Source organism: Erigeron canadensis, chromosome 7, assembly GCF_010389155.1.
Source record: "Erigeron canadensis isolate Cc75 chromosome 7, C_canadensis_v1, whole genome shotgun sequence".
In the NCBI taxonomy this organism is placed as follows: Eukaryota; Viridiplantae; Streptophyta; class Magnoliopsida; order Asterales; family Asteraceae; genus Erigeron; species Erigeron canadensis.
This window is the reverse complement of record NC_057767.1, coordinates 1,874,808-1,996,703: the sequence shown is the minus strand read 5'-3', so window position 1 is coordinate 1,996,703 and position 121,896 is coordinate 1,874,808. Positions and strand designations below refer to the sequence as shown.

Here is a 121,896-nt window from a genome sequence, read left to right as displayed (position 1 = left end):
AAAACAACTAGGAGGGAGTAAGCACAAAGCTTAGTGAGCAATATAAGCATTAAGCAAGTAACTTAACAACATCTTATCAATGGCAAACATAGGGATTTACAACTCTTATCTTGCAACGGATCCGTGCATATGCAGCATATAACAACTTAGCACTTAACAACTTTAATCTAGCAATAAAGCTAGAATATCCTATGATGCAAACAACTCTTACGGTTAGTCACAACACATGTAACATAACTATCATATGACTATATGACACCTCGGGGTCATATAGTCTCAACTTAACTGTCTTATGACTATATGACACCTCGGGGTCATATAGTCATCCAACTTGTCTAATCTTCATATTACTCACCTTTTTACGACCAATAGCAATAATCATCAAAAATGCTTCCAACTCGTCACCTATATACATTAACATATAAAATCATCCATAGAAACACATTAACAACTTTTTGTAATCAATTCAACTCTAATAACTCAATAAGACCACTTTGACTTTTAAAGCCAAATGGTCACATATTACTACTAGTTTATTTATCGTCTGTTCTATCGATTCTTTAACTATCCTTCTACTTTATTCACGTTGATAACATCATAACCAACTTCCTAACATCACTTTTTATCCATGTTGGACACATTTGACCAGTTTGACTTTTAAGATCATACTTCACCATTAGTTACTAACAATAGCTATAATTCAACTTATGTAATTTCTACCAAAACAAATCTTTAATTTAGGATTAATACATCTAAATGAACTTGTTCAACCCACTACAACCATGGTTTAACAACCTTTTATTCAATTTCATCTTTTACATAATCATAATCACTAACTAAAATTATCCTCTTTTATAAATTCCTTTCCATAATCTAATTTATTGGTTTCTAGATGTTTAATAACATCATAGGAACAAAACCCTTGAATTAATTTGATTAGTTTCATCATTCCAATCCAAAATCACCAAAACTCTAACTTTTAAATCAATAAATCAAGAACACATACATATCTTTGATTATGGATTAATTTAACACTTGGAAATAGAATTAAAGAGGACGATTGAGGCTTGAAATCAGCCGTGTTCTTGCTATTCTTTCTTTCCCGCCTGTTCATTTTTTTCTACCGAAGGAAGTCTTTTGAGATAGGGGGAAAAGTGGGACGGTTGTTATCAGCCCATATTGCCACGTTTCATTCATTTAAATGGGTATTTACACCGAGTCCCTCCAATCTTATCTATTTAAAACTCCGTTACTTAAAACATAAGTCCCGACACTTAAAATATCCGACTTTTAAAGAATACGGTAGACCGTATTCTAAAATAATATATTATAATAACATAATCATTTAATAATTGTAACAATAATATTATAATCATTGTTAAAGTACCTTAAAACTATGGGGTGTTACAAGTTTTCTAGCCAACCTGCAATGATGCGAAGGTACGGGACGACTTATTCCCCCGAAGATTGGTTGGCTGGTGTTAGGTGTTAAACTTTTGGGGGGTGCTATTAGTCGAGATGTGGGTTTTATTAGCAGTTTGGCTTTTAAAAGAGCAAATTGTGCTGTTGAGTTGATGGGGAACCTTAAATGGTTACGGGACCATCAAAGCGAGCTCCTCCTGCTTCATTCTTATATAGGTGTTGCCAAATTGTTATTTGGTCTTTTTGTTTTCGATAAGGGCATGTGGGAAACATTAGAGGATATTGTTGTTTGTAGGGGTCCCTTTTTCGGGGACTTCCAATGGAGGTTGGAATTTCTTCCAACTCGGTTTGGCGGTCTAGGGATTTGCACAGCCGAGGATGCCTTTCATATGCTTTCGTGGCTTCAAGGGCCCAATTTTAGAGTTTATAAGACCATATACTACGTGAATGCGATAGGAGTGTATTAGACTCAGATTATAGGAGTGCATTAAACCTTTTGCATAGTTTTCTTCCAGATCTTGATCTTGACGGTTTCTATATAAAAGACACCGGCCCTCTTAAAGTCCGAAAATTCTGGCGATAGGCTTATATAGCGAACCGTTAAGAGGATTAAGGAGAAGTTTGATTTCCCCCCCCCCCCCCCCCCCCCAGGGCGACAAAGAGTCGTGTTTGATTGTTTGGGTGCCCCTCACGCTCAGGATTTCTTGTTTGTCACCCCTATCGAAGGCTTAGGACAACACATGCAGTTGTTGAATACCGAGCCATCCTTAAGTACCGATTGATGATACCTTGGTTCCCGGCTGATGAGCCATGTCCAGTATGTCGTCGTAAAGCGTGTTTAGATTCTTTCGGCGAGCATGCGGTCCACTGTAAAGAGCTACGAGGTTTTAAATATCATCATGATTGGGTAAGAGATGTGTTATGTGATGTCCTTAAGCGGGCCGGGATCTCTACCAATAAAGAGGCCCCTGTGACCTTTTTAACTTATCCTTTAGAAGGGAGGTCCACCTTACGCCCGACGGACATTCTTGTGTTTGGTTGGGAAGGGGGGAAATACGCGTGTGTAGACTAACAGGAGTGTCCCCTCTTGTTGGACTCAAGAACCATGGTTTTGTTGCGGGACAGGCCGCACTCAAGGCTGAGTTAAGCAAAGTTGCAAAACACGAGAAAGCTTGCATTGAGTATCAACATGTATGTGTCCCATTTGGTTTTGACACCTTTGGTGTACTTGCCCCGACGCTATACGATAGTTAATAGTAATTCCTCGACTCTTAAGGCCCAAAACGTCGTATTTAGTAGAATCGAGTTTGCTATTCAAATGAGGGTAGCGACGCAACTAGTTGCCCGACTACCTGCCATTGTAATGTAATGACTTTGTCTGATTGGTATATATGTTATTGATATTAGAAAAAAAAAAAGAAAAAAATTTTGGTTAAAGCTTTCAAAATGAGAAAATATATAAAGTTCAGCGAACAATTTTTTGAGTTACCAACAAAATCTTAACACAAACCCAAAATCACCACACAATTTCAAAAATCATACCACAAAACCACTAAATTGCAACACCAACACAGTTTCCAGAATGGCAAAATCGAGTTCCGATTTTCAGTTTTGTGTTATAAGCTGCACATGCAATAAAATCGAAGGTAAAAAAATGTATATGTCCATTCATGCATAAATGTACCTATGGCTAGATAGAATGTCATTCCATATGGCAAATTACAAGCGCAGATGGAGAACAAAGAATTACTAAAATACACATATCGTACATGTATATTTAGGCATAAATTTTACCAATACATATATGTATTGGTACATGTTTAAACATACATAAGTTCTTATGATGGACTTTCTAAAGGCAATTTAAGCACATCTCAGCGCACGAATCACACATGTCGCAACAGTGGCTTAGACATTGAAAGCAAGCGAGGGCGGTGCATAGTTGTGTTAATATAATGGCACATTGGTCGTTTAGTTGATCACATGCCTGGATGAAGCATTTGCAACAAACTCGATCAAGAAAGATGGTCCAGCAAGAGGAAACTGCCTGCAGTACCTTTCCTGCAGCTGGTTCACTTAACTTTAATTCTTCAATTCCTGGAGGTAGATTCTCAGCAGTCGCGGTCAAATTACCAAATCCAACGATTAGATTTATCAGGTACTTTTTCTTCTGATTCTTCGACTTGTTACGCTTCTGCAGCTGCGTTTACGTTAAACGGGCCATGTCAGACTGCAAACTGTGTCCCAGTTTCTATCTAACTAAGCCAAATGATTTACAAAGTGGCTATGCCAAGACGTACCTCTTCTGGTAGATATGATTCATTTGCTAGCTTTAAGTTGTCGTGATGAATCAGAATCATATGAGTGTATTCAGAAGGAACCCTTCTTTGTAAGCTCATTTTTGCAACCTACAACAATGATAAGGGATAAGCAACTCAAATAATCATCAAAGGAAGATTCATAGAGTGAAGAAAGCAAAAGAATCGTAAATAAGTCAAGACACGCGGATAATGTCTTGATAGTCCAAATTTTGAGGGAAACATTTGTAAAAAATCACATAATATTATGGGACTTAAGTAAGATCATTTGCAAGAAATTATACATTAATAGCAAGAAACTAAAACCTTCTCCTGTAGTTCTGCATTTTGGTACAACCATGCTTGTGCTGTCAGCATAGCGATTTCCCTCCTTGCACATACCTAAAAAGTAGATGATTATTTCAAGCCTTTCTTACGCATACAGGGCTACTCTGGATTATTTTCTTCTTTTGTTAACAGGCCCAATGGGTAAAGTATAAAAAGTTTTTATTGTAAATCGACTTATACGAAAGAGTGACTTTTAGTTTAATGTATTTCTAGTTATACTGTAATTTACAAAATACTTCCAAACCGAATGTCGCCTGTATTGGCCCACACTTAAAGTTTACCGCTTTTGACCTTAACCGATTGTGACCCATTATCCAACCCACCCATCTCTCTTCATTTAATATATCTGCTGAAAAGGATAAAACAGAAAGATTATTCTAAACTCTAAAGAGACACAAGTTTAAAAGTCTACCCTTTCTAAAGGCATATCGACAGCCTTTCTCACTTCGACATCAATCTCATGAGTGCTAAGATCACCCAAGAAACCTCTAACTGTTACAATGTTGGGGAAATTCCCTTTGTATCTGCCTGATACAATCAACGGGCTTCTAGACAGTAAGTCTGGAAGACGAGATGGGAATATCTGCAATAAATACAAAAGATGTTAAGCCTAAAAATTTAACAATGAGAAAGTCAGATAGCCACATAAGTCATGTAACGACCTCGTATGACTCGAGATTTTGTAAGGAATCAAGGGTTACATTTGACAACATAGGTGATGTAGCATTGTCAAACAGCCTTTGCATACGAATGCTGATTGAATCTGGTCAAAAAAATTAACAATAAACATGTCATCAACAATGAGTATGCAACAACAGCAACACAAACTATACCCAAATCCATCACGGTTGGGTAAAGAACGGAATACATTTATGGTAGCATATTTCATCGGTCATACATGAAGCTTAAAAGAGGACTTTTATGTGCTTGATGAAACTCACCCACATCAAATGCAAAATCATAGTATCCCTTTCCAATACTTGCAAGCAGTTGCAGGAAATAATGATTGCAGTATGAACCTGAATATAGAGATAATATTGTTTACCAAAAACAGATCAATATATGTAGGGATGGCAACTGGAGCGGGTTGGACAGGTTGGGTAACCCATGTTGGACATTTTTTTTGCAGCTGCGTTGACCCACAAAAACTATTTTTCCTATATTTTAGTAAACAGTAAATACATTCACTATTATAACAATAATACTACATTAATAATCTAAACTTTTTAATAAAGCTATTTAGGAAGTTTTAACCGGGCTTTTCCCATGGACGGTTCCATCCATTTCCCGGGCCACCCCCAAGATATGCCTAGGGCATGAATCAAACCTGAGACCACCTCTTGTGAGGGAACCTGACTCCTTGGCACTACACCAACTTGGTGATGGTCACTTAATCTAAATATAATAGCAACAAAAATGTCTAACCTATGCCAAACGTGCAAATTCGTGGAGAATTCAGCTCTCTGTCCATGATGTGACCTTTCATCATATTACATATTTCCCTTTCATCTTCAACAGCCCCATCGGTGATAAGAAAAATGAAAGGAATTGAATTTTTGGTTTTACCAACCATGTCAATTGCCTGGATTTTTATAAAACTTCTTATACATCGACCATACAAATTTAGAGATCACAGTTTGAGATGATTAGTACCTGCTTTAGGGGAAGCATGAGGTTTGTACCTCCATCAGCAATGAGATCTGTATCCATCCATTCAGTTGCATCCGTAATTGTTTCCTCTGATGCCACCACCAATGATGAAGAGAATGTTTTAAGTTCTCCATTCGATGCTACAATGTTAAAAGAATCTCCTTGATTAAGCTTCCATAGAGATCCTACAATTTCATATTTTGTTTTCTCAAGAGGCACATCTCGCATGCTGCCACTTGTATCGATTACAAACACCACTTCCTTTCTGAAAGCCTATCAACATTCACTAACAACTAATTAACTCCACATTATACAAAGGAAAACAGCAACCAAACTATTATATCTTCATTGAAAAAATATAGTAATTTACATATCTCTTTGAATTGGCAAGAACAATATATTAGACTAACCTTCATGGTTCGGTTACTTCCAGGAAAAAGATAAAAGCAAAACATATCTCTTTGATCATAATCATGTAAAGATGAAGCCTGAAGGAGCAAACCACCAAATATATCATTTGAGTGTACCTGAAAGAATGTGGACAACACGATACCAAATGCTTTCATTAAATGGATCTAAACGTACAATTTAAAGTAAGACTAAAAGATAATAAGAATTACCGAATAAGAAAAATAGAAATCATGAGAAGACCACTTGACAACCTCGGCCTCATAGGAATAGCATATTTGCCCAGCATGTCGTTTTAGTTCCTTTGAAGACAGAAATAAAGAGACTTTTACAATTGGTGTCACAAACAAGAATGGCATAATCATATTGAACAATATAACCAATGATGGGTTAATTGAGTTGAGTCAAGATAAATTTTGATCCTCAATTGGCCAAACGGGCAAAGTTCTAACAAACTATATAAAATGGAAACAGATTAGATGGGTCAAAAGAAGTTTCAAAGTGTATACGAAACTGACTAATAGTATACTGATATAGTTTTTCTAGTCATTTGAGATTGAAAAAATATGAACAAAAGGTGTTTTGGGTCAACCTGAGAGCCCCGACTCAAAAATTACCCATTTAAGCCCAAACCATTTTCGACCCGTTAGCCAATCTGCAGAGTGCAGACCCATCTTTTATATCACCTCTAATCATATGATACGAAAGATACTATTATGAATAAGATTCTTGGCATACCTTTAAAGGATGGCTAGCAATGTTGCATGTAATCTCCGCAGAGGTACCAGAATTCACAGTTAGCAGTATTTTTTCTCTGCAAGGTATTTTCTTGAACACCGGATTTACATGAGCTGGAAAAGATAATGGCACGCTGAGACAGAAATCATCACCTTGATATGACATTTTCTGAGACCATCTAACTTTGACACTTACATTGGACCCTCCTTCAACCTTGGAATGTTAAGAGTCAAACGATAAGTGACTTTTTTTACATAGATAACATCGCAGATCATTATGCAAAAACATTTTCGGGATACCTGCAAGATTTGAAAAGTGTATGTATTCCCTTTCATTAAGAAACCGTCTTTTGTGGTGTCTTGCTCGTCGTCTTTTTCATCTTCAGGTGTTATAAGCTGGGTATAATATGATCTTATGTTGGTCTCAACCTCAACACCTAGAACCGAACCCTGTTAGCCAAACCATGCTTTTTGAGAACTAAAATTCGTAAAGTTAACATCAATAATACTACTTTTTTTTAAAAAAAAAATTCTGTTTTACACGTAAAATTTATTCTACATATATCGACAAAAAAATTTGTGTTTTACATATATAGACAAAAAATAATTGTGTGAGAGCAGATGACCCGTTAATTAACCCTTTGTGTAGGCAAATACACTTGTTCATGTATGGAATTCATAAAATGCAAGTTATCATTTGTCTTCAGCAAATACTAGCAAAAAAAGGCGTCTAAAAGTATTTTTAAAAAAATGAAAGAACATAAAAATATGATAAAATAACATACTGCAAAATAGTAAATGGTCCTCCATATGATAAATGGTACAGTTGAATGTACACCAACTTTTTCATAGAAAGAATTAAATCACAGCTTATTCATAAAGTAGATTAAAGACAAAATAATGTTACAAATACGTACATGTGACCCTGCAGTCATTCATAATGAGAAGATGAAAGAAACAAAATTTAATGTAAATTTTTATAAGAATTTCTTAGTAAACTATCATCAAACGAGAGAATTATAATTAAGTACCTGGTCACCCATGGGAATGGCGATACGACAATCACACAACGCATTGGACGCTAGGCAATGAACGCGCCACGTAGCAGTAAACGTAACAAACGCAGTATCCAACCAACACTCAACATCCAAAGTCGTGGCACCAACCATATGCAAAGGGATCAATGCTGGTGGATCGCAACGTCCGTACACGTAAGGCTGGTAGCTTCTGATATCCGGGTTATCGACTACAGCAGGCTCGGTTATCACAGCATAAGCCATTGGTGCAGTAGGATGATGATGGTTTTGTGGCAGACGATATGCAGAAGCCGAGGAAGAATTGGATAAAGATTTTTCCATGGAAAGCGGTTTTGGAGCCGACATCATGGAAGGACCGCCGTCTTTCCCGTAGTATATTCGTTTGGCAAGACGTAGTCCCATGTCGACTGATCTCGAAAATTCGTCTAGTGATGACATTTTTGTTGAATGTAAGTAATGTTGCAAGGAAATGAAGAAGAAAAAGAAAGAGATGGTTTTTGATACTAGTGTGAGCTAGCTGGTGAGGGAGTAATATATAGCTTAATTTTTTATATATATAGCAATGTCACAAATGGGAAATATGATAGTAATAAATTAATTTTTTTAGTAGAAAGAAAGAAAATAAAAGCAAATAATTCTTAGAAAATGGGAGCAGCCTCTCTTCTTAGGTTTGGTAGAGGTAAGTCTGAGTACATCTTAACCTTCCTTAATTATACACCATCGAGGCTCAAAACCCGCAAAGGCGACATTTAGCATTTTCTTTCTTTCTTTCCAGTTCTACCAAAGGTAGAAACACACGTCCAGCTTTACTGGACATGAGAATCGAACTCACAATCTCTGTCTGTAAAGCCAAGAGCATCAACTATTGAACCCAGTTGGTTTGAAAGAAAGAAAGTGAAATGTTAAAAAGGTTTGGGGGTCACATACTCTTTCTGATGTACGTACTTGACTTTTGATGCATTTTTTAACTTGATTTGATTTGATGTGATGATGACAAAATGTATAATAGGATAAGCTTTTGTTGATGATCACGTTATTTAAGGCTAACGGATTAATTATGGCAGCTATTAAAATGAACTACATATATGTTATCATCGTATAGTATTAGGAGATCGATGATTAATAAGCTAATTAATAAACTTCAAGTAAAAATAAACGAATCATTTTTTAAAAAAAAAAAATTTATATAAAATCAAAGCTATATTTTGGAAATATCCTTAACAGATAATGTTTCCTGCAGCAGTGCATGCAGCTTGTATAAGAACCTTTAACTTTTAGAATATTTCTTGTACCAGTGAATAACGCCTTCAATATTTGTGATCTAAATTCATAGAAAACGAAAGTTTGTAAAAAACTTAGAAAAATAGCTCATTCATGTAACAATTAGACAGTTAAATGTCAAATCCTAACATTAATTAGAATTGTTTCTCAGTGGACAAATATATTATGGCTGCAGTTTTTATGGTTCATATATGATGAAATAAAATGTCAAATCCTGTCAATATTCTTTTAGAATATTACCTCTTCTTTATTTTTCTTGATTTTTAGCTTAAAAATATGGGAAAATCAAGTATGCTGTGAACGCAAAAAAATTTTGGTGGGAGATGGGTTATAAATGAAAGGGACAGTTTTACGATTATCAAACTATATAAAGTTTAAAATGACAATTTCACTTGACTACTTTTCTTTATGAACTTTATATATGATTTCCCAATATATATGTCATTATTCATGGATAGAGGCTTTCAAATTTTAAATACTTGAATAGATAACTATTACTTTAAAAAAATTCACATGGCAAATACACTAGACTTCTGCCAAATTAAACATCGAACCTAACATGTTTGATTGTTTGAGGTTTAAACTTATATAGTATATTGATTACTAACATACGGATGATTCACGTTATCTTAATTACGATCATTAAGTATCATAAATTTAATATCGTGTTATAACAAAATTAAACATCGAACCTAACCAGTTCTAACAAAATTGTACTCGTATAAAATATCGTGTTATAAACTTATAACTAGATTTTAGACCCGTGTCCAACACTGGACACGAGACTTACAACAATATTAATAGGGTAAATTACAAAAATCATACATGAGGTTTGTTTAAAACTACACTGGTTACATCTACAATTTAAAAATTACGCGAGACATACCCATAGTTGTCAAAAACTTACACTGACCATACCTATCGCTGACGGTCGTCTATTTGGCCGTTAAGTCAAGTCACGTGTGGTGCATGTGAGGTATCAAAATCGTAATTTCAAATATACTTCGGGTATCATATGTGTAATTTACCCTAATAAAAAATTATTAAGAATTTTATAGTTTTATTTATACTTCAATTATTAAGTTTGGTAGATATTAAAAAAAAAGATATGAAATTTTGCTATGAAAAAATAGTCTTTATTTAATAAAAAATGTATCAAGAAAAATAATTGATACAAAAATGCGTTTATTGTTATATGTGTCATTATTATTTTTTATATGTGTATATTGAATATAACAAGGATAAGAACCATGAAAAGCCACTAAACTTTTCACTTTTATATTATTTTTTATGATTTATTCTTTTTAATGAAACCTATTTAAAAAGATACGAATTTAAAAAAAAATTAAAAAGCAATAGAATTTTTTCGTATGGTTTTTGTCATCCCCTCAGATAAAAGGCGTAAAGCAAAGTTGAAGACTCGTCACGGTTTTAGAATATACCTCAAATTAGCAATCTATAGCGTTTTGAGTTTGGAGTTCCAGGGTTAGTCGTTAGTTTAACCTTAGAATTTCAAGCCTAAATATGTATCGTTGATGACATCCTTTTATATATTTTCTATTTTTTATTTTGAAATAGGTTATATATATATATGTGTGTGTGTGTGTGTGTGTGAGATTGAATTTAAATATAGAATATAAATACAAATATCATAATAATCTTTTATTAGGGTAAATTACATGGATGATACCTTAAGTATACACGAAATTACGATTTTGATACCTCACATGCACGACACGTGAGTTGACTAAACGGCCAAATATACGACTGTCAGCGATAGGTATGGTCACTGTAATTTTTTGACAACGATGGGCATGTCTCACGTAATTTTTAAATTGTAGGTATGACTAGTGTAATTTCGAACAAACCTCAGGTATGATTTTTATAATTTACCCTTATTAATATTAGATATTAATACATGTAAATAATAAAATCTTATAATTTTAAAGTTGAAGACATAAATAGATAATAAGTGTTCAATTCAAATGTCAAGAATGTTAAGCTAATAAAAAAACTAATATAATAAAAAAAAAAAAACATTGGAAGCCTATACCTTTCTTCATCATTTGAAAGACTTCTTTATAGACGAAATTTGTTTAAGGTGTCACATATTAACAATTTAAAGCTCTTTCTCGACTTAACTCGAGATACTGCAATGTAAAATTGTTCGTGTGTGAAAACCGGGCTTTGTACATAAAAACCAATTTTAATACCATTGTAAAAATAATTATTTTAATTATTTTTTTTATTAATTAAATAAAATTATGTAAAAAAACTAAATAATGACATCAACGAGAGTCAATTTGATAAAATCGAGCGATATGATTGATTAATAAATCATTAGTTCAACTGTCTTTAATATATATTAAAATAAAATTAAATAGTACAATTACTATTAAAATCATAATATATTTACATTAAATTTAATTTATTTATAATTAATAAATTGTATATATATGATAGAACATATTATTGGATATATATTAGTTATTATTTTATTGGATAAATATTAGCTATTATTCTATCGGATAGATATTAGCTATTCTTATTTATTTATTTTATTAAAACTATTGGGTAAAAAGTGTAAATTTGTGACGGAAAAAAAAATATAAACTAAAGTCAAAATTGAAAACAAAAGTCAACATTAACAAATCGAAAGTTGTGATTGATTAATAAGTTTTTAAAACAACTGTGTTTTAATATAATTAGAGATAATGTGTTCACTCAATGAGTATAGTATACACGCATAATAAAATACATATAATAGGATTCGCTAAGTGTAAACAGATTTTTATTTTATAATAGTGTACAGTTTTTTTTTCACTATATATATATATATATATATATACTAGGTATTTTACCCGCACGATGTGCGAAAATTAAAAATTTTAAAATTTGATTTCACATAAGAAATTATACTCGTAATATTTAAGAATTATATAATTATACATAAAAAATTTGATTACCTTAATGACGTATAAGAAATATTAGCTTGCATAACCTTTCGTGTTCATTGCTTTTCTAGTGGTACAAAATTAATTGAAAGAAAATGAAACAATTGACAAATCCCCCAAAAAATGTTATAAAAATCAACAAAAATAAAAGATAATATAAGAGGTTTAAAAAAGATTTTGGAGGGCATATCTAAAATTCATTCAGAATACAAAGAAAATAGAATTTATTATATTATATTTAATTTATTGTTAATTTAATGTTGAAATAAATCATGTTTATTTAGATTTGATGAATAAACGACTTTGATGGAATACCTTTATCTCTTTTAAGTCATGTTATAAATCAAGTAATTAAATAAATGTTTAAGAGAATTATGAATTGAAAAAAGACGATAAAATATGAAATTAAATCTTTTTGGCTTAAAATATGAAACTAAATAAAATAAGTATTATCATTAAAAAGTATTAGAATGCCACTTAGGATAAATTCAATGTGGCAAGTTTTTAACATAAGTTTAATTTTGAAGATGGCTTTAAAAACATCGGTTAACTACTGTTTTAATATTTATATAGATATTGACAAATGTGTTATTAATGCTTTTATTTAAGACATATTATTAGTTTTGACCATTAAAAGTTGCGGTATTCGTATATAATAATTGTATACCAATTGGAAGAGCATATTAAATTTGGGCCCGGGATATTAAAAATGAGTTTGGAATACAATTTTGGACAACCCATAATCTATATTTATATATCTATAACCTCTTATAAAACATGTTGATTTCTTTTATTTTAAGATAGTTAGCATTTTTTTATACCCAAATTACCTCTATATAGGTTAATTATAATTCTCCTATACATCTAATCTATACTTTTATACTATAAAACAAATAAACAACCCCCTCTTAATTAACTTTTTACATCAATTACGTTTACATCAATTATCTACATCACTCGTCGCCGCTTCCACCATCAACAGTCGCCCCCGCCACCACACCGTTGCCGCCACAACAACCGCCGCTTTACGCGGGTACCTGCTAGTTGGATAAATATACAATATGTCAATATGATGACAAATTGGTTAAACTTTCATTTAAAGTAAGTTAAGGAGAGAACATTCTTGGTGTTCAAGAAAAAAAACACATTAATAAAATGGAAATAGTGTATGAACATTTAAAAATTTTATTTTGATGTATTATAAATCCATAAAACTAATAAATTATATAATTAGTTATCATTATTTAAGTATTTAATAACACATTGATCCATCGAAATTGACAAAATCACCTATTAAAATATATGCATCCATTTTGATGAATGTGCATCCAAGATGGATGCACAAAACAAAAAACGTGATTTTTTCTATTTTGATTCATGAATGTGTTGTTGAACACTTAAATGATGATAATTAGTTATAAATTATGTTAGTTTTATGAACTTATAATGCATCAAAATGAAATTTATAATAATCTCTCATTTTAAGGGTGTTTTCACTCATAATCTAAAAGATATATACAATTGATCACAATTAACTTATATAAATTAGAAGAAAAAGTGATTTAATTTCATAAAAATATAAAATTATCATTTTTATATGAATCATAAATACATGAGATTTTATATTTAAAGAAAATTTGATTTCACATTGAATATAAAGACACTACACTAGTCAGCAAATCCTTATTGAGAGTACTATAATCATTATGATAATTAAAGATTAGAAATTTAAATCGATGCAGTTATTATATACGAGTAGTAATAGATCAAATTAGAAGCATTGATTGTGAATGACTACGCATGGCGAACGATTTCATTAATGTCTGCCATACCTTTGCCTTCTTCCATCCCAAACCAACCCTCGTTCCATTAACTTCCTTTATCAATCATGATCAGGGGTGAAGCTAATAGGAGGATTAGGGGTGCTTAGTCCCCGCCAATCATTCTTGTTTTGTATTTCAATGATAGCTCATAACCAATTAATACAAAGGTCTTTTTGACGCAAGTCACCCCCAATCTATAAATGTATGATTTCTAACCATGTCAGTTCAAGTAGAACTTTTATATTTGGTCTATAAAAGTAAATAATCGTAATAAAATTCTATTTTACTAAAATTTTATTAAATAGCTATGTCATTCACGTTATTATTATATTGTATACAACGATGGGGAAAGAAATACGGTTGAACTCCCTCAACATGAAATCCTGGCTCCGTCTCTGATCATGATCTTGGTTACAATTCAATTTTATTCTATGATATATTATATATTACTATCAAGTTATCCGTGTAATAAGGTGTGATAATAAAAAAATAGAGTGATTGTGGCCGTGGTAAAAGTGGGAGGTAAGTAGCAACTGGTGGTGATAGGATGACGATAAGATATGGGTACGGTTTATTTTACGATACGTAATGACTAATAAGGATTTCTGATTTTTAAGGGCATGGATAATGTATGTCTTTTAAAAGATAATCCTACAAGAAAACTGTGTTTTGTCGTCGCCGAAAGTCCACCAAACGACAAAAAAATCATGACTTTGACTAAAAAGGTCAACTTTGTTTTCGACGTGATAAATGGTAATCTTATATATCATGTAAGAGATGTATTTCGAACCTTACACGTTTTTAAAGTCTTAAGAAATAAAGGGTAGGGGGCCAAAGAAATTATAGATTTAGATTATTTTTAACTGTCAGTTTGATCCGGTGTTTTGAGATTAGCATGCCAAGTCTTGACATAAAATAATAATAAAAATAAACCCTAATGCTTTATAAATAGAGGTAGAAAAACATTTTGTATCTTTGAAGTTAAGAAATTTGAAAAGAGTTGTAAACTATATATATGTACCAGAGAAAAGAAAGTTTTTAGATTATTTACGATGATTATCAAGTATGGCTTACTAGGTAAAAAAAATAAAATAAATGAATAATAAATTAATGTCAATTATCATTTGTCATGTGACAAAAAAAATAGTAAGATGGACAATATAAATGGAAAGAAAGAGTTAGAATTGTATTATTATGCTGTATATATAACATCAACCTGGATTTTTACTTCCTCTAAGTTCTCACCGAGCATGTTTTCGTACAACTTATTTTCGGTGTTAATAGCTTGGGTGCGAATGCTCGACTTGGATCTAAAGCTTGCATTGCTTCTGCCTAGTGGTCATTTTTTATATTATCCTTGGCTCTAGTTTGATTCTAACATGTAACTAGATTTTAGACCCGTGTCTAACACTGGACATGGGTTTACGATATTATTAATATTAGATTTTGAACCATTTAATTTATAAAATCTTATAATTTTGAAGATTTAAGGTTCTAAGTATTATAATGTGTAAGTTGTAGTACAATAATCGCATGCTCGTCACTGTCATTATTGACTGAGACATATTGATTGAATTGTTTGACGTAGTAAGTCCGCAAGACACATACTACAATAATTTCTTTATTATATAAGTTTTTGAAACCAGTTATACTTATAATGTAATATTATTAATAAAATATAATATAATTAAGAATTAAAATATAATTATACTTGTGATCATATACTTGACATTCAAGTATATGTATATCGTCATGATGCGGGCTCTTTTTCAATCACCCGTCTTATAATAATTAGATGACAATTATGATTGTTTTCATTTTCTTTGATAACAATTAGGACTCTTGATTTGAGTGACAATTGTAAGTTAAAAAAATTAAATATAAATAATTTTTGTAACTTTTTTTAGAATTTTTTTAAAAAAATCATCTCAAGTTGATGGTTAAAAATAAATTAAATTAAGTATTGAGAGATAAAAAATGTAAATTGTTGATGGAAAACAAAAAAGTGTAATTTAATGAGATATTTTCTATAATTAATATAAATAATATTATAATAATATATTTGGATAATTATTATTAGAATTTTTAATTTATAGTTTATTTAAATGATGACATAAACAAGAGTCAGTTTGATAAAACTGAGTCATTATTAAAATTAAGATTTTTGTTTACTTATGAACTGAGCTTCTGTCTTGGAGTTACTTTATTCATCATGTATGTATTTAATAAAATTGCTGCTTCAAAAAAAGTTGTACAAAACGAAATGTTATCATATTCATTTTCAATAGGACCGCAAAACTAACTTATCATAACTGATGATGATATACTCGCACACATGACCCGTAACTTTCGAAAACCTAACCTGGACTATGCTAGTTTCAGACCCTGGTCTAGAAATCGAAATTGTTAACATAGGCACGTATATATACTAGATTTTATGCATACGCACGTACATATACTAGATGTTATAGCTATAAGCAACATTTTGTGTATCATGCTAGTTAATATTTTTAGGTCGTGCTATGCACTACCCACTTGATTAAAAGGATCTATCAATAATATGGAAAATACATAAAATTACTCCATATGTTTTTAATAATAGTATATCGCCGAATACTATATTTGGATTTTGATAATTACGACACTGTGTTTCAAAGGATCTTACATACATATGTGTATGAATTATCATCCTATCTACAACCATTAACTAATGATTCTATAGCTATCGTCATAAACAAAATCCATTTTATAATTGGAACCGATCTAATTAAGTTATATCCCAAAGATTACTTAGATTACATGATGTGAAAAGTTAAAATCAAATGAGAATAAAATCTAAATGGAAAATGGGAAAGTTAAACTTAGGTAAAAATGGTTAAACTGACACCTAAACACAAAAGTGAAAGTTAAAGTACAAGCAATCACATATATGAAGGTGAGCGAAGGCCAACTTAAAACTTGAATCCATAACATTTTGACAAACCTTAATTAAGACTCTGGTGTGACTTGAGTATAGATAGGCTAAACTTAAAGTCGAAACTTAAACTCAGAGATTTGAAAAAGCCATTTTCGATTTGAAAGCATATAAGAAAGCTGTTAAAACATTTAGCCTTCTAACACAAACAATTGTACAAACAACAAAGTTTACTTAATATCAAAGTGATCCTTTCAAGTACTTACGGTCGGCAATACTCTATCTTAAACTTCATGGTCAACATCTATCAATGGTTTGGGAAGGTGATAATTCTTAAGAACAAACTATCCTCAATATAACTGTTTTTCAATGCAACAATCATGTAAAACGACAGCAGAAAATTTCGTAACCAAAGTACTAACATGAAATAGCAAGACAGGCGAATTAAGGAGCAATCTCATTTAACAAAGAGTTGTGTCTAAACACACATTAGCTTAAACTGAGGTAAATACATAGTCCCTGCCAAAAACATTACCAACAGTGCCCTACATAACAACTTCCATTTTGAAGATTATGACCTTTTAATCACCAACCATCAAGTAATCAACGATACTGCAATGTACAAATCACCAACAGTTAGTTTATTAAAGCAGACAACTTGGCAGATTAACAAAAACTAACATCGTCCAGACAAGCCTTCACTCATAAAAGGCAAGCCGACCATCAAAACAGCTAAAAAAGGAAGTTATAAATACCACCATAAAAATGTACATCTTTCACATCTACACACGATGAACTACTTATGCAATACTAATACCAAACTGTTTTGAAAAACCCACATTAAGCATTCAATCATTGCAATTGCAAAAAAAAAAAAAAACACCAGTCGCATTGGATTTATGTTATAATGTTTATGTAGCGTTTGAAACAATTCAGGACATCAAAAATCACTCTATCATTTCCTCAGATAAAGATACTTTTTAAGAAAAGAACAAATCAGCGACGCATCGGGTTTCAAACGCCCTGTTATACATAACTCACCAATTTCTACGTAAACTGAGTAACATTTTGATTGGCAAACCGGAAATTCTCATCAGACAGGCAAGCAAAAACTAGCAACTTTATATTTCATCAAGAAACCACAATAAAAACTAACCTTGATGAAACCAATTTCCTTGGCATTGCTGTGAAAGCATTGCCTGCAGCACATGAGGCCATACTTCCTGATCAAGCCATGCGAGTTTCCACATACACGGCTGTTTTACGATAAATACCAAAACCACATCAGATCATCTACTCAAATACTACATCACAAATAATCTTTATATCAACTATAGTAATTGGCTATCGAAATTTAAAGCTGATTATTCGATACCTAAATCTAAGGCAAAGTGTATAAGGGAGCTATTTAGAAGCTTATTGGATTATTTATTATGTTCAGTCAATCCTAATTATCTAACACTTATGAAACCCAGCCAACCCCCTAAATCCTTGAAATTAAAATACAGAATACTTAAAGAAAAAAATATATATTCATGATCAGTTAACATAACATTAATACACGATACAAAACATAAAATATATAGATATTATGTTTACTGATGAATAACACATAAAATCAAAACTAAAATGAGCAGATAATAAATATGAGGAAAGAGGAGAAGAAAAATAAACTAACCAGGTACGAGAACCAGGACCGTAAAGTTTAGGGTGAGAGTTCCATATGTTTGAGTGACCCATTTTTCTCCTTCTTCTTCGGCGGCGCCTTGCAAATGCTGAAAACCCTAACCCAGTAAATCAAGTGATTTTGCAGTTTGATTGATCGGGGGTAGGCGGCTACCTAGGTTTTATATTGGTTGTTTGTGTAAGGCTCATTCAACTCTCGATAACATAACTATGTTAAGATGTTCAACTTCTAACTTCATTTCTAGCCACTTTAGGCCCAATAACTTGTTTAAACAAATTTTCTTTTTTCTTTTTTTTAAAGTAACTTTTATTCACATTCTCCGACAAATCATTCATGATTCTATGGCCCAACAACTACTATTCTCCCGGTTCCATTCCCATATAACAACTTGAATGGTGGCATCCCAATGCTCAAATGGTAATTGATATTCTAAGCAATTTCTACTTAATGGTTATCTCGCCCTGCCCATGAGTATAAGGATGATTGACGGTATTCAAATGAACTTGGTACTAGACTTGGTCAAAAAAACCGCTCCATATAAACCAAAATCACGACCCGAAAAAAAAATAAACTGGTTTTTGAAGAACCAATTGGTTTGGACCCGGTTACAATTTTGGATCCAAAAAATCGGTTTTGGACCTGTTGCAAAGCTGTTCGGACTGGTCAAACGTTGACCAAGAACCGATTCCTCAAAAAACTGGGTTTTGGCCATCTTTACTTAGTAACCAATTCTTGCTACAAGATCAATTGTTTCATATTTGAGACAACCCTTTATAAGAAAAATACCCTACAAGTCATGTTCACTTGCTTTGAGTTTAGGTTTGCAAAACGAGTTAGCTCTTGAAATTTCAAATTGGTCTACTCACAAAGATAATAGGACATATTTTTTTTTATCTGATTAAAAAAAGTATATATATATTAAATGCATTTATGTTAATCTTAAATCATAATATATTTTTTCTTAGGACAATAAAATTGGAAGCAAGGGAGTATGATTGTATGAGAGTATCAAATAAATTTGGGCCAGCAACGTTAGCCCAGTAAATGTAAAACCAAAATGGGCCTCACCTTTCCAACAAAAACCCCTTGTATTCTATTTAGAAACTCGTTCAACAAAATACTTTGGCTACCACTTCCTTCCAGGATCTTGTTTCCCAAGAAAACTTGGCTTTTATATTTCTTTTCATTAATTAATTTGATCCAATAACACTTTAATTAAATTACAAAAATCACTCACCGAAAAAAAGTAGTAATCGGAATATTCTGATCACCGTCATCATGAGCCGTGGCAGCGGAGGTGGATATGATCGACACATTACTATTTTTTCCCCTGAAGGCCGTCTTTTTCAAGTTGGTATGACTAACCCATTTTTTTTTGCATTTTAATTAGTTTTTTCTGATCAAATAAGATTTTATTGAATTTAAGGAAAAACGATGTTTCATTTTTGATTAGTTTGTTGTGAATTAGGGTTTATAGAAATTTCTTTTTTTTTTATTTAAAGTATGTATGTATGTATGTATATATGAACTGGTTATGTTAGCTTATTATTTCTACTCTTTTTTTTATAGAGTATACTTATAAAATGTGTATGTATATATGGATACAGAATATGCATTTAAAGCTGTGAAAGCAGCTGGGGTGACATCAATTGGGGTCAGAGGAAAAGATTCTGTCTGTGTTGTTACTCAGAAGAAAGTTCCTGTGAGTTTGTTTGATTTATTATTAAGATTTATATAATGTGATTTAATTTTTGTTAAAAAGCGATGTTAAGTTTCAACAAAATTATGGCCAAGTCACTGAACAATATTGTAACTGTGCATGCTTCATAGCTGAAGGGACTTTATGTTTTTCGCGAGTAGCTTGAACAGGGATCCCTTTTATTATTTTTTAGCTTATTTTAATTTTTGTTTAGCTTAGTTTTTGTAAGGTTTATCTTTTTCGCTTACTTTATGACTAGTAAACTTATCGTTACGTAGAAATTGAAAAATAAGCTTTAAAGCTTAGGAAAAAGAACCTGTTAAAGACGGGCGTTTGAACAATGGGTCAAACAAACATTAGATACATGATTAGCTAGGCCAAACACCATTTAAGTTATTCATATTCAAAAAGTATGTATCCCTGACATCCCAAAATTATTTCCTTTGGGACAAATTTTAATCCCCAGATCAACTAGTAAGATTGAAAACTGATAATAAAACCAAAAACAAGCAGAACAAACTCGGTTCAACCAGTAAGAGTAAGATATAATTCTGGCTAAGAAAATTTTAGTCGAGTGAAGCACACGAATGATGCTGTAAATTAACGATAATTTTTGTTGTTGTTGAAAATGGCTTTTATGCTGACCTCCATTTAACTTTACATGTCTTTATATAATATCTAATATTATTTTTCTGTGATTATATTTTGATGTAGGACAAGCTATTGGATCCAACTAGCGTAACACACCTTTTTCCTGTTACCAAGTTTCTTGGATTGTTGGCTACTGGAACTACAGGTGGTTTAATGGTTTAAAGCTTTATATTTAGATACCTTGATGCTATGATATACTAGGTTTAAGCCAGTTACCGGGAACAGAAATAGCTACCAAAGTCTGTAAATGAAGTTTGAAGACGTAGAAAAAAAGTTAGCTACTCGATTTGAGACGAGCCCCCAGCTTTTAACACTAAACTTGATTAGCCTTTTGAGTCTGTATGAGCTTAAGCAAATCTCTTACTGATATACATTCAAATTATCAATATATTTATGTACTAGATGTCTAGATCTTAATAAACTACACCATATATAGGTACTTACTACTTACTAGATATATGCTTGCAACTCATTTACATTTTTGGAAGTGAATTATATTAAAATGAACATATGTGACATAATATATAGCTACATATTAGAATTTTGATTCACATGTTGGCAGCTTGTAATCCACAATGTGTAACTCTTTTATTAATGTTTCATAACTAGTAGATGTTAAGCAAGAATGAATAAGTGTAATTTGCATATTGGTCTAACTTGGCAAGTCGATCATTGCGATGTTATGTTCTGGTTATTAGTTTCGTCACTTTAATGCCTATGTCTGCTTCACATTGTTATCCTAGTACTGGCAGTATGTGTATAGATACAAGGCTTGTTAATCTGTTATGCTTGCATATTGTTAAGATATTTTTACACCTACAAGGGTGTTTCCCTGCTTGCATCTGCTCATATTGACACCTACTCATTTATAGGCTGACATCTGCTTATATTGGCATCTATTCATTTATAGAATCTAAGTTTATGGTGTCTTTTTATAATTTGCTAGGTTACTCATGCAGTCCACTTGTTTAATGTCGTTTAACTTCTATATATATATATATATATATATTTTTTTTTTTAAAACAAACCCATCTATATCGTTTTAGTGTTAGTATAACTTTCTCAGTTTTGGTTTCCTAAGAACTTGTTCTCTTCCTTTCCAGCTGATGCAAGGACCTTAGTTCAACAAGCAAGGAATGAAGCTGCCGAGTTTCGTTTTAAATATGGATATGAGATGCCTGTAGACGTATTGGCTAGATGGTGAGCCAGTAATCATGTTGTTTTTCAACTTATTAGATTTGTTAGTAGTTACATTTCACATGGCTGCTTTTTTGATAAAATATATCTTGCGCCTACCACTTGCTATGGATAATAGCTTATTTGTTGCGCTATAGGAGGATATCTAGAGAAATCATGATCATTATTTTAACGTTATTTCATATTTTTATGCTTTTTATCCGCATAAGTGTGTTATTCATGCCTTTGGATACCTAAGCAGGACTGTTTTTACACCTAATGTTATACAAAATGCTAGACTACTGTCAAATGCAAAATTATGACTAAAAGGTATACATCCTTGAAAAAACAGATGAAATGAAAACATACATGAATGATATTTACTTGTGTCTATAGATTCTATTCTTATATCTGTTGATTCATTCTATTGCATGCATGGTTGCTATTGCAATTACTAGGTTCTCAAGTTCTTATAACTATATTGTGAAATGATTTTATGCAGGATTGCAGACAAATCCCAAGTGTATACCCAACATGCTTACATGAGACCACTTGGAGTAGGTTTGTTCTTTTCCTTTATCGGAATTACTGACACTTGTATATTTAGTTTTTTCACCACATATCACGTGAAAATGTGATAAGGATTCAGCTTGTATGTAGACTTGGGAATAGAGGTGGCGAAGTGGGCAGGGTGGATAGGTTGGGTAACAAGTTAAAACGTGTCCAGGCTTGAACAGGCAGTGTATGATCTGGGCTGACCTGAAATACTGTCTGGTCTAAAACAGCTAGTTTATGTTGGGAATATCTGAATAATAATAATAATAATACAACTCGAATCAACCCATTAGTATTTCATCCTCTTGCATTCCTACTGCAGTGGCTATGGTTTTGGGTATCGATGATGAAAATGGTCCCCGACTTTTCAAATGCGACCCAGCAGGTCACTTTTTTGGTCACAAGGTATGTAAAATGTTGTTAATCTTTATCACTAGTGAATAGTGTCCTCCACTCACCACTTACAAACTTTTACCAGATCATTGTTTTTTTTTCTTCCAATTTGTAAAGTGCTATTTTTTTTGTAATTTCAACTATGAGTTTCAATGAATACTGTTAGCATGTATACTATTAAATTACTAATCCAAAGATGTAGTCTATCTGAATTATGTTAAGTAACATGTTAGATGGATTTAGCAAGATATAATCCTCTGTAATCTCTGTTTATAGACCTCCAGTGCATGCTTTGCAACCCATATCTAATGTTGACTTTTTGAGTTTTTCTTAAGGCAACAAGTGCAGGCTTGAAAGAGCAAGAGGCAATCAATTTTCTGGAGAAGAAAATGAAAAATGATCCTGAATTTTCTTATGATGAGACTGTACAGGTACAGCATCATGTTTCGATTTTTAAAACTTCATTTTGTTGGTGGAATTCTATGTTTTCTCGAGCCTTAGTGGAATTTTTTTATACCAATTTTCAAAATTTTGATTGAATCTGACATCAACCATCCTATCATTGACTGTAGACTGCAATTTCTGCTTTACAATCTGTTCTACAAGAAGATTTCAAGGCCAATGAGATTGAGGTATGAAATAAACTCTTATATAGTTAAGATATAAATCCCTGTTTAGTTAAGAATTCTTATAGAAGGATTGTATACCAATGTAACTTTAGTGCTATGACAAGTGCATAAAGTACACATTGTGTAGGACTGGCAGTTTTGACCCATGTAACTACAATGCCACAATGGTGATGTGATTATATTGTATTTGTAATCATATTTAACGATTCTTATTCATATAAAAATAATTAACAAAAAAGCGATGGGTCAACCCAACATAACCATGCTCCTAGGTAGTCTGTTTTGGACCATTATCTGATCAGCCCTTCCCATTTTTGTTCTTGATAGTCACTTTGGTAGATTTACCAAGTAGATTCAGGCTTGGAGTTTGTTAAACAACTATGTATCATGGTTATGTAGCTTAATTTGTTTGTGGGCAGGTTGGAGTGGTGCGGAAGGACAATCCAGCCTTTCATGTGCTCCCAACTGAGGAAATTGATGAGCACTTGACTGCCATCAGCGAGCGTGATTAGAGTTTACTTGTTTGAGGTTGCGTCTGTTATCATGTTATTCGAAGAATGTTTAGTTAAAACTCATAACAATGTTGTTCATCAATCACCTCTTGTTTTTTAAACTCATTTGCGTTGTAGTTTATTATCCTTCCTATTTGCCAAGTTTATTTCACATTGCAAACTTACTTTGTCTGAGATGAGATGACATGGGCAATCTAGACACTAGCTATGATTGGTTTAAATGCTCAAATGCTAGATATGATAAACATCTCTATGAACATAATCTTTGTTTTTGCATCAACCAGTGCTGAGATTTGTATTCTTCAGAGTGTTTCTTCTTCTTTTAGATCAATAAGCCCGTATATGTTGGATTGCTTATGTTTGTGTAATGGGATACTCTGCCTGGATCATATGAAACATCGGAAGAAAATATTAAAGCTCCATATATAGTAGGTCGAAAATGGTGCATGTGCATCACCTTTGATAATAAATAGTCGAAAGATCAATCTCGGCTACCAGTACTGCCTCCTCGTGCCCTAACTTGGCAATGACTTCACCAGCCTGGACATATGAGCAATGAGTGGTATCAAACCAAAATTGATCAGGGGATTGGTAGCAGATAGTTAAAAGTGGCAAGAAAGGAGGGGGTCAAAATAACCAATGAAATGGGTTCAGATTCAAATGGTCTGTTTTAGAGCTACACTGTTTTATTTGTCTCAAGTTAATTGTATGTCTTCATTGTTTGTGTTTCTCTTAAAAGCAGGTATCCACTTCCAAGTACAATATATTACTCGTAATTTTTACAATTCTATCTTTTATACTCCTTTACAAAACTTGACTCCGAAAAAAAAGTTCGGGTCATCATCTAAAACTAATGCAACAATTATGTATACAAAAAACGTGCTGTCTTTTTTAGTATGGACAATCATTTCACACAACGGGAGTATCATCATTACTAAGAAAATAAAATAATTTAGGCGCTAATACCCGTTCTTATATTGGGGCACTTTCAACCTGCTCTTCCTATATGACCATAATGCTTTTAGTAAACTTTAACTTTATTTGACCCGTTTGAAATAGAAAACAACCCAAATTGACTTGATCATAGGTTACTGGGTTGAAACCGCCACTTCTATATAATATTACATCCTCTAATCCCTATTTTACTTAATTAAAAGTCAAGAGAAGAGCATTCAAAAGCACATTACCGGTCCAACTAGAGTAGAGTGGCCCCATATCTCATAGGAACCACTAGAGTTTCGTGAGGGTGAGCATGTTGCTACACATATCTATCAGCAAATGTATTACCACTTCTTAGTATATTCCATAATGTGAAATTTGACATCAAGTGTATTATTACCTGGTTATCAACTGCCCTGAAATTTTAAAAAGGAAACGTTTCAATTGCAAATAATCTTGTTTGGCCACTTTCACAGTTTCACCAATGCGCATATTTGCAGGGTCACCATTATAAATCTGTCCAGATGTCTGTTGTTATGCTAGAATTAAGATTGGATAATGGGTGGGTCAGTTAGCCATTCAAAACAGGTAACTCTTGGTGTGGTTCAAAGCTAGACCGACCCGTGGAGGTTTATGTATTTGAGTACCAGATGACTTTTAATCCATTTGAGTCGTATGTTTTTTTTTTCTTTTTTAAAAGGCAAACCAAAAGTTGATCGACTAAATCTAATTCTTTTTTAGTCAAGTCTGCATCATAGATAATAATCTGCAGCACAAATGATGTATCGAATTATTTATAGGTAAATGGGTCAAAATTGCAACCTATGGCTAAATTCAGATTCGAGATCAATGTTCTAAAATTGCTTGCCTGGCTCGTTGTTCAAGTTCCCAGAGCATAGACCCTGTGTTCACGTTGAATGCACCGGGGTAGCATATCAACTCGACACCTGAAGTTAAATCACAATATAAGCTCAAAAACCACAACACATCAAACTAAAAAAGGTGGAAGTTGGGCAACAAAAAATTCCTCTTGCTTGGTATAACATTGCCAGCTCTGGAAACCGAATGTCATGACAGATTCCAATCCCGATACGACAAACATCTGTCCCATACATCATATAAATCAGAATTAGATGCATATGATAAACTTTTAGCCATGATTAACTTTTATGGAATACCCTATAAAATTATTCAGTCGCAGTAGAAGAGTACTCATCAGAAACAATTTTTATACCCATGAAAAACGATGGAATTTTTTAGGCGAGAGCAGAAGCATAGTACTGAAAAATATTTTTTACCTGTGTCTACAATGGTTGGTTTATCTCCTGCAGTAAAACTATCTGATTCTTTGAAACTTAACTCCCCGGGAGCTACGCTTTGAATGTCAAAAAGATGAAGCTGCAAGTGATGAATGGTTAAACAAAAAGTATCCTTCATGTTTCCATTACAAATCACCAGTTTCTACATTTTAGACCGAGCATTGCAATTTTTACCTTCCTATGCTTAGCTAGTAACTTTCCATTGGGGCCAAACACACAGCAAGTATTGTATATATTATTATTATCAAGTTCTGGCACAGATCCACCTACTATTGTAATGTTGTGACATGTAGCAAGTTCTGATAACATGGAAAAAGACGGACATCCATTTTTATCATTGAAGTCTTCAGCAAACTTGGCAAAGCAGTCACTCGAGTAAGGGCAATTCCACATTTCCTGACCAGAAATTAGATTATAATTGTCATCATCACAAGTACAGTTTTTATAGTACCATAATATATTTGAGTTTATGTTAACCATCTCCAAGATGACCTAGTTTTAAGGGGTCCTGAAGGTCTCAGAAGAGACCCAGGCTTGAGCCTTACTGAGTTACTGATATCTTAGGATTGCCAGGGAAAAGTCTAGGAAACGGCTAGGTTTGCCACTTAGGCCGTGTACATCACAGCCAAAGGCTTGACTTTCTTCGGGTACCCTGAACATGGATATTTTGCCTCTTACACGTTCACATGTGACAGTTTATATCGATATTAACAAACCTCCTTCAACTTATCAATTCAGCTGCAAGGTTGAGTCGATTATATGTTATAATTAACAAACTCTAAGACTTATCGATAATAGATAATGGACGGGTCAGTTGGTTGGTTTGAAACATCATCCAACATGGACACGGTAGCTAGTCGAGCCAAAATCACAAGATGCACCCGAAAAAGGCTTTCAAGCACAAGGTTGTAACAAATTCATTATAACATATACTTCTAATAAAAAGCACAGAACACAATGTTTAGATACTTTCAAACCCAAAAGAGATGAGCGGGGATTTGGTTAAGTAACTCACTGGCAAAACAACAAGAGCTGCACCTTGCTTGACTGCAAGCTCAATAGACGACCGAGCAGACGCCAAGTTTGTTTCCTTTTCTGTACTTACTGATAACTGGCACAGACCAATCTTGAATTGCTTCTTGAAAAATGGCAACAAAAACTCATGATCATTGTAAGACATGATTACATAGATAGACTAATAACAATTATAAATAAAAAAGTGAAATCTTTTGGAAATGTATCCAGTTTTAGTCTAATTGTCTGTATCCAGCAACCCGATGTATTACCTGATGAGTGATATTGGCACCCCATGAGCTGCTGCTTGAGAGAGAGGCCATTTTTTGGAATAATATCTTGAGCTTTGATGATCAATCTTTTTATACTTAAGGTGTTCTTATCTTTTTGTCTGTATGTCCATAAGAGAAAGTCATGTAATTTCATTTTGTCAACTCAACCAACCTTTTTATTGGTTAGTTTTATGCAGCTTGTAGAAGATATCATAGTTTATTTTTAAAGAAAACTACTATTAATTCAACATTTTTCAAAAGAGTAAAATACTTTCTCCCATTCAAAATTAAATTTACATACATATACGGCTGACTTTATCATAAGAGGAATTCAATTGTATATAGTTGTCGCATCATTTTTGTGATACTTGTAGATCAACACGTGATTTATGAAAGTCTGCTTATACGAACATGTAAGTTTGATTTGAATGAAGATATCCCTTTTGACCAAAATAGGAGATAAAAAGAAAAAAAAATAAAAATCAATATTACTTTTTTTATTAAATGAAGGAAGATGTTCATCCTTAATTAAATAGAATTCAATTCGTTAAATGTCTCTTTTTTGACAGTAAAATCCATACAAAGTACAGCAATAAAACTTGCAACACAGTTAAGTATTCATATGCTTCCCAATCTTTACCAGAATATAGTAGTAATAAAATTCAGCTGTTAAAAAGAACGATTATTATTTCAAAACCTGTGAGATTAGAGATCATTCAATACTGTAGTAGTGTAGTATATCACTACCACCTTTCTGTTTTAATTTGTATCCTTCAAAATTTTTCCACATCCACCCAAATTGATAAATTACTAATATAAACATTTAACTGCATGTCTGGGCTTCCAAACCTAGCCTCGCCAGATAAAAATCCCATTCTTTACATATAAACTTAACTTATTGATCCAGACCGCCATCATCCCTTGACAACACTTGTCATCTCTCGCAAGTCACGTAACAATCAAGCTATATTGAAACAAATTACCAAATCACACTGACAAGAAAAGAAAGGCTTGCAAAAACACAAAAGCTTTCTAAATACATAGGAAATGATATCCAAGTACCGACAGAAACACCAAAATGCATATCGTCCATTTCCTCCATTCTACATCATGACGTAAATATTAGCCTCATAAGGCTCAATGATTCAATAAGTAAAACATTAGCTTATGTCAGATCAAACAATACAGAAACATTCAAGCTTGCATGTGCTAAAGATATGGCAAAATAAAAATTCTCTCAAAATTTTGATTTTTTCATCTGCATTACCAAAGCTACTGCCAAGCTTTCAAAACCCATAATAAACCTTGAACCCGAATCGTCACGGTTGTGACCAGTTGACTAATTCTTCAAGGGAGCCTTCTTTACTCTATCAGCTATTCGATCAGGACCAGTTGTATGCGACTTGAACCGGCCTCTTCCTTCACTGTCCTTTTCCTGTTGGATACATGTCCACAAATTTGTCAACATACTTCAATAAGAGAAGCAAAAGCCTCGAATGATTTTTGTTGCAAAGAGTTTGTCAATGATCCTTTTATTCAAGATGTATACTTTTACTGCAGAGTTATAAGTTAATTTTCAACGTCAAGCATGTATCGTGAACCAAATTCCATATTAAACCTATTGCAATATTGTCGAGGGCTAACGTTCCATTAGTTCTTTACTTTTTGTCTTTTCTGCTGAATCATGCAACCTCAACAAAACAATCCCCTTTACCACCCAGCCACATAATGGTCATGTTGAGTACTTGTCAACTATGATTAATGCATTATTAAATATTTATAGTTACAAAAGCATTAATAATATGACTAAGGGTAGTTTCTAACCATTTGGTCTTTTGCTTCTCGCAAACTTTATGATAGACAACCCAAAAGACCCATTCATAAGTAAATAGGGAAAATTTTCCACCTCTCATAGACTAATCGCAATGCTGTAATTATACCTTTTTCTTGACAATCTGAACAACATCCTCATCATGAAGAACATGGCTAAGACCGCAATGCTGGGGGGAATGCCTTGCACTTGAGCCCCACACCAGCACGTACTTGACTTCCTTCACCAAGCTTCTGTGAATCTGGTTACAGAAGTCCTCTACAGAGCATCCCCCTCTATCCTGAATTACAAGAAGTAGAAAAACATCATGTATTTACTTTCCATACTCAAAAAAGCTAATCATTCAAGCCCATAATACGTATATACACACACTATGATTAACATACAGCGGAAAGAACCACAGGATCACCAAAATCAGGTTGTTGGCCTTGCGGCTTTGTATAAACTCTGACTAGCCCCATAGCTTCCCACATCTTTGCAAGCAGTCTATCCAAATTCAACTGTCAAAAGAAGCAGATTAGATGTTAGAGATTCTAATGCAACTGTCTTAAAATAAAAGCAAATACAAAAGGAAATAAACTGCAATTTTGATATTTATATAAGAGTTCTGAAGATAATATCCAATATTAACTCAACGCTTTGGCAATGGTATACAAAATGAAATACAAACATACCTTCAAGTTGCAACTAATGACGATAGAATTTGGTTGTCGTGCTAACTTGTCAACATCGTCGATACCAACAACATCTATTTTGTTGTAGACATATATACACTTCATGTACTTACGATTTCCCTCTATTACATCAATTAAATCATCCACAGTTGCATCCTCGCGAAATAACAACTGCAAAGGAATGTATATGAAAGTCCACACAAGTTCAAAACACAAGGCAATACAAAAAAATAATAATAATAACATTAAAAGCTTTATTTTGAGGTTACAACTATCAAACAATATTGTTAAGCTATGTCGGTTGTTATTTAGGTGACACCGACAATACACTGAGCTGAAACATTAGATTACCTCTGCATTGTGAATCTTGTATTCATGTAAAATTTGGTAGCACAGCTTTTCATCCAAATGAGTCAACTGCACGGTGGTGTTAAAGGAAATACCCCCAGTTTTTTTCTTTTTGAAATAAATCTGCCAGAAAGGATTCAAGAAGTCAAACAAAAAAAGATAAAAGAAGCAAATGTGTCACGTAAGGTTAATGTTGGAAGCGAATAAAGACATTACTTGTGGTGGTTTCTTGTTAAGGCGCAAGCCGACAGCTTCCAGCTCTTTTGTCAATATTTGTCGATGCCCTTCACTCTGGAAATTAATTAAAGCATCAGAGGTAAATAGATATCACAAGGCATTAAAATTCCTGGGATGCCTCTACCTCAAAATTAATACTTGAACTACCAACATTTAGGCAAACAATAAAACTGTAAATTGGCATGAGTAAAAAAAAAAAAACTGTGATAATAACAGACATGGAATCCGTTTCAGCTTGGAAGTTCTTAACAATAACATGGTTTCAGAGGCGATCACTTATATATATACAAATACTTTCATTGAATTGTCACTTTCACATTCATTGCCTGATAATACTGTTGGGCTCAAGCAAGTAAAGCGAACACAGTATTGCTTTTGGCCGCAACAGATTACTGGTAAAGTGAGAGTACAAGGATTGAAAGCAAACCCACCACACAACGACATTCCTATCTTTTACTTGCTCAATTAACTCTCATGGCTTGCTTCTATAATATAATCCACATTTAAAACGTCTCTAGACGTCTCTTGTTTCTTTTAAACATCTCCATAGGTATTTAAGTTGCATTTGGTAGCATAAAATTTTCTTTTATTTTCCATTTATTTTTTCAAGAAATTGAGAGGTTAATTATCTCTAAAAAACTAATAAGGAGATGCTTGGTTGGGGGTATTGGACGATAGCGAAAGATAATGATAAGGATTAAAAATGGTTGGTAAGTTATAATACAAAGCCTCATTACCCAAAAGTGGGTAGTGAAATGTCACCTACAAATTTGGGAGGAACGAAAATAACTACACAATCCATTAGCCCTGACAAAATGGGCGAGTCAGAACGAGTACAGGGCAATAGGGCATACCTGGTCATTTCAGATTAGACCTGTGTGCTTTTCATTTTTCAGATTAGAAAACATGAAAATTTCTATCTACAGAAAGGAATAATAGTTGAAAACTATGAAAATGGGTTTTTAGAAGCTTAGTTATACACATGAGAAATAAGGTTCTCTTTTCTATCAACTTTTTCCTTGAAAGTTCAATTTGAACATGTTTTCAGCCTTTTGAGCTCTCCTCGAAAACCTCTCTAGAAAAGTCTTTTTCTCTACCAATAAAAGTATATTTCTTCTTCAATTTATAGACTGGTCTTAGACATTTCAGGTCATGGTGAAAAGTGAAGTACAACACATTTGCAGTGTCTGGTTTGAAGTCAGGAATCACTATGGGCATGTATGGGTTTGATAACATGGTGATATGAGAATAGGTACTGATTATCAGGGGTTTGTTAACTCCCACCCTTAAACCTAATGTGTACAAACACTATCAAATACATATGCCAAACCAAAGAACGCCTAGAAGCATTAAAAATCAATAGATAATAACAGTTAACAACTCCACATCACTTTATGTTGAGCTTGGATATACAATAAAGTTGAGACGAATCAAAATTTCACCAACAGAGATTGCTAAACAAAGTTCCAAGTGAGAGCAAGGACTTACTTTTGATGCATCAAGAACCATCAACACAATGTCTGATGACTTCGAAACTGCAATCACCTAAATTTGAGAAGCGTGATGCACATTAGCAAAGATGCATCTATTGAGTAACATTGATGAGAATTATTTCCTGAATGAGTGAACGGTTATATATTATGTCTGTAGTACAACTTCCAAGGCTACACGTAAAACATCTATTAATCGGGTGGTACAATTTTGGCCCTTAAATATAAATATGACAACCAGCCTTCTCAAGGGAATAAATGCTCTTACCTGCCTACCACGTCCCTTGCCCTCAGAAGCTCCTTCAATGATTCCAGGAAGATCAAGCAATTGAATTTTAGTACCATTGTAGTGAATAATCCCAGGAATACAGGTTAATGTTGTAAACTCGTATGCTGCAGCTTCTGATTGAGTTCCCGTCAACATGGTCAAAAGTGTTGACTTTCCCACACTGTATATAGACAGAATATCAGAAGACTGAAAAGTGGTCCTAGTGAGATTAATTGCAATGTAATTCACTTATTAAGGTAGATTTCAGAACCACATTTCACAATGTAAGACTTAACGAAGCAAATACTTCAACACAATATAAAATTATTTTGATTATTTAGGTAAAAGGATTTACCCTGGTTAGCATTTATATATGTATAAATATATATACGAATGCTAGATTCACATATAATGTGAACATATAAAATTTAAACTTAACTGTTACAAGAAGACCCAAAAGGGACATAACACTATCTTGTGATAAGTAAATGTACAAAAAAAACACAACAACTAAATCAGGAAAAACAATAGCGTGTTGGTAAGTTATTCTAATAAGTTATTTCAGTACATATAACAGACCTTGGAAATCCTATAAGTGCAACACGACCATGTCCATATTTTGTAACCTCAAAACCTTCTCCAGCTCCACTAGAACCCTGTTTACCATTAGAAAAAAAAAAAAAAAATCTATGACTGGACTAACAATAATCACAATCGACTATATGCATCAGACAACATATGAGCATGATATAATATGCAAACAATATGGCAAGCAAATACGTTGCGAAATCATATCAATATCTTACTTTGGGTGGCTCTAACAATTGTGTCCTTAGCTTCGCTATCTTGGCCTTAAGCTGGCCCAAATGATATTCTGTATTAAGAGAAGACAATATCAACAACATATTTGCAAAATTATCTCTAGATACATGATGAGGTGTTAGTGGCATAAATATGAATGTAAGATAAACAGGCAGAGAAACAGATGCACAAAATGAAACAGAATTCAAGAGCTTAGAGTCTCTAACTACATCCCAAGTCACACAAATTTGCATAGTCCATGAGTGTTAAGTACATGGTAATGATTGCGAAAAGCATGAGTCTAGAAGCACAATTATGTATTAGTTGCAAGAATGAAATCCTTTCATTCTTAACCTGTTGCTTTATTTTTTTGGGTCCGTGCCATCTCGGCTTCAATCTCCTTGATCCTTTCTATGATCCCCATCTTTGTTTATGATAAGCTGTAAATATACAGAAGAAATTATTAGTTACCATATTATATGAGGCATGGTTTCTGAGTTCCAACACATAAAGAGTCAAAGACCAAACCAACCATACGCATTTGTGCATGTAATGAAACACGTATGCTGCAAAAAACATCAGTACAACATCTTCTTTACTAGAGCTTCAATTGTTGTAGTTAAGTAATTGACGATTCACATAAGAGATACCGTCTATTCAAGTTTTAATATTATGAAGACAAGAGAGATGACCAGACAATAAAAAAATGCACAAAAAAACAAACTAGTCAAGTAAAAAAGCTATCTATAAACAAACACCACCTGCCCCAATGTTGAATAGCGCAACATGATCGTTAAAGGGACATGGGCCAGGAGGCGAACCCCCTACGTTTGCTTTTATACTGCATGTCCTCCACTACCATCACGTGGACCAATTTCTATCATTCTTTTACTGCTCAACAAACACATTTAACTCAGAACTCAACCACACCTTCAAACGACACAAGCACACCAAACTCTATCTTAAGAAGAAACAAATCGATTTGCTGTGAACTTAACGCCAATACTCTTTTCGTATGTCGTGAATTCTGTTAAAGGTCGTTGTAATTAGCAAGTTTTGCTCAAACTAAACTAATCATTTCTATCCGTGACGGCATATTGTTAGCTAATATTCGACTCGTATTACTTTTAGCTCGGTTTGGAATAACTAATTAAATTACATAGATAAATATTAGCATCGATAATGATGGTAACGGCCTTACAAAACAAGCATGTAATTAATATGATGAACATTAACATCTAACTAAAACTTTCAGTCAGTCGGTAAGTAAGTAATTGGAATCAAGTAAAAGCTGTAACTATTATTATATGAAAATAGCAGGAAAATACATACATATATCCGGATCGAAGGGGGCGGGCGGGGCAACGGGTTTTAGGGCTGAGTTAGATTAACTTCCCTTGTTTAATTTTCACCACTAGCAGTCTGTCTGTGAGGGATTTTTTAATCTACGATGAAGATGAAGATGATGCTCTTTCTGTTTGTGTTTTGTTTACTGCCTTTTTGTGCGGAATGCGATTTGGGGATTGAGTCCAGTTTCACAGCCCAGTCCAGTACGCCACGGCCACTTATTGTGCTTGTTATTTTTATTTTTATAATGGATTTTTTTTTCATCCATCAATCAGACGTTACGTTGTAACCTTGTGAATTTTAAGACACGTTTAGTTCACGGAGAAATAGTAATGATATGTGCTATTACATATGTAGAAATAATATGATGATATCTCATGTTCATAGATATCCCTTAGATATGTAACATTTAAATATATGTATATAATGCATGACATGAAGTAGCTTTTCAAAATGCCCAAAATTAATTACAGGTAAGTTTATTATTGAGAGTTTATGAATGGATCGACACAATACATACCATTTCAGCATTTTATAGACTTTCAACTCTATTTTCTTCCGAACATTCAGTCAGGATACAACATCAAGAAAACCCCATCGTATAATAGTGAAACGTTGCACATGATCTAGATAACGAGATGTTGTCCATGGGGCATTATTTAAAATGACCACATCACTATCTATCCATCTTTATCTTTACCATTTGAATCTGTGATCAGATTGCGAACTACAAGAGCGAAAAAATCCTAACTTTATTACAAGTTAAAGAGCAGATTTTGTATGGTGTCATTTGTATATTTGTAGAACATATAATAAATGATCAATTGTTTCCCGTAATCAATTATCTTTCATCTTTGGCATGTATTGCACAGATTTTAAACCCTATCACACTTAATAATAAAGATACCATCATTATTAACATGTTAGTTAACTTAACTTAAACTAAAATTTATCATATTTATAAACCCTTTATACTAATAAAACCAACATTGATAATTAAGATACCACCGGTATTAATATGCTAATTATATAATTACTTATTACAATTAGAATTATCTAAAACCAAAATATAACTTTTAACTTTCACAACCATTTAGGTAGAAACTGGAAGCAGCATGTTTACTTAGGTAGAAGTAAGGTTTGCCTACATCTTAACCTCCCCCATACACCGTCGAGGTATTGAGGCTCAAAACCCATAGAAGGTGACACTGAGCAGTTATTTACTTACTTACTTTTTTTTTACATATAGATCAATGATAATGAAATGTGTTCTCCTATTCTTTCTTGTTATTGTGTTATACTTTGCTATTAGGCTATTATTTTACAACAAAGTAGTATTAATAACGAATAAGTTATATGATGTTTTTAAAATTTTGGAAACTTGTTGGGTAAGACGAGTATCAACTTTAAATTTTAATAATAATATTATTGAACTTATGTGTATATGTTTCTAATTATGGCCTGACCAGTTCCTTGCTTTCGGCCATTTCGCTTTTTCCTCTTCATTTTTTGACTAAACAAATAGCAACTAAAAACTTCAAAATGAGTCCATTTTAACCTCAGTACCTACTGATACTTTGTTGAACGGATACGTCACCATATATAGATCTTTGGTCCATCTATCAATCATACATTGCAATTTGAAAATTCATATTTTTTATGACTTACTACATCAGATCAAAACCCACCCACACCAATCATGCCCCAACAATAAAAAACAAGCGGCAAGATGGAACCCTAAACGGAAGGAAATTTGAATCCGTGAGTCCATTTTCAACTTAGGGTTAGTGAATCCTTGAGAAGACGAAAGTGAGAAAATCAAATCTGCGTTAGAAATGTACAGTAAAGTGGGTGGACGCAACGTCTTTTACTGGTTCCATAACCAAAGAACGAAGAGCAAACAGAACCTTCACCTTCCTAAGTCTCAAAAGAACCAAAATCAGTCGGCTGCCAACAAGGCGGTGGCTCCAACCACCTTGTATTTTTCATTGTCTGACAACTTGTCGTCTAAATCAGTTGAAACCCTTTCGAACTCCCCTAAACTTTTTATGGTGGTGGAGGTGGTTCTCACCATCAGAACCACCTGCAACACCATGAGAAGACTTTTCAAAAACCCTACTTTTTTTCCCGTAGGCCAATAACAACAACAATAGGCACCTCTCGCCCCATCTCCAACAAGTTTCACAAAAGGATTTTCCTTTTCGGAGCAAGAAACTATGTGTAGTCTAGAAAATCAACTTCTAAACAGTGATGAAATTGTTAATAGTAGCTCGGAGACCATGTTACGTACTGATTTGTATATCAAGTTAGATGATCTGTACATGGTGGGCTATGCCTTGTATAATAAATATAAAAAAGTCACGCTTTATCCCACTAAAGTCTTCAACAATACCAATGAAGTTTCCAGCTAATTCTATTCTTTGTTATCAATCAAAAACAAAAAAATAAATTTTGTCTCCATTCTTGTTTGTCTTTAGCGACTTGCATTTGTCTCCTCAAATTATCGCCTAAAATAACCTGCTTTTTAGCCAACACAGCATCAAGATATGCCCGATGGCGGTGGTTGGAGGAGATGTCTAATGGCGGTTGTTGGAGGTGATGTGGGGTGGCTGTGGTGGATTTCAAAGAAAAAAGAATGAGAAAAGAAGATTAGTAAGAAATGATTACCTTACCCCTCAATTTCTTGAGTAATACTCTATTCCACTTCTAAGTATTGATTATCTTTCCTTACATCAAAGCATCTATAATCATTTCTTTTCCCATTCTTACCCCCAATACTACTTGTTACCAGACATGTTATAGGTTTATTATTAATGTATTCTACTTTTTATAATTCATGTCTTGTTATTTCTATTTGTAATATCTTTTTATTACAAAAAAGATATTAATATACTATTGAAAACATAGTTAAAAAGATGATATATGTGTTATATTAAATAAAAATTAAAAAAAATGGAGTTTTTGCTTTTGGCTGATTATGTGTCCAAAACTGTTTAAAGCTGATGAAATGGTAAAAGATGACATCTATGATTTAAATAAAATAAGATTGTAATGACAAAAACAACTTATAAAAATTGCTTACATGGCACCTTCAGATCTTCTCTCAAAAACTATTTCTTTTTCATTTATTTAATTTTGATGTTATAACCTTTAAAATCTTTAAAAGTGAAAATACTTCCTAATGAAGTGTAACACCTCATCGTTAGCGAAAACATGAGGTGTCATGAAAAGTACAGCACGACCATGGAATTACATAGATACTGCTATAATGAAATAGAATATAATAAATATATTCCCAAAACATGAGTTCAAAGTCATAACAATGCTAGTAAAGCTTAATACAATAAGTCCATAAATGAGATAGTCCAAGGCATGTAGCCTTAAAGTCTGACAATAAGCAATGGAGCATAAATCTCTGATGTCCAGTCCTAGCATAAAAGTCTTTATCCCTGATTAGCCTGAGTACCTGAAAAGTATACTAAAACATGTCAACACAAGGTTGGTGAGTTTGTAGGTTTTAGTCAAAAAGTCTAGTCAAGAAAGAAGTCTTTTGTCAATTCTTTTAAGTCAAAATAAGTATTTGTTTCAATATAATGAGTAGAGTTATGCCATATAAGTCAAAGTACTCAAATCTCAAGTCCAAGTCACAAGTCTCAAGTCTCAAAGTCCAAGGTACTCAATGTACCCAAAGTACTCAAAGTCTGGTTTTACGGTACCCGCCTTAGTACAAGCACATAATAAGCACGTCAAAGTCTCAAAGTCTGGTCTTACGGTACCTGCCTCAGTCCAAGTCTCCAATGTACATAAAAATCACGTCAATAAGCACAACCGTCAAGCACATAATCACACACATACAATCAAGAACAAGCACGTCAAATGGCACAAGCAACTCTATACGCACAGGCTCAATATTGAACATAAAACAGAATTCAACAAAACTGTTTTAAAAATAAATGTACTTTCCACCCCAAAATTTGTAAAAAAAAAGGGCTACAAAACTCACCTCAAAGCAGCATAAGACAAATATCCTAGATGAACGAACAATAACACGAACAGTCAAGTACACCTAAAACACGAACAATATATGTCGAAACGTCTTACACTGTGCACAAGTCACCCAATAAGTACTTAATTGTACACATCTAAGTTTTATACTAATGTCTTAAGAAATGTCATTATGTTTTGTGCAATGTTGTATTATATATATAGTAACTTAGTTGTACTTGAAACATTTTGAAATGTCGATGACTTGAAGTTTAGTCTTTGACCATAGAAACAAAGAACTTGATTCCAGAGGACTTACTTGAAGAGAACTTATTTCGAAGAATTTAGGCAGAGAACTTACATGGAGAATTTGTTTAGAGAGTTTATATCACATAACTTATCTAACTTTGTTTCCAGTGAATTTGAAAGCCACTAATGGTATGACAGAGAGTTTATTATATTCTTCGAAAAACAGAGAGTTTATCTAGAGAACTTAAGTAGAGAACTTTGTTGGAACCACGTTAAATGTGACCGTCACTAATCATTTATCATTCGTGATATGATAATTGACGATAACTGAAATCCCTATGTCGGGTAAATATACGATGGGCGTATTTACTATTATAGACATACTATAGGGTTTCTCATTGGGTGATTGAAACAATAGGGGCTTATGTTGCATATGATTAAACACCAGGGCTGAAGTTGTAACATTTGACATTATAAATATAATGTCTTAACCTCACAATTACAACCCTTATTCTCTTCTCATTTCTAATTCACTATGTGCATACTCCCTAATTCGGTTCTAACAAAACTGGACCTAGATCCCCATCTAATTACAATCACCTTAATTTGGGAACCCGCAATCAATGGCAAATAATGCTGAACGTTCTTACATGTTCCACAGGTTTGTCAGATATTATTTATATTATCATGTTTTCATAATATTTACAATACGAATCATAATTATTCCAACAAACTTAACAATAAAACCCTAGCAAAAACGATCCAGAGAACTAAATTTTGAAGAGTTGTTTTGTAGAACTTATCCAAAAAGTTTGTAAGAATTCAAAAACAAAAAGTTTATTCCCTAAAACCCTAATCGAATTACAGGAGAGGACAAAGAAGAACAACATCCATTTTTAAGATTCGTAACACAAATATCAATTGGATCTGGTCTAGGTTTATACTAAAACTCTTAAAAATCAATACATATGTATACAAATATATATAATTCGTGATATATATATATATATATAAATTCGAAAATATATATGTATACATTATATATAAAAACTGTAACCTATATTTATACAAGAAGATATTTACATAAAACAAACCACTCCAAATCAAAACCCTTTGATTACCTTAACAAAGACTGTGAAGAATATGATGTTTGATGATGATGTTGAATTAAACTTTTGAAGAATTTGGGAGATGAAGTCGACGGCCAAAAGGAGGAAAAGATAGAAAGAACAAAGAGTTTATTTTGGAGAATTTGAGGTTTATATAGTCCCCTCCAAGCCTTGACCAAAATTTTGACTTTCTTTGACTTTTAAGAAAACTCGTTTGACCCGACTATTAAAGAAAATCCGAGACTCATTAATTTACTTTGTTGACATAATAATTTATATCTTTTAAATAGTTTCCAAACGATTGTACACAGGATCATATTTGAAAATTAAATGTTTAATTATATAATATTTAAGTACATTACGTAAATTGGCATTTCCACAAGACAACTAGTATTACTTTGGTTCTCGAGTCCACGCACTTTCTTTCCAAAGTCTAAATACTCAGAAATCCCGAATATAACATAAATCCACTTATTCATTTAGTAAAGCCTTAAAGACTAATGACATTCATTCCTTTAAAGTACATATTCTAGTTATAAATTCACATACACGAACGGAACGAACTAAAGACCATCGGAAAAGTACATCAGGAAAATATACTCAGATGACGGTTGTCACATGAAAGTAATAAAAACTCAAATTTAATTAAATATGATCTCGTATATTAATTAAATAAATTCAAATAATTAATAAGAAAATGTCTAATAATGCCAAGTAAGTTTTTCTATTATTCATATATTTTTTGTACTATCGGATTACATAACATATTCAAACACTTTTTGGTATATCAAATTAATTTTTTTCCTTCATTTGTCCGCGTAATACGCGGGTTACTAAGCTAGTTATAAAGCAAAACTATTTTTTCCCCCTTTTTCTCAAATCACGATTTAAACTACCTATTTTGCCCTTTATTTTTATTCAGCATTCTAAAATCTCTATTTGATGTACCTATGATCTATTAATGAAGTTAATTTACAACATGTAGTACCTCTTAATTAATAAAATGCTCTTTTTTATGAATGACAAACATGTGCTCACTGAAATGTCTCTTCATATACTCAACTTTAGAGCTCTGATGCACGGAAACACCCAGAACGCACCGTACCCCATACCGGAAACTCGTCGGGGACGGAAACGCCTACGGGGACGGCTTGGGGATGTTTCTTGGCTGTTTCCATAAAAATGGGGACGTTTCTTGACCGCTTCAATAAGTCAACTGGTGTTTCTTGTATCGTTTCTAGTTTCGGGGACGGTTTTTTAAAGTTTCATTTAGTAATAATGGGCCGCCGATAATCGGAAGGAATAAGAAAAAAAAGGTGAAAAAGATGAATGCTTTCTGGATCTAGGGTTGTGGTTGAGAAGAGGAAGGAGGTGGAAGGTGAAAAAGGACGGATATTTTATAGTGGGTCTGTTAGGGTTTTTATTTTTATATTTTTCTATACAAAGAAAGACCCATGCTTGTGGGTTCAACCCTTTTTCTTTTTAGGTTTGATTTTATGTATAAGAAAACCCAAATTTCTTTTTTATAAGTATTTCATTTGTATCAATTCATCAATATTTGACCTGGTATATGAAATCATGATGGATACCTTAACTTTTCTCACCACATATGACTTTGTGATACAAATAAATATAAATATTCATTTGAGTTCTAATAAATGACATACCTTATATATTTTTGTTATATATTTTTTTATTTTTATGACTCTTACGATACGAGTCACGATACGAGTCGCGATTTAAAAATTCACAAAACAAGTCGTATCACGAGTCACGAGTTGACAACTATGTTTATGATTATCTTTGGAAGATGTATGAATTTTGAAGTTTACATCAACGTATGAATATATTTTGGGGTTTGTGGTACATTATCTATAATATATATATATATATATATATATTATGTATTTATTTCCGTACCTGTGCCGTATCCGTTTTTTGATTTTTTGAGTTTTGTTATTTCCTGTTCTCGTACCCGTTTCTTGTTCCCGTACCAGTTAGCATTTCAATGATTAGCTGATGGACATAATAAATATTAGTTAACAGTAATAAAATATTGATTTGGATTGTGTTGTGAATTTATGACTGAAGAGTGTGTTTATCTTAACTTAATTTTAAATTTTATTGGTTATTTTCATTTTTATGTTATTCTATTTTCATATTAAAATCATAATGATAATAAACTTGTAGATATTTAATAAGAACAATTCATTAATAATTTAGTTCATTAAAAAAAACAAAAATGTCGAGCTTAACATAGGCTAGGGTCAAACATATGTAACATCTTAAATGTTTACGACCAACTAAAAACTAGATTAATACCCGGTCGGTGACTGGGTTACAAACTAAACTTATACAGCAATGTATCACACATTGCGAAAAATATACGTCTTATAGTATATTATAATAAAGTTTATTATGAAATCGGGTATATGTTAACATAACAAATCTTGTATTTTTTTGGGTATAACATATATGAAGTTGGTTTTATATATACTCGACCTTACATGAAATTCGACTTGAAATATAACCAGGAAAAACTGGGTTAGGGTTATGAAATCTTGAAATCTTGACCCCAACTTGATTTTTTGGGTCGTGGTCGGGTTGACCTTTTGGATTAATAGATCAAACCGTCAACCCAAAAATATTTTAAATTTATATAAAAAATTATAATAAATCGAACCATCAACTCATTTGATCAGACAACTCACAACCCATTTACTTGAAATCAATCCGCCAACCACCAACCGTATCACCTGAAATTAACCCACCAAACCATTTAACTCGTAAACTTTAGTTTTGTTGGTTGGTGCTTGGGTTTGTGTTGACGAACTGACAGAGTGACAGGTTTTGGTTGAGAAAATTAAATTTAAATTATAATTATATACCGGCATTCCAAACCCATTAACTCAAACCTGAGATAATTATACTTATATTTATTTTAGTTGTTGTTCTATATAAAGTTATTTATTCTTTCATAAAAAATTTTAAATTATATAATAACTTGCTATAAACTTTTAAAGTACATTTTAGATGACTAAAACATCATGTTAAGCATATTTTAAACATTACATTGTACTTTATCTATATAAAAAAAAATATATAGGCCACATAATTTAAAACATTATTATATATCAGTAAAACTTAAAATCAAATATCTTAATAACTATATGTTGTAAAACTATATGATAGTAAATATGATTGAATTAATAAAATAATATATGAATATTCAAAATAATATAAATCTAACAAAAGGAATGGATGTAAAATTTTGGATTAGACTCGTAGGGTGAGTTATCATTAAAACCTCTAAAAATCTTTTAAAATTCAGGTATCACGACTATCTTATTCAATTTTCTTAAGAAAAACACTTTTACGTATTATATACATTAATTAAAAATTAAAGTAATAATACATTTTTCCTTTTTCCCCCCTAAAATAAATTAGTTTATGATTTTTAGTTAATTTAAAAATCATTTTTTAGCTTTTCTTGTTGTTCAAATATAAACTCTTAAATAATTTGTATTACATATATATATTTCACCGCTTCCATTTGAATAACAAGATATTACCACTAATCATAGCTAGATTCACCCTCCTCTTCCTTTTCACCTAAACAAACAAACATATACACTTTTGATGTCATTATGCTCGTGATGGTATTTTATAGTTGAGATGTGGTATTCTCATCTTTGTCTAATTATCAAGATCTACATCAACCTTCTCATCCCGTCAGCTACCATCTCCGGCTAGACCTTCCTGTGGAGAACAACCATCATGTGGTTGAGAGTGAATGAATGAAAATAAAGAGTATGTGAAAAATTGAATAGAAATGAATGGTTGTGTAATGACATTGACAACCCGTTTTTAAAAAATGGTTGGAAATAACGATATCTTTATTCCAACCATTTTAAAAATATTTTTATTTTTTTGTTGAATTTAATTTTTTAAATTTTGTTTTCTAATTCATAATGATAAACTAACCCTAATGCAACTTTCGTGAATTGTAAGTTACATGATTATTCGTTTAACCTGGTCACTGATCGAATATTAAGCTAGTTTTTTATTATTATAAAAAACGACATGTTTGAAAATGGGTTAAAAATGAGGGGAAAAAATCACTAAAACGTTGGCAAATGAGAGATAGGAAAAAGACGAAATAAATTTTAAACATGTTACCATATATATATAAACTATACATTTAATATAATTAATTAGTTACCATATCTAGATTTTTAACTTCAAGAGCTCAGATTGATTTATAAAACTAATTTCAATGGTCCAGATCAAAAGTTAAATTTTATTTTTTTCTCTCTGCTCTACCGGCAATATATATATAATTAACTTTTATTATAGTTTACCTTTAAAATAATTTTTTAGTATTTTATTTTTGGATACATAATTAATTTACTTGAAACTTTAGTGGTTAACGAATATTTTATCCCTTTTAATTTGAAAAATGCATGTTTAATTTGAAAAATGCATGCTAAGTAGGGAGGATGCCAGCACCTTCTCTTTTTTGAGTAACCATATCCCTCCCACCCAACTTTCTTATTCTTATTTCAATTTTTTCTCCCATCCAATCCTCCTTTGTATGTGTGATTTCATTCTCATCTAAATTTTAGAAAATCTCAAATAATGATAATAATAATATGTTAGTCTCCTAGTTATTGAATTTGGGGTGTATGCATATGTGTATCAAAATTTCAAGGAAGAAAAAGGAGAAATTGTGACTTCCAATTCTAATCTAGCCATTGTTTCTCGAAGGTATGAATGATTTTTGCTAATTTATCATTTAAAATTAGGGTTCTTTAACTCATTGATATTGTTTATTTAAGATTGTAATCAATGTAATACGTTGGCACAAAGGTGGGTATTATAGATGCGACACGACGCTGTCATAGGCTATATGCAATAGACCTTTGTGCATTGCGCTCCTTCGTGTGTATAAAAGTATGCAAGATTATTCACTAAGTTTTGCTTACCTTTTAGTTGTTTATCCTTTATATAGGTTGTCCCGAATGTGGAAACAAAGTTAAGTGCCATAAAGATTGAAGTTGAATTGTAAAGCTTGAATCATTTGATATTCGTGATAAAAATGGTATTAGTGATAGATACCGTAGTGACTCTCTAGATCTTGGCTCATTAGATGTCAATTTTGGTAAAGTTATTGTTATGTAAGTGTTAGGTTCAATGAGTTTTTGGTTATTTATAATGGGTCATTTTGTAATAATAATGTAATGATCATGATTAAATGTATTTTGAAAACTCATTATCCGTAACAGGTATTTGATGTAGATTTTACGAAAAGGTCATGCCGAAATTTCTATTTTTGTGCGTTGTCTTTTATAACGAGTTTTGATAAATGTATTTGTCCAGATTTATAATTGAGCACATTCTTTAATTTTTTTTTTTTCATGTTAGAAAAAGGTCTAGTCGAGTTTGGTCCTTTTAACATACCATTTTTCATGACCAGGTGAATCTTATAATTAAAAAATAAAATTTTGAATGACATATGAGATGCTTTCTTCGTTGACAACGGATTTTGCAAAGTAAGTTCGTCCAATAAACTTTCGGATTTTAGATGAGAGGCTTTTATATAATTGTTGGATAACCGAATCGTTAAAGTATACATCTCCTCTAAAAAATCACCCATTTCATGTATTGTTAAAAAAAAACATTTTGTGAATTCAAAATTTATCTCAATAATTCTTCTTTGTAATTCGAGAAGATCTAAATAAGATTGTGTTATACTTTTAGTTTTTTGTTGTTGTGAAAGGAAATCAATTCCGTAGGATCTATTACTATTCTCGTGTGCCTTCTTTGCAATTTAAAGCAACACCACATTTGTGGACGTACAAACCACCCCTCTACGCCTCATTTCGTTCAGCACTGCAAGCATCGAGGCTGAAATGGATGTTTTTCCTATTCCTAACGGGTCCCAAATTCGTTCCATTTTGGGTTCACGAGGTATTGTAGTTCCAGAAAGATAGACTTAACTCCTTTTGACTGGGTTATTTTGAGGTTTTTTCAAAATGGATGTGTGTCGAGGGTTGAATAGTAGTGAAGCTAATAGCTCTTCCGCTTTTGGTGTTCAAAACTTTTTTTAAGCAATTTTTCCTCCTATAAACAAAAATCAAATCTCATTAAACTAAATAAACTTAAAACTAAAAGCAAGCACAAAATATTATATTAAACAACTAAGGTTATACCCAGCCTTTGGCCGGGATAACAATTGCAAGTTAAGAAAAAGTCAAAACAGACTAAATAAATGTAAAGGATATAAACTCGAATCTCAGATAAAGTTAACTACTTGAACATCACTTTACATAATATTCTTTTATTTAAAATTCAAAAAATAAACGCCTTTATAAAAATATGAAAAATAAAAATGAAATAGGTCTTCGTTTCAAAAAAATAAAAATAAAAATGAAGTAGGTCTTGAGTTACTAATCATAATTTTAAAAGACTTAAACAATTTCAAATACACTACAATATGCATAAATACTCAATCTTGACATAATTTTAAATTTAAAGCTAATCTACCTTTTTGGTAAACAAAAATAAAACATATATAATAATGTATTGTTAAAACAAAAAAAGTTGTTTATGGAAAGGGTTTAAAGTTTTGAACTCCGCCTCTCTAAAAAGATAAAAATTCATTAACCAAAAGAACAACCTAATCATCTTTAATTTGATTTTTTTATGATAAACATTCTTAATAACGGTTAACTTCTTATATCACTGTCACACAGAAAATCTTTAAATAGGTAACAATGTATAGATTGATATATATATCTATATAATTATTAAAAGATTAGTAATCTAAGCCTTTTAAAGACATCTTTAAAACAAAACCTATACTAAAAAGTTGCCACATAGGATTTTACTCTACATGGCATCACCACATTTTTTATAATATTTATTCACTAAAAATTAAATAAAAAATATATTTATATACAAAATTAAGAAACCAAATCCATTATATTGAAGAAAAAAATCCCATATGAAAAATAAAAAAACAAAAGATGTATAAAATAATAGAATAAATCTCAATATGAACAACCCGTATGAAATTTCACAAAGATAAATCTTACCTCCCTTAGGAAAATATTTTATGTAAACTAAAAAGAATAAACTTTGGTCAATTTTATATATAAATAGAATAAGAAAAGAATAATTAAAAATCTCATTCCTATTTCTTCCCCTCTCGGATGAAACAATTAAATGAAAAGTATCATATGAGTATGAGTTTTGGTAGTGATTTATACACTAGCTTTTCGACATTTAAAGCATATGAGTTTAAATTGTATATATATATAATAATCTACGATATTTTTTATCTAATTTTTTTTTATATTGGGTTCTTTTAATTGTAGATGGAATCAATAATATGTAAAATTTTATTGTAATGATTACTTGATCATATATTATGTTTTTTCATAATTATGATCAAATTAATTAATGTTGTTTATATTTATGTTTTTCTTAATTCAAATGTTATATTTGTTCATGGTACAGGATTATAACATTCATATCTATTGTAAATTTTGCTTGTGAGGTAGGTTTTTGTAATTGTTACTAAATAAGTAAATATCGATTTGTATTGTTTGACGATTTTTTTATTCATGCCCATCTTAATGCATTATAACTATAATGATAGGTAATTATTACATATTTTTTAGTATTTACATACTGAGCATTATAGTCTTATTGATTATCATCAATGTCAATTCAAAAGATATCTAAATTTATTTGGCAAATACATTTAACAAAAATAGTATCAAATCATATATTATCAAAATCTTTTCATTATATGAATTTAAATATTTCTAACCAGATAAATGATATCACAGGTAGTAAATGTTTTAATAATTACATGGGTTGAGATTACAATTATACCTAACCGATACGATGCGGAGAGCAAATACACAACCATAAGATACTGTCAACCTCGCTTGAACTAATTATCACTGTCCAGGTATAAAAGCAACACCATTAGATTTCTAAGTATGTTCAATTAAGTTCATAATTTTTTTGGTATTTACATGTTAATCATTATATATTATTATTGATTATCAATGTCTATACTAAAAGCTTTGAAAAATTAATTCATTATCCGCGCGCACATCGTGCGGGTAAAAGATCTAGTATATATATACTAGGTCTTTTACCCGCACGATGTGCGGTAGTTTAAAGCTATAGTTTAACGTACAAAGTATTGATCAAAATTTTATTAATATAAGTCTAGGTATTTCCATGTATCTAGCTGCTAATCGGCTTATGGTTATTTTTAAAACGTGGCTCCTTCATAAAAGGATCATGTGACTTCATGACCAACCATTCGATTAATTTTGTTAATAATCCGGTGTGATGCACGACATTGCTTAATGCTTATTTTCCTTTATTTATATGTCGTATGTTGATTAAAAGTAAAAAGCAAAGGGGCGCATGTCTTCATCCATGTTACATATACATATGTCGATGGACAACAATACTACCTTCCAAAGTTGATACAATTACTCAACAATGAGCTCCACAAAAAGCTTCCAACTTATACAAATACTACAGTATAACATTTACTCTCATTTTTTCAGATATGGTTATATTTCTAGCATTTACTATCGCACGCTAGTTACCTACAAATACTATAGTGTATCAAGCGCAAAACCTAAAATCAATTTGAGATGGTAAGAATAAGAAACTATAGAATAATAATTACAGCATTTTAATTGAAACTAATCATTATGAAGATCTCAAATCCCGGCAACATGAATAATTAGAATGACAAACAATTTATATATTGATATTGCTTTTCGTTATTCTAGACAATCAGAAGAACTAAAACAGGGATGTTTTTACACAATGTCAAATTTATTTTTGAAGTTCGTTGAAGTCACAAATATTGATAGGGAACATGACTCACTAACCATTTCGCTTTCAGAAATCCATCGTAGTAAAATTTTATGAAAAGAAGCATTATTACTGAGTGACATGCTATGGGTATTTGTCTTGGGGCAGCAAAGCCCGCGTATTGCATCATTACCATCCTCATCATCCTTAAACCATTGTGCGTACCTATGTGACTGTGAAAATAACCTTTTAATTTTTAAGTGTCGCGTTCTTAGCACATTGAATTTCTGATACTATATATAAACATTACATTTAAATTAATAAACCAATTTTTTATTCTCCTATAGGATTTTTAAAATGAGGACCTACTACCAAAATTTGCAAATAATATAAAAGTACAAATAATATGAACATTGCATGATGCTAATTTAATGTTTTAAACTCTAAGTCTAATGTGTTATTGAAAAGATAATGGTAAATGAGTGTGATGTACCTTGTACAATTCATGACATAATGTTGTGAAGAGACTATAGTGCTTCAGGTGGACACAAATGACGAAAAGACTTCATAGCCTCAGTTGCTTTTTCTGATCTATTAAAGTGTTTCATTGCTACTGGTATGTCTTTTAGAGCGCTATCACCTATATATGTAGCAGCCCAAACATAGCCATTGCTTACAAATAGTTGGATGCTAAAGTAAGATACTAAATGAAAACTCTACACTCTACCTCTTCCAAATGACCTGTAACAAAACATCATTTCGAGAAAATACATTTGTTGTTATGTACCTAGGTTAACATCATATCGGAAAAAGAAACTGGATGCTTTTTCATAGATATTTATAAATACATCATGAGGGCACACATACATTCAAAGTTACAAACATATCTAAGTTTCTTATAGTGCAAGTTCCCGGCGAGAATTCTTTAAAGAAGTGTATTCATAGAACCCTTGGATCTACCAAACTGTTTAGCCCTGTTTTTTTTGTTCTTTATGAAAAATTATGGTGATGCCATGTAGGATTTATCCTATGTGGCAATATTTTAGCATAGTTTTAATATATTGAGGAGGACTTAAAAGGCTTAGTTAACTATTGTATTAATAAATATATAGATAGATATATATAAATAAAGAGAAATACGGAGTAAATTCAAAATTAAAATATGCTTCTTTTCTATTAGTTGGTCAAGAATATGCTTGTTAAAAACGGACAACGCAGTCTTTATTTCCAGGAATAATACAGATTCGAACCCTAAACCTAAAAACCTCAACACCAAAATCCATCCCCTAACAACCAATTAACCGTTTTTTCCCCGCTCTATCACTCTCCGATCATCAATGGACGACGTCGTTTCCGGTGCACTCGAAGAAATCTGCTCACAAGGCACCACAGGACTGACACTCCCTAACCTCTGGCCCAAAATCCAAACCCATTTATCTTCCAATGGTCTTCCTCTCTGCTCTAATGTCAAACAAGCCTTGTGGTCCCGCCTTCTCGCTATCCCGACTCTCCGATTCGAGTCCAACGGCGTCTTGTATGGCGCCGCAGACCCTAACATTCAGTCGGTTGAGGTTTCTGAAGCCATGGAGTTGAGAATTGTTGCTTCTGAACAAATGTTTGATAATTTTGTTGGAATTTATGATATTAAGGCTTCGGATTCCGTTGTTTCCGACGTTGGACGTCGTATACTTGAACGGCTTGCCATTGCTAGGTATAACATTTTACTGCCAGTTAACCGTAACCCTATATGATTATAGTAACCGAGCTTGTAAATATTTGAATTTGTTCCAATGTAAGTAATATATGTGTGCTAAACAAATTGTGCACAATTTACCCGGTGTGTTTTTAGACTAAGTTACCCAGACTGGTATTTTAGAGTACGTTGCCTATCTCGGGACAAAAATGTAAGTAGATTGCTAGTTATTGGACTTCACTCTAAACTAAGTTGAACACCGCCTTTATTATATAGGGAAAAGGATGCGTACTTATGGCATATCCAAGTTAAAATATGCATCCATCTGGCATAAATGAACTTTCGTGATTGATATGTTAAATCATGAGTGTGTCAGTTTGTTTAAGCAAGCAGATACATTGGTCAAACTCTTAATTAAACGACTTAAACAAGGAAAAGCAGAAAGTTATGTAAACTTGTTTTCAGAAGTATGTATAAAAGTTGGTGATTTGTCTTGGTACGAAAATTCTACAGAAAGTTATGTAAAATTTGTATTTCAGAAGTATGTATAAAAGTTGATGATTTGTCTCTGTACGAAAAGTCTACCAAAGTGAATATAAGATTTAAGACATTTTATTATAACATGAGCGTTTCTGACATTAATAAGTATTGATAATCGATATGCATAGCACAAGGTTTGTGAATTTGTGTAATAGCTATATACGAAGTTATGAACTACCAATAGGACTATTATACACTTTATACAACAAACTAGATTGAACTAAAAAGAAATTAAGAAACATTTGTCAAACTATTCAAAGAAGCTTAGGTACATAAGAAGGAAACTATGCCAAGTTTTGAATTTTGAGAAGTATGTATGAAGGTTATTGATCTTGCAATACTTCCAACTATTGCAGAACAGAGGGAATTACACAAAATGAACTTGCCAAGGAATTTGGCATAAAAAATAACAACATATTTTACAGACTTAGGGGTCTTGAATCCCGGGGGTTAATTGTTAGGCAATCAACCATAGTAAGGAAGAAAGAAGCTGGCAATGGAGATTATAAATTTGGTTCAATAGTGAACACCAATATGCTCTACTTATACCGTTATGCAAAGCATTTGGGTCACTTAAAAAGACTTGAAATAACTAAAGAGGATAAGGCTTCTGCTGATAACGACAATGCAGACATAGAAGGTGCTACAGGAGACGGTGTTTCAGAAGAACACATAAAAGACTACGCACCTGATATAACTGCCATTTGTGATAGACTAGAAAAAGCCGATGGCAAGGTTACACTCTACATGCCAGCTAATAGTTGAATATATTCCCCTTATACTTAATCGGGTTCTAATTGTTATCTTTTCTACGCATCTGAAGGTTCTCGTCGTTTCAGACATCAAGAAGGAATTAGGTTATCTCAAAACCCACGGACATAGAAAGTGGAGAAATGTAAGCTACCTTTTTACCATTTAGCACAACCCTACATCTGTGTTTCAGGTTTATACCTTCTTCATCACTTTAACTTTATTGCACAAATGGTCTTTAGATCTTACAAAGGATGAAAGATGCTCGCCTAGTTGAGGAGTTTTTCGCTACAGTGAACAAGAAGGTAGTCTAAGTATATTGTCTCTGTTATGTCCATGATTGATGACATATTGTTGTTTGTCGTAAATGATTTTTAACTAGATAGCAGTGCGGCAGTACCACAACTTAACATGTTGAATAATCTTCAGTCTTCTTGTATGTGGTGATCTTACATGGGGATTCTTAATGAATCTTCATTCCTTTTGGATTTTTGTTGTTTAATAATATGTTGATTTGATTTATATCTGTAAATGTTCAGTCCTTTATTTCTGCACTGAATATTTTTTTGTTTGTGTTCAGGAAGTTTGCTGCTTACGGCTGCTGAAGAAATTTTCTCTTACAACTTGTGTGCCCAAAAGTCATGGAGTTCAAGATGATGATCTTGATACAGAACAGGTTAAACCGGTTAAAAGAGGCCAAATCACCGACCAGCTTATGGAGCTTCCTATTGAGCAGCAAATCTATGATTTGTTTGATGCAGAAGGTTCAAATGGGTTGACGCTTAATGAGGTATTCCATCTTTATTGGCTATACCATCATGGCATTCCCTCTGTAATATCAATCTGTCTTCCTTTTTAACCCCCACCCTTCTTTCTCTCACGTTCTTACATTACTTGTGATGTTCTGTTTTTCCTCTCCAGCAAAGCACAGAGTAGACTACAAATATGCATATATTGTATTCTGATATATTTAACTTGTCAATGCTTCACATGTCTAAAATATATCTGCATGTATATGTAAATCTTTTTAAATCCAAGATAATTTAAGGTTTTTGAGCTTATTAGTTGTTATCATATTTTGTTACTATTATTTGAATTTTTGAAGGAAGTGTGCGTAATCTCCTACCCTGTTTTTAGGGATTTCGTAGCGAAGATTTTTAATTTCTTAGATGGCCAAGATTGGCCTACAACACCAATCTTCTCTTACTGTATTCATAATCTTTGTATCTGTTATAGAGATAGTCTCTCTGCAACGTGCAGAATTTCTGGAGTGTTTTAATGATACCCAGATTTAAGCAAGTCAAGTATGTTATTTTTGCAGTGTACTATTCTGGATTCGATTATTGTTAGGTAGCAAACATATACGAATACGAGAGATAACTTTTATGTATTTGTATTTCTGTACTCAGGTATATAAAAGGCTTGGCATAAACAATAAAATCTACTATCCTCGTATTCTTGAAATGGTGTCTAGATTTGGGATGCATCTAGATTCAGAAAGCCTTAATAGAGGCGTAGTCTACCGAGCTTGGACTTCTGGAAATTATAATATCGGAGTTTCTAATGCCAGCATTGGTAAAGTAGAAAATGCTATGGATGATAAATCTACGACGCATGCACAAGCTGGACAGTTGATGCTACCTTCCACTATCGAAGATGTAGATGTGCGGACCTCGAACATTGATGCTGAAGCCAATGAAGAACATAACTTTAATGACCCACTCCTTGATTCAAGAAGTTCAAATAATCTACAAAGTGAAGCAAATGATATCATTCCTGACGCAGAACTTCAAATATCAAATGTAAAGCCTGCATCAGACACTGTTTCGTTGGATTTATCTTCATCAGCTTCACCAGCACCCCGTGTTCGCCGTTCATATACAACCTATCCATGTCTTGGTTTGAATTCAGTTAACTCACTAAGGGAGCAGCGGATACTTGAAAAATTACAGGTTGTATAATTTATGGTCTGCAGTAACAAGTCAGTGTTGGAACATTTGTTTATTTACCATGAAGTAATGAAATGCACCATTCCACAAGGAATTTGATTCCTTCTGTTTGTAGTATTTTGTTCCTAGGTGAAAGCCTTATTGAGTTATTTCAGTTCCCTCATGGAACGGAATGAAAATTTGGATTAAACCGAATTTTTTTTTTTCACTTCTGTAATCTTTATCAACACTAACATCAGAAATTACAAAACTGTAATTAAATGATTTTCTCTCTAGAAAAAACAATAGAAATATATATTTGAGAAACAATATATTGTACCTGTTTATTTACATGTATATGAATTTATTATTTATGCAGGAGGAGAAGATCCTTATAAGACCAGAGCTGCAAAGGCTGCTTGAGAGTCTCGAGAATCTTGAAAAAAAGCATGCGGCGCAAATGGATAGGAAGACTTTAGAGCGTAGTTTAAATAAGCTTCAAGAAGATGGACACTGCAAGTGCATTTCTTTTGCTGTCCCTTCTGTCACTAACTGCGGTCGAAGGCGGACAATTGATGTAATTATACATCCATCTGAGTACAAAGCAGAAGACCTATCTGATCGGGTTCATGACAAGTTGAGATCATTTGAAAGGCAAATACGTGCCCAAAGTTCTCGATTAAAGAGCAGTAAAGGTGAATCAATTCCCGTGTTAGATGGCGTGGAGAGAATTAGTACAAATGTGAAAGAAAATGTTCAACAAGAGACCTTTGAAGCAATGAAAAACAACGGGTTTGTATTGGCGAAAATGGTTCGAGCAAAGCTACTTCACATATTTTTGTGGGGTTATCTCACAGGGTTAGAAGATTGGGAAGATGCTGTTCTGGGACAACCTGGATATCAACAGAAGAACCCACATAGCACGTGCAAATTGTTTGAACTTGATGCAGCCATTAAGGCCATGCCGCTTGAGTTGTTCTTGCAGGTTGCAGGGTCGGCTGTAAAACTTGAGAATGTGGTTGAGAAATGCAAGAATGGATTACGCCTTTCCGATCTTCCCATACACGAGTACAGATGTCTAATGGACACTCGAGCAACTGCCCGTTTCTCATATCTTATTGATATCCTAAGACGTTTGAAGGTCTTACTCTGAAGTTCAGTTGGCCAAAGTTTAAATCGAAAATTATAGTTTGCTGTGTAAACCGGGGGTGATTAATACTGGGGGTGCAAAATAACCGGGTAGGGTAATGGGTCAAAAGGGTAGTTTTGAGTACGGGCAAATGGGTTGCATTGGGCAGGGTCGACCTTTTGGCCTCTTTTCTTTCATTTATACCCCCTTTTTACTTTGTATTTATAAACAACCAATATGATAAACGTGTTTTTTTCCGTACTATGATTTTGTGAGCAACTTCTTGTCTAAACTTGTCATTTATTAACAAAAAAGTTATTATAACTTTTTTTGGCCCAAAGTAAAAAACCAAAAGCTATAGATTTTGGTACACAAAGCTCATAAACTATTATTTATTAGTAATAATATATTCTTAATAAATCATAACTTGATACACATGGTTCATTAGTATAATTGTGATACAATGAACAGGGTGAAGGATTTGGCTAAGTCATGGTTGCTTTCCAATATTTTTTAAGTGAATACACAATGTTAATGTTATACTTATATACTTAGGAAAATTTGGAAAGGACCACTTAGCCAAGTATCTTTATGCAGTTCATAGGAAACCCCCTTCCAGCTTTCAACCCAACTTGACACGGTTGGTTTCTTAAATGTATCAACCTTCTAGGCTTCTACCATTTCAACCTGTTGCGTACTTTTTAACTTCCCAAAGTTACACTAATTCTTGCACCAAATAGGTCACTTTGGCTACTCTGATTGATTTTGGCAGAAATCGCCTGGTATAGGTCTTGTAGAAGTGATTTGAAAAGTTATTTGTGTATAAAATGCAAATTCAGTAACTAAAGGAGAAAAATAAACAGAACAGCTGTAGCCAGATTATAAAGTGGTTTAAGGACTAAATATATAAGTGGTTAGTTGACAAGTTTAATTTTGAAGCAGTTCAGCTTACTTCCTTTATGTAGAATATCATTCTCTTTCACAAATAGTTATTTTCAGTTTTTGGATGTTCTGGCAGTTGATACGATTGATTGGCGGAGAACTTCTCGAAGCTCCCGTGGGCCCACATGCTACCCTTAGACATTCACTAGAATTTAAACCTTACATTGAGGAGCCTGTTGGAATGTTTTTGTCATCCACAGGTGTCAATTCTTTTGATCTTCGCCCTCATGTCAGACATGATTTTGTTCTTGCAAGCAGAAAAGGTGTTGATGAGTATTGGAAGACTTTGGAGTATTGTTATGCTGCTTCTGATCCAAAAGCTGCTTTTCATGCTTTCCCAGGGTCTGCTGTGCATGAGGTTTTCATTTTCATCTTAGTTATTGTTTATTGGTAACGGTTTAATAATTCCAGTTTGTAGTAGTATATGCTCTTATGATTTACTGATGGATTCATTGTCATCTCTTGTTATTGTCAACATATAGCTTTCTTTATCATTTTCATTTTCTAAAGCTTGGTTTCATCAGGTATTTCTTATCCGTTCATGGGCCTCAACCCGAGTTATGACGGCGCAGCAGCGATCTGAGCTCTCTAAACTTGTAGCAAATGAAGATATCAATAAAAAGATAACCTACAAAAGGTGTGGGAAGATCGCAGAAAAACTTAATTTGACCTTGGAGCAGGTTTCTTTCTCTTTGTATTTGCTAAGTATAAGTTTAAACGTGGCCTGGTTTTGATAGGGATAGGGTATATATTAATATCATGTAGAGGCGGCAATTTCAACCCATTTATTTATGAATGGGTTAATGCAGGTTTTGCTTTATCTCTAACGGCTTAAATGGAAATAGGTCATATGGGTCGAACAGTTCAATAGTTGCTCGGGAATTTTTGTACATAAAACCTCATAAATCATTTTGTGCAAACATATAGATCATTCAAACTATTATGTTTTTTGAAATCATATAAAGCTGATTAATTATTGATAAATCTAAAATATCTTGACACCAAGTATTTTGGTTTAACCTAAATACCAAATCCAATCAGACCAGCTGCAGCTTGCTCCAAAGTTACTCATAATGACCTGTTTCCCATCCCTCCTATTTTGAACTCTAATATTATAATTGCAGTGTTGATTAGAAATTATAAGATCTATATAGGTATGCTGATATAATTTTATGCTTTTATAGCAACTTATGGACTTTAAGTAATTTGTTTGTTTTCTTTTGTTAATAGCCTTCAGCCATATGATATATCTAATTTATTCCTATTTGTAAGCTGATTACTGCTTCTTGCAGGTTCTCCGTGTATTCTATGATAAACGGCAAAAGCATAAACTAAAGTTAGCATCAAGTGCCAAAGAGCAGGATTTCCAACTATCAACACATGCTTTACTTTCTTACAAAAGGAAAAGGTCTTCTAAAGAAAACTCAGTAAATAATGAAAGTCCACTTGAGGAAGAGTCAGGCAAACTCAAGCAAGCCAAGACATCGAGAGCTGATGATGCCACCGAAGAAGAAAGTTTTGCACAGAAGTCTCTTGAAGATCATGAAACACATATGGATGGCCAGAAAGATCTTGAAGATGATCTGGAACTGACTGAAGATGAAGGTGGTCAATCTTATTCTGATATACATGATTGTGCCATGTCAGAGCTACAATCTTCATGCCAAAAAAGGTTTTCATGGACAGGAAACAAAGATAGGTATGAATTTGTTGCAAAATTTAATTTATTTACATGGTTAGTATAGATGGCAAATTGGACTAGTAACATGTCAAAATGATTTCAGATCAAAACAGGCAAATTTAATGTTCAGGTCATAATGGATCAAGCCTACTTAGATTGACCCTCCAATAGTTGGGATTTTTTGCATTTTGTAAAGAGCTACTGTATCAGATTTGATTACAAAACTCTATGGAGTAAAATAACAATATAGTTTTTTTAAAATAAAACTGTTTAGGAGATTGAAAGCATCTGATACATGTTAGGAGACTTTTGATGAGTGTAACCCTTTTTATTTTAGCTGATTTTTAAATGTTTGATCCATTTGACTTGCTACCAACAACAGATAATTCTGTCTGACGCATTACCAATAACAGACAACTCAAGTTGACCTATTTCGTATGAATAGTTTAATTTCTCCCTCTACATTCTTGCTTTGTAGGCTGATGTATAATCTTTGTTGATTCGAAAGCCAATAAAAAGTCAATGAATGGGGCTGAAAGTTGCAGGATTTTTTTGTTAAATATCATTTTGAACTTTCTTATTCAATCCATTAATAATTCTTCTTTAAGGAAAATGTGGCTATTAGCAGCCATACTTATAACTGGGTTGATTTGGTTTATGGTTTATATTTAATGTGTCAAAACAGGTCAAATAAAGCTTAACAAGAAACGGGCTGAAGGTTGTGCTAAGTGTACTTTTTAATGTGTCAAAGCATACTTTTATCTAAGTTATTGGACAAAGACTTTTCATGTCGACACAACTTGATCTGTGTGGTTTTGTCCCGTTACCCAACTTGCCTATCTTGCCACATCTGCATAACAAAACATAGCTTTCGTTGCATCTGTGCCCGACTGCATGAACATATTGTCCATGAGATGATGTTTATATTAATGATTTCTTTCAGGCTGTTGGTGATTGAGTATGTAAAATACCGAGCTGCTCGTGGTTCAAAGTTTAACCGTACAGATTGGACCTCACTTCAAAGTCTACCAGCCCCACCTGCTACATGCAAAAGAAGAATGTCGACACTGAATAGGAACAAGCAGTTCAGAAAAGCTGTAATGAAACTTTGTAACATGCTTAGTATGAGATATGCAAAGCATCTTGAAACTTCCAAGAATAAATCACTTGGTGATGGTTGCAGAGTGATTATTCAGGATCAAAATGCTCCTCAAGTTGTTAATCATACAAAAGAATATTGTATGGAAGAGCGATGGGATGATTTTGATAACAAAGATATCAAGATGCTCCTTGACGAAGTTCTCAAATACAAGCAGATTGCTAAATTAGAAGCAACTAAAGGTGCTCGATACATATCCAAGTATCCTCACTCAGATGTTGGTGGTGATGGACATGTAAGACTACCCCTTTTCATTGTCCACCTTTGTATAGGTCATTCATATTTTTAGGCTACAAGTTTTATTTTTGCCTATAAAAGACTACTCCGTACGTCATAAATTAGTTATCCACCGGACGTTACTAATTTAAGGTTGTCTTAAAATAGTTGTCCACCTTTGAAATCGCTGGATATAATTGTTTAAGTATCCCATAATACCGTGCGATACACAGTGGTTCTATAGGTTAATTTAGAGTTCTAAATTTTCAAAAAAATCAAAATAGACGCGGCTGAGGGTGAGGGGTGCCTAGCTCCACCAACTGCCGGCTTTGGATAGTGGTCAGTGGTGGTGGTGGTGTAAGATAAGGAAATAAATAGTGATATTATGCTAAAATAGTATCTTTGCAAAATGAGTGTGTATCAGAAAGTGAAAAATTACTATTGATCTTGTAATTTAAAGTTACTATTGATCTTGTAATTTAAAGTTTTTCATTTGTATATATACATATGTTGACTTCTAAGTTTTAATAATATCATTACAGATGTGCAACTTACCTGTTTAATAAAAAAAATGGAGCATTTCATGATGCAATTTACCTGTTTAACATATCATTTTTGATAGATTATAGATGTATATATGTTCCAAGTTAATCTGTAATTGCGATTGTATAATTGTGTATTAGAATAGGAGATTACATAGGGTATATATAAAAGAAACATTTACGATTGACTCCCTCTAATATAACCTGATATCAACTCTAGTCTAATAGTCCTCTGTTGTTTTTAGGAATTGGATGATAACTTAGGTTCATCAGCTACCCCTATCAATGTAATAAAAAAGGATAGTGGGAGGAGGCAAGCATCTTCTCGAAAAAGGAGGCAAACATCTTCCCGAAGATCAAGACGTCGTCTTCCTAAAAGCTATGTCATGCTTATGAATCAAGTACAAAATTCTGGTACGCAAGCATACAAATCAGTAGCAGTTTCTAATGCAATAGAGCTATTCAAGCTTGTATTTTTAAGCTCTGCAAAAGGTCCAGAGGTCCCAAACATGCTAGCTGAAACATTGCGGCGATACTCAGAGCACGATCTTTTTACCGCCTTTAACTATCTCAGAGACAAAAACTTCATGGTAACGAGGCTTCTATTATTTTCTGATCATTATTATTATAATTGTTATTATTTAGTGTGAATTATTGTGGTTATACAATTTCCCCGCAAAACTGTCCCGCAAACTGTAAATTTGGCCAATGATTCTTTCGATGGCACATGTCTAATTTTTCGTTAAATGTAACGTTTTACGGTTTGTGCGAGTCATGATTCATGTGATATGCATGATATTTAAGAGGGGTAGGTTTGTTTTTTCCCTCGTTCAGTACTCGTCTTCTTCATGTTCTCTAGTAATATGAACAATTTTTTTTCCTTCCGAAACCCAAAATTAGTACAACAAAATCAAATCAAATCCAAAAATCAAAATATACAATCTGAATCAAAAAATAATATCAAATCGTAATTAATTTCTAAATCAAAATGTTGAAGCTCTTAACACAAAACCAAAATCAAAATGCTTCATATATAGATAACTCTTCATGTTTTTATGCTCATTCCCCGCTCCTTTATTCTGTTGGCAGGTGATGGGTAGTGGCATTACTCAATTTGTACTCTCCCAGCAGTTTTTGCATAATATTTCATTATCTCCATTTCCTGTTAATACTGGAAAAAAAGCTGCTAAGATGGCGAGGTGGCTTCAAGAGAAAGAAAATGATTTATTAGAAAACGGTGTTGATCTATCTGCAGACCTTCAGTGTGGAGATGTCCTTCAGCTGTGTGTGCTGATGTGTTCAGGAGAAATATCGATGTTTCCATGCCTGCCTGATGAAGGTATTGGAGAAATTGAGGATTTGAAGAAACGTAAATGTGATGACAATGAAATTTATTTTCGTAAAGAAAAAGGTTTTCCAGGGATAAATTTATCCTTGAGCTCTGATATAATTCCAAGAGTTGATGTGATTGCATTATCTAGAGATGAGAATGCAGTTACTTCTCGTTCGAATTTGGAGTACAGGTCACTGCCTTCTGAACTTATTGAAGGAATCTCAAAGTCAAATGCTGACTCTGAGTTAACATGGAATGCTATGACTTGCTATGCAAGACACCTGGCATCGTCTGTACAAGAATTATCTTCCTTTTCTCCCAATCTTTTTAGAACTGTTCATTCAGCCATCCAAAAAGCTGGTGATCAAGGCTTAAGCATGGAGGAGATTTCTGAGATTATTGATGTTCATGGTATGCAGTTTTTGACTTAACTATAGAGGTGACAGTCTCCCCCCATTTATTTATGAATGAGCCGAATTTCACTCATGTTTTCATCAAGTGGCCAAATCAAAAAGCATAACTACAAAGGAACCTGGTTATATTGGTCAAACGGACTGAAAGTCGTCTGGAGTGTAATTTTGATGCAATATCCTTCCTTTTTTTTTTCTCGTAGAATAGCAAATCTGATGCAACATCCTCTTAGCTTTATGCAAAAATTTAAATTAATATTTTGTACTTTAGTTTCTGTAATCTTTTTTAATGTACTAATTTGTTGAAAAAACAAAAAAAAGGGACGATAAGTGGTTCTAGTCAACCTTACTCGACCTGTCACCTAAGCCACTCCTTTTTTGCCACTCTACTTCTCTCATGTATTGTTATGCAGTCTTGCTTTGTTAAGAGGATAATTTTTCTTTAAATACAAATCTAATACATTGCCACATTGCTTATAGGGGAATTGATGCCAGAACTTGTTATTGAGGTGCTTGAGGCATTTGGGAGTGCTTTAAAGGTTTGCTTTATAGTTACCTTGGATTGGAAAATTTCTTACTCTATATTCTAGGATTTTTTCATTGATAGTGTGCTTTTGTCAGAAGCAGAAATTAGCAATGTAGTTGGTTACTTTAGTATTATTGTGTTGATGAAAAGTAACATAAAGAGTAAGGGTGCATTTTGGTTTGGGGATTTGGAATGATGGGGGGTGGAAATGGAAGTTGTAATACCTTTCTAGGCTAGTCAGTAGTTACAGTTAATGAATAAATGATTTCGAGAATCATCAACTTTCATAGAAAGGACAAACAACATTTTTATTTGGGTACCACTTCAATCATTTATCTTTCATCATGTGTTTGCATTCTGTTCTTCATTGCCATCCACAATACAAAGCATGACTTGGTATGCAACCACACCAGTCTAGCCCATGGGACTTCTGGTGACCTTCTATACTTCGGCAACACCAAATGTTTGACCATACCCTTTGTTATTTAGCCACTCAAATCTATCTTGCATTTCATCATTTAATACTGGTACTGGAATCTGCCCTAAAGGTAAAAACCACTGTATCCTGCAGGCCAATTCCACCTTTCGTCATGTATCATTCCTGCTAATTATAGTTGTTTCCTCCAATCTAGCTTCATAAATTGCTCTGTTGTTGACGATAGAACACAGTGGACCTTTATCACACAGATATTTTCCAACTATTACCCACTTTGCTAATTACATGCTTTCTTACCTGCTGTTTTGTGCCAAGTAATCACTTCCAATTTCAAGAGGCCTTTTGTTCAATTTGCACATCCCAAATAGTACTGCCTTTTATCCTAACTATATCTACCCATTTCACCAACAAAGAATCTTTTCTCACAGCCACATTCCATAGTTGTTTTACCAAAGTCCCCATTATGCTACCCTGTAGCATAAAGTAATGTTCCTATATTTGATAGTGCCAATGGTACAGTTTTCAATTATCTACCGTAGATCCTAGGTGGTAGTTAATCACTTAATCTCATAAGTTAACTGTGAAAACATGTGTCAACATTATATATAAATGCTCGTTATACATTTCCAAATATTTATTCATCATAATTTACCAACATATTTAGTTGTGTACCCATATTCTAGAGGAGTGTTTAGACACTCACCCCACAATCCTAGAAGTATTGTGTATTCATGTGTTTCAACTGTATGTATTGGTTCTTGAACACAGGTTAATGCTTATGATTCTATCCGTGTTGTTGAATCTCTGTATCGATCAAAGTATCTTTTAGCCTCAGTAGCTACCTACCAACATGATCTTGATTTCAACACTCTGGAGTCTCGGCAAGAAAATCACGAGGATGGAGGCAAAGATTTAGTGAAACAAACCAGCACAGACTGCATCGAGGGGCATTCAACTACTGATGAGGAGCATCACAGACTGACCATCCTAAACCGCCCAGTAGAGGTTCCCCAACCTACTAGTGAAGTTCAAAGAAATGATGAGACTGAAACCTACGAAGAGGAGAATGTAATGCCTCTAAGAACAGACCCCAAGGGAAAAAAGTTTGAATTTAGTGTTGGCGATTCTCCTTCTTTCAAGCCAATATTGCCATGGGTAAATGGAGATGGTACCATCAATGCTATTGTTTACAAGGGACTTGTACGCCGTGTTCTTGGTATTGTGATGCAAAATCCTGGGATATTGGAGGTATGCAAATGTTTTATCATTTACGCTTTTGCTGGCTGTTACTTATATATAATTGCATGCACTAAACGGTGGTACATTATGGTTAGATATTCTAGTGTTTAATGATTTGAATTTAAAGTACCGCTATTAAGGTGCCACAATTCATGATTAAGTGATGATACTAGAAAGTTAAACCTAAATCACCAACTGCCTACATCTTTTAACCATAATGTCCTTCCATTCAAGCATATAATAACATTTTATTAAGGGCTGTTTTTAACATATTCCATAATATTACTAAAAATTTTGGATTGTTTTTCAAACAATGTAATTTGTGTGGTCGTATTTTGAGACACTAATTATCTGCAGAAGAAAATAAAATAAATTTGCTCAAAAAACTGTTTTGGCAGACTGACACGACTTGAACCAATAATTACTCGTTTTGATCCATTACTCAGCCTGCTCATTTTCCCATCGCTAATAATTATTAAAGCAATTTCTTATCTATTAGTAAGATATGTTGTGTTATCCTTTTGCATTCCTGTCTTCAACATGTGTTAGTGATTTTGTCATGTTTTAAAGGTCTTGTAGTTTAATTAATATCAAGTTTCTGCTGTTTAACTTGTGAATTTTTTTTCTTGTTGCAGGAGCATGTTTTAAGCCAAATGAACGTACTAAATCCTCAGGTAGTATTTATTATGCTTAAACAACGAAATGTGTAGCATACTGCGCATTTTGGACTACTTAATCCAAAAGATCTTAAATTGACATCAAGTTATATATGGTAGTAAACCAGTAATTTTAGGATTTCTGCATTTCCATATTCAACCAGCTAATAAAAGATTTAAACGAATTCTATTTCAGAGCTGTAGAAAATTGTTGGAGCTGATGATTCTTGAGAGTCATATCATAGTAAGGAAGATGTATCAGTCTGTATCCAGTAAGCCCCCAGCAATGTTAAGCCGGCTTCTTGGTTGCAGGTATAAGAAACCGAAACTGGTTTGCAGAGAACATTTATTTGCAAACCCAAGGAGTATCCACCATCTGTAGAATCTGTTATGTATAGATGTATTTAATTTATGAGTGCTTTTGCTGATTTCGAGTACAGTGTCAGAATATCCACCATCTGTAGAATCTTGTAGTATACGTGTATCTTATCTTAATATCTACTCTAAAAGAGTTGAACTAATGACTTATTAATCAATCAAATCGCTCAATTTCATCAAATTGACTTTCGCTTATGTCATCATTTAGATAACTATAAATTAAAAATTCTGATAATCATTATCCAAATATATTATTATATTAATATTTATATTAAGAGTTAAAAGACTTAAATCGTCCTTGTGGTTTACCTAAATTGTCTAGGGTCGTCCTTTATTTTTAAAACTGTCTATTATCATCCTTATTAGATGGAAAACAATCATGTATCATCCTTCCTGGAAACGGACGTCTACTCCATGCCGTTAACCCCATCACGTGCTGCCCACGTGAGGGCATTTGTGTATTTTCGCCTTCTTGTTGACCGATCCCCACCACTTCTCTCTTTCTTTATTCCTTTTCCTTTTCTATATATTCCCCCAAAACCTAATTTATTCCCCCAAATTTATAAACCCTAAATTCAATTTTTGATTTCTTTCTTCTCTCTTTCTAATTAATCCTCGATATTAAAATTGAAGAATGGTATTTTGTTGGTGTGGTAAGCAAGCAATAATAAGAACATCATGGACCGACAGAAACCCTGGAAGGAGGTTTTATGCTTGTCCCAAATAGGTGTGTATTTAAGTTTTTTGTTTTTGCAATTAGTTTACACGAATTCTGCTAAATTGGGGATTGTTTGTGTAATAGGGTTCGAAATGTAGATTCATTGGATGGCTTGATCCAGAAATGTGTCAACGTGCCATTGATATTATACCCGGTTTACTGAGGTCAAAGAATCGAGTTGAAGCTCAACTCAAGCAAAAAAATGGAGAAGTGAAAAAATTGAAGATATTGTTGGTGGTTTCTGCTTTCGTAATTGTGTTGCTGCTATCTATGTTACTAGTTTGAAGCAAGGATATATAGATTCAGGAAGTTGCTTTTGTAATTGTGCTTTTGTTTTTGTAATTGTGTAGTAAAATAAGTAATATTGTTGTGAGTATTTTGTAAGTTTTTCAAGTATGAATGAGAATGCAAGTTACGAGAATACATAATTTACCACACATTGTTACTAGTTTTCAAGAATCATTACGACAAAAATAAGTAGCCTTACATACCACAACTTGCATTATACATAAATAAGTTATCAGAATACATAGGCATATTCAATAATTTACCAGAATACATAGGCATATTACCAGAATATGAAAACACAAGTTGCATTACATGAAAACAGAAATAAGTAGCATTACATAAGCATAAGTTACCAGAATACATAAGATAACAATTTTGCAAAAGACATAGCATACTTAAGTAGCATTAAAACACAATGTAGCAAAAGACATGAGACAGTTTTGCAAAAGACATAACTAATCTAAGTGAACTGCTTTGAGTCCAGTCTTGGTTTTCACCCATCTTGTTTTACCACTAGGACTTGTAACCATCTTGCCTTTCTGACTTGGTTGACTTGGGGTTGCTTGAGCTTGACTTCGTTGAGTTTGAGTTGGTTGAGTTTGCCTTGCTTGACTTGCCTGACCAACTTGACTTGCCTGACCACCTTGACTTGCCTGACCACCTTGACTTGCTTGAGCAGCTTGATTTCCATCTTGTTTGCATGACCTCTTGTTGTGACCAGAATTCCCACAATTTTTACAAACAACTGACCTAAGTTTCCTAGACAACTTCCCATTCTTTGCCATTTGAATCTCTTCTATTGTCTTTCTTCTTTTCTTTCTGGGCCTCCCCACAGGTGTGTGATACTTAGGGGGGATGATCATGGTTGGTATCTGACACTTGTCCAACAAGTTAACACCATTGGTGGGATTGATCTTGAACTTGTACATCAATTTCCAAGTATCAAGTTTATAAATAGGATCACACCATGTTTCAATTGCACCAACTAGTCTGTTATTAAGTGCCATATTCCAGTTCATAGCCACTGCATGTTTACATGGCAGTCCACTGATTTCCCACTTCCTACATGTACAAGTTTTGTTTGTTACATTTACCACACATTGATCCCCCCAAGGCCCACTAACTTGGTACAAATCTTGATCATTAAAAATTGCCTTGTATGCATTTGCCTCTGTACACACAACATCTAACAATTTGTGTGCAGTTAGTGGACCATTGCTTTTATCAATCACCTTTTGCACATTCCCTATTCTAATCATCAAATATTCCCTAATGAATTCTAAGCAGTGAATTATAGGCTTGTCCCTAGCTTTAACTGTTTTGCTGTTCAATACCTCACACATATTATTGAGCAATACATGCTCTTCCTGTTTTAACAAAACACATATATTATTGAGCAATACTACTTCAGAATATACCTCACACATATTATTAAGCAATACTACTTCAGATTATACCTCACACATATTATTAAGCAATACTAACAAAACACAAAATGATAATATACCTGTGAAATGTGATATAGCCCAATGTTGTGGTGGGATCTTCACTATCCAGTTGTATGCAGGTTCACTAAACCCTTTGAACTCAAGCATATACTTTTGAAACTCCCGGACAGTAGTAGCTGTTGCACATTTCCACAAATGATTCTTGAAAGCTTGGCCTCTCCATTGTAGTTTCATATTCTCATGAATATGTTTGAGGCAGTACCTGTGTTCAGCACTAGAAAACACTTTGGCCAAAGCTGGAATAATACCCTGTACAATTTTATTAAAGTTAATAAAATCATTTTAAAGGTAATGACATACATAAAGCTATAGCTTTCTTTGCAGTTCCTCTTGTAAAGCTGAGCTAGGGATTTCAGGATTACCTATGTATCAAATAAAATGCAAGCAGTATATTATAAGTATACATACATATATAAAATACTTAACTAAGAAATAGAATGCAGACAATTTTAATTTAGAACTAGAATGTATACCTTCAATCTGTTGCACTATTGACTTGCCAAGATATGAATATGTGCAGTGTTTGTTAATTCTGGATTGCAGGCACTTATGCTCTTCTTTATATGTTTTAACCATCCATGTGGCAGAACCATAAATCTTGGAAACATGCAATTTCCATGGACATTGAAACTGACTAGGGTTTGTCTTATGTCCCCTTCCACCTTTATTGACTTGAGTGTCTTCACCTACCTCACCACTGACTACTTCATCCTTTTTTTCTTTTCGACCTAGTGGACTTGCTTGGCCCATTATCTTTTGAAATTGTATCCTGCTGTGTTAATTTCTTTTTGGGCTTACTTGGTCCATCAACTTTCTTCTGCTTTGTTACATTCTTTTTTGGTCCACTAGACTTACCTGGCCCACCATCAGTATTTATTGTCTCAACCCCTTGATCTCTACTCTCATGGCCTACAACTCTATTATTTTCATCAAAAACACCAAGCTTTCCTTCACATAATACTGTAACCCTTTCTTTATCATTTTTTACAATTTTCAACTCCCTCCTACTCTCAATTGCATGTCTTTTAACCAGTTCTTTAACCTCATTGGAGTTGCCAAATGTTTGCCCTAACTGAAACACAGTGTTAGCAATCTCACCAGAAGGGTTTGGCTTCTTCTTTACCATCCTTTTCAATAATCTGTTCCTAATCCTGTGAGCCTGATCATCTGAGTCAGAACAACTTTCAAACTCTTCATTGTTCAAAACCTCAACCTCCTCATCATCACCAATAACTTCACCTTCTGCAAGGGGTACATTGCTACCCATGAACTCCACATTTTCATCCACATGCAATTTAAATTCTCTCATATCCACTTCCACATCTTATATTTCATTATCCTCATCTACTATGTAATCACTATCATTTTCACTGTCATCCTCACTCTGCTTACTGTCATCCTCACTCTCCTTACTGTCACTAGAGTTATTCTCACCTTGACTACTTTCCCCTTCTTCTTGTAAATGTGAATTGCCCTTCTGAGTTTCTCTCACATTGACATTCTAATTTCCTTGACCATTAGGGTTTATAACAGGTTCTGATTCATTCACATTGTCCTTTCCAAAGTTTTCTTGGCTACTAGGGGTTAAAACACGTTCACTCACATTCCAATCAAGCAATAATTTTCTATAGGTTCCTATTTTTTTCCTAGTTTTTGGTCTAGATGAACTGCCTATATCATCTGGTATCTCTTCAATTGCTACTTTAGATAATCTAGGCAGAAAATAATCCTCTAAGTTTGACATGCCATGTTCAATGTAAACATTTACCAAGTTAGTTTGTTCTACATAATTAGACAAGTTATGAACATCTTGATCACTAGCTAGTGGTTGCAGACCATCATCTAAAGAACAACCTAGTTTTAAAAAGTAATAAAACATCATTTGCCCTTCAACATAACCCAAATCCGTCATAATAGAGTCCATTTCATGAACTGAAAATTGGTCGATATTAATACAATCAGCATAGTTGACCTTACCCTTTTCATACGATATGCCTGGCCATGGTGTGAAAAACCCTCCATGGTGAACCTTCATCGAGAACAAGCCAGCGTAATACTCTACAATTTAAAAAAAAATAAAAAATACAATAATAAACCCACATACAGATATTCATATAAATATATAAAGAAAAAGATGATATAAAGAAAAACATAGATACATATACTCACGATATATACTGTCAAGATCCCATTCTTCACCAGCAACACGAATGGTATATAATGGACACCCCATAATAGCTATTAGGGTTTACATAGACGAATAAGGAAGAAGATGTGGGTGATTTTGTGTATAGGATCGAGTGTGATTTTGGTTTTGGGGATTAGGGTTTTGGGGGAATATATAGAAAAGGAAAAGGAATAAAGAAAGAGAGAAGTGGTGGGGATCGGTCAACAAGAAGGCGAAAATACACAAATGCCCTCACGTGGATAGCACGTGATGGGGTTAACGACATGGAGTAAACGTTCATTTCCAGGAAGGATGATACGTGATTGTTTTCCATCTAATAAGGATGATAATAGACAGTTTTAAAAATAAAGGACGATCCTAGACAATTTAGGTAAACCACAAGGACGATTTAAGTCGTTAACTCTTATATTAATTTATAGAAAAAGTCTTATTAATTTATACTTTTTTGTTTTTATCAATAATTTACACTTTTTAGCCCTCAATACTTAATTCATATTTATTTTTAGCCATCAACTTGAGATAATTTTTAAAAATTTACAATCATTGAAATAACTAAAAAAATTTCAACATATGAAATATTGTCTACAAAAAAATGTTTCAAAACCTAATGACTTATTAACAAATATTAGATTAGATTTTTATAAACTATAAATATACATTGAATAGAAACACAATTTAAACTCAAGATACATATCCCAAACATGATAATAGCTAACGATGTATAACATCCTTATTCTAAACATAATGAGAATCATAGAAAATGGGACGATCACGGAACAAAACAAAATTTACAACAGAGGGTTACTTGAATACTAAATATAAATCAATATAAACTCCATACAAGTTTCATTCTCTATCTCAATCAAAGAGGTAGATAATTTTCTCCTTTTTTATATATTAGTTTTGCGTATTAATGTTTAAAGTTACAATTGTCACTCCAATCAAGAGTCTTAATTGTTATCAAAAAATATAAAAACAATCCTAATTGTTATCTGATTATCATAGGACAAGTGATTGAAAATAAACCTAGGGTGTGTTATGGGCCTCCATCATGATCAAATACATATACTTGAATGTCAAGTATAGGATTACAAGTATGTTAATTTATATTTTAATTCTTGATTATCTTTCATAATAATATCACATTATAAGTACAATTGGTTTTAAAAAGTTCTATAATAGAGAAATTATTATAGCATGTGCTTTGTGGAATGACTACGACAATTAATTTCATCAATATCTCTCAGCTAATAATGACAATGACGAACCTATAATTATTGTACTGCAACTTGCAAAATATAACACTTCAAACCTTATATCTTTAAAATTATAAGCTTTGATGACTTAAATGTATAAAAATTTAATAATGATAATATCCTAAACCCCGTGTTCAGTGTTGGACACGGGTCTAAAATCTAGTAATCTACGGTATGACGATTGAATCAACTGACAAGTGTGTGGAAAATTTTCAGACATAAATTCAAATTCTGTAGATGTATAAATTCTGCTGTATATGGTGTTGGATTTAGGATAGGATCTCTCGTTCTATTGTGTTTAGGATTTATAGAGTTCATATAGTGTATTTTATTTAATATTAGTGTATTTTATTTATATTAAATATTCATATTTATAACTTATAGTTAGTGGACCCTTTGTATTTTGTTTATAAAATATTGCTATAAGTTTTTAATAGTTTTTAATAACTTAATATTAGTTGTAAACTTGAAATTATTGTTTCTAATATTAGAGTTAAATAGTTTTTCCGTCCCTGTGGTTTTTTGATTTTGCAGTTTTTATCATCGTCGTTAACTTTTGGTTAATATCATCCATGTGGTTTGTATTTCGTCCTTGGATTCGTGAACCTCCATTTATGTCTTTTCACCCATTTTTATGGTTTCTCCCTTTGGTTAAGTGCAAAATTTGTTCATATGGTTTGTGGTTTTTGCATTTTTCATCTTTGCCTTTAACAAACCTCCAAACAATGATACAATCAAAATCCAAAACAAACTCAAATCAAAAATCTATGTATACCTACATATGAGAATCTAATTTAATACTGGACAGTATGACTAATTTAATTTATTCTTTTTTTATTATTAAAATGTTAAAACTTACTACTATTTAACGAAAATAGTCAAAATATAATTAGAATCCACTCAAAATAATATTAAATAGGTACTTTATAACAAAATATAAGTTTTAAAGTTCACAAATTACAAAAAAAATAACATTAAAGTAATATAAAATAATTTTTATAAAAATTAAAAATTAAAAAACCTAAAATACTGGTACGGTAATACCGAAAATACCGTTCGGTATTGAATAATGAAAGTACCGGACAAAATACTGAGATAGTTGCACTGGAGTACCCTCCGATACCGATATAACTGATCAGTATATACCGCTATTTAAAACATTGTATGTACGTGTTTACATTTGAAGATGATTGACTAGATCCTCAAATGTAGATATATATAGGTTTTTGTTTTGTTTCGATTAAATTTCTTATCGGTATATCTGTTTGTTTTGTTTGGTTTGAAAAGTTCTCCTGGATTTATTCACGGCAAGGATGAAAAATGCAAAAACGCCAAACCACAGGAATGATTTGCACTTAACTCTATAAAACTCATGGGTTTGCTGTTTAGGGGGAATGAAAATGGGTGAAAAGACGAAAATGCCCCTCATGTGACTTGCATGTAAGGGGGTTAACGATAAAGTTATAAAAGTAGGGACGAAATGCAAACCACGGGGATGAATTTAGCCAAAAGTTAACAGCGAAAATGAAAACTGCAAATCAAAAAACCACAGAAACGAAAAAAGTACTTAACTCTTACAATGATCAAATTCTAATCTAATATTGTACGTATAGTATATGGGGAAAGTTGTAGTCGACATTTGTTGCAGCAAAATTTTAATAGTTTTATAATAGCCTAATATTTATCTTGTAAGTAATAGAATTAGTTGTGTAAATATATGGATTTATATAATTAAACGAAATTGAGAGTTGTGATTAGTCACTAAGTTATTAGAGCAGATCTGATTTAGTATAATAAAAGATGCCAACAAAAGTATAATACACATAATAGTTATTGAGTTATAATTAAAAAAATATTTGTAGATACTTAATTACACTATCCTTTTTTACATCAAAAGTTTTCACAATAATAATCTCCTCACCAATGCTTCTGCCATCGCTTCGGTTATCACCCGTCGCCACTACTACCACCACGTTGCCGCCACCACCACACCGTCGTCGTTACCGTCATTATCGTTGTATCGTGCAAGCATACTTCTAGTTTAATTTAATAGGAAAAACAACACTTTCCTTTAACACATATTCTTTTTAGATAATTTGTTTGTAAGTTTTCGTTTTTATATATATATATATATATATTTTATGGAAAATGATTGATCCTCCAAAAACTTTAGCCTAATAATCCTCCGAATACCACAACATTTTGACATGTGTAATTCACTCATTATCTTTCATACATCACTCCCTTGATTTTTCCATGTGACTTCATCGGATAATTAGGTTGATCTATTTGGAGAATTTATCATTATTTTTTTTTATTGAAATGTTTTCCACATCTATGTTGAGAACAAAATATTGATATTTTAATTACGTGCCTTCTACAAGCATTCCTTACATAAAATATATTCTGAATAAGATTTTTCAATTAATAACATATCCAATCTCTATTACTTTTGGTGGCAATAAAATTTCGGTTGTTCTAAAATAAAAAATAAACTATTTAATCAACAAACCTCTAATTAAAAGGGAGTGATAAATTAAAATATAAACAACTTTACACAAATTATCATAACGTGTATTGAGCTTAAGTTTTGCGCATTGTATGTAATGTACTTTTAAGTTATGTGCATTATAAGTATCCGGGTATATGATGACAACCATAAAAGCTGACAAAGAAATTGGAATTTAAAAGTTTTAAAACTTGTCATGTGTTTGGTTGACATAATTCAACGAAACTTAGTTAAAAGAATCTGAATTCAAACTATGAAAAATGACAATAATACCCTTTATTGAACCCTTATAATAAAAATATAAATATTAAAATAAAACAATAATAGAAATATTAATATTATTATTAATAGTAAATATTAATAATAATTGAATCTGATCTGTTAATAAGTTTTTCAACAGACTATCAATAAATAGGATAATAATTGTCATATGCATGTGATCGAAGTTGTCAAACAAGTATTTGTTTTGAATTACTGTTTTCTGCTTTCAATTTTAGTTAGTAAGTTAAAAGAGGCTTCTCGCTAGACCAAGCGATTGCGGCCTTCTATTTACTTTTTATTGTTTTTGAGTTGTTTAAATAGGAAATCGTGACAACCCACAACCGTGAGAGTTACACATTTTGTTAGACTAGGTAGTGCAAGCGTTCTTGCGAACAATCCTGTAACTTATCACTTACTATATTACACTTGATCGGATTCTCTGCTCGTAATTGTGTTTTTAGTTTGAGGTATTTATTTGTACAACCTTAGGTTGCATTCTTGAGTTTTTTTTTCATAGAGTAAGAACGAAAATGGTAAAAAATTCCTTTAAATCTTTATTCTTGAGTTTATTTTATAAAATAAAGGATAGGAAAATTGGATGTTTCAAAAGTTAAAGTTTTTTTTGCCAATTTGACATGATTTGGCTAGAAAGGAAAGAATACATATATAAAATTACCACTTCACCTTTCATTTTACATCTAATATTTGTTTTAAAAGAACTATATTTGTTAAATTATATCTTTTTTTCTTTTCCTTTCTTTCCAATAAAACTCAAGAATGTAGTTAATTTTTTTTTTCTTTCCATTTTTCATTAAACTTAACAATGCATTATGTATATACACTTTTTTTTCTCTCTCATCATTTTTTTCTTTTGTTAAAGTTTATATTTAAGTTGGATATGAGAATTCTTATGAAGATTTACATTCCGAGTTACTTTAATACTCAAAAATATTAGAAGGCGACTCATTCTCATCTCTTTCACTCTCCCTTGTCTTTCTTGCTTTCTTTCCATTTTTGATCCAAAATAAAAACCTTTTCTTCAATTCTCACTGTATTTCTTCTTCTTACTATACTTTCTTCATATATATACATACACAATCCTATATCTATCTATCCATCTATATATACACACAACAAACAGACACACTTATGTTTCTTACTTACATAAAAACATAATAAAAATACAATCTTTGTTAAAATGATGACTGATAATCCTTCTTCTTCATCACCAATTCAATCTGTCAACAACAACAACACTTCAATTGATCAAACCCTAATTACAAATCCCTCTTCTTCAATTGACCCTCAAATCATCACATCTAATAATCCATCAAATGTTTTGTCCCCACAACAACAACAATTACTTCAACAACAAAATATTCATATTAATAATACTAATAATAATTTAATTTCATCACAGCCCAATTTCCAAATTCACCAACAACAAAATACTAATAGTAATAATAACTTGCAAAGAACCCCATCAGTATCTCGATTAACTCAAATACAACAATTTAATAATACTAATACTAATACTAATACTAATAATAATATTATTAATAATAGTATTATTAATAATAATAATAATGCTGCAAGACTTTATGGGCAGATGAATTTTGGTAATGGGCAACAACAACAGCAGACTCAACAGCAAATTGGGCAGATGGGTAATGCTGCCGGGTTGACTCGGTCTAATTTGATGGGTCAAACGGGTCATCTTACTATGTTGCCGGGTCAAGCTGCAGCTGCTGCTCAGCTTAATATATTAGCTTCGGTAAGAAAGTTGAGAGCTTTGATATATTTTTTGTCATTTTTAGCATAACTGAAGAAAAGGCTTGTTTTTGTTTGATGGGTTTTATGTGGAAAATGTTTTTAATTTTAGCATTTTTATTAAAGAAAATGTTTTTGTTTGATGGGTTTTCTTTCTTTCTTTCTTTCATTTTTATTACTTGTACCATTTTTAGGTTTTGTTGAAAGGAAAGTTCTGTTTTTGTTTAATGGGTATTATTTGAAAAAGTTCTGATTTTTAACGTGTCTATATGTATCATTTTTAACATTATTGAGCCCTAGGCATAGTTGGCTATCGTTGTTGTTGTTGTTGTATATTTATATCGAAGAGAAAGGGGTACTTTTATGGGTATTAGGTAAGAAAGAATTTTGATTTTTACCATGTTCACTGTCATTTTAGAAAAATGAAGAAAAGGGTCATATTTGTTTGATGGAATTATGTAACAAAGTTTTGATATCTATCATATATGAAGAAACGGGTTCTTTTTGTTTGATGGAAATTATGTGTAACGATTTATGTTTAGCTACTGTATGTACAAATATGAATACATGCTACCTTATAACGTGCCAATGTTCAACTTTTGTGCTATTTTATGTATTTGGTAACCTATAAAGCTATAATGCAGTAAACTCTCAAGCTTTTGTCTGACGTGGCAACAATATAAGTCTTTGTGTCATCAGAATTGGTTCACATTACCGGTTTACAAGTTATAAGAGGAAGTCATATACATAGAACAGTAGCAAACTAACTAAAGGGATTTTATCCTGGCTGTATCAAGGTGACCTGACAATGGATAAATGTATGGATATACTGAGACTTATGATTTTTTTTTCTTTTAAAAAAAGTTATAAAAAATAGTTGAGAATTAAAAATTTGGTTACGTTAGGTAAAATTGAATCTAATTTGGGCAATCGAAGAATATGTATAGTTGGATACACTTTTATGTAGCTTTTTCTAATTGTTAACATCTTAGTAGAATTAAAAGAAGAGGGATTGTTTGATACTTTAATGTATGTTATGTTAAAATAGTTAAATTTGTGTTTTGTAGCCGAGGCAGAAAGCCGGGTTAGTACAAGGGTCACAATTTCATCCTGGAAACACACCTGGTCAATCACTGCAAGGAATGCAAATGGGGATGAACATGATGGGTAATGCTTACAATATGAATTCTCAGATTAGGCCAAATGGGTCGCTTGCTTTCAATCAACAAAGGATGAATCAGGGCCAGATGAGACCACAATTGGCGCAACAATTGTCTCAACAAAATGCATTGGCATCTGGTCAGGTATATATATTATCTCAAAAACATGATTTTTTAGATTGATGTTTAGTTTGAACTGTAAAAGTTTAATATCATATTTTTGCTTTTTTCTTTGTTAAAAGATACACATGTAGCTTTCGGTGCATCATAGTTTGTAGGATGCCGGCCCTACTCTATATTATGACAATTGCTTTGATTTCTAAACTTCTTAGTGGTTTGTGAAGCATATTGGGATGTCTAGTAATATTTTCATTAGATGAAAGCTATAACTTGATACCTACAAAATGAATTTTGGGTGAGGTTCATTATGATAGCACCTGCTTATGCATTTTGGATAAGTTCATGGTTTGATATACCACATAGCAAAGAACAAAAAGTTGTTGTGGTTTTTAAACAGTTTCTGTTATAATGAATAAGTATTAATAAATATGACAGATTGATGCTTTATTTATTGAGATGTAGCTCACGTCGAATAATATAGCAAATGAGTGCGGGTGCATGATATTTTTAAGGCAAGTGTATATTAGGATCTGCTCAAGTTTGAAATTGTAAGATAGTTGTGAACTTCGTTTTAAGATAACTTTCTTCTTAAATTGGTTGTATGTATTTAGGCATGTGACTTCACTTTTCTTTCTTTTACAGTAAGAGACAAATAAGAGGACCTTTTCTTTTTGCATTAAACCCTTTTATGAAATGTGTAACTGGGTTACTTGCTACTTAGGACTGTATACCTGTTACTAGTAATAAGAAATACAACAGTGTCGCGGTAATGATGGTGAAAATATGATAATATGAGTACTGATCTTACTCTTAAAATGAAATTGAAACAAAGATGTGACTGTATCTTCTTATTATTCATTTTTCATGGTTCTTATGAGTAGCAAAAGTTTTGATTATTGTTTGTGTTGTACTTCATTTGTTTCACTCGATCACTTATTCAAAGAAAAAAAATATGAATTTCCTCATTATCTTTTTTATTTAAAGAACAACGTAGATTAGGTTTCATTTATTCTTGATAGTTCATAAGATACAAACGCAAGAGTTTATAATTATCACAAGCAGCAAGTTGCACATTTTTAGGATTTAGTATATAAGAGTTTTCTCAGTTCAACTCAGATTAGGAAAGATCCATTTTAAGATATGGCTACAAAGTATGAAGTTAACTTATTTCTTCAATTGATTTTTTTAGATCTAATCTGCACGAATCTCTTATTCTCGTTCTTTTCCTATTAAGAATTTCCAAAGTTTTGTCTTGTATCACACAATCGAATCCTTGCAATTACTTTATAAAGGGCTTTCACCTCTTATCATAGCTTTCCAGTAGTCCAAGTTGGCCAAGTTCTTGCAATTTCCAGTTTCAGTCTCCCATTTAAATTTTTGTTGGTTTCTGTATATTAGGTACAGCAATCTGATGAAATCATAGAGACAGTTAATGTGCAATGTAATATTGCTCTACTGTTCAATTGTTCAGGAAACAAAGTGATATATTATCTTGTCTTGATAATAGGTTATTAGAATTGCATTTTCTTATTTGAGCTTCGCAAAAAAAAGTGCAACCATTATGTATTTTCTTTTGCACTCTTGCTAATTTCATGAATTTAATTCTAGAAAATGCAGGCACAGGGCATAGCTCGGTCGTCATTCATGAACTCTCAAATGTCAGCGTTAAGTCAAAATTCTCACTTAACTATGATGCAGAACAGTATAACACAACAACAATGGCCAAAGCAAATGCCAGCCATGTCATCACCTAATTCGCCCTCATTTCGGATTCAGCAACAGAGGCAACAGGCACTTATGGGTCAGCAACTTTCATCCTCTCAATTGCAGAATTCGATGTCGTTGAACCAACAGCAATTATCACAAATGGCCCAGCAACAACACCAGCAGCAACAAAATCAGCAACAGCAGATTGGGCATCAGCAGCAACAATTGCCAACTCAGCAACAACTTTTGCAGCAGCAGTCACCAAGAATAGGAGGATCTGCGGGTCAAAAATCCGTTAGTTTGACCGGTTCTCAACCTGATGCAACTGCATCGGGGGCTACCACACCTGGTGGAAGTTCAAGCCAAGGGACGGAAGCCAGCAATCATCTGCTTGGTAAAAGGAAAATTCAAGATTTGGTTGCGCAGGTGAGTTGGTTTTAGATTCTGTATTTGATTAGAAATATCTACTTCAGATTTTGCATTTGAAATAGGGATACCAATTTCCAGTTTTAGGAATGACTTGTAGTTTCTATATTATTTGATATTTACTACCTTGACTTCGAAGTCTATCCAGTCTTATAATTCATCTGATCCATTTTGATCTAGTGACTTTTGTGCAGAGTTGCTCACGTTTAATGCTTGTTTGTTTGATGTTCAGGTCGATCTGAATGCAACCCTTGATCCCGAAGTTGAGGAAGTTCTTTTGATGCTTGCTGATGAATTTATTGATTCGGTAAGGCTTGCTAAACTGTGTATGTGAACTTTGTTATATGGATCATGTAGATGTGCCAAAGTGATGGGTCTTGAGTCAAAACAGGTACCCGTGAAAAAGGGTTGCTTAGACATGGGCAGAAGCAGGCTGGGTTGATCCTCAGATATATGTTCAATTTCAAATTTTCAATATACAGTGAACACGTTAAATATGATACCTACAAATATTATATTGCAGATATAATCTAAATTTTCAAAATAGAACTATTGTATGAAGGCATAAGCATTTAAAAACACTTTGGTCAACTCCCCACCTATTTAACTTGTTTCCCCTGTTTGACCCATTGACTCATCAAGGATAAACATTATCTATGTGGTGTGCGTATGTCCAGCTTGTTATTCACATCAAGAATGATTAGCAAGTTATACACAGTTCTCAGAGATCTTAAGTTAGCATATTAAATGTGATTCATATCCATTTTTTTGTTTTCACAAATTAAACTGATCCCACATCCTCACAAAGCTTCAATTTAGATGTGTGTGTGTGTGTATATATATATATATATATGTTTTCTCTGCCCACAAGATCTTATTATTCTTCTGTTTGCCTTTTAGTTATTTATTGATCCAACTTTGAATGCCAGCATAATTGACATTTTGTTTTAATATTCCAATCTTGTAAAATTTATGATTGCCATTTACTTATTTAGTTTCTAAAGGCTGTGATAATTTCATTACGTTAATTTAGAACCCCGTGAAGTCCACCTCATATATTACCATGTCAGCTGGAAATCACTGCCACCATGGTTTGATTTTATTTAGTATGGTATACTGAATCACTTGTAAGATATGGTGCCACCTTGACGTTCTGCAATCTACAATAGTCAATCTAAATTTTACCTTTAATTTCTTTGATACTTCTTGATATAAGTTAAAGTAAAATCAAGAAAAGCAAGCAAGATATGATCATTTTTGCACTTGTAGATCACTGATATGAGAGAAATGATTTTGAGAGAGATTTAGAGTAATTTCTATTCCATAACTACCAATTACAACGAATATTAGAGTATTTATACTCTAATTCTGGTAACCGCCTTTCCCGCCTAATCTAACAACCCTTGACCGGCTGTTGACTTCTCCTATTCTACAAAATACCCCCTCAACTTTATTTATTTCTTTATTTATAGACTATTACACAATAGTATACAATTTGTGTGTATCGATCACCTAGAAAGAAGTCACATTTGGTCATTCAAGGACTACCTTAAGTTGTCGAACTCTGTCGAATGTGCAGGTTACTTCATTTGGAGCGACATTGGCCAAGCATCGCAAATCTTCTGTTGTAGAGTCGAAAGATGTGTTGCTGCACCTAGGTACATGCTCATCTTGATTCCTGGCACACTTTAGCCATCCATTATCATTTTAAGTAATCCATGCTTCATAGTACATAATAAATCTCTTAGCTGGTTTTTCCAGTGTTCTTCCAATGCATTTCATAGAGGTTGCACGATGTGGGGCAAGTACCAAGTCAAGTGGGTAATTTTGGGATGGCATATTAAGGAAGTCGAGTTGACCCGAAAAACTCTGTCCAAAGTTCCATTTATTAAATTTTTTTTTTGGTAAATAGTTGGTATTGTCAAAAGCGATTCAAAACTTTGTATCATTCGAATTTCTTTTGAAGAAATCGTTCAGGTTTTGGGTTTATATACACTTTGGGCGACTTTTGACCCGTTCGGCCCATTTGATTGTTTACTTTTAAGCTAATTTTATTTATATTAGACTTGGCGTGTTAATAGTGTAGAAATAACATGAGTTGACCATTCATAAGTAAACGGATCCAGAATGTCACCTCTAGCATTTGCTTTCAATTCAACAATTTGTTTTTAGATTGCCCTAACTTTATAGCTGTCAAGATGTGAATCTGGTACAGTGTCTCTACTTAATCAATGCATATAGAGATGCTTGTATCTTTAGCGTGACATAATACAGGCTGTATTCCAGTTGTTTGCTAAATTATCTTGTATTACATTTTTACATCTATTGTATTCTTGAGCTGAAACGCGCAGTCCTAGGTTTCTATGCTATTAAATATCTAACCTTGACATGTATAACAATATGTTATAATCTACAGAAAAGAACTACAAATTGACAATTCCTGGATTCTCAAGTGAAGAGAGGAAACAGGAACAAAACAATGTAAGTTCCTTTATTTTTTGCTGCATTTATTGGCTCACTAAATCACACTGTGTTTGGAAATTATAATTTTGCCAAATATATATTGCAATTTGAAACCAAAACCTTATATGTCCAAATCATTATATGGTTTCCCAGCTGTATATGTGTCTAATTGTCTTTGAAACTAAATTCAATTGATTGTCTGAAACTTACATGGCAGCCAGCAAGTGATATTCACAAGAAGCGTCTTGATATGGTAAGCTATATATATTTTTCATTTTTGAAATTCAATAATATCATTGATTGGTTTGGACTTTGGATAACACAGTCATCATTGATTCAGATACAAGGGCTGATGGAGAATTCATACTCTGAAACAAATATGAGTAACTCTAAACAGGACCCTCGACACCAGTTTGGAGCAAATAACTTGATTAGGCCTTCCCCAAGTGCGGACCAGTTGAACTTACTTTCAAACCCTTCTCAAAATCAGCCACATAAACAAGGGTTCGACGGTTACTAGTTCAGTCTTTAAGTCCAACCAAAACTGTTCAAATATCTGGTGTGTGCATTTTTATATTATTTTTTCAATTTCATCTTGATCTTTAGAGGTGTCAATTTCAAGCCATTTATAAGTAAATGAATGATTTAGGTTATGTTTTATCTCTAATGACATGGGGAAAAAAAAAGACGTTGCTGGAATGAAAATGGGTTAAAAGTCTAGTTATTTGATGCTCTAATCATATTCTTTAAAATAAAGTGGGTAAAAATTGTTTTGGGGTTATATGACCTGCGCTAATATCACCCAAGTTGACCTTAACCCATTTTTGATCAATTACGTTACTTGCTCTATTTTCCACCTTATTTGCATAATTTGCTAAAACACGAGCTGTTTTTTTACTGGTTCATGGATTGTATTTTGCAGCTTGGAAGGTGTGAAGCACGTGAACTGTATAATATAGTAAAAGATAGGGGGAGAGTTTCAGTTAACAGAATAGAGCTATGCAGCTTAGTTGATGGTAAAATTAATTAACAGGTTTCAAGTTTCATTTTTTTTATTTTGATTTACAAATTGTGGTTATAGGTCTTGTTTTGTTTGCAACTGTTTGCAGTATGTTAAGTTAATTGGTTTTAGATTATTTTGTTCTCATTGCAGTGGCTCTTGTTACCACAATCTATCATAACTTATGAATATAGCCATATAGGTCTTTAATATTACATGTTTTCTTGATTGAAGCTGACAAGGTTCACAGTTCAAACCGCTTAGGTGCATGATTCTCGAGTAAGGTGGTAACACATGTGATCTTCAAATCATTTTGGGAAGGATAAAAAAGAGTACATGATATGTCAATTAGACTGTAACATGTTTAACTTCAATATCATACTTGTGTCATCTTAAATTTACATCAACCTCCTTTTCTCGGTTCTTCGCCCCGGCACTAGTGATATCAAAAATGGTTTTTCGGCTCTTCAACCCGGCACTAGTCGTCAATTTGGTTTAAGTTCATTCTTGGGTTCACAACTTTCATGACAAATGTTTGTCATTTTCTTTAACACGGCTGCAAGCCTGCAATGCATAAAAGTTGCAACTTTCCGTAATTCTTTGTACGTTCCATGCAAACAAAATTTCAGTTGGCGAACATCTTTCCATAGCAATGGTCAGGGTACCAAAATGTCACATAATTAGTCTCATCAACTGCCACAAGCACAAATTTGTTGGAGACGTCATTTATATCGTAGTATATCAGTAGGGACTCTTAACAATTTTTTTTTTAGCATACAAAATAAAGTTTATGACATGACTCACATGAAAATCACAATGCTTGCATCACGTAAAATAAATGACAGCTACACATGGCAGAATCTCACAAGACTTGCCTTACGATCAATAAATCCGATAGGTCATTTGTGATATACAAAATTAAAACTAAGTTAAGTGTCTACAGCTTTCATGCCATTGCAAAAAAAAAAAAAAAAAGAAAGAAATAAAAAAGGGAAAAAGAATAAACCTCACGATGTGTTCAAAATATCACATTTAAAACACATGCTCAAAATGAACAAAAAACACGCAGCTCGTGTATTAGTAACTGACAACGTAAGCAAGAGCCGGGAGTACAACTAAAAAAGCAACAGGGGTACCACAAAATAAAGATGTAAGCAATCTAGATACAAGCATCCACAACCCACCACTGAATGTTATCAAAAACTCTTTTTTCAAACAAGATAAGTTCTACTCATGGTGTAGCACCAACGCCATGCGCAGCTGATTTTGGTAGTGGTTTAACCAGCAGATTCTTAGAAGGGAGTGACTGCGTATCCAGTTGCCGCACAACAGCCGAAAGTCATGAAGGGTAACCTTGCAACTAGATTCCCAATTAGTCATCCAAATAATAGTAAGATCCAGCAAGTTTCTGTTCCCTGTCCTTCGTTGAATTCAGCTTGTTGATTCTTGGTCGAAAATTTGTTGGGTCCCGCCTAAACGTGATGGTCAAATGCTGTACCACATATTGAACATCAGTTTCAAGCTTTTATCAATAAATAGATGCCAAAATAAATGAATAATAGAAATGTTACGCAAATAAACAAAACAACATCCACCCTGGAAATAATGGATCACTATAATAACACCATACCTAACAACTTGATTTTACTCATGTACAAGTTGATTAGAGGGTTGGCGAGGGGGGTTGATTAAAGTTCTGTTTCAGTTCAAGTTTGCATAAAAAAAGGTCAATGGATAAAAAGTATTCCGGGGTGTACTGATTAGTTTCTATCCATAAAATCTGCTAAATCTTATTATATAGAAAGTATCGTTTAGCTAACTTAAACATCTTACTCCAAAACTACCTTACTGATATTATTTCCTTCCGAACCGAAACAAAAGATGCCCAGTTTAACAATCTAGTTAGACCTGTTACTGAACCCACCAAACCTTCCGTTTTGCCACATAAGAAAATACGGATGTATTAAGAGCACATGTGAGACTCACGGATAAGAAAAGATTCATTCCAGTCAATAATGACTGAGGCGAATTTGCAACACAATCGATGGACGGTTTCCCTTCATAAACGATCACCCGATCTGCTAGATAAGTTGCCATGATGAAGTCATGTTCCACCACAAATGCAGTCTTCTTAGCATGCAGTATAAATCTCTTTATAACCTTTGAAGCAACAATACGCTGCTCCGAGTCAAGGTAGGCACTTGGTTCATCAATCAAGTAAATATCAGCAGGCTAAAATGAAAACACAAACCAAGTGAGATAATATGAATTATCAGCTAACAACTACTCCCAGCAATCAATATTGAGAGTTAAGCCAATAAAAGAAGGCAACAAACTGTTTGCACATTCATTCAGAAAAATATGATATCTGGTAGAAGCAATTAAGTTGTGTTTCTAAAGAGTCAAATGGGGAAACTAAACGATTAGCAGAAGTAAAAAAAGTTGAAATGGGTTAAAAAAAACGTATTGTTAATGCATACAACCCATTTACCAAAAAATAATGAAAAGAAACCACCAATCGCTTTGTTCAACAAATAAAATTATTATTGGATAATGTGTTCCAAATCCAACCAGAACTGGGCGATTCATAACAAAAGACACACACTTTGACCCAAACCAACCTGTCAGTTATGCCACTTCTAAAAATTAGAGATGTATCTCTACTCGATCATTATCACATAGTAGAAAATTAGCAACAAGGAGCACATTAAATTCTTTTGATTCTTCATATAATTCTAGAATTTACATCACATACTAGTATATAGTAAATTAGAATAAAAGAGAATCCTCTATAACTTTTAAATTTTCATCATACAAGTTTTAGAATGTAGATCAAGAAAAGAATTTACTGCTGAACCAAGCTAACCGTAAAAAATCAAACAATATTGTTAATATAAGGTGCCTGTTCAGTAATTTAAGTGAAAAAACAATTAAGGACAATAGTTCTTAGATAAATATATAGCATTCAACAAAGAAAAAAAATACAGAGAATTTATTACCTTGCCAAGACACAGAACCAATGCAACTCTTTGCAGTTCTCCACCAGAAAGATTCACAACTTCTTGATCCATTAATTGATCGATTTGAAGAGGCTTCATGACATCCGAAACAAACTGAGGATGCATGTACGAGTCACGAATCTTTTGATGAAATAAATGCCTAACTGAGTGAGGAAATTTGGGACTGATCTTTTGAGGCTTGTAAGAAACATTAAACTCTGGTATCTCAACTTCAGAATCTTCCACAGTATCAGGCTTCAGTAAACCAGCCTGCAGATTTAACAAGTATAGATGTTTAAGCACCCAGGATACAAATGACAGCACTTAGAGTGCACAATAACTGGGCCTCACGGAGCCTTAGACGACTCTTAATATACGTGGTCCTAATCAGGGAAAAAAACAAGCTTGGGACTGTGAGTTTCTATTTTTTACAAATTAAATACTAACAAATAGCTGTAAGATGGTTTAGATAACCTAACATTAGTTTTATGGAGCCTAAAAGTACAAAACCTTACACATACAATGCATGTGTAGAAGTTACATACAGGGAAACAATGATTTTACATCCTGAAATCAAGGAACCAGTACTTAGTCTACGATTTGGACTGGGTTTAATCAGGCTTTAAAATAAAATGGCAATACTTTAACATGATTTACATCTTCTGATTTGATCAAGTCTAAACAGACCAGACTTTTCAAGAGCCATACCTAGCCCATTTGTGCATCTCAAAACTTAACTACTCTGGATTTTTTTTTGAAAAACATTTTCTTACCAGCATACGAATAAAAGTTGTCTTTCCTGTTCCATTCTCACCAAGCATAACTATGATCTGAGAGTCAGTGAATTCACCCTCAACCACCTTCAGTTTGAAACCACCTTGCGTTTTAGACATAGTAGGGTATCTATAACGTGCATATGTTTCAGCTTCTTCAGCACTCTCTTGAGGTGTCTCAGCAACCTTTTTTCAAACAACATATTAATAAAAAGATCTGATCAAAACAAAAGCAATAAATTCGTTACTAGAATTATAAACTATGCATATTAAGGTAAAATATTTACCTTAAATGTAAGAGATTCATCACGAAAACGTAGGTTTTCTGTAGGCACAAACCCTTCTAAAAAGATATTGATTCCTTCTCTGACAGAGAAGGGTAGTGTCACAACACCATATGCACCAGGCTTCCCATATAAGCAGCAAATGAAGTCTGATAAGTAATCAAGCACACTTAAATCATGCTCAACCACAATCACATAACTGAAATTAAAGGGCCAAGAAAAATGTATTAGTATCTTGAAAAGGAAGCAATCTCAACCCATTTACTCACAAGTGGCTCGACTTGGTTTACATTTTATTTTATCTGAAACAAACCACATAGGTCAGATCGAAACTTTACATAATATTAGTGTGATAGATCTGACCCAATATCATGTGAATGGGCCAATTTGGGTTGTGCTTTTTATCAAACAGAATAATGGGTCAAATCAAACTTTTGGATACAAAAGAAAATGGTCTTTTTATTGCATACAACCTCATACACCTTTTTACTCAAAGATTTAACATTTTGTTGAAACAGTACTGTTTTTTGCACTCATTACATGAGTTAGGTATTCGAAAAATGAAAGGAAAAAAAAAGTGCTCCCAAGTCAACCCAACCCGGCCAGGTCCAATTTGAGCAGTAACAAAAGTATGTTCCAGTCTGAGTCGCTAACTGACCCGCCCAACCCCAGCAAAACCAAAGAAGATAACTGAGCAACTGCAAACATAATTCATTTAATAACCTGTTAGGTCTAAGCAAAGATCTGATAACTTGTGCAGCTTTAAGCCTTTGTTTCACATCAAGATAGCTTGAAGGCTCATCGAACATATAAATCTCTGCCATTTGTATGGCAACAACAGCAATTGCAAACCTTTGAAGCTCTCCACCTGATAAATCTCCAACATTACGATCTATAACCTGATTCAGTTCAAGATCAGCACAAAGCTCTGCCTTCACGTCTCTCTCGTCCTTTTGTTCAAGTACTTGGCCAACATTCCCTTGAACTGCTTTAGGAATATGATCAACATATTGCGGTTTTATAATGGCCTGATTTGAAAACAAGAATAATACTTAGAAGATGATATATGAACAGATCACCCCACTTTTAGAATTTGTCCAAGAGCTAAAACTCACCTTTAGATTATCTTCAAGAATACGAGTGAAGTAGTTCTGCAACTCAGATCCACGGAAGTACTGCAAAATTTCGCTCCAGTCTGGTGGGTTCTGAAAAAAAAGGAAGGAGGAAATTAACATTGTAACAACAATACTTGGCCCTGCATATAAAGAAGAAAAGGAGATAGGAGCTTGATAAACTTACGTTAAAACGCCCCAAATTGGGTTTCAATTTTCCAGCCAAAACTTTGAGGGCTGTAGACTTCCCAATTCCATTTGTTCCAACCAATCCAAGAACTTGCCCGGGCCTTGGAACAGGTAACCTGCCATTGGAGGTTTCTCAATTCATTATTCAATGTAAAGAGTAGAAGTGGCAAATTGGGATGGATTGGGTGGTTCGATAATGTGTCAAAACAAATAATTGATGTAATGAAGTAAACAACAGGAAATGTTGGGTTGACCCAAAAGACTTTTTGTAGCGTCAGTAACAATTTAAATCTGGCAATCTGCGAAAAACATAACCAAACTGGGCCCATCTGTAACCGAATATTCTAAATTTGCAATCTCTCATAGCAAATAACAACAAAACCTAAGGTTAACCTGTGTAATTTGAAGGTATTGGCCCCGTAACGATGAGTTGTATCTTTATCCAAATCCTTTGGTAAATTAATGATCTCAATTGCATCAAAAGGGCATTTCTGCGTTAACAAAGCAACGAATGTTAAGTTCAAGCTGCAATTCCTGTTGACATCGAGAGCAAATCAACATGATAAATATCACATGGTACACGAACCTTAACACATATACCACACCCTATGCAAAGCTCCTCAGAGATATACGCCATCTTGGATGCAGAAGTAACCTCGATACATAGCTTCCCTGCAAAAATTTAAAAAACTGAGTGCATAATGACTAAAAACGCCTTTGTTACCCTAATAAAGCTTATCCCTGTTATCACCATTTAACTAACCAGTGATCTTACAGGCCTTTTCCAATAAAAAATTTTCGTTCAAAAAACAAGTTATAACAGAAATTGGCAGATTACACTAAACAGTCAGAAAGTCTTGACCTTTAATCAACTACCAACCTAAACTTTCTACAATATATGTATACAAATCCATATAAGCTTAAAAAAAAAAAAAAAAAAAAAAGACACCCCACAAATAAAATACCCTTTCAGCTAAGAAACATTTGTGCGTATAACAAAACCAGCTCAATTAATTGATTAAAAACATCACTACTAATGAACTGAAACCCTAACAAATCAGCACATCTTATATATTACCAATATCAATTCAATACATGTATGTATATATATATATAGAGAGAGAGAGAGAAAAGAGGGAATATACCAGTTTTAACAACAGGACATGATTTTTTGCACTCCTGGCGGCATTTTTTGGGCTTACAGCGATCTTCTTTGAGAATAGCGATACGAGTTAATCGATCAGCCATTTATATTATAATACAAAAAAGATTTCGATTCTGATTATAAATAAAAAAGATGATGATGATGATGGTGAGGGCGTGTGGTGGTAACACGCTGAGCAGCAGCTGCAGAGCAAATGTGTAGAACGCACGCACAACACCTCAACAACAACAACAACAACTAGGGTTTTCTTGAAATAAGGAATGGCGATTTTGGGTGTTTTTATTTATTCGCTTTCATGTTACGGTGTCTTTACACTTTTGATCCCTTTTCTTTTGTCTATTTGTCCATGTTTTTTATTAGTGAACTAGTAATTTTTACACGTAGACTTTGTTAAATTATGAGTAGTGATCCATACAAGTTACCCCAACTTGAGGTGTAAAGTTATGACGATCTTTGCCTTTGAATTTTTTTTTCTGAGCATTTAGTTAGAACATGACATCGGGAAAATCTCACCGTATAATGGTGAAGCCTTGCACGTACCCTAGACAACGAGATATTGACTATAGGCTATTACAAGTATTCGGAAAGAAAAACCCTAAAACTTATCATTCATAAGGATCGAACTCGCATCTGACCAGTTGGACTAGTCACCATCAGCTCTTGGCTCTTAATTTAAAGTCAAAGATTAAGATTTAAAATTGATTATTAAAAGTTGATCTTTAATTTTTACTTAAGAGTTAGAGATTTTCATAACTTTTCCCTTAAGTTAATACTAACTTAGAGAAAATCTATATCTTTAAATTATATATATGTCATTTGGGTTCTAAATATTTATTTTATTGAAAGATGAAAGATAATAGCTTTGTTCATGAGTATTATGATGGATTTATTATGCTTCAATTCAATATGCAACAAGCATATAGTACTTATTGTTGACAATCCAAGATTCACATATCATGAAAATGTATTTTTCTTAGAGAGAACTATTTAAAAGTCAACTTACCAAAGTGTGTCTTTCATTTGTTTTGGTAATATATTGTGATTAGTTTGAACATTTATATTTGATAACTTCCAACCTTTCATCCTTACAATTAATAACCTTTAACAAGAACTTAATAGTGATTGTCAAATTTTATATTTTTGGTAATTATTTTTTTACCAACCTACGGTTTCAATGTATAGAAATGCTTAGACAAAATAAATAAATAAAATAAAAAAATTCAACACCCTAATACACAACTCGTATACATAAACCATGCCACGAATGGCTTCCATAGGATCTTAGTCCCCGACTCCCATCACCGGTCCTATAACCCCTGGTTCTTCTATATTTGTTGTCAATGCAACTACTCCATTCATTGATTCTGCTTCCACTGAGGTAATGCATGTCTACATAATATGAAATAACTATATTTTTACTTTCATTACTCTAGTAAATATAAAATAACTTCTCCAAATCATGTATCAACTGTAGTTTCTCCCACACCCAATCTATTGTTACTGGAATCAATGCTAACACTTGAGACACACATCTTGTAGTCCCCAACCCCGCTCTAGCGGTCCCTGCATCCACTAAGGTAATTGGCGCATCTTCACCATCTGATGTGTTTAAGCATTGACGTGTTTGAGCAAATTTAGGAGGACCATGTTTGGTACAACATTTCAACGGCCCGAGTCCGATACATGTATACTCACTTAGATGACACTAACTTGCTATTGTTTCTGATAGATGAAAATGTAAATTACTGCTATAATACCTTATAACAGTGGATATACTCTACACCGAAATGAGTTTGATATATATTTACGTGGGCCTGCGTACAAATATCACACCGACATCTTTGGCAACCTGCATCCCTTACTATCCTGCCACGCCCGCACTTGAATCATTCGCCAATGATGCTACCACTAAGAGAATGACTATTGGTACCTTTTTTTTTATATACATTCAGTGACATTTTCACAGGATACAAGATGCGGCATGTTCCTTTGAAACAATAAATCCCCCTTTTAGAATTACTTATGCACGTTGAATACACAACCGACGGCCTTATGATTCAGTTCTGCCCGTTTGTTAGGAGTTACGCATTTCCGGCAGTTTTCATTATTCTTCTCGTGTTACCTATACAACTAACATGCTAACCAGTGCATGTCCTTTTCGTTTGTGGTCTACCGTCTATGACAAAGGAGACATGATGCACGTTGTTCGATCTCCATCACTACCACTTTACAACTAACTTTTTGTTGTCCACTGATTTGACCGAGATTTCTATCTTCGGAGAAAATGCATTTTTATTCCACGTCTCTGATAACCGGACCTAGATTCCAATTATCATATCAGATGCAAGTATCAAGTCCTTCGGCTAATAAGACATGTTTCTTTTTTATTTTTATGTGTTCACTTTACATACAAAGCCTTTCTTGGCATCGCCTCTCTAAAATGCGTCTTTTATCTTTTTGATTTTGTAAAGGTTTACATATTATTTTCTATTACATAAATTATCCAATTCTATATGATTTTATAAGTGTCCCGCTTATATTTATTCGTATCTTTTTAAAGTTTAAAGTTACCAACCCCGTCGTTATTAACTACAAATGTAAGACAAATGACCATCAATTGAAGCTTTTTGTTTCACACATATGTGCACTTAATGAATCGACACTTGCAGTGGATTCTCAAGTCTAAAACAAATAAAAAGAAAAGAAAGGGTTGGAAAGGAAAAAAAAAGAAAGTAGTAAAGTAAAAAATATATGCGAAAATCAAATTTAATCTCGTTGTTATATATATATATATATATAGCTCACGGTCACACTAGCTAAATCTTTCCTACTTGTTGAATAATATGAATTTTAAAACATTGTATTTTCTAATGTGTTTATCTTAATTAGTTTTTATTTCATTTTCATTATCTGTAGTTCTACATGTCACTCATATATTACGAGTACTAAAATATCATTGTCATTAGTGATATTAATCAATCATATTTTAACACCAAATAATCAAATCAAAATGATACCTAATATTTTTGGGAAATTTTAAGTTATGAGATTCATACCTTAAGATCTTATGATAATATATAGGGATAAGTATCCTGGAATGTAACAAACTTTGGACGAATGTCTATAGTAGGAAATAACTAAAGTTGTGTGTATTGTATGTAAACAACTTTAAAAAATGTTTATTGTATGTAAAAAAACATATGTGGCAACCATATAGAGGTGCCACTTGTCTGAATTTAATTGGTTGAATACATTTTCTTACATACAATAAACATTATTTTGGAGTTGTTTACATACAATACACACAACTTTAGTTATTTCCTATCTATAGACATTCGTTCAAAGTTTGTTATATTCCAAAATACTTATCCCTAATATATACTAGTTAAACTAGCTAGGAGTAATTTGCCCACAAAATGTGAGCTTCGACAATGACGATGTGAAATAAAATCAACATTTTAGGTCCATAATTTCAATAAGCATTTAGTGTAACATGATTATATATGTCTCACAATGGTGTATACTTTGAGATTTCTCGGGCCTAACTCACATTATAAACAACTAACCGCTCCTTTTTCCATTCCTTCATTCATCAAAAACAAAACAATTCGATCGTCAAAATAAAGTATGCACTCGATCATAAGAGCCCTCATTGAGAAGGCGTCTAACGAGAGTGTTAATTCCTTTTGAAATCTTCTACGTACGTTTAGAGGTATTTTCCGAACTGGTCCAAATAATGATCGTTACTATTTACTGTCAAGTATTATTATGATCCTTACGGTGTTTAAAACGGATTTATAGTGATACTTTTAGTGAACAGCTGAGCCAAGTCAAGGGCTGTTAAAGGATATAAAAACGGTTTAGGAAAGCGAGTATGGGTACAAATTGGGTGCAGATGCAGACTGCTGCTATCGAAGTTTGTAAACAGCAGGTTAAGAGCATCTATATCTATATTTAAATGAGACACAATGATTTCTAAATCTAAATATAATATATATGACTATATATGTATGGATACAAAAAAACAAGTTTTACATATTATGAGTTTACTTTCTAGACTAGTTTTGTATATACAGATGTAAGATATGGCTTCATGGTTTCAGTAATAAATCTTGGTCGTAGATTTATAAAAGAATTTTATTAATAATTTTGTACATGAAAGGCTTTTATTAAATAAATTTCAAGGTTCTAGTATAAATAGTTTTTATAATTCTAGTAAAGGTCCTTGATTTGGCTCATTTACTTAGCAAAGTAATCGGCTACTTACAATCATTATTAGTTATACTAGAAAATGGGATATGGACTATTAAGAAGTAAAGAGTAGAACAGTTAGAGGTGGATGCTAAATTTAGTTATATAATTCGATGTAGATCGTGTTGAGGACCGTCGTGGAGGTTAAGCTTGTTAGTTGTAAACACTTATCAAGGTACGGATGTCCGTACTTATTCTTTCAACGTTACTCTATAATGATTCTTTGGATATATCTTTGCTATTCTCAAAATACCTCGTGACTTCATTGTTTGATCCTCTTTTACTTGAGCTAAAATGTTATTTTGAAATTGATAAATTGCGAAACCTTAATTTGAGAAAGATCTTTTTGAAATGTGCTTTGAGAAACTTGGAAATGTGGATTTTGAAACTACTTGTGGAGTAAGGATGGATTTTTGTGAAACTTGTAAAATTGTGGAACCCTTTAGTTGTAGACAGGAGTTAGGAATACCGAGTTAACTACATGTGGAGGTAACACATGCATGTCATTGTGGCGACCAATGGCATGACACTATCTGTGGCGGTGTGATCAGTCCACGGCGTCTCCACCTTTGTTATATGATATGTGATTATGCTCGTGGGAAAGCCTTTATGATTAATTGTGGAGGCATATGGATGCATCCTAGGCTATATTGTGATATGATATGATTATTGTACGGATGTGTGATGTAGTGCCATACATACCTTTCGGGTTGGATACACGCAGAGGTGCACATCTGGTGTATTAACTTGATTTGTGATATTATTATTGGGCACCGAGAATGTGCTCTTGGACATTTGATATATAGGATACTCGGTATAAAACATCCCAAACCTTTCTTTTGCTTCAGCCTTTAAACATTTTTACTCTGGAGTTAAGGGTGGTATTTGATGGAGACTTTTGGAAATTAAAATGATTTGATTAACCTTCCTTCTTATTTCATTGTATCATTATTATTGTTTATTATTATCAACATCCGCGCATTGAGCAATTGGCTCAGCTGCATTTTTGTTTTTCATGCGGCAGGTAATCAGGGATGATATGGGAAGAGTGAGAGTGACCTAAGACCTTGGAGATTATTAGAGTTTATGCTTTATTTCTTTATTAGCATCTTCAGACTTTTATTTTTGTGTAAAGAATCCACGTTTGAGGATGAGAACCTTCCGTTGCACTCTAGAACTTATTTCTTATTTATCATAATTGGAGACTTTTTAGTGAATTATTGTTCTTTTAGCATTTTGTGTAATCTCCTATTCTATTTTGGGATGGGGTGTTACAGAATAAGACTCAATGATATCATAAAATCTTGATTTTTAATATCAAAAAGGAATTTTTTTTAAAAGCTATTGAGTTTTTATTTTTGATGTAAAAGTCATTGGTGTTAAAAAAAATAAATGACACCGATGACTACATCATGGAACTATAATAGTTCGTTAGTAATTCAAATTATCCTTTGAACAAACTACCTTCGGTCATTTTATTCCTTTTTGCTTAGATATTTTTGCACATTACTACTTTCAATATATATCACTAAATTGGTAAAACAAAGGTTGAATGCAAAACGATTTACGATATCTATGAAATTAAAAGCATGATATACAAATCAACTTGATTATCTATTTTATTTTTCTAACACGCTAGCTACCATCACCGATGATGACCACCACTAGCTTTCTACAACTCCAACCATCATGTATTCTCTCCACTTTCTTTTTTAAAATCTCTCCTAAAATTACTTTGGTCGATTATATACAGACCTACATGACATCAAGTCAAGCCCCATGAGTGAGATAACTTTTGTATGTTTTGTTACGCGATTTGCTTCTTTCTTTCATGTTGATTCTGAAACTGTTTAGTGAGAGGGCTTAGGTACCCTATTTTTGGCTTGAGCCTAAAACGAATGTTGAAATAAATCGATTCAATGAGTACGGAGCTTCAAGATTTAGAGCATGGCCAACACCCTTAATTATATGGAGCTTCGATTTTACACCCAGATGCCTATTTTAACAACAACACATGAGTAGGGTTAGTTTTTTTTTTACCCATTTCACAATGAAAAAGGTAGCAATAGTAAGTAATAAAATATTACATACCTATGTAGTTGATAAGCCCATTCAACAGGGAAAACGTGGTCTTTTTCACCCCATACTAAGAGTGTTTCCTACACCCAAAAATAATACGGACTACGTTATTATTATTATTATTATTATTATTATTATTATTATTATTATTGTTATTATACCGATATATAAAACTTTGACATCCTTGGTTTTTGTGCTGGATTAAAAAAATGTCCCAATCAAAGTATATAAAATCCTAATTTCAGAAATCTTGTCGAAAGTTGATGGAAAACATTGTCATAATTTGAGTTATTTTAATCGTTCACGGACCCATTCATTCAATGATATATTACTAACTTTATTCTAAAGTGGAACTAAAACAACTTTCTTTTTCTTTCTATAAAAGAACTAAAAAGAAGTTCGTTGCATTTTCATGATTTATGATAATAATGTACGGTGTATATCATTTTTGACATGATATATGTCTTACCTGTTTAACAACCAGAAGATCAATATCGGGCTTCTCCATGAGCAATTCGTGCACTAGTTCTTCCTTTTCCCTTTTGCAACGTTCAAACTACACAAAAAGTATGTTTAATTCTATAAACAATAACAAACGTTCCAAGAATTGACATCGATAGGTGAAGAACCAATAAATGCCTGCCGGCCACAAAGAAGTAATAATAAAATGCAATTTGATGAATCCATGAGATTAATTTAATTAACTTGAGAGTTACGTGTACTTACATCAATGAAACCCCAAAGGAAGAAATCCGGAAACCATTTAGTAAAATCATACTTACTAACCGACATTCGGCACAACATCCTTAAATCCTCGGGCGTTTTTGCGACCAACAAATCCACCACGTTCCGCCCTATCTTGTTTACATGTTCCAATTTGCTGTCATGTTTACACACAATTCCGCTACTCACAATCACCAACTTCTCCACCATTAGTATTATTTCCTCCTCATCATCATCCGCCGCCGCCGCCATTTGATATCCAACAAATCCGCCATAACTAATTGCATACACCGAACATTTCTTCACTTTCATCTTCTTCAATCCTTCGCGCACACACTTTGCTTGAAACCAAACACTACGATCCAATTTGGTAGAGTATGATTCACCAAAGAACACTAGATCCGGTATGTATACATTAAAATCATGTGTCAGTTGACGTACCTATTAACATTAATTAATAATCAACACGTACGTACAAAAGTTATTTATTTATGAAATTATATCATCCTGGATAAAAAAGAACATTTAAATCAGGACGGGGGAGGTGAAACCAAGTAAATCACATAAACTATATGGTCTTGAATGTATGCATTAAAAATTGCGTTTTCGATCACTACCTTAATTAATTACCTGAAAAATGAATTGCCACTTGGAATTTGAGCCAAATCCGTGGATGAGAACAAGGTTCGGCTTGTTGCATTTGGGATGCTTGGCTGCCCAAATGTACACTTTTGTCTCGTTGTCATCGAGGTGGACAATAAATTTGGACAGGTTGCAACAACGAAAGTAAACCGATAACATGGCATCGGCAAAGGCCATTAGAGAACGGCCAATGATGCGGTATAGAGGTTGTAATGAGATGATTAGCCGCCTCAAGGAAAGAAGATGGTAAAGCCATTGATGACAACCCATTAGCATCTCTACCCTTAGCATATATGTGTAGCAAATGGGAAAGATATAATGGATGACAGATGCATATAAAGTTAGTAACTTAGTTGATTCCAAGCCTACATATATATGTATATTTAAAACTAATTAATTAAATATAAATTATGAATAACTACGAGCATATTTTGGTTTTTAGATCTCCATATCAAATTCGTTGTTTTTAGCTTAGCGTTCTTTCTTTAAGTTCGTTATAGACCCAAAATCCTTTAGGGCCAGGATGTTTACAAATTTATCACTCGTGTACTATATATTTGAAGATTTTAGCATGCAAATAACGTAAGAGTCGATTTAAATTTAAGAGTTAATGGTTCGATCGTGTGATTTTCCAAATAATCATTTTTGAAGTGTCATTGACTCGATGAGTGGTCCTTTATTTTAACGGATGTTTATATGGCTTTTGTCATACAACCTCGCGTAACCTTCCACCTGAGAGTAATGTGATCTTTCCAAAAATTATAAGACTAGCTAGTTGTGATTTTATATATATATATATATATATATGTATGTGTGTGTTTGGGTATTATAAAACAAGTATTAGAATAAAAAAAATAGGATAAGATCTTAACTCTTAGATCATGGTTAAATTGATGTACGAATATTCACGAAGCAATTGTTGCGCAATGATTTTCATTATGCACGGTGATTTTTAGTAAAGAGAAAGATATTGTTTTATTTGTTTTACTTTAATACTTATTTTAAGTAAAACAAATAGAACACGATCTTGACCCTTAGATCATGATAAAATTAATACACGGAGATTCACGAAGCACAAATACATACCACTCCGTCCCATTTTAATTGTCTAATTTTGACTGGTCAAGTCTTTTTCTTCCGACTTTGACCATAAATATCTTTGTTTGTGTTATATATTAGTTGATGACAGTTATATCAATGAAAAGTATATTTAAACTAAATCAATTCATATATGTTATATCAAGTGTTGTTTAACAGAAACAAAAATATTTACGGTTAAAGTTGAAAAAAAAGACTCAAAAAGTCAAAATAGGACACTTAATATGGGACGAAGGGAGTATATTGATGCACGATGATTTTCATGATGCACGGTATTTTTTGTAAAGAGAAGTCTATTACCTAAAACCTATATATATATATATATATATATATATATATATATATATATATATATACTCCCTTATAAAGCATTTTGAAATTTATTTATGGTATGTCTTAAAAAATTAAGCATACTTTTTTTTTCTTTCAAAAAACCCCTTTCACTATATATTGTTCTCAAAATGGTCCTCCGTACACTACAACACTGAATTACCGTATCTACCCTTATAACAAATTGTCATTCCTAAAACAAAATTCCACCGCAACGTACGGGTATTATGCTCGTATATATATATAAGTCTTAATATATACAAGTCTTAATATCCATACAAATTTAGTATCAAACGATTTTTTATATATAAAAGAAAATTGGAAATTTGATCCATGAGCATAAATAACTTAAATTATAACATTTCCAATATATTAAACATAACATGATTTACAAATATATGTCACCTATAACCACCAATGAAATTCTTTTTCTTTCCCTTTTATTCACTGTCTCTTGTTATTTCATTGGTCTACATATATTTATAAATTTTGTTAGTAAAAATTTGTTTGTCACTTAATCATTTTTCTTAAACATATACTATACAAGTTAATCATGTGTGTTGTTTTTAACTAATTGTGTTAGTTTCATGTATCAAATAAAACTATATTTTAATTCTGCATTAAAAGCAAAAAAATTTTAAGTTATCGATCTATGAGTATTGAGTTGTATATAATCTAATCTTTGATCGTAAAAAAAACATGGTTTTTCAAGAAAGTGAAACTTCTAAAAGATCGTGATGAAATGTTCATCATATATTCGATTCGTTATAGACTTATAGTCCTATATCTGAACATTCTTGCCAATATTTTGAAAATCTTGAGAAGGTGCGGCCTCTTCTTGGTAATATGAGCTGCAATAGATTGTGGTAAAATCAACGGTGTACAAGAATCTATAACCTAAAGAATATGCCATTAGTGCTAAAGTATCTTTTTGGTAGCGTCAAGGAGGCTTATGTGCTAACAATTTAGTGAACTTTCGCAGTTGAGGGACAAGGCTGCATATAATGGTGTAAACAAGCCGAGCCGAGCCCGAGCTCGATAGTGCTCGAGCTCGAGATCGTTTAAGGAACTCGGGCTCGAGCTCGAGCTCGTTCGAGCCTTAGTATATAAATTCGAGCTCGGCTCGTGATTTGTTAAGAAAGCTCGAGCTCGACTCGTTTGTCATAAAAACTAAATAAGTCTGAGTTTGGCTCTAGATCGAGCTCGGTAAGTGATCAAAACTAAGCTCGATTATCAGAGGTTCGTGAAAAAAGCTCGTTTATGCTCGGCTCGATTAGTATATGAAAACTCGTTTAGGCTCGCGAGCTTAATCGAGTTATGGATTCAAAGCTCGAGCTCGTTTAGTAAACGAGTCATTAGTTAAGCTCGAATTCGGCTCGAGCTCGTTTAAGCTCGGCTCGAAACAAGCTTTTTACGAATCGAATTCGAGTATTTCGCGAGCAGGCTTGACTCGTTTACACCCCTACATATGCCAATTGGCAAGTGTACTTGGTTTTTAACGTCAGTATTTGGTATCAACTATTAAGTTTGCTTTAGAAAGCCTGGGAACTTCTACCTTCAATTCTACGAATCTCCTTCCTTGCTCTCTCGCCACAACGACTTACTTATATGAGCCCATCAATGCTTCAAAACTAAGCTTAAAGTATTTCCACGAGACATAAAGCAATGTGTCTTCGATTAGATACACATTATACTGGCCTGTTATATAGTTCTGCTAAACTATAATTCATACTTCCCATGTTTTTCGGATGCATCATTATGAAGCCAGGATCATTGAAGCCATATATAGATGTGACATCTAAGTACATCAAAGTTACAACAATGGTAGCCAGCTTAGAGAGACTAATAGCCTTTCCAAACTTCCTACCACTATTGTAAATTGGATTATCATTGAATGTAGGATGGACGCTTAGTCTTGCAGAAAATTAGTTATTTTGCACCGTATATAACAGTCTTGTAGGTAAAATGTCCATCAACAAAAGACAGCATGTATTACGTTATAACAGCCCAACCAACCACCAAAGATCGGAATGGATTATCATTGAATGTTGGATGGACGCTTAGTCTTGCAGAAAATTAGTTATTTTGCACGGTATATAACAGTCTCGTAGGTAAAATGTCCATCGACAAAAGACGTTATAATAGCCCAACCAACCACCAAAGATCGGAATCCGTTGAATGTTGGACGTTGGTTGAATTGTATTAAGTCCTTGTGAAGCCAACATTTGTGTCGAAACTTCAATGAAACTAGTATTTCTCAATGAAACATTGGAGGTCTAAAAAGAAAACAGAACATTTGTTTACCTACACGACTCATTTAATCATTTATGAATTATTGTCTCTTTGTACAGCTCTATCTATGTACAAGGAAAAATACTTTCTTGTACTGTTGAGTGCTAACTTACACGAAACTAATTCTGTGAGGAACAAGAAAGCAATATTCTACTATTAAGTATTAACAAAGCTCAACTGAAAGATACATCAATTGTTTTTCACTTTTTTTTTGGATTTTCTAATTCGGCTATAACATAAAGGACCTGTTCTGTACATATAGATGTATTTACAAGAAATAATCAAATCATTACCTATATCTAGACCTACTATAAATTCTTACATACATTTCTGACACTTTACCACGGAAGAAGGAGCATTGTTACGAACTTATCTTCCCCACCCGACACTTGCGGTCTGCTTCCTGCTTGAGTTTGCTACAGAGAGACCGCGGTCATACATGCGCTGAATTTCTTCCCTGTACTCTGTCAGGGACTTGTCTGGTATCCTTGGTGTTAGCTCCACCACGTCCCCCATTTTGAGCTTGCAACTAACATCACTCACTGGCTCATGGTTCACCCGCGGCCTCAGCTCTTCCTTCACAGAAAACCCATACGGGGAGTACCTAGAGATTCCTTGACCTGCTATGTTTAGAAGATCCTTCACAGTTGAATTAGCAGGGAATTCTTGCACCGACATCTGAGAAAATAAGCGCACATTTTAAGTTACTGAATGTTTTTCTGCCATGAAATTGCTATAACCAGATAGATAACCAATTCAATAAAGCAAATCAAGAATGATGCTAATTTAGGGGTCGTAAACCGAATACCTTGTCATTCTCAATCATGATGACAAAAACAGGCCCATCGGATCCACAACAAGCCTTATATGAATGTGGGCAATCTTCAGAATGAAAAGGGAATGTGCAAGGAGGCTTAATGGCTTCATTGTAACCAATGCACGATTTGTCTTGGCCCATATTCTCACACTGCCATGTGACAACCCAACGAGCCCATTCTACCATCTGGAGAACAAATGAGGAGTGTTTACAATCAGCTTCTTTGTATCTCCAATGGGCAGCAAATCCAAACTCCGCCTGTGAGTGCATCGCTTTTGTTCGAATCTGAACCTCAAGTGGCACTGATCCTTCTCCCATTACTACAGTGTGCAAAGACTGATACCTGCAATTTCAACGTTTATACATAACATAAATAAAGATGCATTGAATGAATCATCATCAAAATAGGTCATTAATTTCAAAAAATAGAAGACAACATTGCATAGACATAAACATACCCATTACACTTGGGGTGTTTTATGTAGTCTTTGAACTTTCCGGGTACTTCAGACCACAACTGGTGAACAAGCTTTAACGCTTTGTAACAGTCCTCTTCATTTTCAACAATGAGGCGTAGTCCATGAATATCATGGATTTCATCCATGGCCAGATTTTTCCTACATTTAATTTCAGACATTGTCAAAATCATGTAACAATGTATAACTTGGATTTAAGCTACCAAAAATTAGTGCATTGCAAAAGTTCCCTGGATATTTGTCACCTCAAAACCATAGATCAGTGTAAACGGACTGTTCATGAATCATGAGGCTATAATTAATTAATATCAAATTAAGTAAATGTCATTGCTGCTTTGATGACTATAGAGGAAGGCCAAAAACGAAACCAACTTATTTCATCAATTTTCATGTTGAGACTTGAGAATAAATAGTCATATTACTTATTTGCTAGCTGATAACACAACATTTGTTTGAAAATCCTACACGTTGAGGTTCCACTCCCTTTTGCACAAAGACATCAACTACTTGAAACAAATGTGATTAACTACAAAGAAAAGAGTTGATATCATCTGCGGATCTGTTAGCCATGATAGCGCCATTATTGGCCATGTGTGTGCGCTATGTGTCATAAATCCACTACGACTGACCCAGACAATGGTACATTGATTTGCGCAGGGAATAGAGAACTACTCTGGACATGTTCAAGGCAATTGTTAGCCTGAAGGTTAAACAACACTCAGTGAGTCTTCTATCCTTAGACAACTCAACAAACCACTTTTTAAATGAGCACTGAGCAGGACTGAGAATATGTCTCAACAGCCACCAATATTGTCTGTCTTATGCCTATCATAATCAGCAGACCACAGGTACATCAACTCTCTGTCCATCTTTGTTCAGTTCTCAAATTATTGTTTACATCACCATGGTGGAAGGGCCAATTAAGTAACAAAGTCATTTCGTTAGTTATGTGAGACCTCAACTTTCTCTTTGCCTCTAAGAAAGAAACTTTATTTACATGTGCTAAAGAAATAGCGGCATTGCTCACATGTGGTCATTGGTCACCAGAATATCCGATATTGTTTTCAGATAATTTTAAAATCTAATTTTTAAGGTTCTGCACTTCTGCTCCTTTTTGTAGAAGCAGACGGACTACTAAACTATATATACTAACATATAATCAAACTATCAAAGCTCAAAAAAAGGTACATAAAACAAACAAGGGGAAGATAACATACTTGAGCATCTTGCAGTGAATGCTATACAAGCTTTTGTGCCGCCCATACAATACATGATAAGAAACTGCACCATCTTGAAGAGATTGCTCCAATTTTTCTGTGGCAGACGTAACCATTGCCTGATCAAATGACTTCTGAAGTTGGGATGACAAATCATTGTGTTGCACTGGATTGAGGTACTTGAAGCAAAGATTCTCCAACTTCTCCTTCCAACTCATGATTCCTAAACGGTTTGCCAGAGGAACAAATATCTCCATCGTCTCCTTTGCAAACCTCTGTCTCTTACTCAAAGGCAATGCATCCAATGTCATCATATTGTGCAGCCTATCAGCCAATTTTATGAGCACAGCTCTTGCATCAGCCATCGCAAGAAACATTGTATGCAAACGATCAGCTTCCATTGTTCTATTTGCTGTATTGCTTTCACGGGCAAGCTTGCTTAAATGACTTAACTTAGAGACCTATATATAACAAATCGAGTATTAAAGGTCATTCAAAGTAGAGATTAATGAAAAGGGACAATTACAAACTTCAACCAAGGTGAATGCATAAATAGCAAAGACTATATCGACATGAAGAGTACTAGAGTAGTGACATAAGCTAGATAATATTTGCACATTTAAGAGTATATTGGCATTCGAAACAATTGTTTCAACAAGAAATCTCTTAAGATGCAAAGTAAGCAAAGAAAACATTGCATAGATGTTACAAAGTTTCTTACTTTCATCTTATAGCCTTCCACAGCACAGATGTTACAAAGTTTCTTACTTTCATCTTATAGACTTTCACGGGACAGATTCATGAAAAAGTCATCGTCAAATTAGTCCAACTAGATTTATCAACCTGACAACCTTAAGCACCAAAAAAGACATGATGAACAAAGACACAAGCTACTTAATCCTTCCAAACCTCGAAGTATATTTGCATCTCAAACGGAACTATAAGACTGTAATATTATAGTAGGTATTACAGTAGGCTACACAAACTTCCTTATTATGCACACAACCACAAACGTATGATGCCCTGTCTTAACTAGCATAGAACACAAGATCTACAATGAACATAACCTATATGATAGTATGATTTGTTGTAACCAACATTAAAAAAAATGTTAAATGCTCAGAAAAATTGCATAGAAACAAGATAAAACAAGCACCCTATCAGATTCTTCTTATTTTTTAAATGATTAGATACTAAATATACACATACATATATATAGCTAAAAACAGATCATCAACAACTCAACAAGAACCACCAAATAACAAATGCATATACAATATTACTAACTTCATATCTATTGCAACTCCAGATAAAAAAAATGAAGTACCCACCCCTTCAACAAGATCAGCAACTCCAGGTCCAAAAGTTTGAACAATATATTCATAACTTATAAAAGAATCATCAAGCGTATCATGTAAAAGCCCTGCAGCAACTACGGTAGCGTTAGCACCTATTTCAGCCAGCATAACTCCAGTTTCCACACAATGTTGTAAATATGGATCACCACTTGCTCTCATCTACAATTAAAACATCATTCCAAAAACCATACCTAATTAATTAAATACAAACACCATCCAATATCCACATACATACATACATACATATATATATATATATAAGTAAAAAGTAAAAAATCAAAATCAAAAGGTAGTTGAATACCTGCCCTCTGTGAGCTCTTTCAGCTTCATAAAAGGCTTTAATAACCAAACTATCATTAAATATTTTATGTTTGGCCTGTGCAATTGCTAGCAAATGATCTGAAGTATCTTCCATTACAAAAGTAAGCTCATCGCTGAAACTACTAAAGTTATCATTTCGCACGTGCGAATCGTAATCTAAGCACGTGTGAGATTTAGTTAGCGCGTGTGTAATAAATCCTTTAAACAACCGTTTCTCCGGCGAAAACCTAGCCGGAGACGACGAAGACGCCGACACCGGACCTTGAAAAACGGAAACCGGACTGTGTTCTCGTTTCAAATACGGCGATCCGAATGGAGAGTATGAATACGAGCTGCATAAATTCAGATCTGATGAATCGGATGTCCGGATAACAGCCGCCGGAGATTCGTCAGATCCGCAACCGGAAAACATGGAGGAAAGTCCGCCGATGATTGGTTTTGAAGATGAAACCGTCGCCGGAGATGATGAGCATGGACGGCCGGCGAGTTCGAAATCGTACGGCGGCGATGCGTACAGCGCAATTGTCGGAACCGCCATGAGTGATTATTAATGAATAATTAATTTTCTAAATTATGTGGAATTAATAAAGAAATAATTATTATTATAAAACCTTAGGGAATTGATATTAGATACAGAATTGGTGTATGTATAGGTTAAATGAATGAAGATGAGGATGAAGAGAAGGAAAGAGAATATTGGAGAATAATGGAGATGATATTTTGTTGCTGAATGAATGTAGACGACTTAATTTGAGAATTATTTATTTATTAAAAAAATAAATATAATTAAAATAGAAAAAATAGGACGAGTATTTTAAACAAGTTGATGTCTGAATTTACTGGATTGTCCTTGTGAATGAAGTACACGACATATATCAAGTCTTCCAAATGAACAATTGAATCTACTACGGGTTGGTGTTGTTTAATGTCGTTTACTGGGGGTCGTTAGGCATTGCTCGACAATCCATCATAATTGCTTGGGCATCAAGACGTGTTGATGTTGTCGACTAACTTATGTATTATGGACGGTTTACACAATCATTTAAACTTTGCTTAAAAACTTTTAATAATTTTTTAATTTACCAACTCTATCATGTTATTTACTAATAAATTTTTATTTTATTTTATTCAAACGTGCCTGTGTACGCCTTTCTGAACAGAAAAAAAAAAAAAAAAAAATTTTTCTTCCAATTTTTTTGAATCGCAATTAAATCCATGGCTGAAAATATTAATAACGTACAAATCTTGTATAAGTTCTATTTACAATGCAATGGGATATGAGTTAACACAACCTCATACATAAGTAGCGGAGCCAGATCAAACGTGACCCATGGGCCTCGTATCGTCATAAAATAACGATAACGTTTAAACTGTTACAATTATAAGGACTTTAATAAATGTTTTTGTCTCTTTTTTTTGGTTTTTAAAAGTTTTTGACACTTTTGGAGTATTCTTTTCATATTTATTAACACAAATACATCTTTATAAGTTATATTGATAAAAAAATCTTTTAAAAGTTTAAAATTAGTTACATTTATCGACCTTGACTAGTTGTAGTTCCACCAGTGTCATACATTTATCTACCATTATATTAAACGGGATTAAAGAACGACCATTTTAACGATATTGACATGTTGTTTAAACAACACGCGTCACTTTTATTTTATTCTTTACAACTGAGAAATTTGAACTTGCTATAATATATCAGAGTTTATAATAATAAAGATGATAAAGAAAATAGATAAATATGTCAACGATTGATATATTTGAGTTTTTAATATAAAAATTTTAATTTTATCAAGTATCTAAATCTATATATTATTTAATTAAAACTTAGATTTTTATAATATACTGTATAAAATAATATATAGAATTTTATATATCTATATATTTGTTTTAGTCTATCAGACTATTAATAAATTCAATTATTCAAAGTTGCGTCTCCTAAACCTCCAAAAAGTCAACACATCCAAAAATCAACCCTTTCTTTCATGTCCTTATTCTAACAAGGGTATTCATGGCAAAGTGAGCTAGTAGGGAGGTGGAAGCTTCTGGTTAAAATTTGATTTTTGATTTTTACTATGATTTGGTAGGATATAAATTGTGAACAGGAAAATACAAGGTGTGTGCGCAACAAAGAAATGTCTAAAAACATGACTTAAAACTTTGACATGTAGTGCAATCATGTTAGCCATTGGATTAAAATAGGTGTCAACAGACTTTAAAGATAAACGGTTTACATATCACGATGGTCACTAAGCACGTGGCTAGTGGTGGGTAGTCAGACAGTGACACGTGCGAGACAATAGTAGGAATCAACTTGAAGTTTGTGTGTTTGATGGCTAGATATGAAGTTAGTTTGTGACACGTGGATTGGCTGACTTTTAATATGTATGGCTGTTGAAGATTGAGGTTCACAAACAGCCAGCCGACTTGTGTGTTTGTCTATGTGTTGGGTCAAGAACGGCCAACGGTTTGTTGAAATTTTAAATGAGTTGGGTTGGATTAATTTGATACCAATGGGCTTTAGTTTTGGACTTATTAGTTATTAAGTTATTGATACCTCATAGTCTCATACCCGTATAATTTATACGGAGTTGGTAATTTACCCCTTAATTACTATGCGATAACATTATGATAAATATAATATAATGTCCAAATTATAATACGAGTTATGAGTTGGAGTGTTAACCTGTTATGGATTGATGTGTTGGTAATTCATATAGCTTATTTCAAATTCGACCCTTTTAATGAACATGTCAAAAAGTTTAATGCAATTAGGGGGTGTTTGGCCTAGTTTTTATTTTTTTTCTTATGCTTATATTTTATAAGTGGCTTTTGGGTTTTTTTGTTAAAAGTTCATAAGCTATTGTTATAGTGTTTGGATTAGCTTTTGGCTTTTGAAAGAAAAAAGAAGAAAATTTTTTGGCTTTTGTTATAAAAGCTTTATTTTTTGGCTTCTTAAAAATGACTTTTATAAGTTAAAAAGCTTAAGCCGAAAAGCTAAAACAAACACTAAAAAAGGCTTTTATTGTGAAAAAAAAAGCCAAAAAAGCCATAAGCACACTAAAATAAGCTAGGCCAAACACCCCCTTACAATTTGTTAAATATGTTAGCAAAAACTTACATGGTAAAAACGATAAGAAAAGAGTTTCGATAATTACATCCACACGCATAATATATTTGGGTGCTGCATATGTGTGATAAAGATTTATCACTTGCATATATTTATATTGTAACAGTCATATCAATTACATCATTTGTATTGAGTTATCACCAAGTTAATCGATCTCTATTATTAATAAAGTAAGATTTAAGATTATTTCTAGAAGAAAAAATTTTATATGTCTTGTAATTTTTCCATACATTCTATATAATTAAAGATGATATCACATTACAAAAATATAATTATTATAATATAGCATTTTCTTTATTTTAGAATTTTCACTTAAGTTTTGATAAAATATTTATAAATTAAAATTAAGGATATCTTCTATATATCCATCTCCAAGTAACAGTTTATTTTGAAATTAAAATACATAACTACATGTCTATTAGTCTACCTCGCTGGTGTATTGAGTTTATGGTTATAAATGCGTAAATTATGTTTTGTTTTTATAGGTTGTAGGTTATATTATTATTACATAGCGATGGTGCTAATATTCTTATTATACTTCGAAACTTGTATAGTCTAATTAATGTCCACCTATAACAATTTTTATTAATTACAAATTTATAGTTATGATATTTTGTTCATTATTGAATTCAATATTTGATAATGTTAAGATCAATGTCTGCCTCTTATAACAAATTTTATTTTTGTATTTATTATAACAAAATATATTTGTAACTTCTTGGATTGCATCCAGGTTGATTAAGATTTTTTAAAAATTGTATTACTACACATCCTTTTAATTTAATTATGACATCATCATACTTTTTTATTTAAAATTTAAAATATTATTTTCTTAAATATGTATCATTAATATAGATATTTATTAAATGTCCACGTTATTATGTAAATTTTAATCACCCTATTTCTTTCGTTATAATAGACTGAAAACTATGTTTTTTTTTTCTTTCTAGATAACGTTTTTGTTTTTGTTTGTGCCAACCGAATGTGTTTTAACGTGTGTCCACAACTACAACACTATTGTTTCCGTTTAGTTTCGTTTTTTACATAATAATTTATCACAACTTTCAACTTATTTAAAGTTGTTTTTTATACATTTTAAAATGACAATATATTTTAAAGTTATCCAGGTATCATCGGTTTATTTGCAAAGCGTTTATCAGTTAACCCGGGTTGAACCCAGGTTGATTAGCTAGTTATTTATTAAACTAGAAAGAAGTTAATTGATCAATTCAATCAATAAACGGGTTATTGCTTAAATATATTTTTTTCATATATTATGAAGTGAAGAAATGTATGTTTATGCATGCAGCTTCATGATTTATATTTGTCTTCAATTAACTCCAAGTCTCCAATGATGTATTATGTTGTGATACCTTTAGCCATACTAAGATTAGATAAGTGGTTAACATCTTTGTCTGATATAAGTTAAGGATTCCGTCCTCATTCCTTATAAGGCTGGAGTTTTTTTTTTTTTTTTGTTAGCTTAGCTAGAACTGGAAAATAACCTCTCTACAGTTTACACCGTCATGATAGGAGTATGGTTGTCTACATCTTGACCTCCCTATACATCGTTAAAATATCGAGACCCAAAATTCATAGAAAACGATATTTTTACCTTTAGCCATAGCTTTATTCAACAAGTCTTCAAGAAAATTAATTCTTAAGCCTGTTTTGATAAACCTATTGACTAGGCTTTAGCTTTAGCTTTTCGATAGGAGGATGCTGGCTTTGGGACTAAATAATACGAGTAACATGTTTAACATATTGCTATGAATAAAGTTGAATATTTCCAGATGAAGGAGGAGCACACTTTGACATTTCCAAGGGCTGACCACAACTTCACTTGCATCAACCTACAATTGTATATTCAACACCGAAGGAAGTGAGGTAGTCTCTTTACAATAGAAAAGGTGAGGTATAATAAAGATGAAGACGTGTGAATATAAATCAGTCAGTCGTTCACGCAATTAAAGCACGTTAGTTTACACTTGTTTTGGACCATATTTTGACAAAAATTTTTTATCATAGCACCCAATCGTAGACGGAAATGAATAGTATTTTTTTTTTTTTTCACAAAAACTCATTTCTAATACAAGGTTAGCTAGAGCTGTCATTAACATATATAAATTAGTTGTACTTTATTAGGGGTGACTTTTGATATAGAAGATACTAATTAAGTCCAACTTAGTCCGTTGATGGTGTTAATCAAAAATATCATTTCGTGTAAATAACTCAAATTGATTTATTATGTTTAGCTTATAGTCTCCCACTCTCCCTCTATCCATTAGAATGATCTATTGATCTTTATAAGGATAGGATATCACTTTATAGAATGAGTCAAAAAGAATGGTATTTAGAAGGTGTCTTATGTACTCATCCGAGGTTAGTCTTTCGACCTCCCTTGTACATTACGGTTTGGATTCATTCTTGGACTCATCCCTCCCCATTTGTCCCCCATGGATGAGTGGTTTAAGCTTTTACTTTTCTTTATTTTTTTTATTTTTTTTTATTTTGTGAGTGTATAATTAAATAAAAGGTGAGTCAAATACTAGTCCAAAGTATAAAGTTAGATTTATGAGGATTAGTCCTTGAAGGATTAGTTCTTTTTAGGATTAGTCCTGTCGTAAGGCAGCCTCTTACTAAATGAGCAATAGTAATTTTTTGTTTACTTCAAGTCTTTGATTTGCTTATCGCTTTCAATTATAGAAAAGTTAGTATAATTTGCTAACATCAATTAAATAGATTTATTTTTGGATCAAGAAAGGCAAAAACGTACAGTTTTATACATATGAACCATTTGGCTACATATACGTAACTTTTATTTTTATGTGAACATAAAAAAATGAATGCTTAACAATGAGTTGAATGCAATCAACTCAATAAGATGCAGGGGACAACATCAACTAAAAAAGATGAGGAGTCAAAATCATACTCATTTTCTTTCAAAACTCTGATCGGTAAGAAATTATAAATTGCCTTCAATTATTAAAGCAAAACTTGAACATCCAAAAACCATCAATCATTGCACGTTTTATTAGTGTGTTCAAATATCTTTTTCCACTTATATATATATATATATATAGGATATCCACATAACACATCAAACCCTATCTATACGGCTATACGAACCAAGCGTGGCTCGGTTTTGACTTATTTTTGCCAAAACCAAGCCAGCTTGAAACATACTAATAGGTTAACTTATTTATCCTATGTATCATACAATGGCCTCAGTTACATTCATTTAAATACTCTACCTTACAACTTGAAAACGACTTTATTATACAAAACACGGAAACAAAATGGCTTAGATCGATACACTATTTGGAACCCCGCGACAAGTTACACCAGGTGGTGAACTTGGTGCAAGAAGTTCATATGGCAACACCCCGGCTCCACACCTATTCTTTAAGCTCATGTCTCTGTTCCTTCTCTCAATTTCCTTCTCTATCCGTTGAATCTCTGTTGAAAACCCGTAAAATGCCTCCACCATTTCTGCGTCCCCGGACCATGTGTCGGTTTGTGTTCTCTCACCGATATATTCCTCATCAGGCGAATGAGTAGACAATGTGTCCACCACAGCCATGTACTTTGTTGATTGTAACATACTTGGTAATGCGGATAGAAAGTATTTATGTGGGTCTTCAAGGAAACTAGCATATTCTGGATCGTTTTCATCAGGGATCAGTCGTCGCATTAGAGGTGGGCGGTTGGGTACATAACCACCGTATGGGTATTGACCAAAGTTAAGGGCAGCATGTTGGGCTGAAGCTAACCAAATGACGGTGGTCAGGATGGAGGTGAGGTCATCAGCACTGGCTAACGTGGGCCACCAGTTCTCGTGGCGGATATCAGCATGTCCCACGTTGATTGTCTCCGCATACCAGGCTTGGAGCTCTCTGTCATTGCAGACACGGGATGAGTCGGGGTAGTATCGTGTTACATAAGTACGAACCCAACTTTGTATTGCTTCCCAGATCAAGAGCCCGTCAGAAGCATACGGGTAGTCCTCAATTAAAAGCTTCAGTCCATGTCGTTGACTTGGGTCTGGAACTGCCATACCCCTGTACACATCATGAGATCAAACACAGTCAGGTGAGAAATGGACCGGGCGAGTGGGTTGGTGGGGCAAAGTTACTAATGTAAGTGAGCATGTAATGTTCAAGTTTTAATTTGTGTAGTTTTTGGATACCTTCTCATGAGATCAGCTGGTAAGCCTTCTAAATCGAACCGCCAATGCTTGTAAGCAGCTGCACTTAGTTCCATGGCATAACGTCCGGGGGTAAAACATTGCTCTATGACACCGTCGGCATTGATGAGGTTTTGGCGGGCAATGGCATTGATCTCTAACGTGTATCTCATGTGTGGGTCCAGAAGCTTATAAATTGGGTGCATTGCACTGAGTTGCCTATGTGCAGACAATATAAACGGTTCCATGGTTGCATGTGTCCGTAACCTACGTTAAAAAAGGATAATTAGTACATTCATATGAGCAATCTAAGAATTGCAGTTAGAAGTGGCAGTTTTGACCGATTTACCCACGATGTAATGTTCAGCTAAAAAAGAATTGGGTCAAGCTAGTTGAAAATAGGCAGAAGTGTACTTCTAATACTACAAACCTCCTACGTCATTATATAAACTTTTAATTATTATTTTAAAAATCATAATCATATTGGGACACTAATTGTCCGTAAAGTATTTGAAAACTTTGGACAAATTGTTTTTAGATCAGCCAAACACAGCCAGACCCAAAACAAACTTAAGTGTAAATAGTAAACTCATTTTACCAGTTACTAACCCGCTTGGACCACCCAGTTTTGATCTCTATAAGTGGACAAGTACAAAGAGTTAGTTTTTTTCTGTTTACCAGTGATTTGCCAGTTGGTGAACACCAGCATCGTTAGAGCAGACATGGGCTTTAGCGAGTTGCCAGGTCCAGTTACTAGTAGCATCTGTTGGAGGTGTGACCACACGTTTTGACTCCGAACCAGGTAGAGCGCGGGGCAAGCTAAGCTCGATAGCAATGGGCTTCAGTGTGCCAGATGGGTTCAAGTAATATATGGTGCGCGTTGCGTATGCTTTGCGCCCATCAAGGGAGTTTATTCGGTCAAGAAACGGCAGGTATATGTCATGGAAGTCTATTATGAATAGCTTATTGTTTTCGATAGCCTGTCAAAATGTACCAAATACACATCATGCTTTATGTATGTATCCCATTAGTTAAATAAAGGTTCGTGAGAACACTCTAATGAGGTGGCATTTCCAACCCATTGACTTATGAATGGGTTAATTCAAGCTATGTTTTATCTCGACCGGTCAAACAGGCCGGATCACTCAAAGTGTAGTTGAACGTGCTAAACCATTTTATTCAAAAAAGTATATGATTACTGCAGATCCAATCCATTTACTTAAAAATGGGCTGATTCTGGTTATGTTTTATCTCTAGCGGTCAATCAGGATGAGAGTCTCCCAAAGTGTATATATATATTATGTACAACTTCCTAAACCATTGCAATCATATTTTACACGAACAAATACCCGTTTTGAGCTGAACCAGTTTAACCTGACACCCAAGCCACCGACTCAGCCCATTTTGCCACCTCAAGAACTTGAAGGCTCAAGCAATATGAAGAGTGTTACCTGTTGTACAGTCATCCCATTAAGATAGCCTGAAATGTGTTCTTCCTTGAGGGCGGACTCTTGTAGGCCATAGATTTCGGGGTCAAGTTGACTCACTGGTGGGAAAACTTTAAGCTTCTCTATGTTGACAGGGTTAACCCCTGCAAGTGCTTGGCGAGCGAATTCATCATCACGTAACCATGAGAATCTGTCCTCTACACATAAAAATAGAATGGCATAAACTTCCATTCTGTTTTTGTATCTTCACATTGAATTATTGGCAATCTGAGGTTACGTTTTATCTTTTAAGTGACAAAACAGGTAAATTTTAAAAATATACTCCAATAAATATGCCAAATAATATACAATAAAGGATATATATATATATTTTTTTTGAAGTAATAGACCAAAAAAATCTTTATGTCTACCCGAATCCCATTCCATATAGGTTACTCAATTCGAACCTTTATCCAACAGGTCTAAAATGCCATTTTGCTAGCTTTGGTTAAATCCTAGATGGGATGCTTACTTGAAAGAATCTTGGGGGTGTTGTACTTGAGAAGGCCACCTCCCTGGCTAGACTCATGGAGTCTGGTCACTAAATTTGGCAACCGAAGCTTCTTTATAAGATCATCTTGAAGGCCTAGTTTGAGCTGGACTCCTTCACTGTAAAGGCTCTCAATTTGAGAAAAACCCTTGAAGTCATGTTTTTTAGAAATGTTGGCTACCATTGAGGGCAAAAGATTGTGTAGCACCGCCTTTAGCCGACTTGTTGCGAATGTGTTTTGCTTTGACTCTTCAAATTGTTCGTCTCTTGGAACATACAGAGGAAAAGGTTTCTCCACTCGGCTCTCAGCTGAAATATCTGTTTAAATCGCAGACGATTAGATCATTATATAGGTGGCAATTTTGACCCATTTACTTATAAATGGACCAGCTTGGATTGTGTTTTATCCCAAACGAGTCAAATATACAAGTAAGCAACCAACTTACCTATGACTATGACCGACTGATTTCGTAATGCTTCATCTTAAACAGGTCAAACTAAAAATGATTAGCTATAAGGGGAACAGTCTGCAGGCTGAAATCACCAAAAGTCTATTTTTCTGGCATATAACCTTCTAACTTTTAGTCAATAATTTGCTTTATTTATGTACTCATAATTGAACTGGCAAATATTAGCAAAAGTATAAATATGTAGAAAAAAGTGTGTGCAGATCAGCCCGGCCTGTTTTCAACCGTTCCTAACTTGCTATATTGAATATAAATCAGATACAAAGTACATACCAGTGTCACTAGGTAAGCGGCCAGTGCGACACCTCCTTGGATATGGGATTTTTTGACCTCCTAGTAACGGTCTAATGAAGTCATTTCCCCTGTCAGGATTTCCAAGATCATTGTACACGTCATAATCATAGACTCGATCTGACAACTTCCTGACTCCTTTTCCGTCACCTCTTAAATCTCGAAGCTCTATCTCTCTTAATACTTTCAGCCCTGCTGGAGTCTCATCAGGCAGATATGGCTGTTTCCCAACAATAATAGTATAATAATCATGTTAACAAAATGTATGGTTAATACAAATTATTACATATTGAAAGACTAACCAAAGTTACCAACTAATTGCTCTTAGTCAAGTTGTTAATGAATATATATTAAGATTCAACTCGACCATCAATTAGATCACATCAGCCAAACTACTACTTAATGATTATAATAATCATGGACCTTTATTGAACATTATCTCTAATCATCACATGGCATGCTCATCAACTATAATTAAACTACTAATTAATTTAGGACTAACTTTGAACATGAATCCAAGCTGGAAGTCAAACCAGGGGTACCAGTCTAACTTATGGAATAACATTCCGATTTCATCATACCTTTTACAATTTTATTTGCTACTCATGAAACGATATGTTGGAGTTAGGTATACGAAGAGGCAACGCCGCCGACCCCAAATTTGCTAATAAAAGAAAAAAAATAGTTCAAATCAATTACCTGATTAGAGAAAAAGATCCTGGGATCAGGATGATCATTAGTAGACTGAACCCAAGAATTACAAGGGAAATAAACAGGGCCACAAGCAAATCCTTCAATAGTAATACTCTCTAAATAAAACTCTCGTTGATGCTTATTAGTGATGGTAATTGCTCCTGGAACCCCAAAATCTGATGGCACTAATATATCAGATGTGTAATTCACTTTTTCGGATTTTAGATTTGATTTTTGTGACCAGTCTTTCAACACTGCTTCTTTGCTTTTCTTTGGTGCCCTTGTTTCTTCAATAATCAAAACAAAACAATTAATACAAATCAATAACCCAACTCAAATCAAGAAAACAAAGACACGCCTTTCCTAAGAGGCCAAAAATTATACCCCAGCATAGAGAGACTACTTCCAAATCAAATTATCAAGAATGAAGTTTAAAAAGTCCAAAAAGTTTCCAAGATATATTGGGCATTCATCAAATCTCAAGAAAGTTCTTTGATTTTTTTATTTTATTTTTTTTTGTATGGTAGAAAACAATAACTTAACACCAATTAACAAGAATAAATAACACCAAATTCAAAAGGTTCAGAAATTTACTAAAAATAATATATTCTTATAGGCTTTTCATCAAATCTCAACTAATTTATTAGCTTTTTTTGTAAAATCAATAACCCAACATAAATTAACAAGAAAAAAAAAAGACAATTTGACTAAAAATATTCACATAAGCAACTTCATAATGATTAAGAAAACTGGGCTATAATTACTATCAGTTAGCAAAATCCGAATTAAAAAAAGAAGTAACGTATCTAGATCTTACCAAAAAAAGTATTTCATCTGAAAATGATGATCAACCCAACACTTTTTTGCATATTAACTATAGTTTAGCAAAATCCAAATTAATAATTAAAAAAGAACAAAGAAAGTTGACATACTTGGATCAATATCATTACTAAAAAGCTCAACAACAACATTTCTTCCAATCTGATCAGTAAAAGCATCAATCTTTTTCACAAGTGTTTCTTTAAAATCTTCTTGATACTTATTCCTTACAGTCAACACAGCTCTTACTTTAAAGGTGACAGCTTTTTCTTGTTTATTACTAACAAACTTTGCCAAATCTTCACTAATTGCAGCCTTAATCACACCACTAGTTTTCTTTAAAGTAGACTTTTTTGGGATCAAAGAAGAAAACTGTTTGTGGGTATTAAAGTTTGATGCAAGAAAAGGTGATTTGTTGGTTTTGATTGAATAAGTGCCCATGAGTTCCTTAGCAAGGGCCATTTTGGAATGCAGAGGGTCAAGAATGTTTATCAAAGAATAAAATATGTAGTCAAGAATGTATATAATGTATATATGGAGAATAATATACAAAGTGGGATTTATGATGATGATGATGAATGATGATGTGAGATATAACCGGCCAAATGACAAAGATGATGCACAAGGCACGTTTAAAATTTGACTCAAAAACGAGTAAGTGATCCTCGAAAGAAAGAGGAAGGAGATGGTATACGGTCCTAGTGCTTCTTTATTTTTCTTCTCGCTTTCTTTAAAGGTCCACTCTACTTAACATGAACTTTAGCTTAGGTAAAAGCTCACTAATTTTGACACAAATCTAACTAACTTTGGAAGGAACAAAAGGGTTGAAATCTTCGAAAATTGATTCTAACTTTACCTATAAAATTGAATAATCCGACTCAAACTTCTTAATATCATTAAGTCGTTTGATAACTTAATTTGAGTTTAACTAATATCATATATTATAAATAATATTGTTTAAAGCTAAAACCGTATTGAAACTAGGTCTTTTTTTATTTATTACGCTCTATTAGTTAATTTGACTACCAATAATTGTTTTAGGAGATTAATCACTGGATGACTAATGTACTTTACCTTTTATATATGGTTGCCCATTAAACCTGAAATATTTATGTGTATCACCAACAAACTTTTCAATTTGTATACTGTTAACCAAATCTTTATGTGTTCTTCATTTATGATTTTCTCTCATACACATACATTCATATTTTCTTATCTCTCATCACCATAAAACTCAAATCTTCAAAAGAAAAAAAATAAAAACCCAAATAACAAATCACAAAACTCATCACAAACATTCAATTTTCAGTTAACCTTACTTATTAGTTATTACACAAATAAAAGAGCAACCTTCTCACTATAAATTCTAGCAAATTTTTCTATACACAAACATATGCATACTGACATATAGATATAGCTATAGATATGTAAGGAAATATATAGATATAAAAATTGTAAATCTAAAAATAAGATAGTAAGTAACTGGGTTTTGAGCCCCAATACCTCGACGGTGTATGGGGGAAGTTAAGATGTAGGCAAACCTTACCTCTACCTACATAGAGAGGCTGCTTCCAGTTTCTACCTAAATGGTTGGAAAAGGCTCTCCAACCTTTGCATGGGATGAGGATCGAACCCATGACCTCTGTCTTCAGAGGCAAAGGTGTTTAACACTGATCCAACCATGCTACTTAAAAATTGTAGAAAAACAGAAAAAACTAATTAAAAAAACCCTACAAAATTGGAAGCAAGTTGTTGAGTGTCACTACCAAATCGTTCCATTAATTTACAACATGAGATGTCATAATTACCAAAAATATATATATATATATATATATATATATATATATATATATATATATGTGAATTATATAGATATACGATATATATAACAGATATATTTGTATGTACGTATAAACCCAATAAAGGAACAGTAAAGAGAAAATAAAGAATTTGAGATAAAGGGTTGGATGTAATTTGCTGTAGCATATTTTTGTTGGATAATGATTTAAAAGTATTATGATAGACTACTTTTATATGTTATATAATGGGTTTAATTAGTTTTGTGATTTGTTATTTGGGTTGTTTGCTCCTTTTTTTTTTTTTTTATAAAGATCTGAGTTTTTTGGTGATGAGAAATAAGCAAATATGAATGTATGTGTATGAAAGAGAATCAGAAATGAAGAACACTTGAAGATTTGGTTAACCATGTATAAATTTGAAAAGTTTACTGGTGATACACATCAATATTTTAGGTTTAATGGGCAACCATGTACAAAAACAAAAGTACATTGATAATCTAGTGATTAATCCCTTGTTTTAAAATAGCGATTTATGATTATTGTATTATACAATTCAAATATAGTATGTCATTATTCAAAATTCCTCAATCACATCTTATATATTTGCAAATACTTTTTTCATTACTGAACACTTAAAATTGGAAGAAAGAAGTAATTGTTTCTCGCTAACAAAATAATAATATTAGTTTTAATAATTTGTTAGTTATCAAGTAGCTAGTAGTGATATCTAATTATGGTGTAACAAGATAATTTGTGATAATTGCGAATTTCATTAGTGAAGTTTCTAGTTAAACCTTTTATTTTAATAGATTTAATTTCATGTGACTGATACACTATAATAAAAATACTTAAAGTCCTAATTAATTAAATATATTACAAAATATGTGGATGCTAAAAACTAGATACCACTTTGTTTGTTTAACTAAAATATTTGTCCACATATGTTAAACGAAAATTATTTTATTTGTATAAGGTCTAATATTTTAATTCGAATGTACATCCCATGAAACTGTACAACCGTTAGAGACAAAGAAAGTGGATTCTATTGTCTCCCACCATAATATTATGAAATTAAACTATAGTATAAAGTTACAAGTGATTTAAGAAAAATATTGATATGTATAAAATATCTAAAGGTATAACTAATATGTTTGGTATCATGTGTTTTCTCACTTTTACTATTTACCATTTATCATGCAATGTGTCATGATCTTATCCTTAAACATACTTTTAAACATACCAATTAAGCTTATTTATTTTAGTTATTTACAGTCAAAGTTAGTCAACAGACAACTAAAATGAGAAAGAGGGAGTATTATCCATGATTTAAAGCATGAAATAGGAATGTTTTTTCGGTTTGTATATAATTGCATTGATCTATAGATTCAATGAACTTTTTAAAAAATGTATTAATACGATAGGTTTGATTAGCTTTTCGTTATATTGGGGGATTCCCTCAAGTTAGGATATCAACTTGAGTCAAGTTAGAGGAATTTTAATCATTGAATTAAAATAAAAGGTCAAGATTTAATTATCAGTTTTGAATATTGGCCCTTGATTATAATTCAATGGCTATGATTCTTTTAACTTGAATACTTGACCCTTTAAGTTGTTTTCAACTCAAGATAATCTACATCCTTATAAATATGTGTGGGGTTAGTAAAAGGAAGTAGTTGTAGGCATTTACTTTAGTAGTGGTCAACATATAACAATTGAAGCTTGAAAATGACGTGGTGAATTATTATTTTATATGTATTAACCACGATATTTTGCGTTATTGTTATATGTTTGTGTATAGCAGGAAATAGAAGATCATTGGTGTAATTATAGTATCGTAGAAAGAATACATATAAAATTTAGGAATATAAGAATGATAATTGTCGTTAACTTGGAACAAAATTAAAATGAAGTGTGTGGTAAATGGTCAATGAGATTGAAAGTCTTTGTCCAGTGAACGAAAAACACTTGAATTTTCGTATATGTCTGTGCCTAAAAATGTTAGGTGTAGTATTACTTTTCAATATTGTGCTATATGATATGAATTTTATGATATTAGAAATGCAACTAAAAATAACAATATGACACAATATTACGTTTCAGTAACTATAGTTTAATTACGGAACTTAAAGATATAAAGATATGGAAACATGTCGGGGAGATGTAATATGCATACACGTTTTAAATTTTCAAAATCAAATCACTAAATTTAGAGCTAAGACTCTCTCATTGCAACGTTTTAGGACCAATGCCGACTTCTAGTGAACTTTTTTCCTTTCTTGGACCTCTAGTGAGTTTTTTTCCCCTCTTGAAATGGTAATTTATCTTTTTCATTATTTTTAAACTACACGAATACATATAATGCAATTTAAGACTTTAAAATACCTCAAATAATCCACTCTTACAAAATTAGTGAGAATCCAAACCAGATAAATTAGTACAAGGTCAAATACCATATCAATTCGCCACTTACCCCATTCGACGTCCTCTAGTGTGTTCTACGGCAGAACATACAGTGACAATCTTGAGCCATGCAATGCGTCGACTTAATTTATCCAGGAGCTACGCCTGTTAAGATTCATGTAATTAAACTTAAATTGAGTCATTTTGAACGTACAAAAGTCAAATGTTATATCTATCCGCTCGTCGATATCTTTGGCAAATTCTGAAAGAAAACTTGACCAGAAATTGCTAGAAGAAAAACAATTAATTTCCACATAATATTTGCCATATTCAAACGACGAGACCCTGATAATTGACAAGTTGACATATCCTATTTTTGACTGTTTATTATCTCCTAGCTACTTATTGATTATCAAACAATATGTTCTTATCGTTACTATAATTCCAAACGTTAGATATCATAAGACGGGTTGACCCATATAGGATCAATCGATCACAATATATCCATCTCACTATATATATATAATATCTACATCTACATACATATAACTTAGAGATATACATGTATTGTTGTATATTATTTCCCATACAACTTTAAATCAATCTATATATGATCCCCAACAAAGTCTAATGTTTTTTGTGTGTGGTATTTGTTAATATTATGTGTCATTGACGATAACCACACATGTAAAAGAAGGGTACGTGTATCATACACGATCGAGCGTATAGTCATATTATCATGATGATGATGAAAAATACATCCACTCATCATTGTGCATATAAGTGAATTATTGAATAATATATATGATAATATGTAGTATTACACTATTACAAATGCAGTACCAGTTTAGGAAAAAATATGTGTAGTTCTTGACTTCTTGTTAGAAGTCCATTTCTTTAGGAAAACCGACAAATTAAAAAAAGTTTTACATATGATTAACTTTGAGTAACTTTATTACTCCTCCGTAGAGCCATCTATGATCGATGAAATCAAAAATGAGTTGTTTGAAGTTTGAACCAGTTATAATTTTCGTTTAATTTGGAGGCAAAAAGATTTTAAGTCTACGATTTATATTCATAAACCAATGAATGAAACTTATATGAACCGTAAAAAGTGTTGTATGAATTGATCATAACCAGAGTTTGAAATCAGCTGCTAGTAACATATGTGCACAAACCCCACAGACTGACAGACTCCCACATGGCATAACACCGTATAACTACACATACAGGCCGGCCTTTAGCAAGTGACATCGGCTGAGGTGACTCAACAGTACTATAGAACTAAGATCTCAATATTGTATATTAGGCCCTCAAAAGTTTAAGATCTCAATATTTTGTATATTAGGCTTAATATTTGGATTTTTGATTAACTACCATTATATTGCAGTAACACATTCTTTGTTTTTGCATCAACATCGGTCTTTTTTTTATTACTAGTAGTTCAATAATAAAAGTAGACCTACTTTTTTTATTTTAATTTATATGATAATGAACTAGGTCCCAAAATTGATTTCGTTTGAGACCTCTAAAAACCTTAAGCCGTCATTAATCATCGGCACAATAGAGGGTACCAATATTATATGGGCACCAAATTCTTTTATTGGATATGGTTAAATTTATATAGACTATAGAGACATAGAGATTACTCGGTAAATTGATGCGAGTATCCTAGTGTAGTCAAAGCCCAATGCTAGTTAGTCAAAGTCCAATATATTCATTTACACAAACCGTACTTATTGAAACCAAACATATATTAACTTTAAATTCTTTTGTTTATTAGTTCCTATTCAACTAATGAATATAATTATTAACGTATCGATTATGAAGAGTTGATCAATTACTTTGATTCCAAGAACGAGAAGAATGACACTATTCAAAGTGTATATTAACTATGATGCATTTAACAATTACTTAAAGAGTTTTGTTAAGTTTTTCTTTTTTTTTAATGACATTATTGGCATAGTTATTTTGATGAAATTTTTGGCGTTTAATGGATATCATTTATATTATCGAGCAGGGTACCTAAAATTCATGGGACGAGCCTAACACAAAAAATAGGTTCACGTCTAACAATACACCATTGTCATTAAAACTATGTAAAAGTAGCTTCACAATTTATTTTTTTTTCATGCTTAGTCGAGTAGTGACTTATTGGGTAT

General features: G+C 33.0%; 11 protein-coding genes across 16 annotated transcripts; 3 read left to right on the top strand and 8 right to left on the bottom strand.

The window, feature by feature from the left end:
* Positions 1–3,069: 3,069 nt before the first annotated feature.
* LOC122608432 lies at positions 3,070–8,411 on the bottom strand. Its single transcript, XM_043781541.1, has 13 exons — positions 7,894–8,411; positions 7,163–7,312; positions 6,864–7,076; positions 6,338–6,427; positions 6,128–6,244; positions 5,721–5,990; positions 5,493–5,649; positions 5,009–5,086; positions 4,730–4,830; positions 4,480–4,650; positions 4,047–4,121; positions 3,723–3,830; positions 3,070–3,622 (listed from the first exon to the last, which is right to left on the bottom strand). Exons 1-13 carry the CDS (start codon positions 8,335–8,337, stop codon positions 3,275–3,277), a joined length of 2,322 nt encoding a protein of 773 aa, XP_043637476.1. The 5' UTR covers positions 8,338–8,411; the 3' UTR covers positions 3,070–3,274.
* An 8,861-nt stretch (positions 8,412–17,272) lies between these two features.
* On the bottom strand, positions 17,273–18,774 carry LOC122608082 (40S ribosomal protein S29). Its single transcript, XM_043781169.1, has 3 exons — positions 18,550–18,774; positions 18,028–18,127; positions 17,273–17,483 (listed from the first exon to the last, which is right to left on the bottom strand). The coding sequence occupies exons 1-3, from the start codon at positions 18,609–18,611 to the stop codon at positions 17,475–17,477; spliced, it is 171 nt and encodes a 56-aa protein (XP_043637104.1). The 5' UTR covers positions 18,612–18,774; the 3' UTR covers positions 17,273–17,474.
* Positions 18,775–19,679: 905 nt separating this feature from the next.
* Positions 19,680–24,319, top strand: LOC122606816 (proteasome subunit alpha type-6). The gene is made up of 9 exons (XM_043779681.1): positions 19,680–19,912; positions 20,166–20,260; positions 20,972–21,053; positions 22,012–22,108; positions 22,587–22,645; positions 22,962–23,044; positions 23,368–23,463; positions 23,605–23,664; positions 24,081–24,319. The coding sequence occupies exons 1-9, from the start codon at positions 19,837–19,839 to the stop codon at positions 24,171–24,173; spliced, it is 741 nt and encodes a 246-aa protein (XP_043635616.1). The 5' UTR covers positions 19,680–19,836; the 3' UTR covers positions 24,174–24,319.
* On the bottom strand, positions 24,245–27,862 carry LOC122606814 (omega-amidase, chloroplastic-like). 5 transcript variants are annotated; one of them, XM_043779676.1, is made up of 10 exons: positions 27,718–27,862; positions 27,447–27,569; positions 26,606–26,827; positions 26,411–26,510; positions 26,140–26,214; positions 25,981–26,059; positions 25,513–25,528; positions 25,361–25,441; positions 24,631–24,713; positions 24,245–24,554 (listed from the first exon to the last, which is right to left on the bottom strand). In XM_043779676.1, the coding sequence occupies exons 1-10, from the start codon at positions 27,766–27,768 to the stop codon at positions 24,476–24,478; spliced, it is 909 nt and encodes a 302-aa protein (XP_043635611.1). In that variant the 5' UTR covers positions 27,769–27,862; the 3' UTR covers positions 24,245–24,475. The 5 variants fall into 5 exon arrangements, with proteins under 5 accessions (XP_043635611.1, XP_043635614.1, XP_043635612.1 ...); XM_043779679.1 differs by having other exon boundaries at positions 26,702–26,827; XM_043779677.1 differs by having other exon boundaries at positions 27,447–27,566.
* Positions 27,863–28,725: 863 nt separating this feature from the next.
* Positions 28,726–34,929, bottom strand: LOC122607863 (developmentally-regulated G-protein 2). Its single transcript, XM_043780932.1, has 12 exons — positions 34,699–34,929; positions 33,721–33,806; positions 33,372–33,439; positions 33,145–33,221; positions 32,566–32,746; positions 32,296–32,352; positions 30,787–30,861; positions 30,574–30,693; positions 30,223–30,393; positions 29,935–30,048; positions 29,658–29,828; positions 28,726–29,152 (listed from the first exon to the last, which is right to left on the bottom strand). Exons 2-12 carry the CDS (start codon positions 33,788–33,790, stop codon positions 29,057–29,059), a joined length of 1,200 nt encoding a protein of 399 aa, XP_043636867.1. The 5' UTR covers positions 33,791–33,806; positions 34,699–34,929; the 3' UTR covers positions 28,726–29,056.
* Positions 34,930–50,153: 15,224 nt separating this feature from the next.
* On the top strand, positions 50,154–64,647 carry LOC122607515. The gene is made up of 17 exons (XM_043780504.1): positions 50,154–50,619; positions 51,498–51,876; positions 51,965–52,036; positions 52,134–52,196; positions 52,472–52,681; positions 53,301–53,843; positions 54,199–54,960; positions 55,967–56,248; positions 56,415–56,570; positions 57,183–57,589; positions 58,515–58,965; positions 59,734–60,078; positions 60,578–61,232; positions 61,712–61,770; positions 62,962–63,441; positions 64,068–64,106; positions 64,285–64,647. The coding sequence occupies exons 1-17, from the start codon at positions 50,246–50,248 to the stop codon at positions 64,468–64,470; spliced, it is 5,463 nt and encodes a 1,820-aa protein (XP_043636439.1). The 5' UTR covers positions 50,154–50,245; the 3' UTR covers positions 64,471–64,647.
* A 9,673-nt stretch (positions 64,648–74,320) lies between these two features.
* On the top strand, positions 74,321–81,987 carry LOC122608640 (transcription initiation factor TFIID subunit 12b). Of its 2 annotated transcripts, none has more exons than XM_043781732.1 (9): positions 74,321–74,968; positions 76,032–76,268; positions 77,862–78,377; positions 78,610–78,684; positions 79,957–80,035; positions 80,794–80,858; positions 81,058–81,093; positions 81,181–81,399; positions 81,763–81,987. In XM_043781732.1, the coding sequence occupies exons 1-8, from the start codon at positions 74,393–74,395 to the stop codon at positions 81,358–81,360; spliced, it is 1,764 nt and encodes a 587-aa protein (XP_043637667.1). In that variant the 5' UTR covers positions 74,321–74,392; the 3' UTR covers positions 81,361–81,399; positions 81,763–81,987. The 2 variants fall into 2 exon arrangements, with proteins under 2 accessions (XP_043637667.1, XP_043637666.1); XM_043781731.1 differs by having other exon boundaries at positions 77,853–78,377.
* Positions 81,988–82,891: 904 nt separating this feature from the next.
* Positions 82,892–88,598, bottom strand: LOC122608639 (ABC transporter E family member 2). The gene is made up of 11 exons (XM_043781730.1): positions 88,343–88,598; positions 87,784–87,869; positions 87,591–87,688; positions 87,196–87,313; positions 87,012–87,101; positions 86,620–86,924; positions 85,900–86,095; positions 85,613–85,798; positions 84,840–85,109; positions 83,827–84,072; positions 82,892–83,332 (listed from the first exon to the last, which is right to left on the bottom strand). Exons 1-11 carry the CDS (start codon positions 88,443–88,445, stop codon positions 83,213–83,215), a joined length of 1,818 nt encoding a protein of 605 aa, XP_043637665.1. The 5' UTR covers positions 88,446–88,598; the 3' UTR covers positions 82,892–83,212.
* Positions 88,599–94,063: 5,465 nt separating this feature from the next.
* On the bottom strand, positions 94,064–96,329 carry LOC122608339. The gene is made up of 5 exons (XM_043781434.1): positions 96,046–96,329; positions 95,419–95,856; positions 95,162–95,248; positions 94,705–94,772; positions 94,064–94,609 (listed from the first exon to the last, which is right to left on the bottom strand). Exons 1-5 carry the CDS (start codon positions 96,325–96,327, stop codon positions 94,486–94,488), a joined length of 999 nt encoding a protein of 332 aa, XP_043637369.1. The 5' UTR covers positions 96,328–96,329; the 3' UTR covers positions 94,064–94,485.
* A 3,576-nt stretch (positions 96,330–99,905) lies between these two features.
* On the bottom strand, positions 99,906–104,677 carry LOC122606648 (probable GTP diphosphokinase RSH3, chloroplastic). Its single transcript, XM_043779487.1, has 6 exons — positions 103,947–104,677; positions 103,619–103,804; positions 102,288–102,748; positions 101,053–101,211; positions 100,586–100,937; positions 99,906–100,455 (listed from the first exon to the last, which is right to left on the bottom strand). Exons 1-6 carry the CDS (start codon positions 104,502–104,504, stop codon positions 100,147–100,149), a joined length of 2,025 nt encoding a protein of 674 aa, XP_043635422.1. The 5' UTR covers positions 104,505–104,677; the 3' UTR covers positions 99,906–100,146.
* Positions 104,678–110,106: 5,429 nt separating this feature from the next.
* Positions 110,107–116,124, bottom strand: LOC122606597 (lipoxygenase 1, chloroplastic). The gene is made up of 8 exons (XM_043779442.1): positions 115,649–116,124; positions 114,723–115,003; positions 114,006–114,243; positions 113,248–113,583; positions 112,740–112,933; positions 111,967–112,268; positions 111,292–111,555; positions 110,107–111,163 (listed from the first exon to the last, which is right to left on the bottom strand). Exons 1-8 carry the CDS (start codon positions 115,995–115,997, stop codon positions 110,407–110,409), a joined length of 2,721 nt encoding a protein of 906 aa, XP_043635377.1. The 5' UTR covers positions 115,998–116,124; the 3' UTR covers positions 110,107–110,406.
* Positions 116,125–121,896: the final 5,772 nt, after the last annotated feature.

What these genes read in the sequence shown, in the direction of transcription:
- LOC122608082 (XM_043781169.1), bottom strand. Translation starts at nt 18,611, where the DNA reads ATGGGTCACTCAAACATATGGAACTCTCACCCTAAACTTTACGGTCCT. An exon ending in GGTCCTGGTTCTCGTACCTG is followed by an intron (nt 18,128 to 18,549) that starts GTTAGTTTATTT and finishes ATCGTAAAACAG; the next exon opens with CCGTGTATGTGGAAACTCGC.
- LOC122606648 (XM_043779487.1), bottom strand. Translation starts at nt 104,504, where the DNA reads ATGGCGGTTCCGACAATTGCGCTGTACGCATCGCCGCCGTACGATTTC. An exon ending in TTGCTGATCTTGTTGAAGGG is followed by an intron (nt 102,749 to 103,618) that starts GTGGGTACTTCA and finishes TGTTATATATAG; the next exon opens with GTCTCTAAGTTAAGTCATTT. An exon ending in ATTCACTGCAAGATGCTCAA is followed by an intron (nt 101,212 to 102,287) that starts GTATGTTATCTT and finishes AATTAAATGTAG; the next exon opens with GAAAAATCTGGCCATGGATG.
- LOC122606816 (XM_043779681.1), top strand. Translation starts at nt 19,837, where the DNA reads ATGAGCCGTGGCAGCGGAGGTGGATATGATCGACACATTACTATTTTT. An exon ending in GTCACTTTTTTGGTCACAAG is followed by an intron (nt 23,045 to 23,367) that starts GTATGTAAAATG and finishes GTTTTTCTTAAG; the next exon opens with GCAACAAGTGCAGGCTTGAA. An exon ending in TCAAGGCCAATGAGATTGAG is followed by an intron (nt 23,665 to 24,080) that starts GTATGAAATAAA and finishes GTTTGTGGGCAG; the next exon opens with GTTGGAGTGGTGCGGAAGGA.
- LOC122608432 (XM_043781541.1), bottom strand. Translation starts at nt 8,337, where the DNA reads ATGTCATCACTAGACGAATTTTCGAGATCAGTCGACATGGGACTACGT. An exon ending in TTGCTAGCCATCCTTTAAAG is followed by an intron (nt 6,428 to 6,863) that starts GTATGCCAAGAA and finishes CTGTCTTCAAAG; the next exon opens with GAACTAAAACGACATGCTGG. An exon ending in ATTTCTATTTTTCTTATTCG is followed by an intron (nt 6,245 to 6,337) that starts GTAATTCTTATT and finishes ACATTCTTTCAG; the next exon opens with GTACACTCAAATGATATATT.
- LOC122606597 (XM_043779442.1), bottom strand. Translation starts at nt 115,997, where the DNA reads ATGGCCCTTGCTAAGGAACTCATGGGCACTTATTCAATCAAAACCAAC. An exon ending in GGATCTTTTTCTCTAATCAG is followed by an intron (nt 114,244 to 114,722) that starts GTAATTGATTTG and finishes GTTGGGAAACAG; the next exon opens with CCATATCTGCCTGATGAGAC. An exon ending in CCGCTTACCTAGTGACACTG is followed by an intron (nt 113,584 to 114,005) that starts GTATGTACTTTG and finishes CGATTTAAACAG; the next exon opens with ATATTTCAGCTGAGAGCCGA.
- LOC122608639 (XM_043781730.1), bottom strand. Translation starts at nt 88,445, where the DNA reads ATGGCTGATCGATTAACTCGTATCGCTATTCTCAAAGAAGATCGCTGT. An exon ending in ATGTCCTGTTGTTAAAACTG is followed by an intron (nt 87,870 to 88,342) that starts GTATATTCCCTC and finishes AAATTTTTGCAG; the next exon opens with GGAAGCTATGTATCGAGGTT. An exon ending in ATGAATCTCTTACATTTAAG is followed by an intron (nt 85,799 to 85,899) that starts GTAAATATTTTA and finishes GTTTGAAAAAAG; the next exon opens with GTTGCTGAGACACCTCAAGA.
- LOC122607515 (XM_043780504.1), top strand. Translation starts at nt 50,246, where the DNA reads ATGGACGACGTCGTTTCCGGTGCACTCGAAGAAATCTGCTCACAAGGC. An exon ending in GAACGGCTTGCCATTGCTAG is followed by an intron (nt 50,620 to 51,497) that starts GTATAACATTTT and finishes CAACTATTGCAG; the next exon opens with AACAGAGGGAATTACACAAA. An exon ending in TGAGATTATTGATGTTCATG is followed by an intron (nt 61,233 to 61,711) that starts GTATGCAGTTTT and finishes CATTGCTTATAG; the next exon opens with GGGAATTGATGCCAGAACTT.
- LOC122606814 (XM_043779676.1), bottom strand. Translation starts at nt 27,768, where the DNA reads ATGGCCTCTCTCTCAAGCAGCAGCTCATGGGGTGCCAATATCACTCAT. An exon ending in TACTAGCTAAGCATAGGAAG is followed by an intron (nt 26,511 to 26,605) that starts GTAAAAATTGCA and finishes CATCACTTGCAG; the next exon opens with CTTCATCTTTTTGACATTCA. An exon ending in TCGACTATTTATTATCAAAG is followed by an intron (nt 24,555 to 24,630) that starts GTGATGCACATG and finishes CATATGATCCAG; the next exon opens with GCAGAGTATCCCATTACACA.
- LOC122608640 (XM_043781731.1), top strand. Translation starts at nt 74,393, where the DNA reads ATGATGACTGATAATCCTTCTTCTTCATCACCAATTCAATCTGTCAAC. An exon ending in AGCTTAATATATTAGCTTCG is followed by an intron (nt 74,969 to 76,031) that starts GTAAGAAAGTTG and finishes TGTGTTTTGTAG; the next exon opens with CCGAGGCAGAAAGCCGGGTT. An exon ending in GGAAACAGGAACAAAACAAT is followed by an intron (nt 80,859 to 81,057) that starts GTAAGTTCCTTT and finishes CTTACATGGCAG; the next exon opens with CCAGCAAGTGATATTCACAA.
- LOC122608339 (XM_043781434.1), bottom strand. Translation starts at nt 96,327, where the DNA reads ATGGGTTGTCATCAATGGCTTTACCATCTTCTTTCCTTGAGGCGGCTA. An exon ending in ATCTTCTGGTTGTTAAACAG is followed by an intron (nt 94,773 to 95,161) that starts GTAAGACATATA and finishes TTTTGGGTGTAG; the next exon opens with GAAACACTCTTAGTATGGGG. An exon ending in TGGGCTTATCAACTACATAG is followed by an intron (nt 94,610 to 94,704) that starts GTATGTAATATT and finishes TTGTTAAAATAG; the next exon opens with GCATCTGGGTGTAAAATCGA.
- LOC122607863 (XM_043780932.1), bottom strand. Translation starts at nt 33,790, where the DNA reads ATGGGGATCATAGAAAGGATCAAGGAGATTGAAGCCGAGATGGCACGG. An exon ending in GCAAGGGACGTGGTAGGCAG is followed by an intron (nt 32,353 to 32,565) that starts GTAAGAGCATTT and finishes TCTCAAATTTAG; the next exon opens with GTGATTGCAGTTTCGAAGTC. An exon ending in ACAAGATTCACAATGCAGAG is followed by an intron (nt 30,394 to 30,573) that starts GTAATCTAATGT and finishes ATTCCTTTGCAG; the next exon opens with TTGTTATTTCGCGAGGATGC.